General features: G+C 44.3%; 1 protein-coding gene and 2 long non-coding RNA genes across 6 annotated transcripts; 2 read left to right on the forward strand and 1 right to left on the reverse strand.

The window, feature by feature from the left end:
- Positions 1-8,282: 8,282 nt before the first annotated feature.
- Positions 8,283-13,504, forward strand: LOC143443420 (uncharacterized). The gene is made up of 3 exons (XR_013112378.1): positions 8,283-8,413; positions 10,104-10,211; positions 10,719-13,504. It is a non-coding gene; the product is annotated as an uncharacterized LOC143443420 (long non-coding RNA).
- Positions 13,505-20,666: 7,162 nt separating this feature from the next.
- Ntf3 (neurotrophin 3) lies at positions 20,667-89,377 on the reverse strand. Of its 3 annotated transcripts, none has more exons than XM_076940596.1 (2): positions 89,151-89,377; positions 20,667-21,778 (listed from the first exon to the last, which is right to left on the reverse strand). In XM_076940596.1, the coding sequence occupies exons 1-2, from the start codon at positions 89,187-89,189 to the stop codon at positions 20,981-20,983; spliced, it is 837 nt and encodes a 278-aa protein (XP_076796711.1). In that variant the 5' UTR covers positions 89,190-89,377; the 3' UTR covers positions 20,667-20,980. The 3 variants fall into 3 exon arrangements, with proteins under 3 accessions (XP_076796711.1, XP_034367762.1, XP_076796712.1); XM_034511871.2 differs by lacking the exon at positions 89,151-89,377 and adding an exon at positions 87,366-87,502; XM_076940597.1 differs by lacking the exon at positions 89,151-89,377 and adding an exon at positions 22,365-23,898.
- Positions 85,225-89,137, forward strand: LOC143443535 (uncharacterized). Of its 2 annotated transcripts, none has more exons than XR_013112620.1 (4): positions 85,225-85,370; positions 86,791-86,834; positions 87,407-87,588; positions 88,435-89,137. It is a non-coding gene; the product is annotated as an uncharacterized LOC143443535 (long non-coding RNA). The 2 variants fall into 2 exon arrangements; XR_013112619.1 differs by lacking the exon at positions 85,225-85,370 and adding an exon at positions 86,297-86,575.
- Positions 89,378-144,179: the final 54,802 nt, after the last annotated feature.

Consider the following 144,179-nt stretch of genomic DNA (forward strand, 5'->3'; position numbering starts at 1 on the left):
TCCTGTCCTGTTCTTTCCCAAACCATTCTCTAATTGTAAAGGATTCCAAGCAGCTGTCATCCTGGAGGCTTCCAGTGTCTACACTCTGGTCTGTGCCAACTGCACAGATCCTCATTTTGATGACCTCAAGCACATAAACCCAGGAAGACATTAACAACCGTTTCTTTGCACCTGACAAGAAAGTGCTAGACGGTACAGCCTTGGGGCTCCCACGGGCTGGAAATGCTCCTAGGAAGTCAGAGACCCAAATGTGCAGAGCAAGTTCAGAGGCAGAAACAAGTCTCACCATGCTCGGCTGAAGCATGGAGGCTGAGCTGAGGCAGACTAAAGAGGGAGGTGCTTATTACCCTGTCCCAGCACTTGTGACAGTGAAGAAGGCTGGAAAGAATGCTCAGTGGTTAGTGCTTATCTCACAGGCATGAGGACAAAAGTTGAGATCCACAAAACAAACATATAAATGCTGTCTGGGTGTGGCTTCCAGCCTGAATGCTACAGAATGCAAATATGATCACCAAAGAGAGCTGGCCAGCAAGAATAGCTCTATCTGGAAGTGCTAGGTTTGACTAAAGTACCTATCTGCCTCAAGTAATAACGTGAAAGAGTAACAGAGCACGCTGCAGGACATCAACCTCAGGCCTACACACCGACAAGTAATGAAGGATATATTTTAGAACCTCTCCCCACATCTACATATATGTAAAACATGCATATACACATGCACACCACAAACACGGGAAAATAATACTAAAGCTGTCAGCCAAGTGATTTTATTTGCTGTTTTTCTGTCTTAAGACAGAATCTCACTGTGAAGCCTTGCTAGGTCAGCCTCAAACTCTTGAGCTTTCTGTCTAAGCCTCTTAAGCTTGAGCGCTGGGGTTAAGGGAGTGTGTCACATGACCAGCAGCACAGTGTCTTTCTTTAGCCACGATTCCTAGGAAGAATTAGCCAACTAGAAGCCAGTACTCTCAGGGAAACATGAAACATGTTACCTGGGACTCAGTGGAAGGAATTATAAGACCCACCTCTCAAGAGCCAAGAAGGGGTGGTATATTAGTCACTTCTTCCATTGCTGTGATAAAAATCCAGAATAAATCAACTAAGGAAGGGAGGGTTTACCATTTGAGGGCACAGCCCACCCCAACAAGGAGGGTGTGGTGGCAGGAGCTCGAAGCAGGCGGTCCTACTGCCTCTGAAGTCAGGAAGCAGAGTCTGATGAATGCCTCTGCCTAGCTCCGTTTCTCCTCTTTATTCAGTCTGGGACCTGAGCCCATAAAATGTGCTGCCTACATTTAGGGTGGATGACCATACATCAACTAACCCAGTGTAGACATTTCCTCACAGACAGAGCCAGAGGTTTGTCTTCAACGTGATTCCAAATCTTGTCCAGTTGGACAATCAATATTAATCCTCACAGAAGGAGACAATTACTCAGAGGAAACCGTTCACTGTCAAATTATATTGCTGCCCCTAGGGATGCAGTGAAGTTTATTTGGTGCTTTCTAAATTCTCTTATACTTTTGGTTCTGAGCCTAGCCTTTAATGGATAAGCCATCTCTCCAGACTGCTTCCTGCATTCTCAAAGTGATGCTATTGAATCTATCTCATGGTATTTTTACAAAATAAGATAAAAAAATAAGAGAAGAGTTAATGTGAACACTGAGATGTCCCAAAGACATTAATTACCACGTGTTTCCAGCAAGGCACTGTTGTGTCTGGAATATAGTAGCATATAAGATAGTCAAGACTTCTGCTCTCAGCTCATCAACAGCAATAAATAAACAAATAAGCATATACTTATAAGAGATTTTGTCCAGGCATAATATAGCCATTGCCATCAAGAAGCAAAGACTGCATTGATGCCAACAAGTTACCCTTGGCCTGCATCCTTGGGAAAAGGATAAGTAGCCAATCCAGTGATAACTCCACCTATAGTACTAATGTTATTAACATCCTGTGGTGGTTTGAATGAATATAGCTCTGACAGGCTCATAGGGAGTGGCACTATTAGGGGGTCTGGCCTTGTTGGAGCAGGTGTAGGCTTGTGGGAGGAAGTATGTCACTAGGGGTAGACTTTGAGGTTTCAAATGTTCAAGGCAGGCCCAGTGTCCCTCTATCTTCCTGCTGTCTGTGGATCCAACTGTAGAACTTTCAGACACCCCTCTAGTACCTTATCTGCCTGCATGCCGCCGTGTGTCCTGCCATGATGACAATGAACTAAAACTCTGAACTGTAAGCCAGCCCCAGCTAAATGTTTTTCTTCATAAGAGTTGCTGTGGTCGTGGTGTCTCTTCATAGTTGTAGAAACCCTAAGACACATGTCCCGGAACAAAAAGGGGGAGTAAGAAAGTCACTAGGCCCTCATTTGGGATTCTAGCCAGCACCCACTGCCAACCCTTAGCTCTACATGGTCGTAACTATTTCACAGAAGGAGGGTCCACGGGAGTGAGATGCTATTGGTGAAGCTTTCATGAAACACCTACCCATGCAGCAGTGGGACTTTTCAGTGATACAGCATTTGAACCATTCATGTTCCCATAGTAAGTGACGCTAAGAAACTTAACGAACTGAACGTTGGTAGAATTGTTTCTTTGGTTTGTCAGTGCACAATCTAGGGTGAGTAGACCTATTTCCCTGGTAAAGACATGGAACAATCCTATAATCTATGGGAGTGGTAAGTACTAGGAAGGAATGGAATTGAGTGAAGAGAGAGAGAGAGGACATTTGGGTGGTGGGGAGAAGAGGTAGTGGTGATGGTGGCTGCTTCAACTTCAGGGGTGAGGAAGTTCTTCACACCAAGGTAGAGTCTAAACAGAGATGGTAAAGAGCTGAACAGTGCTCCACTAGAAGAGCCAAGCGGTGCTCCACTAGGAGAACCAAGCAGTTCTCCACTAGGAGAACTGATCAATGATCCAGTCAGGTTATATATTTGCCTATAGGCCTGAACTTGAAGTAAAGACATTGTATCTTTAAGAAATAAGCTAATCAGGGCAGAGCAATCACAGAGGCTCTCCATGGTAGAAACGTCTGATGGCCTTTAAGGGAAACTTTACTGTTAGTGGGACTATGCAAAGTAATCCAAGGAAAAGTCAAAGACTGATAGCTAACCTTGGGGCTGGAGAGATGGACCAGCAGTTTAGAGCACTTGATGCTCTGGGAGAGGACCTGAATTTGGTTCCCAGCACTCATGTGGTGGCTCATAACCATTTGTAGTTTCAGTACCAGGGGACTGAACCACCACAGACATCAGGCACACACATAGTGCATATACACAGATACAGACAAATGCTCATATCTCTAAACAACAACACAAAAGAATTCAAGCCAGAATGATAAGCTCTGAAACAATCTTTAGTTTCAGATTTTTGGTCATTAACAGAATCTGAATCCAAGGGCTTACTGGCTTATATCTCTAGTGATTTTCTGCCTCTTTGGTATTATGAGCTAGAAAGTTTATAGGGGGTATTAATAATAATAATAATAATAATAATAATAATAATATAGTTATTATTAATTAATAATCAAATGAGTATAATTATTTCATCTATGTCATCATTGTGTTTAACCAGTATTGATCTAAAACACAACAGGCTTTTAAAAATACTAACTTACAGGAAGGAAATGCAATGCTTACACAAGAAAGCAGGATCAACCGTCAGGAGGGCAAAAGGGAGTGTTGGCTATGCTTCAGGGTTCCCACCTCTGCTGCTACGCAGGTCCAGTGAAACCTTCTAAGCACATGCATCCTTATGTGTGGTTCATACCACAGGAATAAGCGGTGGGATGTGAGTTCATCTAAATGGTGTGAAGCATGCATCTTGTCATCTGTACCATAACTTCAGATACCATGGCTGGCCCCAGGATCTGGCATTTTGTGTCACTTAGTTTTTATGATATTCCAAAAGAACAAAGTCATGTTATGTGGATAGTTTCTTGCATGACTTTATATACAGGGAGAGAATTGGACACGGTCATCTGTCAACTATATTACCTCTGAACTCAAAAGGAAGAAAGTTAGATGATTTCTAAAAATTAACTTAAGAAGTGCAGGGGCAGGAAGAGTGGACCTTCACATGCTGTAGGGGCAAGGGTACTGATGAGGGGAAATTAGGGGGAGCTGGAAGAAAAAGATGGTAAACCCAGAGCGTTGGTCACTTTTAGCTGTGTAACAAACCATCCTAACCTAAAATAACCACTTACCATCACATATAAGTATTTAAGTCTCTGGGCAAGCTGCGTGGTTCTGCTGATTGGAGGCAGATATTTTTGGTCCAGCCTGGTTTTGGTTGTTCTAGTCTGACCTTGGCTGGGTGGATCTTTTGTACTAGGCTGGGTCCTGCTTTCATATCTGAGATACAAGGAGAAGAGAAGGAATGTGCAAGGCCATCACACTGAGATGAAACTTATAGATTGGTACTTGTAGTATTTTCTTTGGGCCAAAGCAGATACAAAGCCTGTCCAAATAAAAGGAGTGGGGTTGGAGCCCCACCCAGTGATGAGAGTGGTATAAACACACTTGCATCTAGAGAGAGAGGTAGAAACAGGACCACATTTGCAGTATGTCTTCTCCAAGCAGCTTGTAGCTGGCTAGAACAGGCATAGTTCTGGCTATCAGGTAAGCCGCCTCTGTCCCTGACAGAGAGCTGAAGCCAGAGAGGGGAAGCAACACAATTCCAGATGGCTCCAGAAGAATCCAGAGATGTCTGGAGATAAGAAGAAATGTCTTCCCGTCTTTCATAATGTAAAATGAAAACACCTTTCTAAAGAAGACAAGAAGACAAACTAACTTATTCAATTATGGGAAAACAGTCTGGGACACAAAGAGGATCCTAAGAGTGGGTAGAGTAAAGATATCATTCACAAATGGATCTAAAACCAAGATGGAGGATGTTGGGAGGCCACCCAGTGCCCCCAAGCTGCCTTGCGGAGATCCTACTAGGATTTGGTGTCAATGGTTCTTACTTAGCAAGCCAACTTAAGGAAACAATTGACACCATTTTTTCTTCACTGGTGAGGCTGTCTTTACTCAGCCTTCCCTCTGCTCTGCCCTGTTCCATTTTCTCTACTGCACAGTCCAGGTCAACTAACACCATTTACTGACTTGCATAAGACATACTTGCTAAATGCTTTGTTCTCTCTTAGGTGCTTGAGCTACAGGCCTTTCCCCCAGGGCACTCCAATCTCATGACCAGAGACAATCAATTCGTGGGCACAAAATATGTCCCACAGGAGGGGGTGCAGGCAGGACAGGTGATAGAGCACCTGGCTGGCGACTACACAGGTGGACAGAGAAGGCACCCTGGGGAAGAAACCTGCTTATATATTTATTCATTTTTAAATTTTGTTTTATGTGTACACCAAAAGAGGGGTTCAGATGTTCTGGAATTGGTTTTGAGCTACCACATGGAGCTGGGAGCAAAGCCCAGGTCCTTGGCAAAACAACAAGTACTCTTAGCCACTGAGCCATCTCTCCAGGCTCAAGGCATCCTTTTAAAAGTTGCAACCTGAAGACAGATCATTCCAGAACTGTAGGAGGATAAGCTTCCTACAGACCTCCGCTGATGGGCCTGGAGGTGGCAGGCTGTAACCTGTCACCTCTAACATGGCACAGGTTTTGCTCCAAACAAATCGGTTTCAAACATGTTTTTTTTTTTTTTTTTAATCCCCCTTTGGGAGACAAACCTTGTTAGAGTTGACTCAGAAACTGTTTTCTTGTCTGTGACAGGGAATAAACTCAAAGGCCCCTGAGTCTCAATGGCCCTCAGTGGAGCCAGCGCCCTGGTGTGTAGGGCAAGAAAGATTTGAACCCTGGAACCGCATCCAATTTCCCCTCAAGCCCTAGTAACAAGATCTCACGGCCTTGGCAAGCAGGCCCTCTCCCCACTTCCCTCTGGCTTCCTCTCCTTCCCACTGGCCCTGGCCTTACCCCTGGAACACTTGGATGGGCAGAACAGCTGCAAGGAGGGATCGGCTTTCAATGAAACAATAAAATACTCCTGCATATCCCTAAGAATATGGCATTTATGACTAGGGTGGGCTGGCTTGCTTGCCCAGACACCCCCTCCCCAATTCCCAGGCTTACATATCCATAGCCAGTCCTTACGCCTCTGGAAACTGCAGCTTGCCTGCCTTAGAAAGTCCTCACATACAAGTCGATGGGAGTGGGGGTGGGGCAGGCGCACACAGGGCCCTGGAGGACCTTGGTCAATGAGATGTCAGTGCTTATTGTGTCAGAGGCTATGCAGCCAACACCCTCTAGAACAGCCTGCTCTCCTATAATCCCCATGGTCTTGCCCTGTGCAGACAGCTGCCTAGGGCAAGCATTCAGTTCTGCAGTTCAAAGATAGGGAATCCCTTCCTAGCTGGGGAGGGAAATCCCAAAAGTACTGCATTCCCCTCCCCCACCCCTCTGTCTGCACACCCTTCTCTAAATGTAAAGTCTTTGACCTCATAAGTATCCCTGGCATACACAGCCTCACCCACCACCCCACATGATTGGTACTGGTGCCCTTCCCACCCTGCCACCCCCACCCCTGTGCAGAGATGTCCCGAAAGACTTCTTTCTGAGAACTCAGGATCTGACACTGCAATGCTTAGGGGTCCGAACTTTGCAAAGCTTGCACAGTCCACCCGTGGAACCCCAATGGTGAGCTTCTGCCTGCTACAGAGTCTATGTAATTATTTTGTATGTCTGCTCTCATTTTGTCTTTATTGCTTTATACTAATGGAAAGCTGAGGTAGAAAGCACAGATCCCATAAATGTAATACAAAAAGGAACAAGATAGGTGCTATTGGGCAGACTCACAGAGCACCAAAGGAATCACAGTCTGAGGCTCCTTAGCATTAGTGAGATTGACTTTTCAACACAAACCAGACAAGTCCCTGCCTTGGGGCAATCAACGCAGAATGCTCTTCCCTGGGATTTCTACACAACTTACTCACTTGTCAACTTCTTTCCGAGTAGTTGTTCACATCTCAGTCTGTCTACCAGTAAGACTATTCCTGACACTCCTCTCTTTTTGTAATGCTAGCCTGCACTTCACTTCCAACTACACACCGACTCCTCTGTACTGTCTCTGATTTTACTTTCTCTCTCTGTCCCAATCCACTTGCCATTAGCACTTACCGCATCTAGCAGTATGCCTGCACTTATCATTGCCCATCCTTCTGCATTCCTAGATGCTATGGTGTGTGCAAGGGGTATGCCAGACATTTAGGTGATGTCTTGTGTCTAGAAGGTGCTCAGTAAAATCTGTTGAGTGAATGAATGTTGAATTGTAGCAATGTTGAATCAATAAATGTGCAGATATTGTAAATGTGTGCCTAGGTGTGGAGGTAATTATGATTCCACAATTTTTTTTTAGATTCCTGGGAAAAATTCATCTCTATGCCACATAGAGCTTTTGTGGCAATAGCTTTTGAAAAGCTGACTTGCTACACAGGTCTAGGATCATGCTAGACCTAACAGTAGGAGACAGCTTCGAACAAATTGAGCTCTGAGTTAAGAGAAACACAGGGAATGGGATTATCTAAGGCAGAGGACTGAAATCAGGGGAGGTTTCTTGCAGGTGGCAGTGGTTGACATTTGGCTACTGAGGGCCTATTTTTGCAGCAGGCCATTGTGGATCAGGGATGGCCCGAGATCATAGTCCAGGCTATATGGAAATCCTCACTAGGGATTTGCTAGTTTGTATGTGAGGTGGGTAAATCTGCTATTCATACTTAGTCAGGGAAGATCTGTAGCTCAGAGTCTCCCTGGAAAGCTCGTGTGATGGGAAGCAGGAGATATGCTACAGAGGGGATGGGGGAACTCCTAACATTACCCCAACGGAAGAAGATGGCAGCAGACTCTGACATAGGGACAGTGTCCTTCCCGTCCACCACTCCTTGTCTGTGATTCCCTGGGTGATACCCTTCATAAATGCATTAGGGGTCGTTATGATGTGCTAGAGGCTTTCTGCTCATCACAGTGCCTGCGCGACCTCTCGCTTAGTAAGCCTGTTCTGTGTTATTGCCAATAGGTATTTTCTCTCTACTAGAACAGAAGGAGAAGAGAAGGAATAGAGGAGTTAACGTGGGCCAGTTTATGCTGCTCCTGCCAGATGGAATTGGTGTCTGAGTTCCCTCCAGGGCCCACATTCACATCTACAGTCACATCTTGTTGAGCAACTGTTATCTTGGCTAGAGAGTCACAATGGCCACAGGTCATGTTGGGACACCCAGGGTAATTCCCTCTCTTCCTGCCCCAAACACGACTCTCATTGTACTGAATGTGCAGTGTCTGAGTGACTGTTGTACATGGAGCTTCTTTGTGGAATGTAGAAACCAAAGTAAACCCTTGAAGAGGAAGCTGCCGAGGAGCTAACGAGCAAACCTGACATCCAAAATCAGAGGACATTTGGATTTGGTAGACTTGGTGAGCACAGGAGACAGGGACAGTCAGAGGATAATCTCGGCAGTCAATTCCCACTTCCTACCTTCTCTGAGGCAGGGCCTCTTGCTGCTTATCATTGAATTCACCAGGCTAGCTGGCCCGTGAGTTTCTGGAGATTCTCCTATCTCTGCTTTCCATCCTGCTTTAGGCTGCTCCTGTGTGAGGGTCTCCTGCATGCTAGGCACTGCTGATCCTGGCCTGAAGGACAATTGAGCTGGGTGCCAGGGCAGGCATGGTGATGGGAGAGGCATAGACCTGGGCAATCATACAGTACTGTGTGTAGGAAGACCCTGGATGTGGGTTTTAAGGTTTTTTTTTTTTCTCAGCATTTTGAGGCTTTTACATTTTTTGTGAACAATGGCTACCTTGTCCACACTTTGCCCCTTAGTCTTTCCAATTCCATAGATGGTTTGTAGTGGGAGGGTTGCCCCAGTAGCTAGTAAGGTTCCTTTTCTCCCTTCAATAAATAGAATAAAGGCTGGGGCTGGGAAGATGGCTCTGCAGATAAAGCACTCACAGAACATTGTGAGGACTGGATCTGTAGAACTCACATATGTGCTAGGAGATGCAGTGGCCCACCTGTCCGTTACCTGGGAGACTGAGACAAGGGGTTCCTGGAACAAGCTAGTGGGCTAAACTAGAGGAACTTACCGTGAGCTGTGGAGTCACGTGAGAAACCCGTGAGCAGAGCGGGGGCACTTGGCATAAACCTCTGACTCCCACATGCACAGCACATACACATGTGCATTCACACATAGACACACATGCATACCACACAAACATGCACACGAAGTAATGGGGAAAAAAAGGAAGAAAAAGAGAGGACCAGAGCTCCAGAAATGAGGGTTTTGTGTATGAAAACTCTTGTCAGGAGTCAGGGATCTCTGACTCTGTGGGAACCAGAATTTCCCCTCACCAGTCCACAGGAGAGTGCCTCTGGGTGATCCCTGAGGCTTGAGCTCTGAATGTGTTAGCTTTCTCGTTGACCAACTGTGATTATATGGGGTAGTCATAGCTTCCTCTGAGGTTTAACCTTCCATGGATTAGAGGAAGAAGTTCCGAGTTCAAGAGTCAGGACTCTGAAGTCACCAGATAGGCTTCCTCCAGCAGCTGATGGGAGCAGCCAGAAACCTTTTGTTTCTAATGCTTCAGATGTGAGCACTCTGCCTTCCTACATGCTCAGGAATTGTAAGCTCCTTGCTTTGCTTATGATGTAAGTAAGCAAGACTGAGTCACTGCCCTGGACCAGGATCTATAGGTCCCAGAGCTGAAAGAGGCTGCAAGACCCACCTGAGGATTCTGACTTTACTAACAGTCATGCTGACACGAATCAGGGTTCATGTTAAAAAATTCCAGAGGAAACAATGACAGGATAAGAGAAGATAAAACAATATGAACAGCAATTATCCTGGGACTGTGACCCAGCATCTGGATTTCCAGCTGCAAGAGACCAAATGACCAGGGGTCAGAGCTGGCTCTCTTCTCAGGATGAGGACATCAGGAAATAGTCAGGGTGGTACTGAGGAGTGAGTCATACCCAGGAGGGGTGAGCAAAGAGGTACCTGCTTCTTCTGGAGACTTGCTTCGGCCTCTGAAGCTAGGATTTGATACTTTCTGAATGCTTGTTCAGGTCTTGCTCTTTAATGTGACTTTGAACCTGTTGGTTTTCTAGAATGAGGGCATCCTGGGATCTACAACGGAGCCACCTTATAGCTGGTTTCCTGTCTCCAGATAGACTTGGGTTGTTTTACATCAATCCAGAGAGAGGCCTTCTTGATAGGTGAGTCCCTTTGGTCTGTGATGTCCCACCTACTAAAGGCTACTCTCCTGGCTCATCCCACCTACTAAAGGCTACTCTCCTGCTTCGTTTCCACGGGGCACAGGACTCCTTCTTCTATAAGACTATACCCATGCTCTCTAGAAAGGTATGGTGGGCCTTTGCATGCACAGATTTGTGCCGGCTGCTTGCATAGTTTGTGGTATCTGAACACTCTCTTCTATTTCCCTGCTTAGGAAGAAAAACCTCCCTTTCCCTAACCCACTTTGGCAAAATGAAGGGCTCCTTATTCCCTAAAAGCAAGTCACAATGCTACTGAAATGGTTATCCCTCTATATTTGTCCCCTGAGGAGGTTGGGCTGCCATCTGTATACCACAGAGGAAAGCAGAGGGTTCATCTACAGAGCAGGTGCTGTGTGTGTGGGGGGGGGGGGATGCAGATGTGCACAGATGTGGTTGATTCATCCAAAGTCTGATAGTCTCCTGCATAGTGTGTCTTTCCTGTCTCAGTTATCTTGCAGTGGACTGTGGGATCTGAAGCTGGTCAGAGGTGACAAGAATCCAGTGACTGTCAGCTCAGCCTGTGAATCTAATACTATGAAACTACAATAATCACAGAAGTTTTGTACCTCTGCCCCCAATTCCCACAGCCCCACTTGGCAGGGCAGGGGTTCTTTGGGAGCACTGAGTGCCACAGCATGCAGATGACAGAAGGCACATGCTGGCCAAGAAGCTGCTGGAATCAGAAGTCCTCTGCTCTTTGCATCCCTGGAGCTGCAGTTTTAAGAAAATTCTTGAATTTGGTCTGAACTGACAAATCCAAAGCACTCAACTTACCTGGCCTATACTGGGAAGGATTTGGGCTAGGAAAAAGAAACACTTTTCTAAGAGAGGAGGTGGCAACCAGTAAGCTGGGGCGTAAGGGTACCATGTCTGTAGTGGTATCTTCCAACCAGCTTCATACTGTAAGATTAATAGCAAACCCTCTCGTGTCCATTGGTCTCTCCTGGGAAGAGAGCTTCCTGGCATGCTTGTGTGCCATGCCACAACATCTTGGCAAGTGTTGCTACAAGCAAATCAACTGTTAAAGTATCAAACCATCACTCTATCTGGGAGGAGATTTGTTGCTCAGGCTTCTCAAAGGTCTCCTACCAGCTTGGGTCCCCTGGGACCTTACCCTGGGATCTTCAGAAAGTCTCTAGGATTCATTACCCTAGGCCCTAGACCCCTGTTCCAGATACAGGTTTCATTGTCCATCAGAGGTGGGCAGCAACGTCATCAACATTCTACAGGATGCACTGTTAGAGAATTTGCTTTAGACAGGTCCTGAGTGTAAGCGCTGGGAGTAGCATCCTCACACCTGACTCTGGTCACTGCCCCACAATATCAAGCAGAAAGTCAGCTTCTGTAGGTTTCCTAGTCACGGACTAAAGACTGCATGTAGAAACATCTAGGTTCCTGAAAGGGGATGGAGAGTAAAGAGACAACAGCTGGCAGAGTAGCAGCTTAGTGAGATCGGCTGGGCCCTTGCTAATGATGCTCTCCTGCCAGCCCCATGGCAGTGTGATGGTTAGTGTTAGCCACAGAATCTAGAAGCTCCTGGGAGATGGCCTTCTGGGTATGTCTGAAATTGTTCTGATTATCATCTTGACTGTGGCAGGACCGTTCTCTCAGCAGGAGATCCTAGATTATATAAAACTGAGAAGACAGAGGAGATGAGCATGAATGCATTTACCGTCCTCTGGTCCTGATTATGGATGTGATGTGATCAGATGTTCCCATCTCTTGCTTCCTTTACTTCCCTACCATGAGGGGCTGTACCTTGACTAGTAAGCTACACTAAACCCTTTCCCTCTTAAATTGCTTTGATTAGAGTATTTTATCACAGGCAGTAAGGAAGAACGGAGTGTTTTAGACCACTCAATGGAAGGCCTGATTCTCACTCCAACTCTGCCCTATCTATATATTATGGGCTGTATGAGTTTTTTTGTCCATGTTGCCTAACTTCTCTGAAGGCTAGGTGGTTTCATAGTTCTGGATTGGCGATAGTCCGGCCTTTCTGGTGTGTCCCAGGGCCCACCCAGCTCTAATTACCCTTGGTGCAATCCCACAGCTCTTGGAGATGTCTGGATTAGCTCCCAGGACACTTTGTAACTGAATCAGGAATGTTTTTAGACTTTTTTTTTTTTAAAGGAAAGAAAACTGCGGGTTGTTGAGTACAAAGGAGTCAATGACAACTCTGGGAAAATCCCCAAGAGGAGTTTTCTTGAAGTTTGCCTTAGAGGAAAGCTTGGGGTGACAGAAACCTGGATCTGGGTGGGGCAAAAGTCCCCGCCTACTCTGGCTGAAGATCTTCCAGCAGGAGCCCTAGGCACAGGAATTCGGAGGGTGTGACCCTGCCTACTGCCTGCTCCTGGGGCCTTTTAGGATTGGAGGCAGATCAGGGGACCTGCCTTGTAGCAGGAAAGCGGCTGCTGCATGCTCTTCTGCAGAGAAACAGGTCTGACTGGGTAGAAGTCCCTGGAGGGAACAGAAATGGTTGGGCAGAATGCTCTCTGTTCACAAAAATCAGTGTCTAAAGTCTTGGATAAAACAACAAATGTCTCGCACAAGGCTGAAGGGGTGGGAGGGTGAATCAGAAGTCTGACCTTATTTGCACTTTGATTGTCAAAGTTTGACTTTTGATTGGTTAAAAATCCAATGCTTTAATTAGGACTATTAATTACTCTTTGGCATGCCTATTTCCCATGGGTGTCCTGACACTACTGTGCACCTTGGAGGTCAACGCTGCCGCCCTCCTGCCAACCAGTCACTCACCCTCTCTTCTTTTCCTGTATTCTAGGTCCCCTAAGTGGAGCCATTGCCCCTGACATAGACTCTAGGGTCTAGAGAGTAAGCTTCAGGAAGGTGGGAATCTGATTTGCCTGTGTTTGTTATCTCTCTACTGGGTATCCAAAAAGATGGCTGGTACACAGTAGCTGCCATGTGAGTTTGCAGAACGGGTGCCTGGAGGATAGATTAATGCCCACCAGCTCAGCACTAGACTTTCTTTGTCTTAGGTATCGGCTACTGTTTTCCTTAGCTATGTTTAAAATTTGTTTTCTTCCAATTTGAGCCTCATTCCTAACATTTCACTCGGATGGAAATAAAGGAGCCTCAGATCTTTGGACAGAGAAGGAGGAGAGGGAACAGAAATGAGTAATAGAGAATAAATATAAGCAAAGGGCAATAATATGTACGTGTACAACGTTTATAAAGAAATCCACTGTTTTGTATACGATTTTTAAAAATTAACAATAAAAAACCTAAAAATATCTTCGTCTAGAAAAGAACATTATTCTTCTATGCTGCTCACTTGATCGTCTCTCCTAACTCATCACTGATGTCTAGTGATGAAAGGCTAGCGAAACCTTCCTCAGGATGCCCATCTTCTGTTAGGTTGGACCCTTTTTCCTATCTTACCTCCAGCTTATGAAGGGGACACATGCATTGTTTCACACGAGTACCGACTTAGTACTTACTGGTGGCCTAGACTTAGCTTTCAGGGTAACGTTCTGACTCATACAGGATGACGCCCCTTGGCACAGAGCCAAATGGGACAACATGGTAAAGAAGCAATTACACAAATAGCCTTCCATCTATAATTTCATTTGAGCTGTGTGAGTGAAAATACAACTCTGGTTCCTATGGGAATATAAAATGGGAGGGGGAAAGGCTTGGCCATAAATAACTTCAAGATATGTCAGGAGAAGACCCATAAGGAAAAAGGAGGTTTATTTATTTATTTATTTATTTATTTATTTATTTATTTATATTTATGTACAAACCAAGCTCTGACGGCTGGGGAGCTAGTTCCGTCAGGAAAGTGCTTACTATGTACACATGAGAACCAGAGTTTGAGTCTTGGCACCTTCATAAACCATATGGTGTTGGACCCCAATAATCTACTGCTGGGGAGGTGAAAACAGGTGGATCCCTAGGGCTCCCTCTCCCTCCAACCTAACCTATAGGTAAACCCCAGGACCTAGTGAAAAACGCTTCACAAAGAACACGATAAATGTGGTGGTTTTAGATGAAAATGGCCCCCATAGGCTCATAGGGAATGGCATTACTTGAAAGGCTTAGGATGAGTGGCCTTGTTAGATTGGTGTGGCTTTGTTGGAGGAGATAGGTCATTGCGGGGTGGGCACTGGGATTTCAAAAACTCAAGCCAGGCCCAGTGGCTTACCCTCTTTTTCTCCTGTAGAACTCTCAGTTACCTCTCCAGGACCATGTCTGACTGCATGCTTTCTGTATGGATGATAAAGGCCTAAACATCTGGACTGAAAGCCAGTTCCAGTTAAATGTTTTCCTTTATAACAGTTGCTGTGGTCATGGTGTTTCTTCACAGCAATAGAAAGCCTCACTAAGACAGTGGATAATTCCTGAGGAATGACACCCAAGGTTGAGCTTTGATTTTCATGTACACTTGTATACACACAAGCACGCGCGCGCGCGCGCGCGCACACACACACACACACACACACACACACCCTAAAATGTCCTGAGATCAGTAGTATATAAACCTGATGCCTAAGGCCTATCCCCATGTCATGACATTTACCTGAAAAGTGGTTATACCAAGTCACAACACATTCATTTCCTCTCCTCAGTAATCTCCTAGCAGCCTTTGAAGCTCCAAAAGCTATACCTTGGAGGCACAGCATCTCTCCATTCTGAAATGGAGGCCTGAGCCTGAATCCATTGAGTGGGTTGTGAGTTCCACAGTCTGGTTACTGATGTGTTGGTGAACTTAGACTCCACTTATGAGTAAACAGGGATGTGCAGAGGTGCTGGGCTCTATCCAAGCAGCTAAAAGCTGGCTGTAGCTATTTATTTTTGTTTGTTTGTTTGTTGTTTTGAGCATGGACACAATCTCTTTTCCACTGGATATCCTTACCATGATGTTCTGTGGGCATTCTGGACTCACTGTTCTTAGTTCCTTCGTATTGCTCTATACTCAAATTAGATTCAGAGCCAGGTCTGGAAATGGCACGATCTTTCCAATGCCTTTGTGTCTCACTTTCTACAGCCAGCTAATTAAACGTCATGTTGACTGCATCTGGAAACTGTCTCTCTAGTTCATTTTCCTCCCCCTTCTACTGTCCCCTCCTCACGGTAGGCCTTCCCATGTCATTTCCTGCAAGTCACCTGGCTCTCGTGCCAGGATGTTGTCTTCTATTTATGTATTAACCACACTGCTACCAAAGTTGTCTTCTGAAAGGCAGATGGAGGCCCTCTCACGGACTCCTCGTTGATTAATGAACCAGTGATCTTCCTCTGTGCAGTGGCATCCCCTCAGAACATTCTAGAAATGCAAATTCACCAACCCCACCCCAGACCTAATGAATCAGAAACTCAAGAATGGGGCCCAAGCCATCAGGATCTGTTGTAACAAGTCCTTCAGGTGATTCTGACACAGGCTCCAACATCCAAACAAGCAAATCCAAGCTTTAGACCCCTCCTTCCTGGCCTTGAATTTGGTTATCTTCACCACTGTCTCCCACTTCCCAGAGCCCTAAAGTTGTTAACACCAAACCTTTGATTCTCCCTATATATGTTAGATTCTTTCCCATCTACACCTTTATGGGTTGTTTCTGTCTGGCAAATACTTCTCCTCCTCCCCCTCTGGATCTCCAGCCATCCCTTAAGAGCCATGTCCTGACTCTTGACTGTCCCTGACTGTCCTGAGCAGCGTGTAGTTGCCCACATTCTGGACGCCGGCAACCCATTTGTTGACAACCTAGTTACAACTATTTCTGTCTCTCAATTTGGCTTCAGCTGAGGGAGAGACTTTCTATCAGATAATCGGGGCTGTTTTAAAATAGAGCAAGCTGCTGGCTGAGGCACACTCATCGTGAGGCGTGGGAATTGTCAAGGCGACTCCACGGTGCCTTCCCTGAGGCCCCGTTGCTTTTACTCACTACTCTTCCAGGGGCAAAGCTACCTCTTGTGAGCACAGCACATACAGCTGGGCAGAGTGCCCACCACCTAGTAGGCATGCCACTTTAAAAAAAACTGTCAAATGAACAAAAATAGATTTCTGCCTTATAAGGGAACAAAGATTACTGGATCTCAAAGTTCTCGTCTGAATAGAAATTCCTGCCTTGGATCTCTGCAAAATACCTACAGAATACTGTAGAATTGCCACTCTTTATACTTCAGATGGAGCAACAGCCACCTTGTCCCTTGTCCCTTGTCCTAGGACTCTTAAGTGACCTGGTGGGTGGAGGGAGTGCCTTGTAAGTCCTGGTGCCAGGAGGCTACTACTGAGGCGGCCATTCCCCACTGGTATAACAGTCATTGGGATAAAATTGGATCCTATCATCTCTTTGGCTGCACCAAGGGCACACTCCCTTCATATTACCCAACTGAAACTCAGAGACCAGGCTTCTCAGGCACTTAGAATGAGCTTCACTGCCCTTGCTGTCTTCCTTTGTAGCTTCTACTTCTAAGCTGTATCAACTCCTTGGGATTCCTATCTGGTCTTTTTATCTGATTAGCCGTGTGACCTCAGGAAAATTGCGTATGTCAACAAACGTCCTCAACTGTACATTAGAGGACTGCATGACCAGGGGTTGGGGTGAGTGGTGAGTGCTGGGAATCAATGAAGATTAATGTTTATAACCTAGCACAAGGAAAGCAGCCAGGACGTGACACCCTTTCTGTCCTCCCATCCCCCAGTTTCAGCTTCTATCACTTTCTTTCTTAATTGGGAGATCCACCATTCCAGATTATTCTGTCTTGCCTCCAGCAGAAACCCTAGATTCTGCTATTTTTTCCTGTTTGGAAACTTTTCACTCTATCTACCCTTTCTTAGTCTGTTTCTTAAGCTCCCCAGTTGGCTGGTAGTTCAGTCTCTTCAAGGTTAAATTTGTGTTTGAGAGCACTCTGTTTCAAGCATTAATTTCTTTTAAAAAATGCAATGTATCAATGGTTAGGATATCAAAAAAAATTACACACACACAGGGCGGGGGAAGAGAGGGGAGGAGGGATGGGAAGAGAGGGAGAGAGAGAGAGGTGTGTGCATACCCAGGAGGCATGCATACCTAGTTATTCATCCATCTCCCCGTGCATAGCTGTCTAATTCATTAGGCTGTGTTTCACAACTTCCCAATAAACTTTAATATGTTTTTGCTGCAGAGCATTCTGTAATTTAATCTGAAATGTCAGTGACCCCCACAACAGTTCAACCCATCTAGACTCAGCAGTGGTAAAGAGTTCCTTCAAGAAAGGGCACTTGGGGATGGAGAGATGACTCAGCAGGTAAGAGCACTTGGCTGCTCTTCCAGAGGTCCTGGATTCCTAGCACCCACATAGTAACCCACAACTTTCTATAACTCGAGTTCTCAAGATTCTAACGCCTTCTTCTGACCTGACACCAGGCATGCATGTGGTGCCCAAACAATATGCAAGCAAAATATCCATACATGATTCTAAAAAGAAAGAAAGAAGGAAGGAAGGAAAGAAGGAAGGAAGGGAAGAAAGAAAGAAAGAAAGAAAGAAAGAAAGAAAGAAAGAAAGAAAGCATTTGAAACACTGCTTTCCTGTTTCCTTGCTTCTCCATATTTGGGACTCAGCACAGGCATATTTGTAGGGATATCAGCCTCCTCTACATCCTGTGATTCCATGAAGCCTAGCATTGAAACGACTGAACCTGTAGTCCATCAGAATGTTCTCACCTGTCCCAGAGTTCTGCTCTTCAAGGTTGGGCCAACCTCCATTCAGAGACAAACCAAAAGCCAGGGGCTTGAGTCTGGACAGAAAGAAGCATTTGAATTTCAAGGTGCTGTGGAGTCCATGTGCATGTCAAGTAAGGCACTAGCTCACTGTGACTTGAAAAAGTTATGAGAAGGTCAATCGAGAGGACACGAGAATGGGGATCTTGAGGAAGAAGCTTCCAGCTACAGAAGCTTTCAAATGTATGAGGTTTTAGGGGGGAGTTGAAGTCTTGGCCTGGGAGTCAGGGTCGCAGAGGGAGGAGCTGTTGCAGAGGACCAGCTTTTCCTGGATTTCAGGGTACTCTGGTTGAGGCAGAACCCATGGTGTACCTGGATGGACACAGCTGGTGCTTGTGAATCGAAGCAGGACCAAAGTGAAACCACTCAGCACTGGCTTTACACAACAAAGGCCATAGGAGTTTGAGGCTTTTCATTCTTACACATATGGTCAGAGACGGTAAAAATGGATGCAAATGCTCTCCCCAGCCTCAGTGGAGGGTATTCACGCTGAGCTATGAAAGTGCACAGAGACACACATGCACCTACACAGACAAAGGGAGCAGGAAGCAGGGAAACTCAACAAGTTTCAAATCTGGGAATAACAGCGACATTCTGAAAAGATCGTTAGAGCTGGAGGGGAGGATTTGAGGAGAACATAATACCTTCAGAAAAGCAGTAGGCACGACTGCCAGCAAGACATTGTTTCACTGCGGGAGGCCAAGAAATGCCTCCTCCAGTGTGTCCATAGAGAAGGCTTGGTGAGAGACCTAGAAAATGGAGATTAGCCTGTGCTATCCTAATGTCTGTTTCCCATTCTGTAGGTGATGGATACAATTCAGCAAGTGTTCCTCCACCATAGACCTTCCACCAGAATCCCAGAATGAGAGTTTCTGTGCCCACTTTCTCATCAGCACCACCACCATCACTATCATTGAGACCCCAACTTTTTAGGTGTCTGCAATGTGGTGGCCTTCAGTCTCTGGGGTGCCACATTTTCCCTGGAAATGCTCACTGGGTCCTTGCAGTGAGGAGATTCTGAGAACTGAGCCCCTGCTGATCATCAGACCCATGTTAACCTATCTGCTGGTCTCCCTGCCCTGAAAACACCCAGGCCACAGTGGGTCTCCAGGAGAGAATGATGTCTCTGGTCCCCTAGCACTGCGGCACTCAGGGGAAATACAATGCTCTCTATCTGGAAGGGAGACAGGAGCGAAGAAACTCTTCCCTTTGCCAATGTCCTGCAAAATACGACCTACCTCAGTTTTCTCAACCAGAGATGACAATACTTCCCTCAAGGATTCTTTTTTTTAATACAAATAATGGCAGCCATCTTTGAAAGTGTCCAGTACATTGTGAGGACATAGTAGATAACTTAATAGTTTAGGACCCAGAATTGAATATAAAATGATATTTTTTAACCACAGTTGCTGCTATCTGTCGCATCTGTTTCAAGAGCTCATGTCATACAAAGGACATACATTCTCTGTGTGCGTTTTAGAGGCCTTGGAGAGAGAACAGACATAGATCTTAAACTACGGCAGAGCAATGCAGATGAGATCAGGTACACAGCAGGATGTTAGGCAGTCACAGAAGCTTCCATGTTGGAGTGGTAAACCTCTGTGCCTTCAGCAAGAGAAGAGAGCAGAGAACTGCAGCTCCAACAGGATGAAGTGTGTCCCAATGGGAATAGGACATCAAGAAGCTCTTTGGGGGAGGGGGCATGACTGATGTCCCTACTCTCATAAGGACCAGAGTCTGTCACCACATTGATCCCTTGCCAAGACTCAACAAGCACCAAGAAGGTCCTTTTCATTTGGTCCTTGCACCCTGTGGCTGCATCAGTTAGCATTGATACATGGTTGACTGTAATACTCTGGAAAAAAAGTGAGCAACGGGATGGCTATAGCACCCTCACAAGCCTACCTCTGGCTACAAAGTTCATGATGGGTACTCCACTGATGTGCTACATGTCCTGGGAATCTCCATGTGACTGCATCCCCAGGAAACCCAGGCTCTTGTAGTCTTCAAAACCTTCATGAGGTCACAGGAGAGAGGCTGGACTTTGATCCAGGTCTTCCTCCCAAGACTACCACTTTACAACTGCTCATGAGCTGGAGGCCGGCCACAAGATCAGTGGAGAAGGCCCTGGGCCAAGAGAATCTGTAATAAGCACATTTATCTTCTGTATATGGATTCTTCTTGAGCTATTTCAGTTTGCTCCTGGGTAGACATATCATTTTTCTGTTACAGTTTGAACCCAGCAAAACACACACACACACACACACACACACACACACACACACACACGCACAAAATCTGTTAGGAATAGTTCTAAATTTTTTCCCTATCTGGGTAAAAGGATGAAAACTACTTACCAAAAGCAAAAACAAAACCAAATCCAAAAGCAAAAAGAAAATCCCAACCCTTACACAACCCCAAAACTACAAATGTGCTGAGAAATAAAATTGCCAGGTCTGTTATTATTGGCGCAAACCACGATTCTAATTGGCAAGCCTATAGCTGGGAAGAGCAAGGGAGGACCTGGGTGTGAGCTTGCTGCCCGGAAGAGAATACTGAGCTTCACACTACAAGGTACCATTTTCAGTGGGAGCCACAGTGATTCCTTTCATTCATCAATCCAATGTAGAATATACAAGAAGAGGGGATAGAACTCTGTTTATACACAACTCTGACATCATCCGATTTTAAGAAAGTTTACTGAAACCACAGTCATGGCCTTGACAATACTGAATGCCAAATACTGGTGTACACAGGTTTTACAGAAGGGTTCCCGAGAGCCCAATCACAAAACAAGGTTAACAGATGGGAGAGGCCTGAGGGAAGGCAAGCACACGAATTTTATTGAGAAAAAAAGCTTATATACTGTAAGGTTTGCTGAAGTTTAATAAATAAAGGTCAACTTATAATATATAAAACAATATAAACATTTATATGCTACATGCATATCATATAATTTAAAGTAATAATTTATATGTGGGGACAGATGCCAATTCATGTTCTTCCAATTTTTCTCGACAAGGCACACACACAGGAAGTGTCTATTCGTATCCAGCGCCAGCCTATGAGTTTGTTGTTTTCTGAAGTCAGTGCTCGGACGTAGGTTTGCGACGTTTTGCACTGAGAGTTCCAGTGTTTGTCATCAATCCCCCTGCAACCGTTTTTGACTGGCCTGGCTTCTTTACATCTCGTTTCATAAAAATATTGTTTCACGGGGGAGTTGCCGGTTTTGATCTCCCCCAGTACTGTGACCTGGTGTCCCCGAATGTCAATGGCTGAGGACTTGTCGGTCACCCACAGGCTCTCACTGTCACACACTGAGTACTCTCCTCGGTGACTCTTATGCTCTGCATACCGTTTCCTTCGTGGTGATGTTCTATTGGTTACCACCGGGTTGCCCACATAGTCCTCCATTAGATATAAGGGAGGGGGCTCCAAAGGGGTGCTGTCACTCAGCAGGACCCTGGGCGAATTGTAGCGTCTCTGTTGCCGTAGTAGTTCTGTGTCCGTTGCAATCATTGGCTGGAATTCTGACCTGGTGGCCTCCCCCTGCTCTGGTTCTCTGGGCGTCTCTGCTTTGGGCAGGGTGCTCTGGTAATTTTCCTTAACATCCACCATCTGCTTGGAAAGCTTGTTTTTCAAGATGTCCGCCTGGATCAACTTGATAATGAGAGAATTGAGAGAGTCTTCTGGCAAACTCCTTTGATCCATGTTGTTGCCTTGGATGCCACGGAGATAAGCAAGAAATATCACATAAAACAAGATGGACATCACCTTGTTCACCTGTAAGATCTGAAAAAAGGAAACACAGGTGTTAACAGCTGGCTGGATGAGTCCAGGGTCATTTTGGCATCAGCCACCTGAGGCTGACAATCTGGGAGTGAGGGGAGGGTACCACCAGTCTAAGGAAGCACTGGAACTCCCTGAAGCACAGGAACTCCTCCCTGCTATTTTGAAGAGACAGGGTTTCCTCCCTCAGCCCCTGAGAAATACTGGGGAATGCAGCCCACCCAGGTCTGCTGATTGCTTGCTTCCTAGATTGACAGCACCAGTTGTTTATTTATTTCCTTTTTTTTTTTTTAACAAAAGATGTCTGCATTGCTCCCCAGGCTCCTGCTGTGCAGGGATGACATCCTGACACATCCCTGGAGCTTGAGAAGCTCTGCGGTCCACTCTACTGAGACAACAATGGGGACTGCATCAGTGAATCTCTGGATCAGCTCAGAGCCTTTTAACTTCCTCAAGCCATGTAACGGTAGCTATCAGTCCCCAAGTGCAGCATTTCAAACTGGGTCTGTTGTTTTTAAAGTGTGGCATCAGAGAGAAACTCCTTTCTGGCCCTGCTACCCTTGTAAGCAAACACAAGACCATTGAATACCTGCTGAGAGGGCCTAAGTATCAAGGTGCTCTCTCAGACTCTCTCAGACACCTGTCACCAGGACACCCCGCAGAGGATCTACCAACTCCTTGCACTCCTTGCAGAAGACTGAGATGCAGCTCAGACGATGGCCCCACCTACTCTGGGTAGCGAGGGTTGAGATACTCTCTTGTTCCTCCTAGGGATTTTTAGTTTCCATTATACTATTTCTTTTTTGCAGTCCTACTTCGATTCCACCATCTCCCGTTTGATGTGGCACTTTAACCCACTGCACCGTTCTTCTGTTGCCATAACAGAACCTCTCAGCCCAGGGCTCCTAGTGAGTCCTGGAGGAATTACAGCGGGATCTGGAGATCTTTCCTGCACTAGGGCCAAGCCCGAGTTTCCGGAAGGTTAGCCCAGGAGGGAGACTGTCCGATGGAAAAATAACTGTGCTGGTGACCCTGACTTGGGAATCCCCTCACCCACCCAGAGCCTTCACTCTTTAATCACTGCTGCTGCCACCTCAATGGCCCCATGGGCATTTTCTCTTCAGAGCCCTGTCTTAACATGGAAAATAAAATCCTTTCCCTTGGTTCGGTGTTGGTATTTTCAGAAAGATGCTATAGAATCCAGGGGGAATACAAAGGAAACAAACAAAGGTAACACAAGCTGTAGAAAAGAAGTCCTGATTCCGAACCTTCATTAAGGAGCTTATCCCAGGAACTTACCACACAGCCTTTTCCCCTATCTCCTCTGAAGTATTGCTTGCTCTCTCATCCCCAAAGGCTGACAGTGTTCCAGGCATTAACATCCTCCTGCTGGCTCCTGGCCTGCCTCTCTGTGATAAGAGGACCATCTTCCTTCCCATGGAACCACTCTCAGGGTAACAGACTCCTTCAAGGTCAAAGCTAAGGGAAGGGTTCTATCATGGCTGCCTACCCTAGAGACTGCTCCAGGAATTGTGTTATCCCAGGAAAATGGTTCCCACAGGGTAATTTATCTCCTTCCCATTCTGCAGAGAAGTGACATTTCCGTCAATCTTGCAAGCCTAACAAAACAAAACTTAAGGGACACAAAATAAAGGATATACACACAGCTTGAGCCTCTACCCCTACGCCAGGACAGCTGCAATAAAATCATTTGAAACAAAAGTATTTTTTAAAAAAATACCCAGTTTATCAGATTGTTCCAAAGTCTGGACCCTATTAAGTATGAACACACAAGGATATTGCTGACAGGGTAACAAATGAGGGATGATGGATGTGTGGGTAGGGTTCCAGAAAAAGTAAGAGACCATCTAGAGGTTGGCAAGGTGATCATGAGGATGATTTGACAAGGTGGATATTAGATGGTACAATGGACTTGGGATAAGAAAAAAAATTTTTGTGGTGCTAGCCTGAATTTTGACGCAAAAGGCAGTGTTAGAAAAGCCCTATCAAGGGCTGGAGAGCTGGCTCTGCAGGTAAGGGTGCTAACTGTTCTTTTAGAGGACCCATGTTGGGTGGTTTACAACTGTATGTGATTCTAATTCTAGGGGATCTAACAGCCCCTGCTGATCTCCGTGGGTACCAGCACACATGTAGCATGCACACACACACTCATACAAATAAAAATAAAAGCAAATCTTTTAAAAATCAAAAGCACATCTAGCCCCGTGCATGCCTTCCTTATGTCGGTCAGCTTTCAACTACTGGAACAATTACCAAGGAACATCAGTTTATTAAGAAAAAAAAACAGGTGTTCTTGGGCTCATAGCTTTTGAGGCTTCAGTTCACTAATGATGAACTGGCCTTGTTGCTTTGGTTCTAGTGATATGGCAAATAAGTGTGCTTGAGCAGAAAAAAATCAATCATGGTCTGGAGACAAAATGTGGGTATGGGGGGACAGTGGAGAGGAGGAGAGAGCAATACCCCAGGGTGTGCCTCCAGTGACAGAAAGATCTCTCACAAGTTTTCAGTATCTGCTGAGCCAGGAGTAAACCTTTATCACATGGACCTTTGAGAGAAATTCCAGGTATAACCGGTAGCCATTTTACACAGAGAACCTAATAGGGAGAGGAAATGGGTGTCTTCATCGTCTTGCCCTGACTTCCTATCACAGTTATATTGGGCTTCCATGTCTCATACTCCAATCTGAATCCCCGTCTTCCTGCTGCTTGAGCAAGCTCTGTGACTCACGGGTAAGTCCTTCCCATTTTCATGGTCACTTCTGCTGAAATTGTTCTCATTCCTCACTGCTGGCTTCACAAGCTGGCCTCACTGCGACGCTCTCCAATTACCCTCAGTATCAGCAACCATGCTTCCTTTGTGTTCTTTCAGCCTGTCTTCCAAATGGCTGCTCTCATAGATCCTGCATCCTTTATAGACCAGTGGATGAGCGTGGATCTCACCCATTCCCTCATCTAGACTCTTGCTTACCATCAATCTAGTGTGGACTGAGTCATGAGAGGAGGTCATGTGCTGCTAAGTGTTTCTCAACTGTCTGCAAGGCTTTCTCAGATCCCAGCAAGCATCCTCTAGATTCCGTTTGCTATATCTATTTTTCTCCCTTCCTTCTTTTTCCCTTCCCTTCCCTTCCCTTCCCTTCCCTTCCCTTCCCTTCCCTTCCCTTCCCTTCCCTTCCCTTCCCTTCCCTTCCCTTCCCTTCCCTTCCCTTCTTCCCTTCCCTTCCCTTCCCTTCCCTTCCCTTCCCTTCCCTTCCCTTCCCTTCCCTTCCCTTCCCTTCCCTTCCCTTCCCTTCCCTTCCCTTCTCCTTCCTTCCTTCCTTCCTTCCTTCCTTCCTTCCTTCCTTCCTTCCTTCCTTCCTTCCTGGAGAAAGCAAGCCCAAGAATATTGGAACAAGAATCTCCCCAAACACATAAAACTGAGGTGCAAAGGACCCTAGATACTTTATTTTTACAGATTGGGAAACTAGGGCCTAAGTGGACTGCTAGTTAACTGCAGGGAAGAACAGAGGACACTCGGTTCTTAAGCTCAACAAGGTAATTAAAGGGACACATGATCAGGTAATTAAAGGGACACAACCAGACACACAGCAAGTGTACTAGAAATGGCAGTTGAACATGAACTTGAGTTGTCTACGGCAACTTGTGGGCTGCACTCCTGCTCCTGCTGCATGCACACACAGAAAACCAAGCATCTGGAAAATTCCTCTTGCTACATCTGGCTCCCAGCAGCCTGTACCAGCGCGGTTGTTCTGGTTGCTGTTGCTCACACATGCTTGGAGCTCAGACCAACCATGCTGCTTATAGGAGAGAAGGAATACCAGGTCTTGGATGTGCAAGGATCGGGGATTATGGAAGCAATTGTGGGAAGCAGGGTGTGAGGTTTGTGAATATGCTGGTCATGAGAAAAGGCAGAGCGAGATCTCTGGTTCCTTTTTGGTCAGCCGTCTCTTCACTTTCTATGGTGCCTCTTAGGTTAGGATTTTCCCCTGGGGGACTGTTTCCCTGGGGTGGGGACTGGAAACAGGAAGGCAGTGTCAGCTTATTCTAAGTCCAGCATGATGTTTGCTTATGGAGACTTTGCTGGTACATCAGCAAATTCAATCATCAGCTTCAGCAACTGTCCAATGCTTTTGTTAGTGGTAGGTGTCCTCTTCCACAGTGGAGAACCCTGTCTTTTTAATCCACACACCCTACTAGCCAAGCCTATGGCTAGATCCACTGCAGAGCTGCAATGTCTGCTGACTGAATGGGCACTGACACCAATCAAGAACTACCCAAGGCACGGGCTTACTGGCCTGAAATCCTGCATGGGCTTCTGCCAAGCCTGAATTGGAAGCCAATCAACTCTGCCTTCTTTTCCCAAAGAAAATATAGGCCTTGGCTCTGAAGCAGGCCATAGTCCCCAGGCTCTTCTTGGCTATAATTAGAAAAAGACCTGTTAAAGACCTCAGTAAAATCCCCTTCCTACCCTCTCCCTAGTGCCCAGGCCCCTGCTTACGCTTTTCCAAGATCCCGACCAGCAGGCGCATGCTCTCTTCCTCACTTAGCAATGCTTTCCCACATATGGTGTTTTCTCAGTCCCTGGAGCAACATTCCTAACAAGGTTTCACCATCCCTCAAAATACTCAAAAGAGAGCAATTTCTGATTCCTCCTTTTTGGCTCAGTTTACAACAGACACAGAGGGTTGCTGGGTATTCAGCAAGTGGCTGAAACGGAAAAGGGAGCAGGGACACAAGGTAGTAGTGCACGGGAGACCACAGCAGCCTGCATCTGTGCTGGCACTTGCAGAGGAGGCAATTCCCCTCCCTTGGACCAGTTTCCCTACCCAGAAGCTGACTTCTGACTTGACTACATGTCTGTCAGTCACTCTTGTTGAGTATGCATTGGAGGCTGTTTTTCGTTTGTTTGTTTTAGTTTTGTTTTTAACTAGCATACATCAGTCATTGCACAAATTGCTGGGTTTTATTACCACATTCTCATCCACCAATGCAATGTATTCTGAGACTAACCACCTCTTATTACCCTTATTTGTCTACTCCCAAGTATTCAGTCCTTCTGATTAGACATCTCTTTGATATGAGAGACCCCATGTGATATTTGTCTTTCCAAGTGTGACTTCTTTTGCTTAACACGGTGATTTTCAGTGTATGGAGTCCATTTCTTTTACAGCCCAGTTACAGTGAGATCCTTGACAATTAAGGTGCCAAAAGCCACATATTGATGATATTGTTAATCCTGAGAACTACCCCACACTAAGTTAGGAAATTTCATCTATCCCATTCTGGGGAAACTGAGGAGTGAGGTTAAATACATAATAAGCAGCAGAGTGAGGATTGGAATACAGTTTGACACCAGGGCTCATGTTTCCCATGATTCCATCTGGGAATTCTTTACCATCACTGCCCTTACGTAGTCTAAGAGTTAGTGCACAGCCAGGACAGCTGCTGTCCAGCAGGTTAAGCACCTCCCAGAGATGCCTCCTCTATAAAGTGACTCTGAGATTTGAGGCCACCACTTTGGTTTCTTCCTCTCTGTATTTCTGATGAAATCATTACTCATAAAAGTAAAAAAATTAGTTGGCCCCTGTCCTTTCTGAATTTGGGGTTCTGCAAGGCAATCTCTCTAGAGGTCACCAATTCTTGCAGGGGTCGAATGTTGTAAGGGACAGAGCACTGGGTGTACCATCTCATGTCCTGGGTTTGTGGCCATCTCCGGAAAGCTGAGTGACTTCAGAGAAGGAAGAGAGGCAATGTTGGCTTTCCTCAGAGGAGAGATCAGCCTGACATCAGATTTTAACTTGTCAACATTCTAATATGAAAACCCAGGAGATTTCATTATTTCTTACACATCCATGGTCCTCTGGAGGCAAATGCATCTGGCTGGGGATGGAGAAGAGGCTGTCCAGCTGTACCCAGATGGGTCTAGTTCTCCAGGGGATTTCTGCCTCTATGACACGGCCTCTGACTAAGTTAGACTAAGGGCTTCTAGGACCACGTTCTGCCAGACAGACTTCATAGCTTATGCAGGCAGTGGAACGAGGGAGAGGTGGGAAAGTGACAGATTTAAAGCTAAACGACAAAGTGAAAAGGAATGTGGTGGAAACACTAAATTAGGACCATATAAAAGACTGGCTCAGCTTGTTCCCCAGCTCTTAACTGCAGATTAATCCACCCTGGCTTTGTTCTGGTCACAGGTCCTGAGGCTTCAGAATGAGTCAACAGAGTCACACAAAGATGTTCTGACCTCTGACAAGGCTGGGAGGTTGGCCAGAGTGAGGGGATGAGGAAGTCTCCAGAGGAAGTTATCTGTTCATCTTCCAAGGGAACGGGAAGCAGGCATGAGGAAAGCGGGTCAGATTAATTCAAATGTATAGCTGACACCCAAAGGGAAGGCCCTGAAGATGCTGGTGACCAATTAAGCCCCAGTATCTATGGGGGAGGGGTTAGCAACCTGGAAATAGGACAGCTGAATTCAAACTGAAAATCCACAAGCCAGCTCTCTGGAGGGAAGAGGAATCCAGAGCCGATAGGGAGGGCAATGCTTGTAGAAGGTGGTGGAGGGGAACTTGCAATTGGTGTAAGAGTGAATGAGAAAAGAACTCACATCCATGGGGCTGGGAGAGTTTCCACAGTACCTTCTACTTTCCCATGGAGCTCTGCACTGGTGTTGTCCTGACTCTCTTAGCACAGCTTTACAAGGGAGCTGGTCACTTTGACACTCCCTGCCTTACAGTCTAGAAGGAAATGTAACTTCGCCAGCTTAACAAAGCTAAATGATGTCCTACCCTTCACCCTATCACTCAGATAATTTAAAGATCTGTTAGAAGCGAGATTATATAATTCTTACTAACTTAAATAAACATAAGATTACCCAATGGGGAGAAAATAGAAAATTATTTGGGGTGGCCATCTTACATGCTTATATGTCTTTTCAAAACAAATTCTATCTCCTAGAATTATATATAATTCTATATAATGAAATGCCACTCCTCATTGTCTATAATAAAATGGTCACCCTCACTGCCAGTGTAGCGCACTCTCATACCTGATGTTGTTTGACTGTCACAGCATGGTAGCGGGATGCAAAAATAAAAACTTAACAAGAGAAATCAAGAAGGTAAGGAAGAGAGCTGTGATCACAAAGAGCCAAGAGTCTAGCCCAAGAAGATGCAGAGGGATGCTTTAGATGTTCATGGAAAACCGAGAGGTGTGTCCGCAGTCAGGATTAGAATTACCTGTACATTCTCTGCTTGCATTTGGTGGTAACACTTCTGGGGACCCCTGAGAGCTAGGCAGGCCAGCATTGGCAGGTGAGGGCAGGCTGGCCCAGGGCCAGGGAGGTGGATTCTTAACCTGTTCTTTAAGATCAGGTTCTGCATGGATGCTTCCCATAAAATCTTACAGTGGCTGGGTATGATGGCTCACTACTGCAATCCCAGTACTCTGTGGACCAAGGTAGGAGGAGGATGGGTTTGAGAGCAGCCTGAGAGATATAGCTAGACCTTGATTGAAACAAACAAAACAAAAGCAATTGCAAGTAGTCTCAATATTTTAAATTCAGGATTTGGAAACTGGTTGACAGGGTCGATTATTTCTGGGAACAAGGTACAAGGTCTGAAATAGGACAAGCAAGAGCCTTCAGGTTCATGAGTTGCTAATTTCCCAGTGGTAACTGAGATCACAGCCAAGTAGAGTTAGATGTCACATGCTAGACTGAAAGAAAACAATTCAGAGACCCGTCCCAGATAGCTAACCCATCTCCAAAAGTACCAAATTGGTCTGTGCCAGGAACAGGCCATGAGAAAGTGAGCCCCTTTGTGGACTATGCACTATTTGTTGGTCCCTGACCCCCAGGAAAGCTAACCATGCAGAGGAGAAGGTGGGAAGCTAAGCGTTTGCTGAGCGCAGGTCCTTGGGAATTCCTCATTGTCAAAAGTGCACCTTTCTCGGGACCTCATGCAGTGTGAGATGGAAGGTATGGCACATGTCAAAACAATGTGCACTATAGCACTGAACAGGAAGGTAGCGTGCTTACACCGGGCCAGGAACTCTCTGCCTTAGCCCCGAATTGGCAGAAGATCTAAAGGATGCCTGGTAGGCTCACAGGAGTCCCAGGAAGCTCGAGTTTACTTTGTTCTTTATGTCACTCATTTCATGGTCAAAGGGTGGACTAGGAAGAAATCGTAGAGAAAATGAGTCCACTCAGCTAGTGGTCATAATGGGCTTACCTGGTAAGTCTTGTTCTGGTTTAGACAGTCACTCCTACTGCCACTTTGCACAAACTTGTTGTAGTCACACATGCACACACATGTATGCACACATATGCATATGGTGCCTCCCCCTTAATAAGGATGGATAATTTATAATTAAGCTATTCTCTCTGCCTCCCTCCCTTTCTCCCTCCCTTTCTCCCTTCCTTCTTCCCTTCCTTTCTCCCTCCATCCCTCCCTTCCTTCATTCCTTCCTTCCACAGTCTCTCTCTCTCTCTCTCTCTCTCTCTCTCTCTCTCTCTGAGACAATGATCTCAAACTCATCCCAGCACTGAGGACGAGCTTCCTGCCTCTACTTCCCAAGTGCCAGGATTACAGGTATGTGGCACCACACTTGGACTATGTTGTATTGCAGTGGCCATCACTTTCAGGGCTTCATGCAAGCTAAGCAGATACTCCACCAACTGAGATACATCCCCATCACGCTTATGCTTTTTCAAATCATTTAATATTCTCTTACGTGTTCATTTGGAAGAAGATGATTTTAAGATGATTTTCTGTGTCTGGGTTAATTCCACTTTCCAAGGGCAAATACATATGAGGAAAGATCCTGTATACCAACAGCTGAGAGAAAGTGGGCACTGGAGACTAACACTAGCTTCAGAAAATAACTTTCCCACATCGACATTTTTCATTTGGGCTTATGTTAATCCCCTGGTTGTGGGCAAGTGTTAGGTAATGAAAAGGAAAGCTGTCATGAGGCAGTGGTTGCTGAGAAATTGCTTTGTCATAATTACAATGAATTATAATTACAATGAATAATAATGAGATGAATAATAATGAAGATGATGCTAAAATATCCATCTTGTCTACCCTGTAAATGTTAAATCTCAATCAAAAAAAAAAAAAAAAAAAAAAAAAAAAAACAAAGAAACTGGCTGAGGGAATTCAGAAGGCTTCTCTTGAATGCATATGCCTCTCCTCTCTTCCAAACCAAGACCACAGCTGGCTTGGCAATGGCCATTCTGATTTCTGCCTTAATCATGATGGCACAAGAAAGGCTAGGATCAAGAAACCATCCTGGTTTGGCTTGGAGAGGACTTGGTTGAAGAGAATGTGGTAAGATGGCAGGCTTCCTCCTGTATGCTTGGTGAGCTGGCTTGTACCAAGAGTAGTCAGTCCCTCACAGAGCCCCCTTACCACAAAACCAGCCTCCTTTCTTGGGGATGAGACATGGCCCATTGAGATGCTGTGGTTGTCTTAGGTCTGATGCCCTCTGCTAGGAGTCTTTGCTGCCTGAAGACCATGGAAGCCATAACTACCTTTCACAAGGCTTAGCATCTCTCTTTTCATTCGATGAGTGTCTCCCCTTGCACTCACTGTGGCCACCATCACTCATTTGAACACTTTTACAATCCAGGAGGCAGAAGCAGAGGAGATGTCTGTTTGATGATTTTATGGGCCTGTTCTCACCCACTCATGCAGCAATGCTGTGATATGTGCACAGGGAGAAAACCAATTGTTCATCCAAACTGGAGTGCGAGACAGGCATTTTACTAAACATCAGGACTCCAATCCCAGTCTAGTGTCTTTCTGGGCACGGGGCGAGACTCAAAGAACCAGCCTAGAGCTTCTCCTCTGAAAGCAATTTTGGCACAAACACACTGAACTCAAAGCTGTGTTTAATCACAGACACAAGTCACAATAATCACTTGTAATAACTGCTAACCTTCGGTGAGCCTTCCCATATGCTAGACTTTGTGAGACACTTTACACGGATTATCTCAATTAATCCTTCTAGATACGATTGTTATCCCCACTTTGCAGCCAAGGAAACTGAGGCTCAGAAGGATTAAATAATTTTGCCCAACATCACACACCAATTGAGATGCAGAGCCAGGATTTAAACACCCATCCCAGTGACCTCACAGCCCTACCACTCAGCTCAGATTGCATAATTCCTCCCGCTTAACTCTGAATCCGAGGCACCTGTCACTTTTTCCCAGCAGACTGGCAGCAATGCCATGCTGCTTTCAATTCTTCTCTCCATGTTCTGAGAGAAAGAGAGACAGAAGAAAAGAGACACTCTAGCCAGGTCCCCTTAATTGTAAGGAGGACATTACACAGGCTGAGGCTGGCAACCCTAAATTGGAGTGCCTAGAAAAGATTATTTATTCAACTTGTAGCTTGTAGTCTCCAGTATTTATATTTTCATTTCTTAAAGCTGAAATATTAATGGGAATGAAGACCAAGAGCCTAGAAATTAAAAAACAAAACAAAACAAAACAAAACAAAACAACAACAACAACAACAAAACCCAGCCTGGACTAGAGATGTAACTTAACTGTAGAGTGTTTATTCATCACATGCAAAGTCACAGGCTCCATCCTCAGCTCACCCTAAATGGGCTAGAACTTCTAAGATGGCGTGCTCTGGACTTGTGGTTTTTATAGATTGCGGTACACGTGTAAGAAATGAAAATTGAAAGCATATGGGTTCCAGTATGTTACTTGCTTTGATTGATTGATGATTGGTTGATTGCTTGCTTGATTGATAAGACTAACTATGCCACTAACCAGCTTTGGGGTTGTGAGAGAATCACTGATGAGCCGGGAGGTCTCAGTTCCTGGAAGTTTCTGCGACTTGAATTTTAGGCAGGTCAGTTGTACTTCACACACATGAGATTTGAGTTCACACCTGCTAAATACCTGCCATGTCACCCAACACCAGTGCCAACCCCCACCAATGCACACTTTTCTAAGCATCCTTGCTTAAGAATGCAGGTGGACATGATTCAGAACTGTGATTATAGTTAAAGAGTTGGGGGCTCAAAATGGATACACATGTACATAAAGGAAAAAGTTTGGAAAACGATTTCAATGTAGTCTATACACTCCCTTAAGCCCAACTTAGTGGTGCACACATCCTAGGATTTGAGTTACTATTTTTGCAGATATATGTATATGGTGTGCATGCACATGTGTATATATGTTCATAAGTGCATGAGTACACATATATTTGCATGCTTATATGTATAGAAGCCAGAGGATAATATGAAATATCTTCCTTGACTGTGCTCCACCTTACATACTGAAGTAGAGCTTTTCCCTTAAGTCTGGAGCTTATTTCTTTGACTATTCAAGCTACCCAGCTTCCTCAGGATCTCATCCTTGCCTTCCAAATGCCACCACATCCATCAGACATTTATCTGGCTTCTGGGGATTTGAACACCTGTCTTCATGTTTGCATGGCAAGTACTTTACCTACCGAGCCATCTGTCTAGCCCTACAATTCTTGAACGGAAGAGTTTCTAAGGTTCTCAAACTGGAACATCTGCGCCTCTATTGTTCTATGCTAATAATCTCCAGTCACTTGCTCACCAGATCGAGCAATCCGGATTGGTAGTCTCCTTTTCTGGCCTTAGTTCTTTGTCTCCTTGAAAACATGGATGGAGGAACTCCAATCCTAATCTGTTAGGATACTTGTATAATGGGGTGTGCCTTGAGGAAAGTGCCTGGGCAACACAAAACAACCAGTGGAAAGCCCACGGAACAGGGCTATACTGATTATGCAGAGCCATAAACAGGACATATGGAAAGAAACTGCTCGTGCTGGCCAGTAGAGTTTTCTTGAGGAGCAGCACAGGGCCACAAGTGAACGTGAACAGGCTGTAATACTTGATGCTACTGTGAGAAGGTGGACTGATCTAGCCGGAGAGGAAGCCACGGGGACAGAATCCTTAGCTAATCTATGACATTTATGACCTTCACACACACCAGATACCTGTATGTTTTTCTTTGCTTTCATTACTTTGGATGGCTTCCACTCCAATGCCATGGCTTTGCCCATCTCTTCCATCTCTCCTGCTCTGTGTACTCCAGGTATGCATCCTTCCTAATGCTTGAAGATGCCAGTGCTTCTGAAGGGCCTCTTTTCATACTAGTCCACAGCCACTGACATGGAGAATAGCATGCATAGCCTCTCAAGAACAAACAAATGGTGCAGGGTGGCTACAGACTACTGGCCTCAGAGGACACCCCTGGGAAACCTGAGAGAGAGGAAGCTTTAGCATGAAAATGGCCTCACTTACTACAGTAAATAGCATAAGGGGCAAAGCCTTTCCAAGAAGTTTGGCAGTTAAGAGCACTTGCATTCTTACAGAGGGTCCAGCAGGCACCAGGCAAAGCACATGATGGCCAGAATATACAGAAAAGAAAGTAGAGATAAATTCTATACAAAGAAACCATTCTGTCCAGATACTTGCACATGTATATTACTAATTTTACAATACAGATATTTGACACTTGTTTCTTTTTTAAAAATGCTAAATTTCTTTACAAGCTTTGTTTTATTTTATTTTTTTAGAGATTTATTTACTTTTTATTTATATGAATACACTGTTGCTGTCTTCAGACACACCAGAAGAGGACATTGGATCCCATTACAGATGGTTACGAGTCACCATGTGGTTGCTGGGAATTGAACTCAGGACATCTGGGAAATCAGTCAGTGTTCTTAACCACTGAGCCATCTCTCCAGCCCTTGACACTTATTCCTTGTCAATGATGGTAAATATGTCCTCTCCTTCAGTATGTGAGTGAAATTATGACTCTTTTGATCAACTTGCCACGAACTAGAGATACACAAATCAGTGTGTATGTGTGTGTGATGGTGTGTGAAGTTAGTAGGAAAGAAAGGGGGTGGCTTTTCATTCAATTGTTCAGTTGTCCCTAAGGCTCCTGGACAAGTGTTTTGTTACTTGACTTGGGAGAGGGAGAGGGATGAGATATGGCACCAACAAAATCTCAACCAATTATAGTTCAGGAGGGACATTCAGATTTGTAACTCTACCATCACTGAACAAAACTATCACCCAACCCCTACACTATCTGACATATTCTTCCTACCTCCAGAGACACAGCAAACGGGCCTTACAGATAGAGCAGGGAGGGGGAGAGATCCCAGACCGGGAACCACAGGAAAGCATGAAGGCTTGCACACATCGGCAAAAAGAGCTTCCTGGCAGTGTCACAGAGCCCAGTGGGAAAGGCTATGACTACACAGGTCATCTGCACCTCATTTTGAGAGGAGATGGGGGGACACTAATCAAAGGCTGGGAAGAATAGAGCCTCAGATGATACATGTGTACTGGAACACAGATGGCCAATGTGTTTCTGTGTGACTGGGGTGTGGATGTAACAGTGTATATAGATCTGTGTATATGAGTGAGTGTGAGCGTATTGTGACATATATTTGGATGGGTGGTATCTATATGCCTATGAACATAGTATGTAAATCTATGTGTGGGGTGTTTGTATCTAAAGTTGTCTATGTGTGTGATGTATGCATGAGAATATGTTTGTGGTATGTGCCTGAATAAACATGTGTGTATGTGTGTGCATGTGTGTGTGAATGTGCGTGCCCGTGTGTGTCCTGTAGGCCTGTGTATGTCTGTATGTGTTTGTGTGCTATATGCTTGGAAAAGGACATTGACAGAGCAGAAGGGATTCTCCACCTGGACTCTCTCAGATCTCACTGAGCCCTTGGGCAAGGCTTTCTCACATCCCAGGGTACTTCAATTTGCTCTTGTATGAAAGGCAGGCATCCCTAAGGCAAATCCAGTTCAAACCTTCTGCCTGTCCTAAAGGTTCAGGTTAAGCTACCTTTCCCTTGAGCATAAAGGAGATGGTTTCAGGGCCCTTTTTAGCCCCCAGGCTAGGAGTGCTGTCCACCCTGAGCAAGACACTGGCTTCCAGGGGTCTTTCTGGGTCCCAGGAACTGGAAATGTAAGAACAGGCAGAGGAAAAGGCAGAGAGATAGAGGAAAACTCGGGGGCAAGTTTGCGTTTCTCATTATTTCTCCAAGCCTTCTCAAATTCCTTTTGTTTAGAAAGCTCCTTGAGTTTCCAGAGGCTCCCTTCCCCCACCCACCCCCTGAAAACCCCTAGGAACTCCTTCAGACTGTAACCCTTCCAGATAACATGTTCCATATGTCGGTCACTCTCTGCATGAGACGCGTGCAGTGCACTCGCTTCTCTGGTCACCTCCTCTGAGGTCTGCCAGGCAATCCCTTTCCCCAGAACAGCTCCTCAGCCTCCTCTGAGGCCTTCAGTCCAAGAAGCAGGGACCTTCTTCTCTTTGCTTCTCTCCCTCATCCATCTCTTCCAGTCAGGAATCTTGTAGGTTTGCCTCACCACTGCCCAGGAGCTGTGGAGAGCTGCCCGCCTCTGCTCCTGCCCGCCACCAACAGCTGCAGGGATACCCTTCTTTAAGCACTGGGGCTAATTGCGCAGTGCTCTGAGCAGCTTGCCACATCATTTGGGAGAGTGTGCTTTTATAGCAGGCAACACAGAATTCTATTGTCTCCCTTTCCCACCCCGCCCCCTCTCTTCCCTGTGGCTACCCACCCTGGTAAACAGAGGCTAAGAAGATTTTCTTTTTCCAACACAGCTTCCATCGCTCCCTTTGTAAATATGAACAGACATCCTTCCACACTTGCTTCAACCTCCAACCCACGCACCAGCACTCTAGCTCACCCCATCCCCCTACCTTGCTGATAAAGTTTTGCTGATTGGCTTTGATGGCTTGAGATCAATGCTGAGCACAGCCTGGTGATTGTACTTGGGGCTTGCCTGCAGTGGGAAGTGGGCTGCAGTGGTAATGGGGGTGGGGGGGAGCTGAGCTGCCAGGGATATGAAGATAATGTTCTAGTCCTCACAGAAGCCTCAAGTTCCTCTTCTTTGGAAGCACTGTGGCTCTTAAAGGTATCAGCTTCCTGGGGATGTTCCAAGGACCAAGCAACTGTCACCTCAAACAAGAAGGAAGCTTCTATTCAGCTTAAGAAGTCAGGCAGAGCAGGAGGGCAAACCTGCTATGTCAGGGACCAGACAGGAAGACACCCAGGGCTTCCCAAAAGACTCACAGTCTGCATCTAGACACAATTCCTAGATAGAAACATCAACTCGCATGAAAGATGAGACTGAACCCTTACTGTGGGCTGAGTACTGTCTTTTAATACTTACTTTCCACTATCTCTAGAAGACATTGTTATCTTAAAGTGAAGAAAATCAGGGCATAGAGTAGGCAAGTGGTGAGCTACCAGGTGTCAAGGCTGAGGTAAACTACCATCCAGAAGCTCTGCTTCCTGACTCCTTAGACTACACCTCCCCCAAAGATCCCTTGTTATGACCAAAGCCCTACCATCCAGAAGAACAAAACCCACGCCTGGGAAAGAAACAGTAATCCTTCCTTCATCCAGCTGTGAACACGGGGGAGGGCATGGGGGCCTGCAAAACACAGACTGTTCTTTTCTCTGTTCTCACGCTATCATTTGATGTACCAGTTTACACAAAGTAAATTCCTTCCAAAGCTGGACCACTGCTGGCTGCAAGAATATGTCTCCTGTCCAGAGAGGCAGACTAGATCTGTCTGCTCAGGTTCCACATTCATTCATCTCAAATTCTAAGGAGAGGGATGCCTCCAGGCCTCTCTGCTGTCTTCCCTTCCCTTCCCTTCCCTTCCCCCCAATCTCAGTTCTATGTAATCGGCAGATTTACTGTATTAAGGAGATCAAACGATAGTTACGCCAAAGTGGGTATTAAAAACAATCCGACTCAACAATACCTGTATTGAGAAAATGGCAACAACATGAAACAGAACCCATTTGATGATGGGGTTGGGGAACTAATGAGACAACTGAACTCACATGGCTCAGGGATCTGACTTCACACGCTTTGGTTGTGCCGACGGGCTTGGCAGGAAGCCCTACAATTTGGTGCTAATGAATGGATTAGGTAGGAGAATAAGGAATGTGTAGGAATGTGCCCTGAGAGACGAGAGACGGGGATGAACATTCACCATGTGCTGCCAAAAAGGCCTTGATACACTGAACTTCAAGGAGGCTGGAAGCCTCTTAGCAGGCAGTCATTTCTGGCCAATAGGCTAGCCCTTGGGCCATTGGACCAATGAGTAAAATGATGGAGCCATCCATCTCAGGGAGACCTAGTTTGGCTTCCTGTCAAGAGTACTACAGTGGGTTTCTAGGCATGCAGTCTACATGACTGAATTAACTAGAAGAAATGGCAGAGGAGTTCCCTGTAGACCTTACTGAGAGTCTGTGGTTCTGCATTCACACTGTGAAGGCAAAACCCTTCACCACAGGAGGCAGATGGGGCCATGGCCTTGGGAGAGCATTGAGTGACCTTCACCCCACCAAGAAGTGAGTCATAGGGCTGGTGGGAAGAGATCCCCGCTCCCTGTGGTCAGACTGAAGGGTCTGGAAATTCTTCGTGTTGCTGGCACTGATTCAGAGTGTGGAACTTTTGATCCTATAACATGATACATTTAAATTCCCCTTGGTGGTGTTAATAATGGAGTTGGCCGGTGCCCACATGAACAGAATTTATGGCTTGTGGGCTCTTCCAAGAAAAAGAAACAGCAGTCACAGGGCCTGTGCAGGTGGACCTCCACTTTCGCCTCATGTAGGCTTCTGAAAAGCTTGAAAAGCACATCAGGTTTTATTAACTCAATTATACCATAATGCTATTAGAGACTTTGTAATAATGAGTTTCTACCGAAAGTACACAACTACTCTTATATTTTAAAAAAATACATATTGGGCTGGGGAAATGGCTTGGTGGGTGAAGTATTCACTGCACAAGCGTGAGGGCCACAGTTCAGATGGCAGGAACCCATGTGAAAGCTAGTTGAAAGCAACTGTCCACTTGCCTTCAAGGCATCCAGGAAGCAGAGATGGGGGGACACCCAGTGAGAGGAAATGGCGGTCTACCTCCTGCTTTCACAGAGGACTTTCCTAGGCATCTCAGGTGAGGGCCATTGAGGACCACACCAGATGTCAGTCTCAGGCCTCCACACATACATGCATGCATTCACACAAGTCCACACACCACATACACTAACACACGCCCAGGGTGCACACACACAAATTACATCCTAAACTAGTTTTTAAGTCAAAGCAAAGTCATATTGAGAATGTAGAACAAACATGCTATTACATTACCTTACATTACCGTTTTGTTGAGAATCAAAAGGCTTTGAGATTAAATTCTTCCTCAAGGAAATGAAAAAAACTTTTTTTTTTTTTTTTTTTTTTTTTTTTTTTTTTTTTTTTTTTTTTTTTTTTTTTTTAATTAGCTCTTCAACTGCTTAGGTATCCTGGTGTCCCGGTTGGCTCATTTGGTTTTGTTTTGTTTTTGTTCTATTTAGTCAACTTGACACAAGCTAGAGTTGGGGGTGCGGGGGGGGGGGAAGAATCTTCATTGAGAAAATAGCTACATCCAGATTGCCTGCAAGGCAATTCTGTAGGGCATTTTCTTTATATTAGTGATTGATATGGGAGGGCCCAGGATACTGTGGGTGGTGCCTGGACAGGCAGTCCTCAGTTCTATAAGACAGTAGCCTGAGCAAGTATCATCAAGCAAGGCAGTAAGCAGCGTTTCTCCGTGACTCCAGTTCCTGCCTTCAACTTTTTACCTTTAGAGTTCCTCTCCTGACTCCCTTCAGTTGTGGGACTATGTGACCTGAGAGTTGTAAGATAAAGTAAAGCTTTTCCTCTCTGTGTTGCTTTTGGTCATGGTGCTTTATTGTGGGACTGGAAGGCTGTGTGACTCGGGGAGCCAGTTTGGAGCATGAGTGAGGTTAAATGTGTCCAAACCCCAACAATCTCATCCTGAGACTAGCAGAATAAAGGACTGTTCTTTCCTTGCTCTGGGCCTGCATGTCCTGACACTCATAGCCTGTACACTCCCATCCCAGCCTCCCTTGAGGTAGTCACCTAGCTTGGTGACCAAATAACAAGTTCAACTTCCTCTCTCCCTATAAGGACACGTCCAGCAAGCACCTGGAATTCCTCTTCATGCAAATGAATCATCCCCAGCACCTAGACACCAGCCAATAATGTACATTCATCCCCCCAAACTCCTACCTACTCTCCAAGGTTTATATAGTCCTTGTTACCCCAATGAAGAAGAGCAATTTCATTGAAAACTGTCTGGGAGAAGACTATTTCTTCCCTGCAGTCAGGCCTGCTTAAGATCCTGCAAACCCATCCACCTGGAGAAGCTTCAATCATTCCACTCTAGCCTAATATGCAATGGTGTCTGATTACCACAAGGGCAGAGGCAGAACCAAGCCAGCATTTTATTACAGTGATAGAAACCTAACTAAGGCAACTGGTAATATGCTTTACTTCATGTGGCTAATTTCAAAGAAATTAAAGAGGCAAGACCATTCCTTGCTGGACATGTTTATCCACTATTATCTCCTGAGCTACCTCTTACTGCCCATTGCATAGAGCACCTCAGTCTTCTCCCATATTCTAACAGCAAGAAGGAGGGAAGCAGAAGGTGCCCAGTCTATACTGATGATGTCAATGCTGGTGATGGCCAGCATCATGGACCACTTTCTGTTAGTCAGGATCTGCATTAGGAATTCTATAGACAGAATTTGATTTAGCCCAATACCCCTAGAATTCAGTCTTATCTTTCAAATCCTGCAAGCTGACTCTGGGCAGTGTCTCTTGATGAAACATTAATATTCGTACTATGAAATTATAAATAGTCATGTAAGTAAAACAGGGACTATGCCAATTATGATTACATTTTGTGGCCAAGTTACGTTATATACACCTTAAGATGTGATCAGCTCTTGGAGCCTTCTGGGTTTTAGCTCCTGGCTCACTAATCGTTTCTCCCAGACTACCTCCGAGCCAGTGCTTATGATTTCAGTATCTATTATTGTTTTTTTTATTGTTTGTTTGCTTTGTTTTCACAAAAGTTTTGCTGTATAACCCAGGCTGTCCTTGAGCTCATGATTCTCCTGCCTCCGTCTTCTGAGTGCTAAGATTACAACTTAATATCAGTATCTTAAGGAGATGATCCTGGTGTTCTGCCTTCCCTGCCCCTCAGCGGCCTGCCTCTGTTATTTTTCACTCATTCAGCCAGTCAGCCCTGCTCACCAAACCTGTAGCTTCAACCTTAGTGGGAGACCCTAAGTCAAGCATGTAAGGTGAACGTAGATAGAGGGAGGCATCTAACATCAGTCTTCGGCCTCCATATGCATATACTCACACACAGGCACACAGAAACACAAATACATGCATACACAGCACCACACACACGCATGCACATACATGCACATACACATGCACACACACACATATGCACATACATGTACACCCATGCACACACACCAAGTTTTAAAATGTCAGCAGAATACATATGACATGAAGCAGAAGGGAGAGCTAGTTGAGGAGAGGAAAGAGACCAGCAAGAGACAATGAGGGATGGGAAAGCAGCAGGAAGGGGAGATGAATAAGAACTAAGTGTAATGACTTCCATGTATGGAAATGCCATAGCGAGATCTATTACTTTGTATGCTAACTTAAAAAATTAATTTTACAAAAGGATATCATAATTTACCGGCTGACATTCCCTTGTTGGCCGTTTATTATTTTTAATTCTCCGCTCATGTACAATGAAGCAATAAATTTCTTCCTGAACACAGCTCACTGAGGGCTCAAGTTGTTCTCATAGTCCATCACTCTGGCCATTGCCTTACACTGTGGTCACATCTGCCTGAGCACTTGCCTCTTCAGACCAGTTCCGACAGCTCCATGCTGACACTCACCTTGCTAAGACGGAGAGCCATAGCACATAAAACAGCTGGCCCCCAGGCAAACGTCACTTTCAGTGTCAGTGGCCATGTCTTTAAGTGTGTCAACAAGTCAACAGTGTGTTACTATTTTTCCCATACTGGGTCTTTCTTTTTAACCTTCTTACAATAGAATACAGAAAGAAGATCTTGCTCCCCAATGCATCAAAAACCAAACTGAACTAACCAACTAAACAAACAAAACCAAAACCATAATAATAACACAACCTCTCCAAAAAGTAGGAGCCCGATTGACTTTCTAATCCTACCTACAAATCTGTTTAAATGTACATGGTTGAGGTGGCTGGATGTTCTGACTTCTAAAACAGTATACTCCTGAGAACCGGTGAAGCAGAGCCATTAAGTGACAATGGTCTTTCTCCAAAAAAATCTTCATGTAAGCTTGTTTGTCAGGTCACAGGTTCTGAACCCTGGCCATGGATGACCTCAAGAGGAGGCAAGATTGAAAGTCTTCAACCTCTGGAATGTAAGGAACAAGAACAGAATGTTGAGAAGATACGTTAAAGACAACCCTGTTGGGCTAGAAGAACAAAGAACTCAGAATATCCAGGTAAGAAGCATCCCCAAGTTCTAGACTGACTGAGCCCCCAGGGCCAATTAACTCTTATTACAATAAGCAGTTCTCTGCTTCTTGCTCCAGGCAGCTTTTTCTCCTAGTGACTACCCAACCATTCTCCTGGACAGCTACTCTTCAATAGAGAGCTCTTATGTTTGGACAAAACAAAATAAAACAGCAGCAGCAGCAGCAGCAGCAGCAGCAGCAGCAGCAGCAGCAGCAGCAGCAGCAGCAGCACCACCACCACCACCACCACCACCAGCAGCAGCAACCAGGACCATAGAACTGAGCTGATGCAAGCAAGCTTTTCCACATATCAAAAGGAGGTGCAATGAATAACTTTGATCTGGATCATTAAGGATGTATGTCACCCTGCAGATAACCCCAGACACATCTCAGGGGTTCTTTCTTCCCTCTATGCTCTATGCAGATATTTATGAGCTCAAATGCCTCCTATTTCCTCCTATGTCTCACTGCCATCTTCACCATCACCAGCATCAGGACCACCATGCCAGCTGCAGCAGACCCCATCTCTCTGCAGTGTCTTTCTTAACATATAATGTTCCAGCATCATCAATCTTAGAAAACAAAAATGAAGCAATTCCTCTGGTGAGGAGGACCCAATGCTAGCACATCAGGAGAGAACTGTGCTTGCCATCTGCACTTGGAAACAGGCAACATCCCCGCCTTTCTCCTTTCTCGCAATTCCTCTGTGTTCTCTCCAGAAAGGCCAGCAGCAGAGATGATGTCTGGGTCCTCTCTGTCCATGCCCCCTATAAAATTGGTTTCAATTCTAGTTGATTCTGCATCTCCCTACAAAATCTAGCCCCCTTCTCTCCACACCCCATGCTTTCTCTTGCCTGTATTCCATCAGTGCTTTTCAGTAGCTTCCAGGACCTTTCTCGACTTCTCCTAGCTTTCTTATTTTATTATTTATTTATTTATTTATTTATTTATTTATTTATTTATTTATTTGCTCGCTGAACTAGAATGATCATTGTGAATATAAACTAAATCACATCACTTTTCTGCAAGAGAATTTTTTTTTTAATCTCCTTTGCCACCTTTAAGAAGAAGCCAACATTTTCTCAGTATGGCACAAGGCCCTTCATTCAGTAAGCCTCTCTCCAGCTTTGTCTGTCTCTGGCCACTTCTTATCCTGCACACAGCAGCTACACAGAAGAATACTGAGTTCTCCAACCACAGCCTGAGCCCACTGTATTCTGTGTATTCCTGACTTCTGGAACATCCTTTCTGCCCCACTGTCCCTGGCTAGCTTCTCTTGTCCGTCTGACCCTGCCCATACATTGCTTTCCCAAGAACTTCCCAGCATTCCTTGAAGTTTATAATCATGCGTTTACCTGCACATATCCCCCACTTGACTGTATTTGAGCGTTTGTACTCTCAGCCCACATCAACTCTGCTTCCACTGCTGTGCTTGTGGTTGTAAGAGCTCAGCTCCCTGCCCCTGTTACCATGCCTGCTGCCTGCTGTCCTGCATCCCACCATGATGGCATCCTATCCCTCTGGATAAGCAAAAGTGAACTTTTACAAAAAGTTGTCTTGGTCATGGTATTGTGTCACAGTGATAGAAGAGTCACTGACATGATCATTCTGACTCCTTCACTGTATATTTTCAAACCAGTCACTACAGTAATCCAAGAAATAGAAAAGTATTTTCTTCACTTTTACAAAAACTGAATGTCAGGAAAGCTAAGTGAACTAAATTTGCTATCCTCTGACCCAAGTGGTTTCTAAACACTCACTACAAGTCTGTTCACACACACACTGCCCTTCCCAATACACAGACTTCTTTACCCAACAGAGCCCTGAGACTCTTAGCTATTCCAAGACAGTATGTCTGCACATAGGAACTGCACATTGTTACCACTAATACACTTTATAAGACCACCCCTTTTCCAGGACCTGTCTATGTTCACATGGTAACCTACCCCCTAGCCAAATCCACTTATTGCCTAATGGTGTTCTCTTTGCCGGGATTTTAAGTGTCACACCTATCAAAATGAAACCAGGTAAATACAGACAATATGCAAACATCCCAGGGCCTTCAGCCTTATTCTCTGTCTGGCACACAGCACCCCCGAGTCACACTTGCAGAGGCTACATACTGTGTCAGCCATCTGATTCTCCTCTCTCCAAACCCCAGCCCAGAAGGCAGACCTCCAGATGCCCAAGCCCAGTTTCTGCTTTGAAAACAGGAAAAAAATCTAGCTTTGAATTCTACAGACAATGAAAGCTATGAACTAACTCCATGGAAACAGTTTGTTCATCACCACCTCCTCAGGTGTGGCTCCTGCCTTGTCCCCAAAAACGAGCTCCTCAAGACCATGTAAAGAGGTAGGATAACAAACAGCGGACTTAGAGACTGACCTTTCTGAGAGGCCTTGCTATAGGATCGTCCTTGTCCACTGCATCAGTGTTTTGCCTCACTCTCTACATAGAGGCGTGGTAATGAAAACCCGCCTCAACACAACCATCCTTCCACATTTTAGCAATACTCTATACATTTGATTATCGTATGCCGTTAAAGTTCCCCAGACTCATTCAGGTCTGCTATGTGTTAGGTGAGCAAACTGAGGTCCAACAAAGAAAGTGACACGTCTGAGGTTCATTACTTGGTGACACGAAGGGAAAACTGAACCCATGACTCCCCATTGCCTGTGCACGGCTGTTTCCCAAGGGTGTCTGTTCCCCATTAATAGACCATGAAACAGTCCATAAAACCCAGAGGAATGTCTGGAGCCAGAGAACTCTTACAGACAGTGAGTTCAAGTTCAACTTTAGACAATTAAACTATTTACATATTTATCCAAAGATATGGTGATAAGGGAGAGGAAAGAAGACTGGGTTGTTGAGGAACTTGAACAGAAACTAGTGCTGCCAAAGGAAAAGGTGGAGAAGGGAGGATGCCAGAGCGGGTACTGACAACATGCCCTGCTTCTGTGAATATCAGTGGTTGGAAGAACATGCATTTTGTATTCTAAAATGATAGATGTTATCAGAAGTCATCTGGGTTGCAGACTCAACCTACCACCCATCCATTGTAATGAAACCGCACATCTGGGTGGCAGATGTTCATGACGTACTTGGCCTTCACAGGTGAGTAAGGTGCTCTTTCTTGTGGGCACACAATTCTGACAAGTATAGCCCACAAGAGGCTGAGAGGAAGGAAGGACAACACTGAATGCCACTGAAGGTTGGACTTGTCCCTCAGATCCGATAGAAGGCAGGGGAACCTTAGCTCAGGGATTGGAAATGAAGCAAAGGGCATGGCTGTACCCAGCTACCACAGTAAGATGAGATGGCTGTGTGTACATAGCAACAGAACGCTCTGCAACCCACATGCCTCTGCTTTTGCTTTAAAGTCTGAACCATGACACAGAATTTGGGAATTAGGCATCAGCATGAGGGGTTGTTTTCTTGCCCTGTAACTTGGACTATACCAGACATTCCCCCTGGAGTTTATGGCAGTTGATCCAGTTTTTTGCTTTCATAGGGAGGAGAGAGCAAATGCCTGTCTTCATATCTCAGGAGAAGAATCCAGAGCATACTGTTCTCCCCTATGGAAAACTCTACACCAGAGGTCTCTTAAAACAACTAATTGCAGCAAGCAGGAAGTGGGGACCATTTGATGTTGTTTTGTTTTAATAAGATGAAGTCTCACTAACTCAAAGGCAGGGGTCACCAAAAGAAACACAAGGCTGCTGTGAGCCCACGCTCATCTCAAAATAAAACTCTTAAATGTTAAAAGGCACATGGTATTTCTAAACCCAGGGTCTAGCGTAAACTCCATGGGTCACAAAACAGAGGGGGAAAAAAGATATGAATGTGGGGAGGGGCAGAAGAGGGAAGGTGATAAGGTGAGGATATTTACAAGCATTTTATAATGCTTAAGTAGTAACAACACATGACTCAATGGTTATTTTTATATTGTCACAAAAAAGTGCCTGAGAGACACATTCAGCCAGATTTGTTACCATAAAAATACCTTTTAGGGTTGGAGAAATGGCTCAGTGGTTAAGAGCACTGACTGCTCTTCCAGAGGTCCTGAGTTCAATTCCCAGCAATCACACTGTGGCTCACAACCATCTGTAATGGGATCTGATGCCCTCTTCTGTACTCACATACATTAAACAAACAAACAAACAAATAAATCCTTGAAAGAAAAGAATAAAAATACCTTCTCAATTTTGCTTTATTGATAGGGATTAATTCTAGATTAATTACAAAGGCCTGTGTTTGCATATAGTTAAGGGAAGGTGTCGAGTTTCTCCATTATGTTGTACACTATAATATGGCCTTCCCCGAACCCTACAGAACCATAGACCATGATGGTGCTTGGGGTCCGTAAAGAAACCTACGATGTTGTTCTGTGTCATTGCAACTTCTGCACTTCACATAGAACTCGGCCATGCTCTGCTGCTATAGGTCGAACCTTCTTTTCCAGACTGCTAGTTGGAAAAGTGTCTCTCATATCATGATACTGTGATCTCCCAGACTTTGGCTTTCAATGAGAAAGTTAAAAATTTAAACTTTACAGAATACTTTTATTTCTCTTATTCCTTGCCCTAGTAGTTAAAAAACCATGGCTTGACAGTATTGTCTGTTAGAGACTGATAAAATGGGTGGCCACAGACTTCTCTGTGGTAGGTGATGTCCATTTTCATCCCAGAGATGAGTGTTAACTTTGGGGGACTTCTCTGTCACTGAGTCCCTGCATCTCAGCGTGGCCAGCAGACTTGGAAGATGGTCAGTTACACAGAGACACCACCAAGTTACCAGCTTTGAGTTCAGAACCTTGGTGCTGTTAATGACATCTAGTCACTAAAGTTTCCCTGGTCACCTCACCTCTTCCCCCCACCTTTACCCCCAAATACAAAGTATTTACCGGAGGTGAACATTGGCAAAGGATGCCTGAAATACTCAAATTCTCCTGCATCACAGGTTCATTCCCTGGGTGGGAATGGTGAGCGTTGAACTGTGGGCATCGAAGTCTATCCCCAGAACATCACCAGTTTTTGATTTGGAGTTAAATAAGTGTACTTAAAAAATAAAAATAAGTCCCCTGAGTGTCCCAAAAAGGAAGCCAGTTTAAAATATTGACTTAGAAAGATAAAACTGGCAATTATAAACATGACCAAAAGTGTCTCTCTTTGGTCATATTCCGCACATATATATGTGTATACATACCACATGACTCACATGAACAAATCAAAGTAGATTTGGTGTTATGGCAAAGATCATGATCATATTAATTGAAGTCAGATTTAAGGAAACAGGTAGTTCATTTGAGAGTGGAAAAAAAGGACCAGATTATTCCCTGAGGGTGGTTTCTCAGCAGACGAAACATCCGGGGTCCCACATACTGGGAACATGACAGGGTTCCCCTGTCACTTTTGACAGTGTCTGGGAGTGAAAGTGACACATTCAAGAGCGTTTGGGGTACACAGCAAGATGAAACTGGGGAGCAGTGATGGGACTGGGGTGAAAGGATATTTATGGAGGAAGGGGGAGCAAAAAGGGAGGAGGTAGGGAAGAAGGAGGAGGAAGGAGGGGAGAGGAAGGAGCTGCAGGGAAAGCTGCAGAGAGAAAGAGGTCCTTTAGCTGCTGCATTGCTCACTCTGGGAAGCCTGACAGAGCTGTGGAGTCACCTCATCCTTAACAGTGGAGTCTGAGGATGGATGCTCATCACATGGAGGTCTGAAAGAAGGAAGATTAATGGACAAGTCTAGCAGGGAGCATCAAAAGACTCTCTTCAGAGGAGATCACGTGAGGAGGAAGATAGCAAAAACCTGGCGTTTGGCCAAGCCCTGGGAAAAGAAAACAGCAAATGGAAAATTCCACCCCTCTCTGCCCCTCATAGCCATGCTCTGCCATTGTGGTCCCCCGAGCCCTACCAAAGACAGACCTCCAGGGTAGCACAAGCTCACGCTCATCTGAAGGATTTCCTCAAATGCATGCTCTGAAATATGGTGTCACTTAGCACTCTGGGACATTTGGGTATTGTGGAGTCACCTCAGTCTTCATTTTACAACTGGAGAAAGGGAGACCTGACAACTAACATGAAATGCCTGAGATCACACAGCCAGGGAGCAGTGGAGGCGGAGCTGGGGTTTGTGTCCCCCAGTTAAATAAAAACGATCACCTATCCTTTTTCTTTTCAAGTTTGTGTTCTTTTTATAATAATTGTGTCATAATCAATGGACCAATGGAGACACTCCAGGGAGCTTCTCCTAAGAACAGGGAAATGAGAGCCAGGAGAAGGAAACATCCCTTTAAAGACATTTTCCTCTCAGCCACTGAGATGGCTAAGTTTGGTGGAACCACTGTTGTTGTTGTTTTTAAATACAGTTCTGTTTTCCATCTTGAGTTTTGGGGAAGAGGAGGACGGGCAAAGGTCTCACAGAGGTGACAGAAACCCCAGCCCTAGGATGGCCGCTTTTCCAGAAAGCCAAAGAGTGTGCAATGTTCCGAGAGGAGAGATTTTCTAGAGGTGCAGAGTGCTGACGCTCTCTGTGCTCCCTAACACGCCCTACCCCACAAACGAACCCTATAAACATCCAGAATTCAGGCTCTACTATCAGTCCCAGTCAGTCATCCTCCCCGAAGCCCCTGGGGAAAACCTAACCTGAGAATATTCTGGCCTGCGCTTCATTTTGAAGCAGAGGTGTGTTCAAGTTTGAGCAGGAAACTTTTACCCACAAAGGAAGACTACCCCTCCCCCTGCCAAATGCAAACAGCATTTGGGTCGGTGGGCAGTATGTTCTGGAGACATTCCTTCTGAACATTTGAGTAGACTGAGATCCATTTCCACTTCTCTCCCGTCTGCTCCCCACGCCCTGCCCTGGTATGTGTGTACATGCAAACGGGCACTGCTGGAATGAGTGGAAGATCTGAGACGTTTGGATCAAGAGGAGAATTTGTCAGAAGAGTTATGAGAGGACAAGAACCTGTCATAAAGACACTCCTGAGGCTTGGAGGACATTCTTTTATCTTTGTGCTTACAGGCTGGCTTTAAAAGTCAACACTGCCGAAACAGGACAAGCCCTTGTTTATTCCGCTGTGCACTGGTTGGGGTAGCTTACACAGCTGTTTTTCTGCCAAGGTGCTTCATGACACCCAGGGGACCCTATGGGCCCATGGTACCCAGGGACCCTCATGGATTCTGAATTTGGCCACCTTGGTTTGACCCTTCCAGGGGGTCCAGGTGTGAAAATTGCTGAAGGGCTGGGACCCACCTGTGAGATTGGGTTCTAAGGTTTTCAGGTCTCTGAGACTCAGTGTGGAGCTAAAAGGAGAGGTGTCTGTTGGGAATGTTTTTTAAACATATGCCCCCTGCAGCATGGGTCTTATTGGATGGACCCAGATGCTGTTCTGTGATCCTTGCCAAGTCCTTGCTGCTGCAGCTGCTGCTGAGGCTTCCTTGACAAAACAGCTTAGGTGAGATCACTGGCCTGAAACCCAGTTCCAGCAAGTGAGCAGCATGTTGCAGGGGTGAGAGGTTGGCTGGACTCACAGGCTTGCTGTTCCATCGTAACCAGTAGTCAAGCCACAAGTGGATCACGATCTCTGTAACTCTCAGAGTTGGCAACCACAAAGTCAGCAGAAGTTCTGACGAAAAGGGATGGTATTTCACAGCATCCGGGGAAGTGTGCCTTCAAGAAGCAGGAGTCCATCCTTTTCGTTTAGTAGGCATCCTGCCTCAGGCCTCGGCTTCCCATTGGTGTACTTCTGAGGAATAAGTTTGCCTTCTCTTTGCATCATGAAGCATGTGAAATAAGAAAGAGATGCTCCCAGGTGGAGCTACCACACAACACAGATATCACAGATATGGAAGCTGTCCTCAGCGGCAGAGCCAGTGCAGATTGAAACAGTGCTACCTGCCCTGTCCCTGGCTATGGCTACAGCCAGAGTACCTTGCTGAACCTTGTACTTCCAAAAGTTGTCCCCCAGGACTCTAGTTTACATTGGACCTTTCTAGACTCAGGCTCCACCACTCTGGGATGAGGGGATTTCTGTTCACTTGCTGTGGAGAACAGAGCAGCCCTGAACTACGGGAAGGAACTTTATCCTGGGACATCAGGATGCATCTCTCTCGGTCTAAGTTCCCATTTCAGGAATCCTTCTCCATCTCAACCATAAACCGTGAACGGATGCTTTCATTTCCTATGTGACTATTTCCCTTCCTAGCAAGGCAGTGGGTGGTCCCGGTGCTCAGACGTGAGCATCCTCACACGGTCTGCCTTGCATTTTCCACATCTACTTCATACCAAGGATGTATACACCAGCATCCGACACACAAGGTTCTTAGTAAATTCATGTAATAAGAATTGCTTCATAGTATTATTTGAATGTATATAAATTCGTTAAAATGCAAGCAAGCTGGAACAATGAGAATTAGTTTTAGATCAAGCACTTGTAAAGTTGGCCTTGAACTGCAGTCTTTTGGAGCCGTTAATAGAATAGATTCTCGATGTCTCCTTGGATCACTTATTGGTCAACGAGGATGGTACTCAGAAAACTGTTTGCTAAAGCAACCTTGTCCTGTTGTGGTTTCAGTAAACAGCAAGTCTGAGCCATGGGTCCCTTTCCAAGCCCTTGAGTTTCTCCCTCCACTTTCCTTAGGCAGCACAACATAGGAGCCTGCAAAAGTAACCCCGGGCTCAGGCTCTAAGTTGCTGTAATCCAGAATCTTCTCCGTCCTCCACATGGGAAGCAGCACCTGTACATCTCGCTGCAGAGACATACACTGTGGTAAAGTCTAGGTACTGAGCCAGTACAGAAAACAGATCGAGCCTGGCTCTGGCTGAGCCCACCATCAGCCTCCTGACTTCTATTTTCGTTGGTGGCAGATACAATTTTTCACATTCCATTTTCAGAGAAATATTTAAATAAATATATTTCTAAAAAAAATACTTCTGTCAGCTTTTCACTATTATCACAAAATCAGAGACCTAGAACGGGCTCACTCACCTTCTTAATCTTTATAGATAGGAAACTGGAGGCCCAGAGACAGGCAGACAGCCATGTGAGTAAAATCTCAAAGCAAGGTGACATTACCTTGACTGTGGTATTATAGAACCATGCTTACATTTGGTCAAAATGTTCTACAAACTGGCCAAGACATCACACTAGATTTTTCTTAGTGCCTGTTGGTACCAGAGTCCCCTCCTCTAAAACTCAACCTCCGCATGAGGCCTCTACCCAAGTCTCATTCTTCACAGAGTTTCACCCTCACAGCCTTCACCATTTGGAGAATTCGTAGATTCTACTTGTCCCCGGGTCCTGTCCTGTCCTGTCCTGTCTTGTCCTGTCCTTTCCTTTTTTTTTTTTCTTTTAAAGATGAAGTCTTATATAGTCCAGGCTGGCCAAAAATTATGTAACCTAGGTTGACCTTGAACTTTGGATTGTTCTGTCTTTCTCTCCCACGTGGTAGGATTATAGACATGTACACCATAGCTGGTTTGTATGCAGTGCTGTTGATTGAACCCAGGGCTTCCTGAATGCTAGACAAATGCTCTACCAACTGAGCTACATTCCCCAGCTCTGCTCACTCTGGTGACCTTTTGTTAATTCTATTTTTGGCTTGTTCTTGGTGTACTTGCTTATCCCTCATGAGTATTCCTCAACTACATATCGGCAGGGACTGTGCTTGTAACTATCAGTATCCCAACATCAGGTGGCATATACTAAGTCAATGAATAGGCATCTGCTTGATTATGTGGGATTTTGAACTCATATGGTTGTCTGAGTCTCACCTTTCTCATACCAGAAGGAAGAAGACAAAGCCCTTGGATGACCTTTGGAAAGTGTGTCCACACTGGCGAGAAAGGATGAAGAGGGAAACCTGAGAGAAGCCCAAACCATGTGGAAGAGATCCTCTTAGCTCTCTGACCCTTTACTGTGAGTTGGTAGGATGGGATGAAGGTGGCTGACGGTGGTGGTTTAAATAGGAATGGTTCCCATGGACTCTTGTGTTTGAACGATTGGCCCATAGGGAGTGGTTGTACTAGAAGGTGTGGCCTTGTTGGAATAAGTGTGGCTGTACTGGCTGGTTTTGTGTATTAACTTGACACAAACTGGAGTTATCACAGAGAGAGAAGCTTCAGTTGAGGAAATGCATCCATGAGATCCAGCCGTAAGGCATTTTCTCACTTAGTGATCAAGGGGAGAGGGTCCGTTTGTGGGTGGTGCCATCCCTGGGCTGGTAGTCTTAGGTTCTATAAGGAAGCAGGCTGATGGAGCTAGAGGAAGCAAGCCAGTAAGCAGCACCCCTCCATGGCCTCTGCATCAGCTCCTGCTTCCTGACCCGCTTGAGTTCCACTCCTGACTAACTTTGGTGATCAACAGTAATGTGGAAGTGTAAGCTGAATAAACCCTTTCCTCCCCAAGTTGCTTCTTGGTCAAGATGTTTGTGCAGGAATAGAAACCCTGACAAAGACAGTGGCTTTTTTAGAGTAGGTGTAGCCTTGTTGGAGGAAGTGCCTCACTGTTGAGGTGGGCTATGAAGTCCTATATGCTCAAGGTATACCCAGTGTGGCACTCAGTCTCCTGCTGCCTGACGATTCTCAGCTCCTTCAAGAGCACCATGTCTGCCTACATGCTGCCATGCTTCTCACCATGACAGTTGTGGACTAAACCTCTGACTGAACTGTAGGCCAGCTGCAATAAAATGTTTTCCTTTATAAGAGTTCTGTGCTCCATAGTGCATCTTCATAGCAATAGAAACCCTAACTAAGAGACTGACAGACAGAGTGAAATGCAGAAAGCCATCCACTGGTACAGGTACTGGGAAGGCACTTACAGACCACATCTCGAATTTCTTGACCCAGGACTGTGGTGAATGGCAGGGACACCTCTTCTGGAGAAGCCTGTCCTCCTACCCCAGTGTCTCATCAGATCATGGTGTACACTACCAATATAAGCCTCACAAAAGCAAGTCACGCTCTTAGCCAGCATTTGCTCTTCTTGGTCACAGTAGAGGTGGCTCTGGACAGGCAGGATGTTGAGGCAAGCCTGGGGTTATCACATAGCTGGAAGAACCTATGCAGTGTGTCTTTCAGAACACTGCTCACCCATGTCTCTGCATGGTGCATTAATTCTGCCCTCCCAAGGCAACAAGGAAGCCTTAAGAGATTTCATGAGCTCCAAGAATGTGAGGATGAAGTGAGAGAGAAGGGAGGGGCCAACTGTTCTCCATCTGCCTCCAGTAAGGATGTTAAGAGAAGCAAGAACTGAGAGATATCCATCCTATTGTTCTGCCAATGGCAATGAGTTGATGGTTGTAGAGCAATGTACCTGTGCTACCTCAAATTCATGTGCGGCTACCATTTGCTTTTTCTTATATTCTTAAGTTTTTACTTACTCATTACCTCGGGTCTCTGTGATAAGCATTGGTTTTTGTTGTTGTTTTGTTCTTTTAATTATGGAAAGGGAAACAGAGGTTGAAGAGTCATTTAAAAAAAAAAAAAACAACTGGTGACTCAAATTCAGGTGGGCTGAGGCTAAACTGAGTGTTTTTTCCATTGAAGTAGGTGTGGCAAATGAGTTTTGATCCAAGGTGCAATAAAATTTATTAGCATATAGCTACCTAGATAGCAGTGAGGATTAATAGACCTTTTGGATCCCAGTAGGAAATAATACTGTGATTGATTCGTGATGTCTGCTGTTGGCAAAGATGCAGGAGAGGAAATAATGTTATGATTGATTAGTGATGTCTGCTGTGCAGCACGTATGTTATGTTCATTTGTCAATGTTGTGAAAGAATATGCTCTCTACATTGCAAAGTTTTACTGCAAATCTGATTCTCTACCATGTCATTTTAAAGTCTCCCCATACATATACTCTGCAAATAGTTTCAGCATGCTCTTGAAACACCAAGCATTTTTATTGTCTTTCAAGTTCTTCACAGTTCTCTTTAAATAATGAGACTTAAAAAAAAAAAAAATCCCAGATCAGGATGCCTTATTGCCATAGATTTCCTTTCTAAGGACTTCTTCCTGTGGGCTGCCCCAGTTTGACCTTCCTCATTATCGAGAAAGGCCCTTTGGGGATGGAAAATATTCTCAGGATACAGAAAGGGCATGGTTCATGTGACCCTTGGAAACTATTCTCTGGAACGATCATTATTGACTGAAGGCTGCAGCTGATGGGGCATGAAGAATTGAATCAAGGAGAGCACAGTGTCTAAACACATGGAAGGAGCTGGAGGAGATGGGATTCAGTTTAGGGGTTACAAGGCAGAAAGAAGGAAGCTAAGAAGGAATTTTGAGAGTTTGGGCCAGACAGTGCTGCCTGTTTTGAGCAGAGTTAAGGAGAGCAAAGAGGGTGTTTAACAACCAATAGCCTATTCAGTCGTTAAGTGATTTATTGCCATATGAGCCAACTGTTAGAGAAAACCTAGGAACAGAGAGAAGAAACATGTCTCTCCTTCATTTTAACTCCATTGTCTTAATCATCCGAGTCATTTGTACATGCTACATGCAAAACTGACTGCGGCTGAGCACGTGGAGAAACCAGATCCTACCCTAGGCCCCCTTTAAATGATTTAACGTGTGTCAGACCAGGCTGGACAACCCCCCTTCCACCCCCAACAGCAAAGACGTCATGCTCCATGCTCGGAGCAGCAACCTTGAGAAATGCTCGCTGGGCAAATCAAGATCCTAAAAAATAATTACGGTTCGAACACCCTGAAGCAATAATGACTTCAAAACCCCCTTCACGTGTGATTTATACATGAGTATATTTCCCCCTTGACCCCTCTTCCCCTGTTCCCATTCTGCTCGCTCCACCCAAATCCAAACTGCTAGGAAGTCAATATTCCTAGATCTTGCTAGAAAGTCCAGATTGGAAAAAAAAATCTCTGACCTGTATGAAGAAGTGAAGAACAAACACCACCTGCCACTAAACTTCTTGTCCACACAGTGGTGTAAGGACACAAGTATGTATCTATTCCAAGAAGTTCAAAGAAAAAAGGAGAAAAATTAATTAAGTGTATACTTTAATGCCAAGAAATCAAATGCTCTCTGGGGCCTGGTATTGAAGCGAAGAAACATACTCCAGAGAGCAGCTGGTTCTGATCCAGTGTGCTGTGGAAAGGAGAGAACATGAGGTTGAATGTGGTATGGGAGGCTGTACCAGAAAGAGTGACATTTCTTCTGTTGTTGGCCTTGGGAAAATGCCCCCAGGTCGTACAAGGAGGGGATCATTAAATGTACATCTGACACACATTTATGCCAAGTGGTGGCACAGAGAGGTAGGAAAGAGAAAAGGTCTCTTGTATGACCAAGCTTGTGTGGACAAAAGCATGAAACAGATGAGTTCTGCCCCTGCGAGTTACAGAGTGGTGAGGTGGGGGTTAGGACAAAGGAATTGGCAAGCCGGAGAAGGTGGTGTTTGGGGACACATTCTAAATCCCAGGCATCTTCAGGAGGGGTTCATCAAATATATGTTCCCTGTCAGACCAAGTGCACAGACTTCCCACATGAGAAGGAGGAAGACTGAAGGTAGAGGAGCGCTAACAGAGAAGGTAGCTAAAAGATGCAGTCCCTTCAATTCCCTGCTGATGCATCCTGCTCAGGACTACATCCCTGTTGGGAAATGGCAGCCTTAGCACCTTGATAACCCAATGTCCATGAGCTTTGGTCTTTACTCTCTCTCGTATTGCAACCACAGGTGTAAGAAATGGAAATGAAATTTCACGGCCAGGCAGCAGTCCAACAGGCACGCTCTTCCCTGAAGACAACTGAAACACAGAAACAGCTCAGGCGATGATGGAATGGCTTCAAGGACCTCCAGGAAACGGGCCGGGCCGCCTGCTGCGAGGTGTGAGGGTGTGCATTTGCGTGTGAGGGGGAGCTTGGGTGAGAGCAGCAGGTCATCTTAGCAAAGGAGTGACAGCAACATTCTTGAATGAGAGATAGATTTGTCCTGACTGGGGGATTGAAGACTCGTCAAAGCCTTTTCCCAGGCACTCCTTTTTACTAACCTCATCTCATCTGAAAAACCAGACCCCCCCCCCCAAAAAAGAAGTCCTAAGCACAGAAGGAGCATGTTCTGAAGAGCCAAACCTGAGCTGACAGGAAGGAGATGGCCAGAGAGGTGCTCCCCACATGGGGTGTAAAGAGAAGAGCCATGTTCAAACTTCATTGTAGGAATCAGACTTGACCCTTCCCTAAGAGCTACAGCCAATGAGAACCTTCATGGCAATGCCCAACAGCCCAGGCTGCACTACGGGTTCCCATCGTGTAAAATAGAAGAGAGGTTAAGGCATAACCATTGATAAGCACAGATGTCCATCCACACACGTGTGCTTGTGTGTGTGTGTGTGTCTGTGTGTGTGTACAACACTGACCACAGAGAAACAAAGACCAATTTATTTACCGGCCAAAATAATTCCAGAGCTTTTGAGGATTTTCAAAGGAAGTCTAAGCTCTTTGCAAGAAAGGATTAATCCTCATACAGGGTTGGTTGGCCTGACTGTGGAGTATGGAATGGATGTTTTTCAGAGTGAATGAAGGTTAGTCACTTGTTCTGGAAATTCATAATGCTACCCTGAGGAGGTGTTTCTTTAATCTAGCCCTGGCCTTTCATCGCCTTCCAGGTCTTAGTTAAGAAAGTACCTTTCATTCACCCATCCATCCATTCAACAATTGTGGGTTGACTCTTCGGGATTCACCAGGCATTAGGTATGCCTGGCAATAGGTTCATAGCAGCATATGCTGCTATGAACAGCAGAAACATTCAGAAACCTTCAGGAAGCCCAGCATCCGGTGACAGGGATGTTGAGCCTGGAGTTACAATAAGAAATGCTGGAAGTTAGGAAACAATGACAGTGTTATTGAAATATGCAACAAGGAGCTGGGTCTAAGACAGAAGAGTGGAGAGGCTTCTGGAAGACTGATCAAGCTACTGTCTCGAGGATGCTGGAGGCTGGGGCCATTATGCATACAGATAGGGAGGAATGGGTATCCCAGGAGTAGGACAAATACCAGGTGCTGAGACTCAGCAGTAAAGAGATGGAGAAGGAGAAAAAGGGAGGAGGAGGAGGAAGAGGAGGCGAAAGCAACCGTGTGTGTGTGTGTGTGTGTGTGTGTGTGTGTACATTAGTTTTTATTGGGTTCCTGACATTTGGGAAGGGACAGGAGAAATTAAAGAGATGATCTTGGAGACTAAGGTTATGAGGGTTTGGGGTTATCTGATGGCAGGGAGGGGCATCACTTGCAGATGGCTCCTGTGACTTGACCATGATTAGGAGCAGGTGACTCCATCATTAAAATGGAAAACAGCAGAGAAGATTCACTGGAGGTGGAAAGGCTTGGGGATCACTAGCTTAGTTTAGGGAGCACTGGGTTTAAGGGACCTATCAGTCACTAAGCACCTAAGAATCAGTTGGTTATGTAGTTGTGTAGCCTTATGAAAGTCCTTGAGTATTTTGAGAGTCCTCCTCATGTAGGCTAAGATCAGTGGAATCTTGAACAATTGGGGGGGGGGGGGGGCTGTCCTCTATAGAAAAAGATGTGAGTCCAGGGAAGGCAAAGGAGAAGAGTCTTCAGGAACAGGTGTAGATCCCACCAGAAAAGCCACGACTGGTGAATCCCACAAGAGAGGTAAGATTTTGAGATGACATCCCCAAAGGCCACACAAGGCACCATTTCCACTGGTGGGAGCCTGGATGCTATGGGTCTCAATACCAAACAGAAATGTGGAAATGGAGATAAAGGAACGTCTCCATGGAGACCAGAGTATGATGGTAGGACCGTAATGGATAGAGCCCAGGCAGTGAAAAGAACACCACTATCCATGAGATCACAAGTTCCTAGACTTCCTGGCAATGGTGGCACTTGGCTATCATCTAGCTTCTGCCTCTGTACGTCTCATCTGCTGCTATGCCAGGAACTATACTGTCCATTCTAAATTCCAGAAGACACCAAAGATTTCTTTGTCTTTACTCTATATGCTGCAGTGAAGGCAGATGATGGCGTCTTTGTGCCCCTTGCAAGTATGTAGACCCAGGCTTGGGCTGTCTCAGCTCTGCAGCCATCGGGGCGTGAGGTGTGGCAGCAACAGGTCACTCTTCCCGCCATTCTTTTCCTGCAGCCACTTTTTGTGGGTGAATTAGCAACGTGCTCACACCAGTCACAGAGCAGTCATTTAGAAACAATGGGTCAACTTGGGCCCAAGTCCCTTGTCCTAATGAAGCTTGCTCTGTTCCCCTGTCTATTCCAGGAAGCCTGGGAAAAGTCTTGGCAAATATCAGCGCACAGACACTGAATCTGGTCCTTGTCATCCCATGAGAGCTGAGCTACAGGAAGGGAATCTTATATAAACCTCCTCTCCGGCAGCCAGACACTTGACAGATTCATGTCAGAGCTCTGACCCCAGGAACGGAGCCAGTGAGGCTGGGAGAGGTGGAGGTGGTCCCAGAGCTCACAGCCAGAGAAACAAACAGAAGGCATGAAACAGCTATGTTGTGCACCTTACTGTCCCTATGAGTTGACTTCTGCTCTGCCTCAGGAATTTACGCCATTGGTCCTAAGCAGGAGATAATTGAAGAACACTTGAAGTACTACCTGGGGTACAAGAGCCAACAGTTCCTGTCATTCTATAAATTTTGAGGGTGAAAATTGCAAAAATCATACAAGTGTTCTATGATTCATTTCCTTTCCATTCAGTAACTCATGTTGACCTATGAGATCCTTGAAAGTGTTGATACTGGCCTATTAAAGGCATATAGGTGTTTCTGGTTGTCATGGTGACTACAGATGCTGATGACACTTGACATTGGCTGTGTAATGTACGTTGTACCACTAAGAACCAACTCATCCCAAGGGGCCCAAATGTCTCTGTATAGAACTCAGCTCCATTTAGCTACGGATGGCATATCATCAGCTGTACAATTCCCAGCACACAGGCAGGAAGAAGTCACCAATCTAGAACAGCATGCCTACGTGGTGGGGGGTCCATGCTCCTTTGCTCTTCTACTCACACATTAATGATGTCTACCAGGTTGGGGTGGGCTTCATCACCCTCAGCCTACTAGAGTTAATGACTGCTCTCCTACACACTCTGCAGTGCCCTTCTCTAATCACCACCCTCATTCCTGATGCTTCTCCTTCGCCTTCCCTGTCAAACATTCCAGGAGGTTTGGAGAAAAGATGGACAGAGGTCACCTTCTTAAAATCTGCATCCTTGAGTTTAGCTATTGAGTGCTCTAAGACCACAACTTCAGTGAATTATACACAGCTCCCTTTCTTCATCTTCCCTGTGAGCAAGATTCAAATCTTGGCTCTTCGGAAGGAAGATTTCTTGTCAGCCAGGATGGCATGTGCAGGGCTTTGGGTGAGTTCAAGTGAGGTGTGTGTTTCTGTGTATATGTTGGGGGGGGGATTTTTACATGCATGTCTATGTGTATGGGTATAAACATTGTGATGGGGTTGACAGCTAAACATGGTCCAAAGATCCTTTTTTCTATGGTGGCTTCCCTTCTCCTCCTTGAGTCTGAGGGGATGTCAGGCCCTGGCACTGCTACTCACAGCCTCAAGTCACAAGCGTCTTCCTCTCACCTTCTGGTTGCCTCACAGTATATAACCCTTGCAGTCTTGGGCTGTGCTCAAGAAGCTTGGCATGGTCTCCCAGAGCTGACAGCGATCGAAGACAGATGTGTACAGTCAGAAAGTAATGGGAATCATGAAAAGAAGTAGCAGGCTCCCATGTGGAGAGAGCCAGGAGCTGGGAGGGAAGTGGTGGGGGCAGTTTAAAGACACTCAGGCAGGCACCAGATGCGTGCTACATGACCCTGTGAGCAGGGCAGCCTTGCTCCCAGTTCCCACTTGAAGATGTTTCCACAGGAAGACAGGCTGTGCTCCCTGCAGGGGTCCAGCCCAGAGCTCCCAGTTGCTCTGCCTGCTCTCCAGCTGAGATTTCTGTTTTGGCCAGGAAGGGATTCCCAAAGACACCATCTGCCTCAGTCTTCCCTCACAGAAGCTGTAGTCCTAGGCAGTTCAAGGCCAAGTTCATGCAGCCCAGAGGCAGGGGGAGGATGGGAATTCACAGTCACCCTCAACCTCTGTAGCCTCCCCAAACTTTTGTTCAACTCGATCCCCGCCTCTTCTTCATCCCCTCTGGCTTCTACACCGCCCTCTCTTCTCCCACTGCGGCCTACTTGCTTTCCCTCACAGGACTCAAACTCCCCAGTTGCTGATAGTGGAAGGTAAATGTGGTGTTGGAAGTGGAAAGAGCTGAATTGAGTCCAGAAAGGAAGGCACCTCCCTCTTTGCTCTTGGATTGATAAAAGCTCCCTAGTGTGTAAGAGGGTAGGGTGGAAGGTGTTCCCGTTAAGTTTCATTCTAAAAATAATTGGCTGTCTGTGACTCCGCCACACACTTCACAGGGGTGACAGGTCCTCAGCCTCTTTTCCTTCTGTTATGAGTTGAATTGGATTCCTCAAAGCAGATAGATATGAGTCCCACTCCTAACTCAGAATCTCAGCATGCTGCCTCATGTACAGGCAAAATCTTTGCAGAAGCAATCCGGTTAACGTCAAGTCAGGAACACCGATCCAAATCCAGTAAGAATGGTGTATTTATAAACACAGGGGCAAGTATGTGTCAGCACCACTGACAAAGGGTTTCAGCACTGGACAGATGAGCTAGGAAATGCCCATGGCTACCAGATACAAGAAGGAGGCAGGGACACGGGCTTCCTTAGTACCCTAAGATGGAGCATGGCTCTGCTCACACCCTGATTTTGTGTGTCTGGCCTCCAGAAGTGTTAAAATAAGTTCCTGTTACCTTTAGATGCATGATGTGTGGTGTTTTGTCATGGCAACCCCAGTAAACAAATACATGCCCCAACTCTCAGTTGTCAGTTCAAGCTTATTGCTTCTGTGTTGGTCTAGAACAGGCCAGGGAAGCTTACGTTTCTGCTAACACACCATAGAGTACAAGCTATATCATGTCTACCGTGGATCAAAAGCGCTCCTGGAATGTGTCTAGGAAACTCCATCTGCACCCTGCAGGGATCTCTAACATCTTCCCCCCACCCCTTGAAGTCAACACTGTCGAATGTCCTGTTTGCCAGGCTGCTTGTGGTGCTGTTGGGCCTGGGAAACCTTACCACCAGATTGTTCTCCTCTGTGGTCAGCTAAAGAAACAATCCTGAATGAACGTGCACTTGAAGGGGCATGAGTCTGGGCAACTGGGAGAAGAAAATCCTCTAACTCCTCAGAAACATCTGCTGGGAGAAAAAGATACAGCTAAACTCGGATCAAAGAGATTTCTAAGCAACAGAGAGAACGGTTTTACAATATGGCACAGAGGTAAAGCCAACTAACTGTAAGAGCTGCTGGCCGGCCAGGCTTCAGTTCTTCCTAAGTGGAACAAATAAGCTGGTAAGGAGAGCAGGTCCAAAAGGGATGGGAAAGAGAAACATGCACCACGTGTGAACCGGTCTGAAAGCCAGAAAATCCCACACTTCGCCAAGCAGCAAGCCCCACAGTGGAGGAGAAAGAGAAGAATTGAAAACTGTGATGGGGGGGGGGGACAAGAGACAGTATCAGGGGTGTCTCATCTGTTAGTCACCCACACACACCACAGTGCTGTACTTGCAACGGACATCAATGCCAAGTGACATGAATATAGATGACAATGCTTATCTGCAGTTACTGTTTTCTACCTGTGTCTCTGTGAGCGCTGTTCTAAGCCTCTGTGTGTGGCAATCATTTAACCCCAATACAAGCTAGAGGTACTTCTATTTGTCCCCTCCCCTTACAAACCAGGAAAATGAGGACAACTCAGGCATCAAGCATCTTACTGTAAATACTGCCACACGTAAGTGATGGAGCTAGATTCAAGGCCAAGGTGGTCTGGTTCCTGACCTCAGGTTCTTTTCTGAAAACATAACAGAAGCTGTGTACTTAGCTGACATTCTGAGGGAGGATGGGGGTCAAGAGACTGGAGGAGAAACATTCAAAGATTAAATGGGGAAAGCATATAAATTTAGATTGACCAAGCTACTGGAGCAAAGGGGAAGGGACTGTGTTTTCCTCAGAAAGCTATGCATAGGCCCTTGTGTGAGTCAATCAAGGCCTCTCTGGTCTCCCGTGATGGTCATCATCTCAGGTTTCCCACTCAGCAGTGTCACAGCATTTGAAAATTATCATCTTTCTTTAAAAAGTTGACATACCTAAGCCCAGAAGAATAAAACTTCTAGAAGCTTGCTTACTGTAAGCGAATGGGCAGATATGCCTATAAAAATAATGTAAAAAGATGCCAACTGTAGTACAGAGATTAGGACAAGAATAATTGTGTGCACCAGACATGGGATGGATAGATACGGTACACAGGAGGATGGTGTTTGGTGATGATCATGGCACGTAGTCTATTAATTGAAGACAGGAACACATGCAAAGCAACACTAAGTAGAAGAGACCAGGAAAAAAATCTTAAAAGTTGATGGGCCTCTTGTTTTAAAAAATGAGACTTTGATGGTGTGGATCAGTTCCTAGATCTAGCATACACAAGACCCTTGGTTTAATAGTCAATGCTACATTTTAAAAAATAAGGCATAGAGACCCACACCTGTAATTCTAGTGATCAGGAGGTGGAGACAGAGGAACAGAAATGTATGATCATCCTTACATCCGCAGAGAGTTCAAGGCCAGCCTGGGTTACTTGTGTTCCTGTCTCCAAAAACACTTATGCATGTATACCCACAGAGAGAAGGCAAGGATCCGTGTGACCAGCACATGTGCTGCTGGTGCTTCCTCTTCGGATTTTTGTTCCTTTTTTCCCTTTACATTTCCCTAACTCTATACTGAAAACATGTCAGAAAAGACATTTGCTGCATAATCAAAAATCAATATTGTTAGTTACAATTTCTCTTAAATCACCCCCCTACCCAGTTCATCTTTCTTGTGCTGTGAGGAAATCCTAGCCCAAAGAACTTCTGAGAGCAAAGGGGTTTTTAGGCTTATAAGTCACAGTCCATCCGTGAGGGAAGCCAAGGCAAGAACCTGGCAGGAACTGAAGCAGAGATGATGGAGTCATGAGGCCAACTGGTTTCCTTGAAGGTTTATATTCTGCTGCTGTTCTTATACAACTTAGGACCACTTGCCCAGGAGTAGCACCACTCCCAGTGGGCTAGCTTTTTCTTCATCTATCAATCAGCCATTGAGAAAAATGCCCTCCCCATAACATCAACAGGACAGTTGGATGGAGGAAGATTCTCATTTGACATTCCCTCTTCCCAAGTGTCCTAGTGTGTGTCAAGTTGACAAAGACTGACCGACACATACCTCAGTACTATAGCTGTGCCTTTTTCACTTGTACCAAGTGCAAGAAAGAGGAAAACCCTGAGAACAACAAGCTGTTGGGCTTCCTTCATCTGTAATAGTAACCCAGGACAAAGACTGACCGACACATACCTCAGTACTATAGCTGTGCCTTTTTCACTTGTACCAAGTGCAAGAAAGAGGAAAACCCCGAGAACAACAAGCTGTTGGGCTTCCTTCATCTGTAATAGTAACCCAGGAAAAGCCAAGACTGATGAATTAAGGAAGCCAATATTTTATATTTCTGATTAGATAAAAAAAAAACAAACTGTAATATGTTAACTGTATTTTAAGGACCCTGCTGAAGGGGCAGAGTAGATGAGGTCATCCACAGAGAAGCAGATGACTTACTGTCTAACAGATGCTAGGGAGGAAGGCAAAGGGTGAGGGAGAGAGTAGCTTGGGAGGAAAGGGAGACTTGCTCCCAAGGAAACAAGCAAGGCATGTGAAAGACTGGTGAAGACTGTTTGGACTCCTGGATCAGAAGAGTAACTCCAAGCTTCATGCTACCCCTTCCTAAGCACGGAACTCCAGGAGAGTTACTTTGTCATTCTACAAATTGTCGGGCATTCTGGGTGCTGGAGACAGCTGTGGAACACTGATGGGTGTGCTCTGCCTTCTTGGAATGTACATTCTATTAGAGAGAACAGAACAGTATGTGCATCAGAAAAATGAATACCGTGTTCTTTGTCAGAGCTCCTAGGTGTGACTTTGAAAAAAAATCAGTAGAAGCCTTGGCTGTCTCGTCTGCAAAATGGAATGGGACAATAAGATGGGTATCTCATGGATTCTTATGCAGAGTCAGAGGGCATAGGCTTTCAGTCAATAACCATGATGGAAAGCCACCACCGTTCTTGAGACATTAACAAAGCCAATTTTATCTTTCCTGCCTATGTGGCAATACAAGGACAACCTAAGAAACGGGAGCAGCTATTCAGAAAGGACAGAGGCAAAGTGATGGGAGAGATTAAGCTGAGAGCACTGCAGCAGGATTTGGGGGTTCCTAATGGCTGAAGCTAGAAGCAGTGTTTCCTTTGCTTTGTGATGTATCTAACTTCACAAGAAGTCAGAGGAATCTGATCCCACCATCACGTGATCAAAACAGTCTGCTCCTTCAATGTATCTCACTCCAAAGAATCGAGTCCAGCTGTCATCTATAAAGACCCCACTTCATCAAGACCTCCTCTGCCAGGTCCCTAACAGTGGCTCCATTTCCAACTGAGCTTTCCATGTAGCCCAGAGGAAGGAAGTCTGTTGGTCTCCTGAGACTAAACATTCCAGGGCACATGTTGGAATTGGGAGACTGACAAAGTGCTTCCAAAGCCTGCAGTAGACAGCAGACCACCCTGCAGATGCCCATCCAGGTTCCTGGGCCAGCCTTGCAGAAAACAAAGGCAACGGTGGCCTTTGCTCTACCAGTGCAACAAGAGTAAGTGGTTCTTGGGAAGGGAAGGAGTGACTGGACAGAGGACAAGCTTTTTAGATGTCAGATATTATACACATAACATCCCAGCCTCTCAGGGAGGAAGGCTAAGATAGGACAACGAGTGATTAGGTACATTCTGTGTTAGCATGTGCACATGTTAGCAAACCCATGCTTTAGAAAATTTCAGAGTAAATGCAGGGTGTAAATCCAATAGTAGCTGATGAGTGGAGGACTACAGGGAGCAAATCATTTGTTTGCATTTGACACCAAGGAACAAGGCTTGTGTGGGTCTTTCTTGCAGTGCCTCATTTGGCTAAGCTTGGTAAAATTGGGTGAGCATCAGAAACATTGGGGTTTTCTCTGACACCCTGCCTGTAATCCAGGTAAGCTTTTGCAATCCTGGGGCTAAACTGGCAGAAAAAAAAAAAAAAAAAGAAAAAGAAAAAAAACCAGAAAACACATATGAAATGCTCAAGTCAGAAGAAAACCTCAGAAAGGCTGAACCTCAAGCATTGCAATGTCCGCAACAGAATCCTATAATAGAATAAAATGGATTAAGCAGAGGAAGACATTCCAAGAAAGGTTTCCCCAAAATTCAAAGACAGTAGTCAGCCTCTCTCCGGCTCCGTCTCTTAGAAAGTGACAGGAACCCAAACCAAAAGGAAACAGAGAGAAGCGATGGGTTCTTGACCCCCAAACCATATCTCTGTGTGAATGGAGGAAGCAACCCCAAGCATAGCTCTAGTCAGTGTTCTGCTTGTGTTTTCTTTGGGGTACATTGTGGAGCTTTATTCACCCCACGCCCCTCTGCATTTCCTGGCTCTTGCCTGTGTTATCAGCAGCCTGCAGTGTTCTCACCTAATCTAGGGCCTATCCATCACCTACCAGAAGTTTCTGAAACTTCCACTGCCATCCTTGGGCTCCATTCCCAGGGCCCAAGCTCTTCTATCTTGAGCATTACTCAGCTGGAGATCTTGGTTTCCCTACATGTACTGTCAGTCCCAGGAGGTAAGGGAACACACATTTAAAAAAATATATCCTCACTGCACAGAACATAATACCTTCCCATATCAGGCTCTTGGAGGGTAGTCACTGAATGAATGGCATTTTAACAGTAAGGTTTATGTACACTAGGTCAGTGGGCAGAGTGTGTGTTGCAGATTAGATAAATGAAGAATCCTGAACATTCTATTCTTTGTTTGCTGGGCTTGTGGTAGCCGTGCACAATTGTCAGAGATGCTAAGTAAAGCCTTTGAGGGCCTATGGAGAACAATGTTCCATCTCTCCTCTGAAGGTTTGGCTACAGCTTCTTCCGTTGTGGTTTTTTTTTTTCCTCCCACATTCTACCAGTAAGTTCTTCCAGTTCTATTTCCAAACAGAGCCTTAGTCTCTAGCTTCTTGACTCCTCCATCCTGACCACTCAGATCAATAGCACTGTTCAACCTTAGCTACTGTATTGGCATAAACTTATCTAACTCTTCCCATAGCCCATCTTTTGCAAAGTGAGCCAAGTGCCCTTCAAAACATGTTGACCAAATGACAGTATTCTAAGTTCTATTCCCCAACAACTACTTGATATCACACTTGAGAGGAGATCTAAATGCTGGCCTCCTGGTCTGTTGAAGGGAGGCAACTGGGTGGAGATTGCCAGCCTCTTACCATGTCTCTCAATTTATCACCTCGTCAATACAAGTGGGCAAAGAAGACTTTTTTTGCACTAAGTCATTAAAGCCTTACTGAGGAGCCCACCCTCTCCCTCTCTGCCTCAGCCACACAAGCCTTCTGTTGTGTCCCAGCCTGCCTTGCATAGTTTGATTTTTCAGCACACTACCAATCCCCACTAGGAAAAGTTTGTGTATCTATTTGTATTCTTGTATTTATGAATACTGCCTGCTGGAAGGTGAGTTTCATGAAGGCAGAGGGTGATTTGTGTTTGCTGTGTTTACTGCATCCAGAACAATGCCTAACTCATAGCTGAACTTACCAGTATTTCCAGGTTTCCCCTTCCCTCTTCCCACCCTTCCTTCCTTCCTCCCTCCCTCCTTCCCTTCTATCCATTCCTCTCTTCCTTCCACATCTTCACTACCTTTATTGATTCACTTCGACTTAAGCACCAAGGATCAAAATCAAGATATGCTGCATATGAAACAAATGCTCTACCAATGAGCTACAACCCAGTCTACTACATCTTTCTGTAGAAAGAAAGAACCTTTATAAATACTAATATAACAATCACCAGTCAGTGGGGACTTTAAACTCAATATCACCCAGACTTTCTCTCCTTGACCTAACCCTTAAGATCTTCTAGTGGCAGATTACCATGGGAAAAAGAGAGCTGCAAAAGACAATCTCAAACTTTACAATTAAGATAAGCTTAGCTTGGGGAGACGGTCCCTTAGTTAAAATGCTTGCCACATTTGCAAGAGGTCAGGAGTGTGATCCTCAGAACCCATCTAAATGCCTGGTGGACATGTCAGCTAGCCTGTTGTTCCAGCTTGCAAAGGTGGAGAGAGATGAGATCCTCAGAATAAACTCACTAGCAAGAGTAGTTTCTTTATCTTTGAACTCTGGTTTAAATGAGAGACCTCGTTTCAATCAACAAGGTGGAGGGCAGATTTCTGACATAAACCCCAGGCCTTCACATGCATGTGAAGTACACACATGCATGTGCATTACACACACATCTGCATCCATACACATGTAAATATAAACACACATACATACATGTATACATGAAAGAAGGAAAAAGAAAACAAAACAGTATGCTCTTAGCTAAAATAGACCCAATAAGTTCTGAAACAAAACAAAACAAAACACAAAAACAAACAAACAAACAAACAAAAAACCAACTTGTCTTCACGCCCTGTCCTGTTGGAAGTTTGCTTGGAGTTTGGTCTTGTATCATCAGTATCCCTTGAAAAGTGTAAAGGTAACTAGAATAAGACCTTTCCTCCCCCATGAAGGGGAGGCAGACATGAGCACATACATATATGGCAAATGATAAGCCAAAGGTTTGTTCTGGCTTTGGGGAAATTTCTGGATGAGGCTACAGCACATGTAATAGTCAGTCATGAAAGGAGTTCTCAGCATTGGGAATTACTGTATAAAAAGTTATGCTTTCCAGGAGCCAGGCAACTTGAGTCTGAATATGTTACCAGAGGCCAGTGAGTCATGTTCAAAAGCCTAGATTGTACATACAGAGGGCAGAGAGAGTATTTTTCACATGTTCATTATTTTATTTGTGAATTTATGTATTTACATTCTCTCTATATACATGCATCTGTTTACTTAATATTTTAAAAAAAAAAAAACTAGTTCATGGGTATGTGTGTATGCACTTGAGTACATGTATGTTGTATGTGCATCATGTGTGACAATATCCCATGGAGATCAGAAGAAGATGTCAGAGCCCCTGGAACTCAAGGCTGAGATCTGTCACGGGTATGTTAGTGGTCAAGCATGGTATTCTGTAAGAAGAGTGAGCACTCTTTACTTCTGAGATATCTTTACAGACTCATTATTTTTTAAAACACATATTTCATAAGGCAATGCCTTCTATGAAGCCCAAGATGCCCCTGAACTCCTAATCCTCCTGCCTCAGCCTCGTTGGTGTTGGGATTACAGGCAAGAAGCCCCCATACTCAGCTTCATCCCTTAGTTATTAGAATATACATGAGTTCTGTTGTATCAGATCTAATACCTCCCTTCTTCCACAGACAAAGGATTCTTCATTAAAAAAAAAAAGTCAGCTAGGAGGGAGACAAAGAGGTAAGGGCAAGACAAAAAAATAGTCTGTGAGTTAACTAAAGTACTACTAAAATTTTCCTAGTTAGACTAGCAGACTGGAGTGTGAAAGAGAAGATAGTTGCCGGGTAGAAATATTTATCTCACAATGTGGCGCGCATGCAGCATCTTAACCCTACAGTCAGGACTCCAGCTTCCTATCATATGGTGATGTCTCTGGGTCCTAGTTTCTCCTCCCTGACTTAAGAAAGTGAAGCCTATCCTGCAGAGGAGCTTTGGGACGGAACTTATGCACATAAGACACTTACCACAGTGTAATATTCAGGACTCGAGGACCTTATGTGCAAATAAATAAGCCAGGAAATTTAAAACAGAAATTAAAAAAAAAAGGACATTAAAAACCATCATACTGGATCAGAATGATGATTTAATTTAGCCTAGGATTTAAGAATCTAAACCTTTATTATTTGGGATCTTCCCCAAGGTTTTCTTTGTTTTAACTAGTGCTTAGCTCGATAACTAGAGGAAGTAAAGAGGAGCAGGTTCATCCAGGTCAGCAGTGGGATGTATGCAATGAGGACTGCAATCCTTTTTGAACTTAAGTTAAAGAAGAACATAAGATGTGCATATGTGCATATGAAGGAACATAATAGGAGAGGAACTGACTTGAGCCAGGGTGTCCTGAGTTCCGGATCTGCCAACCTTAGAAAGCCTCATGGTGCAGCCTAGTCTTCTCAAAATACTGTTCAGTATTTTGAGATTTACCCCATAAAAGTCCTGATGGGTGATAGTCGTCATTATCCAGAGGGAAAGGACAGGGACAGTTTTGCTCTGCACTAAGGCTTGGAAACAGCTGGAGCTCTGCAGGTAACCCTTTCCTGTCCTGTCTGGAAGCTCTGGGCCACCTGCTTATTTATCATCCATCTTGGTCTGTGTCTTCATCGGGATCCCTCCCTGTCCTTTGGGTAGAATCTACTAAGAACAGAGGCCCTGCCTTACAATTCAACACAGGCACTGTGTGCTGCCTGGAAAAGATTAGCCTCCTTCAGACTGTCCCTATTTACTCTCACCTGAGAATCTTCCCATCATCCATAGCTGCTTCCAGTTATGACATCATTTTAACATGAAACAGTGTTGGGTGTGCTCAGTCTAATGCATGAAGAACAACTGCCAATTTGTTGAAAGGTGGGTCCTTGGAGCAGACATCTATTTCGATGGCATGATGTGATTGGCTTGTTTCTCTTGTCCATGAGCCTGATGAATTAGTGTGAGACTCTGACACAAGCCAATCAGAATCTCTTTGTAAGAGATATGGAATCTGGGTATCTGGGAGAATCAGTCAGAAAGCCTAGAACCAGACAGGCAGCTAGATGCAGAACTCAGAGCACATGTTATTAGGTAGGCAGACAGTGGTATTCTGGTTCCTGATTTAGTCTCTTATGGAGTCTTTGGAGGTCTTGTCTTTGTGTTCCTTAACATAGCATTGGATCTGTTATTTTCTCTTTAGTTTATTAGTAATATTCTAAACAATCATCTCAGGACAGTGCTGGCTAAAGTCTCTTGAACCCCATCCACATTTCAGACTCAGAGGTCACTGTGACTCAATCTTGTTGGGAACTCTCAACACTGAGCAGGGGCAAGCACAACTATTGTCTGTTCTCAATGTCATTTTATACTTAAAAACACTGACTGAATCTTGAGGCTACTGTCCATGTTCACTTCTAAGAAGTGGTCAAAGCGGGATTTAAACCCATGCTGCTCAGCTGAATTAGTGTCTTAAAGTACAGCAATGTGTGGCTGGCAGCTAAGCATGCTAACTGCTTTTGCAGAGGGTCTGGGTTTGGTTCATAGCACCCACATCAGAAGGCTCACAACCACCCATTCCAGGGAGGTTTAATGCCCTCTGGCCTCTTTGGGAATCTGCAAGCACATGGTGCACATGCATTTATATAGGTAAAGACATATGCATAATAAAAAATAAGTATTTTTAAAAGTTACAACTGTACATCGAATCATAGTTTCATCTCTTTTAAATGAAACAGGCAATGTGCTAAGGGACCCAGCTCTTCTTATTATGTCTTTTCCCACTGTGAAAGACAGCTTTCATTTCTTATGTGATAGGAGAATTCTTAAGAACTGTGAAGAGATTCACATAACAACAAAGCATGCTAAAGCCTCACTACAATTCACCCATTGCTGCACTCACATGTACACAAACACACAGACACACACAGACACACACACACACACAAATATACTAAAAATAAATTCCTAACTGCCTAGGCTAGATTTCCATTGCCTGGAGGATCCCTACAAGAAGGTAGTGTCCAAGAACTCACTGACAATTCAATAAACTAACCCTGAGCGCCGAAATCACACTCAGGTACATCACAGAATATATGTCACAGCTGAAATCAGAATAAGCAGCTGTCCATCCAAGAAAGCCAGCCTCATGAATACATAGGAAACCCTACTCCCCAAATCTAGATCCTGACAAAAACATTAATAGAGCCATCAAGAAGGAATTTGAATGCTTAATCATCTCAAAGACACTGGACCACTTGCATTTATACAAATGAGAAAATGGATTTCAAGGAGATAAGAATATAAAGAGAAGGGCCATCAGAAGGGGAAGGGCAGGGAGGGAGTGGCATCTGTTAGATTTACCATTGGATGTGCTTTGGTGCTGGAAGGAAATTCTGTTCTACATTTACTAAGTGATTTCTAAGAATACAAATGGGGCTGGAGCCTAAGCCCTGGACCTGCTTTGTAAGAATGTTGGTTGGTCCATGTTGAAGTACATCCAGCCCTGCTGAACGGCACACTTCCCACCCAGCACAGGCTCCTCTGAGCATCTTGCCCATGTGTGGTCCCTCACAGAGGGAAGGATCCCAAATCTTAGCTCTCAGTGGCACTGTGAGAAAGAAGTAGACTAACAGTTGTCTTTCAGGACAGCAGCGAGAGTTCTTCCCACTTTTTAAGATGTCTCCTGAAGCTCTGTTTCAGGTATACCTAGGAATTGCAGTGTCTCATCAGGCAACGTTTTCCCAGCCTGCCTTAGGGGAAAATCAACAATGTGTTAATAGTTTAAGAAGGCAACAGATTAGGCTGGGGTTGTAGCTCAGTGGTAGAGTTCCTGTCTTGCATACACAAAGCCCTGGGTTATACTGTTTAGTTATTTTTTTAAACTTGTTATGACTAGGGTCATCTGACAAGAGGGAATATCACCTGAGGAAATGTCCCCCATTGGATTGGTCGGTAGGCAAGCCTGTGGGGTATTTTCTCGATTAATGATTGATGTGGGCACACTGTGGGAGGTACCATCCCTGGGCTGGTGTTCCTGGATGCTATAAGAAAGCAAACAGAGCAAGCAAAGAGGAGCAAGGCATGCGGAGCAAACCAGTAAGCAACATCCCCCAAAGCCCCAGCTTCAGTTCCTGCCTCCAGGCTCCTACCTCGGGTTCCTGCTTTAGCTTCCCCAACAATGGATTATAAAGTATAAGGTAAAATAAACCCTGCCCTACCCAAATTATTTTTGGTCACGTTCTTTATCACAGAAGTAGGAAGTAAACTAGGACACACAAAACAAACACACAAAAAAGTATACCAGGCTAAGCCATGCCATGTACTTGGAATTTGAAACCTTACTTAATGTGGTGTAGATAGCGTCTATTTTATTATAGTTTGTTTCACAAGAGAAAATTGAGGATCTGAGTTGTAAGTATTGATGAGCAACACAAGAAGGAAGAGTCTGAGCGCCTTTACTTGACTCATATTTCCGTACCCTTCTCTCATGCCTTCACCAATAGCTTAAGACACAGACAGCCCAAGGCTGTACATTTGTACATAAATGTCTTGGAATCCTCCTGGATGTGAGTTATCAGATAATCTGTCTTATCGGCCATTGTGGTCATTCCACTTAAAATCCATCAACATCATAGTCAACTTTATTAGTTCATGGTCCTTGTCAATATGTCCTAGATCCGACTCCAGAAAACCAAGTCAATCACCTAGTGTTGAGAATGGCTGTTTCTTCTCCTCTCTCTTACTGCTCTAGGAAGCATCACAATCCTCTAATCAAAAGACCCAGGGAGAGAGGGAGGGAGGGAGGGAGACAGAGACAGAGACGGAGAGAGAGAGAGAAAGAGAGAGAGAGAGAGAGAGAGAGAGAGAGAGAGAGAGAGAGAACGCGCAATGGTCAGCCCTGAAGGTGATTGTTACACATTTGGAACCAGGAGAGAGTAGCTCTCATAGCCAAGAATGTCATTTGTTCAGTCTTCATGAGCTATAGAGATAGTTCTGGCTTCTCCTGATTCTGTGGCATTTTGTAGAATGGCTCTGTGGTGTGCAGCTTACACAGCAGTCCTTCCTGCAGAGTGTGCCCAGCCCCTCTGCCTGCCTGGCAGTCCATGGTGGGCTCAACATTTCTGCCATCTTGAACTACTATCCGTTCCACAGCGTGGCAATTTCTATGCTGCATTTAGGTCTCTCAGCAGTTCTGAGAATTCCAAGTCTAAGGCTCTTCTGAAGCACACATTCAGCAGCAGATGTAAGGCATCCAGCCCCATCATGCCTGATGGCATCCACAACAGTATCTTTCACAGAGTAGTAAGCGAGAGACCAGGGATTGCAAATAGCCCCATATGGTTTTCTTAACAAACTGGGAATATATGATTGAAAATAAAATTGCTCAGGCTTTGTTTTTGAGCCTCTTTCCCCAAACCTCTACTCATCATACCTCCTGCAAGCCCCAGAAAATACAAGAAAAGTAGCAAGTTCTTTTTCATAGGAAAGACTTTGGTTAAGACATGGGCTCAGGTGTGTCTTTTGGAAGGACCATCCCAAGGCTGGTGCTTGGGTTGAGCTACCAGTGTCAGGAATAGGCTGACTTCATCTATGGCTAAGAGCATCTGACTGCTTTTCCCAGGAAAAGCCATTAGGAAAGGTAATCATAAACTATTTGCAATAAAAGCTTATTATACAAAATGATTGCCCTGAGGGATGCTGGGGGAAATAATGAGACAAAATTGCCTAAACAAGCAATAATGCCCACAAAATGTGGTCTGCTTTCTTCTTCCATCTTTACCCCACCATTTCACCCTCAGTATCTCTGTCAGTAGTTGAGAAGGGTTGTACTTTAGAATATGCTGAGAATCTGATCACCTTCTAATTTCTAAGGCAAACACTGGCTAAGTAAGAAGGCTCAAGCCAAATGAGCTTGAAATCCTCAGAATAATGAGTTCTGAAGTATATCAGGGATGGGAAGAGGTCTGATGCTTGACAAAGCTGCAGGAAGGCCAGGTGAGGGCCCAGTTGCTTACTTCTATAAGCTGGTGGTATCCAATCTAGGCTGCACGGTAGCATCACCTGATGATCTCAAATTATAACCATTCAGGCTTAACTGGACTGAATACTAATGCTGAGCAAGCACTGTCAACTAGAGTTCACACACCCTGGAGTGTAAGGTGAGAACGGGGTAGACAGGAATATGGAGTCTTTGCTGGGCAAAATCCTTGAGGACATCACTAGATGTGCAAAATTCATCTTTGGCTCTTGCTGGCTTCACCGAGGAGAGCTGTAGTACTCCCACCTCCGAAGCTGCTGGGTGGCATGCTGGGTGTCTGCTGTCTGCATGACTGTCATACACTCTCATCTCATACACACTAAATGATGCGTGCTTGCAAACAAATGTCTGAGTGAGCTACTATTCGAAAAAGGGATTCTTTGGGATGTAGAACGTGTGAGCTAATATTTGAAAATAAGAGGTTCTTTGGAATGTAGAACTTCTCGTTTCCTTTATCCTCACTCAACCCTCTGCACAAGTTTCAATCTGGAAGTTCTTCAAATGTCCCAGAAGCTCCATCATTTGGTCATATTCCACTGTGAGCTTAGCAAAGACCCATAGTATAAGTGGCCTCCTATGGAGCAAGTCACTGTCAGAGTGTCAAGTTTTCTGGTTGTAAGCCCTGAAGGCATTTTTTCCTCTTCTGATCGAGAATAAAATCAAATTAGGGTGGGAAAATATATAAGGCAAATGACTGGGAGCCCCTGACCCCTGCTGTCACCTCCCTACACTCAGCACTAGAGTTCCTCTCAATTCCGTTTCCATGCAGCCAGCAACACCCTAACCGTCTGTATCGTATCGTGCTCCATTCTCCCAGGCTGGCATAATCTCCTCAGAGCAAGAACTGGCAAAGTACACACAAGGATGACTCGAGATCAATCCGCCTTGCTGTTCTCCCTCTGTACTCCATTCATTTGCCCGCTCATGCATTTATCCTTCTGTCCATCCGACCATTAGCCATGCTTCAGTTCCTTCACTACCATTTAAGAAGATTGTCTTCCACACTGTAGCCAGAGGGAGCTCTTCAGTTCCACAGTGCTCTGGTGCCCTCCCTGCACTGTCTGCAAACCTTTCTTAGCCCACACTATCAACCAGTGATGCTCTATGCTTGGGTACCTGCTCACCTAGACTTCTTGCTGTTTTCTTCCCCTCTCTGGATTTACATCCTCAATCAATGGCTTTTTTCAGGCATTACAAGTTATATCACAAGCCAGCAGAAACTTATCATCATTCCCTGCTCTGAGAGAATTTTCTTTTTATCTCTATCCCAGATAACCATCCTGCCACATGATAAATATCTGGAATCCTGATCTAACCCTCTCATATCCTGCCTCTACTTGATCGAAACCGTAATCTTTGGGACTGCAGAGATGGCTCATCTGTTCTTTCAGAGGACCTGGGTTCAAGTCCAAGATCCCACACTGCAATTTACAACTGTCTGTAACCCCAGTTCCAAAATAATTCAACACCTCTTCTGGCCTCTTCCAGCACATGGCACACGGATATACATTCTGGAAAAACAGCCATACATATAAAAATAAAGAAATTTTAAAACTTGGCCTTTTCCAATGGACCTTGGCTTGACTTTATCTCTGTCAAATGGTCCCCTCAAAATCCAGGACATCTCTTATATGGAGAGGGGACTCTACAACAGTTCTGAAAGGGGGTCTCAACTTTAAGAGGGCACTGGGGCAACCAAAACAAAACAAAACAAACAAACAAACAAACAAACAAAAAAAAAAACGGAGAAACTCTGTGAGGACTGCAGTGAGATGCTGAGATTCCTTAAGTAGTAACCTGATCCTCAGACTTGAGTGGATTTCCTATACCCAATAGAATCCACCCTCTAGTCCTGTCCTGCCCCTCCCCTCTGTCTTTCATAAGCACACATCATATCTAAGGAAAAGAACAGGAAATAAACACTCTGGAAACTCCATTGGCATTAATTTAAGCACTAAGAACAAAAGCACCTGAAGAATAAGACAAATACAAGACAAGCCGGGTATGGTGGTACATGCCTATAATCCCAGTACCTGGGAGGCTGAAGAAGGAGGATTGCTATTAACTCCAGAACATCCTTAGCTACAAAGTAAATCCTTTATCACCCTGGGTTTGAGAGAAGTCTTGTCTCAAAAAAACAAAAACAAAACAACAACAACAAAAAACAACCAACTAACCAACCAATCAACCAACCAATCAATCAAAGAAACAAAAAGCCTAAAGAAAACACCAACACATTCTCTGACGCTTACTGGGGGAAATGAATTCTGACAGGAAAGAATCTTAGACTTGAGTCAGGACACTGAAGCAGTTCCTTTAAGAGAAACTGTGACTCCAGCACTGGGCTGGTGTGCTTTTGAAAGAAAGTCTAGGAGAGATAGGAGAAGGGGTTCCCAGGAGCGACATGTAGAAGTTCACTCCTTTCATTGGAACACTGCCTACACTCCCCTGCACACCAGAGGAGTCAAAAAGCAACTGGCTCGGAGACAATCATAGGACATCTCAAGCTTTCAGGACTGTCTTTCCTAACAGGAGAGTTACTGAGTGGAGATACAGGATAAGCTGTCCTTACTTACCTTTTCCCTGCAAGGACCTTCCTCTAAACCCCACAGCCGCTACAGTCTTTGCTGTCATCTTCATTTTTCAGATACACAGTGATTCCTCCTACTGGGCAGCTCTCTGATCTCCCAAGGATACCCCAAGATCACTGATGATGAGATCCTGCCTTTCACCTGGTACTCCAGCTAACTAACCCTAGGAAGATTCAAGAGATGCCAGGCAGTCCCTTTTAAACAACATGTCATGAAGCAGAGAGGAAAACTACCTAACATGTTGTGCTAAGTTTTGCAGAATCTATCTAACAAGCACTTACTGTCTATTTCTCCATGGTATCTATAACCATTAAAGATGAGGGGAGGTGAGGACAAGGACCTGGCTGAAAAGGAAGGACTCAGAGGATAAAAGTGGACAGCAGATGGCAGTCTGTCCCTGTGTGCGAAGTGGCCGCAGAGATGATGCATATAAGTCAGTGGAGGGGGCAGGGAAACAATTCTCAGAGGAGGATCTGCCCTTCCCACTTCCTTCTCATTATGCTGATTCGGCTGCAAAAGGGGACACTTGCAAATGTAATCTTGGGAGCTCATACATTGCCCAGAGCACCACCTCTTGAACTATCCATAACTTTCCTCAGACTATTGCCATGAAGAACCAAAGGCTCCAAGAATCCTCCCTGAGACCTGGCCCTGGAGAATTCAGAAGCTAAACAAGCCCTGTTACACAGAAGTGAATTGAGAGGACGCTTTATCTTATTCACACTACAAAGCCCTACTCAGGAAACCTTCCTTCCATCTTCAGTACTCACTGTTCTTTCTCTTGGAGCTTGGTTATAATCTGACTTGTCCTGGCCTACTTCCAGCCCTGCAGCCCAAGGCGTCATGCATTTCTGCATCTTCTCTAATATCTAGCACAGAGCCACCAACAGGACACATTGAGTAATCTTTATACACGTATCCAGATCCACTTTCAAAATGTCTCAAAGGAATTACTCCAATTCATGTACAGTAGCACCCAATTCCCCAAGACCAAGAATCCAAATATACAGAACTAGGTAGGTTAGGACATGAGGGAAAGAGTCCAAAGGAGAGCTAAAACAGCCTTTCCTGGCAAGTAAGCAGTCAGCATTTATGACCTAGCCTTTGGGACAGAGCAGAAGAGAATCACAGAGGGCAGTTTTGAACCCATGGCGAGGTGCATCATGTCTCTGAACCCAGCTCCAGTTGCCATCTCCTAAGCTCACCGATGATTCCCTTGCATGTCTATGCATTCAGTTGGCACATTTCCGTGGCAGACAGTCCAGGTGTTGGTGAACACAAAGATGACAAGCACAGACCCCTCTTCAAGAATTTCATCCTTTAGTAAGAAGAGAGGAATGCAGATGCAGCCCAGGCTGTTAAGTGCTATAACATAGAGGATGCTGGGAAGGGAGCCCCCTGGCTCTCTGGGGGGAATTCAGGGAGGCTTCCCAAGGAAGGTAATGGAGAAACAAATGTATCTAAGATGATTTTAATATTACTGGTGAAGCTAGAGAGATGAGCAAACTACAACATAAACACACACAGCATGTTCTGTTGCTGCCTCCAATTCGAGAACAGATGAATGCTTTGACCACTCCTATATGTTTTGTATCAGGCTATTTCCCATCACCAGTAAACTTTTTAAGGGTGTTCTTGTCTTGATCCCTTCACCCTTCCATCCATCCATCTAGGTTTTTCTTCTAGCCTTAATTCCCACAATCGATCTAGAAGACAGGAAAGACTACAACAGCCATCAAAGCTCCTAACTTGGACATTTAATAGGCAAGGAAAGCAAGACTGAAGATGGCTCAAGGATGTCCAAGTTACAGCCAGTCTCTGGTAGCATCAGAGGCAGGATTGGTCTCAGGGAGCACAGTTTAGTATCTTTTGGATTTAACTTACTGAATTCAGCTACCCACAGACAATTTCATCCCACATATACCTCTCCCCCCACGCTCCCAGCTAGCAATCCAAGATCCGCCACAAACCTGGCAAGCTTGCTTCTTCAGCACCCCATAAACATTCACTCATCCATATGTTCAATAACTTATCTGGCATCACATAACTTAATTTCCTCCACCACCCCCTCCACATTTCTGTACATAAGTACCCCAGGCCAGAAGGAGTACCTGAAGATCCCAGGCACGAACCATGTTGAGTTGAGGCAGAGGGAACAGCAGAAACTTTGAACATAAGAACAATTACGACCTCAGGTTCCTTTTGATCAGCCAGTGAGTCCATTTCCCTTCTTTTCCAGATCAGGAAGCAGAGACCCACGGAAGGAAAGGGTTCTGTTTAAAATTCACCTTTAGTCTGAGTCCTATGCAGGGAGAAAAGCTCTTCACTATCCTAGATAACCAGCGGTGTGTCAACAGAGCCAAGCTTCTTCTTAGTGGTGGAACACATCTGTTGGAGAATCAGGTGAGTTTTACAGCTGCCTCTCACTCTTGAACCCAATGGAAGTACCTTATAACCCAGCAGAAACAAGTCTGCTAGACACAGGATGGAACTAATCCCAGACTGAGAACTTGAAATACATTCCTCAAGGGACAAATAGGGAGGCAGAGGGGGAGGAAGATACTTTTAAATGATGAAGGCTTAGGTCTAGAAACAGAAGGGAACAGTAAATTGCAGTAAGTTTCAACTTCTTGGCACTTACTTAGAGAGAGAGAGAGAGAGAGAGAGAGAGAGACAGAGAGAGAGAGAGAAAGAGAGAGAGAGAGAAAGAGAGAGAGAGAGAGAGAGAGAGAGAGAGAGAGACAGAGAATATCTCTTGTGTAGAAAAGAAATGCATCACCCTACATGTGAAAAGTTTAAAATGCAGTAAATACATATATTTGGAGCATAAATATTGTAAAACAATCAAATAGGCTTTTGGTCAGTGGTTTTTTGCTGTACAGGGAAAATACCTTCAAGCAACATAACAAAGTCTCCTCTTTATTAGTCTTGAAGGTGTGCACATGCACATGCTCCTGTACGGTGTGTGTGTGTGTGTGTGTGTTAGGAGATAAGGAGAGAAAATGAAATCCAGAGCATTCATTCTCCCACATCCTTTGAAGAGGATAAGAGTTATCTTCAAGAAGTTTTTTTTATTTTCCTGTTCTTGGAAGTATTTTTGCCCAGAGAGTGAAATTCAGAGGCAGAGGGATGGAGGACATGATACCTGCCTTATTCTGTCTCAAACAAAGCTTTGGGGCTCAGTCCTTTGAAGCAAACCATGCCCTTCAACCCTCCAGCAAGAAATCTGCCTACTCAAAGCCCGAGTCTAAATGGTTGGGTCCCTGGACTATCCAGCCATCTTTCAAACTCTAAAGAGATCTCCTGCTATCCATGTAAATTTGGACTTTGTGCAGTCCTCATCCCAGGACTCAGGAATGCTGGGACCCACCACCTCTTCTGGGCTTGTGGATCAAAACCAGATGTCCAGCTCCACTGTTATAGACTTTACAAGGAGGCAATTGTGACTTAGATCAATACCTGCATGCTGGAAGGGCAAATTCCCTTGTCAACAGTATGAGAAGTAAATGTGGGTGGGTGGGGGGAATGGAAGCTATGACAGATCTGACACATGCTTGCCAGCAGGTGGCTAGAAAACCTAAACATTTGTCTTGCACAAGAAAAGGAAGCTTCTGATGGAGCAGGCTATCCTGTGGGGTGACAAACTTCACCAAGGGCTATGGGGCCAGCTCCCATCTGGATGATATCACAGAACACAGAAAACACAATCTGGTGGACATTGGAGCGCTATTGGTTTCAGGAAGGAAAGTATATGAGCAGCGTTCTGTTGTGCAACTATGGACCTGTCCTTTAACTTCACCTCAACTCCATACCCATAGTTATTTATGAGGTTATCTGGGGAGATAATGCCATGCAATATTTGTCATAATGCCCAGCAACCACTAACTGCTCATATACTATCATCATCTTAAAGGTGGGCGCTCATCTTTTATTTGAAATGTTGACAATGAAAGGTATTTGAGAGGAAGATGCTAAATGATTAGCATCAGGTCTACCAGAAAGCCAAATGCAACTACATTCTGCTCTGTAGATAGACTGCATACTGTATAGAGCAAGCCAACATCTTGAGCATTCTTGGACAAAACAAAATGTTCTGGTAAATTCTTTGCATGCCAGTCTGGCTTTCTCCAAAGATAAAAACAGGAGCTCCTTAGAATGTGCCAAGGCACGCTCCAAGTAAGGCATATTAGCAAAGATTAAATAGGCCAGGATTAATGTAGAATCTTAGGGTGGTGGAGCCGGAATGGTGACTTTGAGGCCTGAGATCTTCTAATTCAAGCCCTTTACTTAAAGTCAGGGAAATCACAGCCTGAAGAGAATATTCGGGGTCACATAGCAACAGCTAATTAGTGACAGAGCTTAGTTAAAAGCTTGATCTCCATATCCATGTCAGCAAGCCATCTGCTGCCTCATGCCCTTTAAGACCACCTTATATTGAATGAAGTCCTTTGAGATCAGTAAGCTACTTAGTTCTTTGCTTCATTTGAAAATCACTTGCTCAGATGTCTTCTTTGGTGATGCTGACCGATAATGAGCAATCATAACAGAACACACCCAAAGTCTATCATGGGAGGATGCCCAGAGTTCTAGAGACCTCAATAGTTCCTAATCAATGTTGTGAGAGGAGCATATGACGGATAAGGAAATGAACACATAGCAAGTATAGTCTGATCACATAAAAATAACTATATCTAGCTTCTTAGTATTTGTAGGTAAAATTAGAGTTGGCTTCACAGAAAACCGTCAAAAATCTCTTGGATTATCTACATGTGTGTTCACAGTTTGAAAGTGAGAATTCTAAAAGAATATGAATATATTTCTTAATATTTTCTTATTACATTATATACTATATATTTTTCTTTGTTTCTTTTGTTGTTGTTGTTGTTTTTTTTTTTTCTCTTTTCTGTCCTGGCTTCTTGATCTTAGAGATCTTCCCAGGCAAGGATAAGAGAGTATTTACATTGGCCCCATACTTCAAAGCTCACAATCGCCATATGCAAATGATCTGAAAGAAAAGTGCTTCTTTTTTTCTCCTGTAAATAAATTTGATGACAAAATCTGAGCCAGAACCACATACGTGTCCACCAATAGCAAAAGTTCAACAAATGTTTTCTGCCCACCCAGGACAGCTCCTGTGTTTATGTGTCTTCCAACACACACACACACACACACACACACACACACACACACACACACACCCCAGCATGCATGCCTGCACTGTGATCTTATAAGCAGGTGCTGGCCGATGTACAAAATGTATCCACTGGCCTTATCAGCAACCCCACATGGGCCTTAGGCTTTTCTCCAGTAAAAGATTTGGTCCTTTTCCAACAAAGTCAATCTTACATAAAACTCAGTCCAATGGCCATTAGTTCAGTATTCCCAATGTCAGAAACTGCCTGCAATGTTAATGAGTAGAACAGCAGTTGCTGACGTCTTGAAACAGTGGTGGGTTTAAAAGATCTTCCATGTCACCCCCAAACCCCTTCTCTCACTTCCAGCCAGCACCTGGATTTGCAGCCCCTCTGCTTAGGGTGGGAGCCTTGGATTGGCTCAGGAAAAGGTCTGCAGCCTGCAGCAGAAGCAGCCTGCTCAATTAGGCATCCTGAGTGGAGGGGAAGAGGAAAGGCCTGAACATCTGATCCATCTGGGAGTGCAAAGGCAGAGATGGGAAATGTTATGTAATTAAACTCTCCTGGCCTGTCCTGCTTGGGGAATGAGAGACCCATCAGCAGTGACCTCTTCCAATCTACTTAATTGGCCCAATCTCGCCCAAAAAAGCAAAAGAATTGGTTTAGTGCCTCATGGAAATAACTTAGCTCCTGACTATTTATGGCCACTGAACTCCAGGATGGGAGCCTTGACTTGGAGCCAGAAGTTGACAGCGTGTGCTAACTTCTGGGAGGACTGGGATGTTTCAGTGCCTCTGGGCCTTTATCCTTGTCTCAGAGGAAAGTGTCTGTGCCCAACTTGCTGCACTGGGCATGCAGCATTTCACAATTCCAAGCCCTGGGGTTCTTCTCTCCAGGCAGGCTGGGGCCTGCCAAGGACTTATCGTCTAGAAAAACACAGACCTTGACAGTAACACAGGGTGGCTGGACTTTGCTTCCCTCTTACACAAACGGTGGTGTTGCCAAGGACAATTACCATGTTCTGTGTTTTCAAAGTCACATTTGTTTTTGGCATTGTAGTTTTCAAAGCCGATGCTAAAAACAACATTTGTCTGAAAAATTAATAACTGATTCCTGTATTGCCTCTCTTGCTGAATAGTCCAGAGACCTGATTTCTCCGAACTAAAACCTAACTTTACCTGACAGTTTACAGATAGGTAGTAAACCGAGGCAAGCCATGAGAGAACTATATTGTTTGTTTGCTTACTTATTTACACAGTGGGTAAGCATCGGAGATGTGATACTATTTAGACGAGACAAAGATCCCGTTTTCCCAGTGGCTGACAGATACCTGCACCTGAGTCCAAGTAGATGGAATCTCTGTGGACCACAGCTTTTGAAACTGTTCCCTCTGAGCTCTGCCAGGTAAAGAGGAATACATTTTCCTTCTTACCCAGTCCTCTCATCAACAGTCATGCTCTAGAGAGGAGTGGAGCGTGGAGAGTCCCAGACATCAGAAAACCATTGTTCCAAAGTGGCAGACTAAATACTGGGCATTTCCAGCTGTGGTCTGCTACCTCAGGCTTGTGCTTGCCATTTCTCAGAGAGATGAACTTCCCTGAAACACTGAGGGAGAACCTCAAAATAATACAGTTTCAATCTTTCGCATCAAAACTGTCACAAGCCTAATAGTGTCCCACCCAGATGCCCTCGCATGATCCGGAAGGGGTTCCTTGTCAGCTGGCCTAGGTGAATGGTGTGCTTACCCCTAATGTGCATAATCTTCCTCCTGTTTTGGCCCAGTTACTTCACACCCCAGTGAACTCAGCGAGCTCCTCCTTGTGCTCACTCCCTGAACCCCCTCCCCCAGCTCTTCTTTTATGCATACCTTTGTTCTCTTAAGGCACAGGTCTCTAAGCATCCAAGACCTAATTTATTCTCCCTTCCCCAAACCCACACAACCCCTGCGGAAAAACACACAGCACACTCCTTCACAGGGTCCATAATGTTATGTGTATTTCTCCATCCAGTTGGCGAGTTTTCTCATGGTTACTTTAGCCTCCAGCAGGCCCATAGACAAAAGCATTAGTGCTTACCCAGCTTAGCCTTAGATTCATAGTGCAGAAAGAAAGCCTGGAAGCCCAGCAAACGCTACCAGCCTAGCCTCTCATGAGCACTGCTGTACCTTTCCCCAGGTCCATGCTTCAAGATTCATTTGGGCTAGTAAAAAGACATCACTCACTTCATCCTGAAATGGATCAGGGCCCTTCCCATCCCCCAACCCCCATTTTCTACCTGGAAAGTTCCAGTCTTCCAATTCCCAGCCTAGCATGTACTCCATGTTGGCAGCAGGGACACCCTCCAGCTCCTTTCCCTCCCACGGAAGTGTCCACCATCTTTTACCTTTGTCACCCCCTTTTACAAAACCACAGATACATTTCAAGGCAGCTTCCCTTTAGTTCCCATGATCCAGAAGAAACCTCCACAGCCTCTGCACTCTCTACTCCTGGCAATGCTGTAACACTCAGCTGAGCATGGAGAAGGAATTTTTCCAAGGCAGTGTGCCATGTCTCAGCACACAACAAGCTGAGCATCCAGGAGGCATCCCATTCATTTTAAAATAATAATCAACATTAACTGGTGGTAACGTGTCCGTCTACTAGATGAGAGAGCCCATTATACAGTACCACGAAGTGTGTATCTTTATCACTTGGCATGCAAAAGGACTTTTTGACTCAGAGGTCTTGTGCACAGAGCACTTCCTGTCACTGGACCCTGTTTCAACACACAGGAACTTTCCCCTTGAATGTGTAACCCTCATTCTAAGTCTTCCCGGTCCCTTCACTTGGAAGGTGAAGAGGCAAAAGCCATCCTTCCTTGCACTGTTCTCTACACGAATACCAGAGCCTGTGCTTCTTTATCTTCGAATGTGGCCCAGTGCCCTTCCAGTCAAATCCTAGGGCTGTACAAGCCTCTAGAGTTAGTTAACACTCCGCTCTCCTCACATAATCTCCCCTTTGCATCCCTCTGGTAATCTTCAGGCATGCAGCCCCCACACATGTCCACCTTACACACACACACACACACACACACACACACACACACAGCCCAGCCGCCCTCCCACACCACACCCACCCCATGTGTCTGTGCAGGCTCGCGCGCAAGCCATCTGTCTTCAGCACACTGCACTTCTCCAGCTCTGACACCCTTCCCAGACACAGATTTCTCATTAGCTACACCTATGTTCCCACAAGCTCTCATCTCCTGCTATGCACACAGATGCCCATCAACACAAGCTCCCCACCCCTCCAGGGCCAGCCAGGCTGGAGGAAGCTGGAGCAAGCTCCACCTCCAGCTCTACACTCTTACCCCCAAGCCCCTCTCTTACTGAGACTTGAGAAAGCCCTCCCAATAGGTCTCTGGCCAAGCAAGGATCAGGCTTCCTTCTTGGGAAATCAGACCCGATTCATACAGATCCGATCTTTTCAATGCCAGCTTCAACATAGCTCTCACCAAAGGACAACCCTCCTTGTTCTGTCTGAGGCGAACACCAGGTAAACTTTCTTCTATCCTTATATACAGATTCAGCAGCCTACTGATCTCTTTTTCAATCTCCACCCTCTACCAACGCTACACTAGGGTCTGTTTGAGTCTAAGGCAGAGATAGTTGGGTGTAATGTCTTCTTGATTCCATCTCTCAAATTTCTTTAAGCAACACGTTAGGATCAGGGGAGACAGGGTAAAATGGCAAAGTTCGGGCTATTTAGAAAGCAGAACCGATTGAAAAGCTCCCCGGTCCAACTGACGTTTAGGGCGGTGTGCATAGATATTTCCTCGGCCGCTGGTTTGTAGTGGAAAGACATCCCTTTACTGAAAAGCAGGTTTGTCAACACACTCCTTAACCCACAGAATTTCCAGCCTCAGACTCAGCGAGTAACACCCACCCTTACAGTCTCCCTTCCCCTCCTCCAACAGGTCCCCGCCCCCAGCCTCTTCACACTCATAAACAAGTCCTGGCTCAGGGGGTCCAGCTCACTAGCTAGCAAACAGCCTGCTCTGGTTAGGACGTTGTCTTAGAGCAGCCTACGCTCAGACTCTCAACCTGCTACCCGCCGGCCGCCAGAGGTCGGGGTCAATCTGGTGGGTGCTTCCCAGACCTGGAATACGCGAGCCTCGATTCCAGTTCCCGCCTGCGACCTCTCTAATCAACTGTGTCCACACCATTCGGTGCTGGAGTCCCAGTAAGGCGCATCTGAACGCTGCGAAAGAACGCCAAAATTGCGCAAAGCAGTAGCGCCTCTTGGATGCACACCCACTCACTCCCGAAAGCGACAAGGAAAGAGGTCCTCCCCACCCCTCCCATTCCACACCTTCAAGAGTGCCAAATTTCATTAGAAGTATCCACCACTGTGCAGAGCTCCGTGGTGGCAACAGGAAACAGTCCAGTTCGCTGTGGCTTCTTTTTAACTCCGACCTAACTCTGAGGGTCTCTGATGCTCTCGTCCTTCCCATACCACTTCTTGGGGAGGGGGTCGGGGACTCTAAAAAGGACTCTGAGAAACTGGTACCAAATTCCTACCGATGGCCCCGCCCCGGTATCCACCGTTCCCTGGCGGGATCCCAGACCCGCAGGCTGAGCGCTAGCTCCAACATCTGCGCGAAGACCCAGGGTGGGGAGCCATTGGGTTGGCGCTGGCCAGAGTAGCCCGGAGCAAGGGTCCCTCTCAGAGAAAAATGTTTATGTGGGACAACAACGCAGGTACGCACTATAGGGCTTAGAGTTCCAACTCCCCCAACCTGGGAAGTGACTGTGCGGGTCCTGAGCTTTGCAACCCCTCCCCCAGCCCACGCCCTGCCGGGCTGTGTGGTGGGGCTGCCGAACGCTGCCCGGTGGCCTGCGGGGGTGCAGGACGCAAGCCGGGATATTGGCCTCTTCCAAGCCCCATTTTTGTCTGCTACCCGCTTTTGTTATAGGATGCGCGGGAGTCTTCTGGGGGAACAAGATAGGAGGGTTGGAGGTATGTATGCATAAGGTGGAGCGGGGTGGTGGTGTGCAGAATCCCTTTCTTGCCTTTTCGTGGTCCCCATTTCCCCTCGCCTCCACCTCCTTCCCTCCCAATGCAGGTTTCTTAAACCTGATCACTTTCCCAGACTGAGGGCGGTTTCTTTGAGCAGCCAGGGGACCAGAGGAAAGAGGAGAAGGAGGAAGAGGAGGTGGTGGTGGTGGTGGTGGTGGTGGTGGTGGTGGAGGAGGAGGAGGAGGAGGAGGAGGAGGAGGAGGAGGAGGAGGAGAGCCATATCTAGGAGCGCACAAGTGTGCGTGCATGTGGAAAGAGGGTAGTAGTAATTGCGTTTGGGCCTGGGCTGATTTGAGCTCAAACTTTGGGGAAGGCAGAAGAACGGAAAAGTTAAGAGCCTGCTGCGCGATGGGGGTGGGGCTGGGTGCAGAATTGGGGGCCCCACGCGGATCCCCAGGAAAAATCTCCCACACGCGATCCCCTACCCCCTCTGGGACCTGCCCACCCAACGTGCCCGCCACCTCCCCTTACCGTGGCAGAAGTAACCATGGCATCCGTGTGACTATTTCCAGGGACGTCGACATGAAGAGAAAGGTGGACTCGAGTTCGGTCATTCAGTCTCGCCCACCCCTGCCGCAGCCACTACCCAGCGGTGGGGAAAAAAAAAAAAAAAAAAAAACAAACGAGAGGAAGAAAGAAAGAGGGAAGAAAGTTGCGCCGGGCTATCTCGTGGGGCGGTGCGCGGAGCTGCTGGGTAAGGAGAGGAGCCTTCAACTCTGAGTCCCGTGAACATAATCTGCGCGGTTATAACCAGCCAACCCGGCCAGATGGCTCCGCGCTCAGCGCCTTAACCCCTTCCGCGCCAAGCCACTCGCCCCCGAGCCCCGCCCGCAGTGACTTGCAGGCCCGCGCCCTGGCACATTGGAGTTTGCTCTTGAGACCAACAAGAAGACCTAGTCATTTCTCCTAGTCCACTTCAAAGGAAAACAAACGAACGAACGAACAACCAACCTTTTTTGACCTTCCCTTTTAGAGATGGGGAGAAGGAGCCGACGAAAAACATTCAATTAATCATTATATTTTACACATTGATATATTTGATCTATCTTATTCTCTTTCTCTCTTTCTCTCTCTCTCTTTCTTTCTTTCTTTCTTTCTTTCCTTTCTTCCTTTCTTCCTTTCTTCCTTTCTTTTCTATTTAACCAGGCAGAAGAAGGCCTTTCTTGCCCCTTAGCTCAGGAAAGCTTGAGCCTCAAACCTTAAACTCTGCCTCCAAACCTCAGACCCTTCTAGCTTTGGAGCTCTCCCCACCCCCTGTTAACCGCCCCCCCCCCCCCAGCACCGCCACAACAACAGGAATCTGCCCAAGAACAGTTGCTTGCCCTCGAACTCCCCAATCCTGGCGAGCATCTCCCAAGGCACAGTTCAAGCTGTCTAGGGAGGTTAAGTTGCTGAGATACAGTGCGGGTGGGAGTGCTGAGCAACCCGAGGGAGGGGTGGTTTGCGTGTGCACGGGCGTGTGGGTGAAAGAAAAGGAGAGGTATGAGTCAAAGTGTCGCTTTTTACACACTCCCTAACTTCTCTATCCCTTCCTTTCAAGGTAGGACCCGGCCCTGGAGCTGAGCATTTGCCGCTCTGTACAAAAACAATCTGCCCAGAAGAAAAGGCAGCCACACACCTCTTCCTGACTCCCCGAAAGCAGCAAAGCTCTCTTCCACAACCACTTGTCTCATTCGAGGAAAAGATCCCAGGGTGGAGGCAGGGGTCTTATTTGTAAATAATTTTAGCTATTCATTAGACTTGATCCGAGCTGATTCTCTCAGAATGTACAATGGTCAGAGCATCTAAATTTTGCTCAACTGCGGTCCAAGAGAAATTGAAGGGGGAGGGGGGCGGAAATCCTAGTGGTAAGGGGAAATGGAGAGCCAGAAAATAGTGCCGCATTGCTCCTTCATTCCCTTTCTCATTCTTGCAAGGTGGAACTGAAGTGTAAGTGCCCCCTCCACCCTCACCCCCGCCCCCACCTCAGCCACTCTCCAAGTTGCTTCTTGTCAGGACATTTGACTCACGCGCATTAGGAGAGGCGATTTAATAGACCACCTTTTCACTGCCTCCTAATAAAGTCTGATAAGCAACTCACAGTGTAGTTTAGCAAGGTTCCAGGTTCAAAACCTGAAAATTCCTTGGAGATGTATGGGTTTGGTCCACACCCAGGAGGGCCAGAATTGCACCCACTGGTTAAGGCCGAGAGAAGCTGCGGGGCGAAGGGTGGCCAGAGAGAATGGAAGGGGGGGTTGCATACTAGATAGATTGTACCTGCCTCATCATTATCCTGGCTGACGGGGGCTGCCACATCGAAAATGGCCTGCAGCACCCACAGAGGCCCAAGGACGTCACCTCCAACGGTCCCTCAGAAGGGCTGGGTTCTCCTTCAAAGGCTTCCCTCCTGCCAAAATATCGTCTTCTTCCTCCGGATCCGATCAGGCTGCAGACTTTTCCCCTTCACCCTGCCACACAGCACTTTGGAGGTTTGGCTTGGGCGTGCTCTGTGAGGTTCTGGTTTTCTCGCGGTCTTCTGGCCCGCCCCTGCCCTCCCCCACTTCCCGCACTTGCCTTCCCCCCCCCTCCGCTTTCCCCCTCCCTTCCCGCCAGTCTCTCTGCCAGAGGAGTTCTAGGGGCTCATTTCTCAAGCTCCTGGTCCCGGGGCTCTACAGACTGCAACCAAAGAGGTGCTTGATTCCCGAGGAAGGAAGGAACGGGTTAAATACACGTGTGGGCTGCTCCGCCGCCGGCTGCTCCCCGGTCACTGGCGGTCTGGAGGGAGGAGGGGTCTAAGAGGGGCAAGCTTAAATATGAACAGTCAGAAGAAAAGGCAGCAGAGTTCGAGACTCCGATTTGTTCTGCAGATGCGGTGCACTGGCTGGCCTCCTCCCTTTGCCAGACCTGGGCGACGTCAGGAAGAGTGCATTGTTTCCAACTCAAGGGTGCAGGAGGGTCTGTCTCTGCCTGCAATCAACAGGCCTTGTAATATGAGAGGTGACACCTTAATCTTGCCAAATATGTGCGGTGTCTTTGGGGGGCAGGGCGGAGAATGTGGAAAGGAGAGGGGACCAGGGAGAGACCTAGGCGACAGCCAGGGAGCAGAGGATGCACGTTTGTAGAAGAGCTGATCCACCTGCCCCCGTCCCCACCCCCACTCCCAATCCGTGGAGAACGCTTGTCCTTTTCTTTATGTAAGATCTGACTAAGGATTTTCTTCTTCTCCTTCCTTGTTCTTTCCACCGAAGGGCTGAAGGTCCCCTCTTCCTTCAGGAGACTCTAAAGGCATTTTGGATTTCTAGGAGCTCAGAAGTCAAAGGAGGCCCGGCTGAAAAAGAGGCAGAAAGGCACACTTGTTAACAGGCAGATAAAGGGCTGTCAGAGTTATAGGAACTTCTAGGCAAACCCAAGTTTCTAAGTAGAGTTTTAGTTTTTGTAGAAAGACTAGAACCAAGAGCGGTACGTAGCTAGAGTTACTAGCATCTAGGGCAGGAAGCAATGGAATGCATACACTCCATAGAAAGCAATGTCTTCTGTTAACTAAGTCGTGATCTCTCTAAGCAGACCCCCTGGCTTAGGCCACCAATCTGTTGACAGTACCTTTGGGTCAATGGATTTGATTTATCCTCCTGATGTATCTGAGGCCCTGATTCCTGAAAGCAGTTTGTGAGATCAGAAACCAGGGTCAGCTTTTTGAAAGCCCGGTTTAAACTCTCTCCGAAGGCAAATTCCTAGAGCTTGCCTTTGACCTACCCTTATCTTTTGTAATAGCGCCACGGTGTGGTTGAAACTCTAAACAGAAACACAAGGAGAAAGGTGGAAAAGCGTCTTGGAAAACTGCATTTACTTCTCTTGCAGTTCAGTGGACTGCCTATACATTTACCTGGGGTGGAAAGGGTCTCTTGTGCAGCAATAGTGTGTATATAGTGAATATTGACCTAGGAAATGAGAAAATCGGCCCTGTTTGACCTATATATGACAAAGGTAAGCTTCATTATGCTGTTAGCCTTGGCTCACAGAGATAGCTAGACTTCATGGTGTTTCTTTTACTTGGCCGTTGTATCAATAGCTTACCTTAGCGGATCCTTAAAGTATCTCCTAGTTGCCTCTGAGGCTGGAGGGTACTGAGGCTGAACGCCATAGCACTTGTACTTGCTTTCTGTTTCACTCCCCATCCATCCCCAAGTCATCCAGCTGCTCCAGATGATGGAGCCAGAAAGTCTAAAACAAAGTGAAGACAAAAGGTGTCTGCATTAGAAATAGAAACTTAGGGTCAGGGGAGTTCAATGCACTGTGTCATTTTGCCTCCTCATGCCAAATGTGTTAAGCACACAGACTAGCTTGTCAGTTAGCGGTATTTCCCAAATACTCTGGAGCATAAATGAGACATTATTTGTGTGTGTGTGTGTGGGGGGGATTATTTCCTCCTTCCCAAATGAGATTATTTGTCCCTGGAAGCTGGGTGATGTGTCTACGCTTATTCAGTAAGCTTAGCTCTCTCTAAAATGTCTGCCATCCCAGGAAAACACATTGGCTCCAAGGACCAGCTTAGATCTAGTAGCGATATTAGAAGCGGTATTCTGGTGGAGAGATGGCTCATCGGTTAAGCTGCTGTTTCAGAGGACCTGGGTTCAATTCTCAGCACCCACATGGCAGCTCACAGCTGTTTGTAACTCTCAACCCAGATGATCTGATACCTTCATATAGACATACATGCAGGCAAAACACCAATGCACATAAAAATAAATGTTAGTTATAGTCTAATAACTTTATTGAAAGAGCCAGTTTTGTAGAATGACAAGCCTGAGTTTCATGTTGCTCTCTCTACCTTCAAGATGTGTTTTCAGACAGGTTTTCCTAGCTGCTCAAAACCCATCCAGAGCCGGCAAGATAATACCAGTCTCCCAGGCGCATTAGGAGGACTAAGTAAATCCAGTAATTTGAAACTTACAGCATAGCGCCTGGCATCGTGTCCCTAAGTCCAAATCTTACAGTCCTTACACAGACACTTTGGTCACCCTACTGGTGAGTGATTCTGATCTTTAGAAAGAAAAACATTTATTACTTGGGTTCCGTTGGTATTTCATTAATATAATTGTGTGTGTGTGTGTGTTTGTGTGTGCACGCGTGTGCGTGCCAGTGCGTGGGTGTGTTTGTGTTCTTGGACAGTGAGAAATGAGGAGAATGAAGTTGTGGACACAGTTTGTTTATCTTCCTAACGTGGACTTCATGAAAGACAGAGACAAAGAGTTTAAAAATCTCACCTTATTCATTCCCCACCTCTGAGGCAGAATCAGAGTCACCTCTTAATTCAAGAGGAAATTCCAGCACACCCTTCCACTGTTAACAGACTGCCCAGTGGGTCACTGCCCTGTTGCTATCGTTAATTATGTTCTCAGGCTTACGCTGAACAATATAATGCACTGCATGAAACAACAATGAATCAACTCATTTTGTGAAATAGAACGCATATTTGTAATTAGCCTTCAAAAAAATTACTCCTAATGACAGAGTGAAGGTGTGTATGCCTGCCACACAGGTGGATCTTGGAGTCACAATAAACTCTCCTGCTTTGCCAGTCATGACATGAATTCCTAACCACCCTATAAATTAGCTTTATGCTGTACCAAACTCCACTCATAAAAAAAATGACATTAAGGTTTCCTAGGTAACTAATGCATTTCCAAAGGGAATAGGTCTCAGGAGACAAAGAGGGTAGGGAAGGGAGTGGGGGAGGGGGAGAAAAACTAAAAAAAAAAAAAAAAAAAAAAAAGCATTAGATTAGACCCATGTGACATAAACAGAATATTTCACGGGAAGAAACCATAAAGTTTTACTGCGTGCATTTGACATAGATATGGCATTGCCATCAATTCCATCTTTGGGCAATAAAATACCCCACAGACTGTCCTCCTATTACGTATACCAGTGTTTCCCTTTGCAGGTTCAGTTATACAAACTGAGAAACCTGGACCCTTCAATTCAACTGCTGAGCTGTATCCACTATGAGGCAGCTAACCCAAGCCTGCCTTTCCACCCGTGTGTTGAGATGTCACCAAATGTTGAGATGAAAGGGAGACATGAGGTCCATTTAGATGTTCTGAAACACACACGTATTTTCATCACTATAGACTCAGACTCCAAGAGCTTCAACACAACCGTCATAGAAACAGCAACACTTTCCTCATGTCAGAAGTGATAACCTTTTTGAGCATAATCATTTGTGAGAGATAAAGATTCCCAGGCCTTGGTGACTATGCCTACAACGGGGACTCATTAGGGTGTTTGATACATCCTATCTAAGCTTTTCTGGGGTCTGTGACAGTGACTTTTCACTGTTTACTTGAGAGTTTAGGATCACTTAGGAAATAGTCCCATGAGTGTGTCTATGAGGGTGATTCTGGGGAGGTTTAACAGGGGTGGGGGTGGGGTCAGGAGTGAGGGTGGTGCAAAGATCTGTCTTGGCTGTAGGAAGCACCATTCTGTGTGTTGAGGTCCCAGATTAAACAATGGGGGCCTGCCAATAGTGAGTGGACACCAGCATTCATTAACCTGGGCTTCTTGATTGCACACATGATGTAAACAGAACATCACACCCATGAAGTAGGAATGCCTTGCCAGGAGGGACTGGTACTTCATATCAGAAGCCAAAACAAACCCTTCTTTTCTTAAGCTGCTTTTGTTAGGTGTTTTGGCACAGCAACAAGAAAAGTAATTACTAGACTGTCCCATGTAGAGTTTCTTTTAAAAACTTCTTTTTAGATTTGCTCTTGTTTGTGGGTGTATGTTTGTGTGTGTGTGCTACCTGGGAGCAAGTACCCTTATAAGCTAGAAGAATGCATTGTAGAACGTATAGAAGCAGCTTGTCAAGGATCAAGGCTGCCTGGGAGTCTGGGAGAAGGCAGGCAAAAGAGGCTGTGAGCAGGTATTCATCCATTATCTATGGATCAAGTAATTGGGCATGTCTTACTCCTGGACAGTGGCTTGTCATATAGGAGAAAGAGTGATCTCTCTATTGATCCATCCTCCAAGTTGATTTCTTTGTGAAGGTAACTGTTCATGACAGCTTTGGTAAGAGAGCTCTCACAGGCATGCTACACAAAGCCTTTGGTGCCAGGGTTCTAAGAAATTTATCTGAGAGGTTAGACCATTGGCTCTGCTCCAATGGTTGAAAAGACGTTTAAATCAAAACTCCTTGCATTTGCAGAATCAAGACATGGAGGGAGAAAGTGGTTGAGCCCCGAGACTATAATAACTCATAAGTGAATGCCTACCCAGAAATTATGGAATCTGAACCTGAACAGTGAATGTTTAGCTACGCGTGTTTCATTTGAATCTTACCCAGTCTGGTCCACTCATACAAATGTCTGCACAGACACAGACTTAAATGTCACCTTTGAAGCCTGCCTGTGGGCAAGGTTCAAAATCTGGAGCTGCTCTCAGATAATAACCACAAAGCACGTGATTTGCACGCCATCTCTTTATCGAATCCTCTTCTCTGCCTCCAAAAGAGAATGAGAAGCTTCTACTAGTTCTTTCTACATCTTAAGAACTCTCCCACAAGCAGCTTGCAAAAACAAGCCCAAAAGCTAGAAATTAGATCCTTTGACGTGGAGAGGGGTTACTTTAAAAATTACAATAATAGTTGTCTCTTCACCCATGTTTACCACCTATCTGACCCAAGAGACTCCTTTAAAATAAAGCAAACAGGAGAGGCAAAGCAGCAGAATTAGAAGGGTACAGCTTTCTACACATAGCCGTTCATAAATCAAAAGCAGTGAGTTTTGCCCAGAGTTAGCAGGGAGTCTGTGGTTAATGACAATGGAATCAGATCTGGCAAGCGATCACAAGATGACACACTGGTCCACACCCCTTATCTCAAGTTGGAAAACAGAGACTGGCTGCCATGTGGAACCAACACATGAATGGCTTGCATTCTTTTGGAGCTGGAAGGTGCCTGAGTTTCCTAGTCAAGTCTTTCACTTCACAGAGGGAGTCATCATGGTACATGGAAATGAAAGGACTTGCCTGAGAACACACAGAAAATCAGACTCATCAGTGAGTGTGTGGTACCCACGCTCCTGATTCCCAGCAGGCTCAGTATTCTGCCCATACAGCCCCAAGATACATGTGACTCTGTTCACCACTTTTGATTTCCTATCATTTCTTCTTACTACCTTCCTTTACTTATTTCAACCTATTTAATATTTCATTTCCTTTCAATTTTTCCCATTGTGACTACTGGCAAAACTTAAAAAAATGTTAGCAGAAGGCAAGGGACTGGAAGGGTTTTAATCAAAGGGAGATTAAATGATAGCTTTGTCTTAGTGTTGGTGACATAAGGTTGGCTCTTTCTGAAGGGAGCACTTTACAGTAGTCTTTCCTCATTCTTAGAGATTTTAATAGATGCCTGAAACCTCAAAGTGTGTGTACGTGTGTGTTGTTTTCTATGCATATGTGCCTATGACAAGATTTAACATGTAAATAAAATACAGTAAGACTAACAACCAATAACAAAACAGAACAATTACAGCAGCATACTGTTGTGAAAGCTATTTTAAATTTATGAGTTTTATATTTCTGGAATTTTCCATCTAAGATGTTCAGATTCTTGTTGGCCATGGGTAATGACAGCTGAGAAAAGCAGAACCCTAGATAAGTGGGGCTCTCTCCCCTTAGATAATCTCTTTCTAACTGTTGAGAGTTGTTGTAGATGACCTTACAAGGCTCCCATCTAAAAACCTTTCACCACTTCCTTTTTGCTTCCTCATCATCTCTGTATATTAAAAAATGACCAAATGGTTCATTTTACTAAAGGAATATTTGGTAAAATTTCTAGTTTCATTTTCTAACAAAAGCTGACTGATCTACATGATCTTCAGGATAGGGCTAGTGTGGGTGGCTGGGAGCTTCAGGGAGCTGATATCAAGTGAGGTCAAAGGTGATGTCTCTGATGCACAGAATTCCCCCAGATCAAACCATTTGCTGCTTCTGGAGCTCTTGAGTTGTTCTCTATCGCTGGGTGATCTTGGGCATAAAACTACCTTGAAGTGAGACTGTGTAAGGGGTTTAAGGTTGGTTGGGTAGCTAGTCAGTCAAGATAACTTCTTAGTGTGGGAATCACATGCTGGTGACCCAGTGCCTTCAACATGTGGGTACTTTCTCAAAGTCTGTCACTGATATAATGTAAAACTATTTTGGGCTGTGCATAGATAAACATTTTTAAATTTAATAGTGATATTTACATTGTGTTAGTGCATCAAATCTATTTCTGGAGATATAAAACTTCCCTTAAGTACTTTTATTGGGAAACTTGACTTCTGGCTATGTAGGCCAATTTGTTATATGCAAAGCTTTCCTTCAAGAATACCGTTAAAAGCTGGGAAAATACTTTAAAAACCATTTGAAGGTTCCATTTATGGTCTGTCTGGGGAAAACTCTGGAAGACCAAATCTCCAAAACTTAAAAACTATGTCCCAGGACTTGAGAGTGAAGGTAAGTAGACCGTGCAAAAGGGCAGGCATTTCAAAGAAGCTGGGTACAGGGTGAAAGTATCTTTCATCTTTGTTTTCTGGTTAAGGGTTTTAGGGTTCTAGTTAGAGCAAGCCATGGTTGGGATATGAAGTGGCAAAAAGTTACAGATGATAAAGACAAAGAAAATTCCCAGTCATAACTGAGATATTACCAGTCCTTTTTAGGAAATGAGAACAAATTTTTTAAAATGTCAGTAAAACGAAAGATGGTCCTCTACGCAACTCTGACATCATTGGCATCCATGGAACATCACACTGATGTGTGCAAGATACGTACTCTGGTCAAGGATGTGTGGTCTGTTTATCACAACAAGCTGTGTGCTGGGCATAGATCATATCCCAGTCAACTCAAAGAAAGAATATAAAATTAAGCTGGAAATCCATAAGAGGAGGAAAGGCCAACCAGCTGTGGGTATTGAGGTATAGAAAACATTCTCAGCAATAATGAGGGAAAATTATAAATTCACAGAATAGTGACAGTGGATTTCAAAAATGTTACGCTCAGTCAAAGATGTTTTGAGGAAAATATTTTATCTGATTCCACACTTTAAAAAAAAACAAACAAACTAGGTTTTAAAACTTATGTGTATATATGTTTGCCTATGTGTGGGTGTGTGCATGTGGGAGGGCAGGTGTCCATGGCAACCAGAAGAGGCCATCAGATCTTCTGATGCTAGAGTTTACAGGGGGATGTGAGGTGCCTGGTGTGGGTACTGGAAATTGAACTTGAGTCTTGTGAAAGCAGCACACGCTCTAAAACTCGGAAGCATTTCTCCAGTTCTCTGATTCGATTCTTAGAAAGTTCTAGAGTAGCCGGAAAGTAGGAAAAATTTATTGTACAGTTACCTCTGCAGTGAGAGGAGTGAGAACTGATTGGAAAGAGGTACTAAGGAACTTTCTGGAATGATAGAAGCTTAGATTACAGTGTACACATTTGTCAAAACAGTCAATGTTAGTCTAAGCTTTATGCCATTTATTTTATGTACATGTTGTATCTAATGAGAAATACCCATTAAACGATATTGAATCCAACTTAATTAAATGCAAGAGGAAGTATTTAAAGAAAGAAGTCCTGATGTCCTTTATTTATTCTGAAATTCATTAAAGAGTTGAGATGGATTGGTGAACAGAGGGATGAGTAGATAAAGAAACATGGAAGAAACCAAGTATTACAGAATTCAGATGGCAGAGTCTGGCCTGTGGATATGACCGTTCAGTATAATATTACCTTTCCTTTACATCTGAAATTCCCATAATTAAGAGCTGAATGAAGCAGAGAGCATTTTGAAATAACTGGACAGCAGCCAGAGCATCGTGAATGCGAGAGACAGGATCTCGGGAAAGGGGGCTGCAGGAAGAAGGAGGCTCTGCCTCTCTGTACTTCCCCCTTGACAACAGAGATGGTATGTAGATTTTAGTAAGTAGTAACTCAGGAGTATCTGAGGAGGGAAGGTGTTAGCCACATGGAGGTTTAGCAGTGGCCCAGCCATTAAGCTGATTAAAGCAATTTAAATATAAAGCTGTGTGTGTGTGTGTGTGTGTGTGTGTGTGTGTGTCTTTCATTCAAGAATCCAGAACATTGGGGTGGGTATTGAGGAACTCACACACTGTCGATTAGAACAGATTAATCAACTACAGTTGCATGTATTATTCCGCTTTCTATCTCTCTAACTTTTGGTCTATGGTGAGATAGCAGAACACAGCAGGGGTGTGTGGCTGAAGAAAACTGCTCACTTCAAGAAACGCTGAAGACAGAATGAAGAGGGGAGTCAAGGTCGCCCATCAGTCCTCACTTCTTAAAGTCCTCACTATCACCATTCTTAGGACCCACCCTTCAATGTGTTGATCTTTGGGGAAAAAAAATCTATCTAAACAGTTACAAAGTGTAAATATCAGAACTCAAAAGTCCAAAAGAAATTAAACATTCAGATTGTATTGTAACAGAAAGTAAGTATTAGACAGGAGTAGAAAGGTCAGTAGAAAATATCCAGGCAACGAAAGGACATAACAATAATGGTAAATACAAAAGGGAACAGAAAACATAGTACACCAAGCAAAGAGCTAACAAACAACACATATATAAGTGACATCCTACCAGGAGAGACAGAAGAGAACACATCAAAGTGTTAGAAAGCTGTATATGTAGGGGAGGATGGCCTTGTCGGGCATAGGTGGGAGACAAGATCATTGGTACCCTGAAGGCTGAGCACAGAGGGGGGGGAATCTGAGGGTGGGGAGGGGGGCTGGGAGTAGGTGGGTAAACACCTTCATAGAGGCAGGAGGAGGGGGGATGGGATAAGGGGTTCCTGGGTGGTGGGGGAAATATGGTAAGGGGATAAAATTTGAAATGTAAATATTATATCCAATAAAAGAGGGGAAAAAATAGAAAAGCAGTTAGAACCAACATTCTTAATAAAATGTCAGCCCTCTTTAAAAAAAAACTATCTTGATACTAAAAGTTGTTTTGAGAATTGTATATTGCAGAATGATCAGCCTTGGTGTATCTACTCAACAAGTAAGCTGGGCAGACCTGCTCAAACCTCTGAGGTCCGGGAATTCCATCTGGAGGCAGCGAAGACACAGCATCAGAGGATTGTCTACTTGCTCTCCCCCCCCCTTCTAATATCTCAACGCCCATGATCAGCTTGAAGAAGCTAATGATGAGTCAGTGCCCCTATTCCCTGGGCTTGGGAACTAAGGTGGTAAATGTTGGGCTGTCTCTCTAGGGAAAAGTAGTGGTTTTGTCGGAATAGAGAGGATTAGCTAGGGTTTATTGCATAGCCATAACCTATTAGTAGAAATCTGTATAATTAATATCAAGATGAAGATATAAATTCTTAAATGGCACCAATTTACTTTGTTTACAAATTTTAAGGTTTTCATTGGCATGAGCTTCTTAGTGATATAAGAGTGAGATGAATATTGTTACTCCCATAGGCATTGTACCAGTATAACACATTTAGGAATACAAAGCTTAGACCCAGTCCTTCTTTAACTTTTTTAACTGATTTGAGATGGTCAGCCTGTGAGTTAAGGGACTATAGCAAATTCATGGCTTGAAGTTTATTATAAGGGTGTTCTCTATGTTTTATTTAGAAATAGCTGAGTGGAGTTAACAGGCAACAGTCCAGATTACCTTACATGGATAGCTGGTTTTCAAAACATCAGAAATCCTTAGACTTGACATGACAAACATTTCAGTATTAATGTTCATTTTCATTAGAGATCTGTCTGCTCCGGACAGCTTCCTATATTGAATTCTAAGAAGAAATTGAGCATCCTTGGAGTTACTCCAGTTGTGGTGAGACAGCCACTAGGCAAGAATTGCCACTTTCCTTCTACAGACAAATTACTGTCCAGAAAAGGACACACTTGCAGAATAGTCGACTGATTATATCTGCCTAGACAGAGTAATCAGCCCTTAATAATTCTGCAGCACTAAGGTCTGTCAGATGATCCTGGGCCAGAAGGCAGAAGAACAGATGCTCCAACGTTTTGAAGTAGAGCGAGTGTCCAGGTGTTCAGAGGTCTCTATAAACTGGCTAAGTTTTAGAAACTATGATTTGTGCTTCCCACAATTATAGTTAACTCAGTCATTCTGGATTTCTGATGAGGTTGAAAACATATAGCTATTGACCTTAAGAGAAAAGACTTGAGTGGATGGTCGTCAGCTGACATTCATCCTAAAGCCAGGTTCAGAACTACATGTTTTAGTTAGAATAGATGACAGAGGAGCTGGTTAGTCAACAAAAGGATGGACTGGGTATTAGGACTATCCTGTACCTCACTGGTGCAAATTGGCATAATTATGTTCTAATTGTTTTTTGAGAGAAAAGTTTCATTTTAACAGGAAGGGTGATGTGTAGGAGGAGCTAAGGTAGGAGGAGTACTGAGAGGAAGAAAAGGAGTAAGAAGAGGAGAAGAAGAAAGAGAGGAGAAGCTAGGTGAAGAAAGAGAGAAAGAGGGGGGAGACAGGGAGGCAGAGGTTCAAGTATCTCCACCAGTCAAAGATAGTTGTTATATCTAGGTTGGTCAGTGGGTTACACCTCTGATTGAACAATTCCAAACTTATAAAGCCTATGATTAACATTATTTTAAAAAAATGTATAAATGCAAAAAGGAAAAGGGGGTATGGGATAGGCGTTTCCTAAGGGGGTTGGGGGTGGGGAATGGGGAAAGGGGATGCCATCTGAAGTGTAAATAAAATATCTAATAAAAAAAAGAAAAAAGAAGAAGAAGAAGAAGAAAAAAAAGAAAACTGATGGAAGACACCAATTCACATACCCAAGATATTAAGCAAAACTGGGTGTGTATATATAAAAAGAAAAGCACCCTTTCCCCCTGGCAAATTGTAGCAAATCCATTGAAAACAAAAATAGAAAGAAAAAGTCATCAAAGGTAAAACTGCACCTTACATTCTGTTGCAGCCGGAAGATAGGGTGGAGAGGCAACGGAGGAGCATTAAAGAACAGTAGCAAATAGCTGGCAATCTCAAATCGCTTATCTAGGAAAAATATTCTTCAAAGTGTCTGAAATAAAGTTTCTTTCAGACCATTGAAATCTGAGAAGTTCCTTGTTGAAGAATGTGTAACAATGGAATGCTGATGGCAGTTACTCTGGCATGGGGAAAATGACTTCATACAAAAGACGGAGATGAGAATGAAGTGACACAGCAGTATAACACTCAAGTATGAGGGGACTATGACTGTGTGTTAGCTGTGGAGCTGTGCCTTGTCGACTTGAATCAGTGTAGCCGCACAAAAGACAAGGGAGCTGTGAGTGGGTGAAGGACATCCTTGCACTCTTTGGGAAGGGATAAAATGCTTGCACACTTTAGGCTGTAAACATTGGAGTTTGGGGTGCTGAAGAGAAGCTTAGTGGATAGGAACTCTTGATGCTCTTGCAGAGATCTCAGGTTCAGTTCACAGCACCTACTTGGAGCTCACTCTAACTCGAGTTTCAGAGGATATCTGAGCACTGTTGTGGTCTCTGTACACATAAACACTGAGGACAAAACACTTATACAAACAAAATAAGATAAAAGTAAATAAACGTTGTTTTAAATTTGAGTTTAAATGCTATCTCTATGGCAACTACAGATTCACTAATAGGAGGAGTGTTTAATATGCTAATCCAGAGAATTAATTCTAAAGAAATTCAGAAAAGAGAGAAAGGAAAACCTATGACAGACAAGACAACCCAAAGACATTCATTAGTTACCTAAATATTTGTTAATATATAAATGAATACGATGAAATAAATTAATCTAGATAACTACCACAAAAACCTGTTATACAGCAACTGCATAAGAAAACTGTATAATATCAAGACATTAATCCAAAGAAAGATGATGGCCCCATAGCCCTATACAGACATCAGATGTAATAGCCAAACAAGACTAGAAATAAGGAGGGAAATTGTAGAACAAATTTTGATCTATCTAAAATCCAAACACTCCTGTACCTGGTATTATGTGTTTAGTGACAGAAAATATAATAGAGAAAACAAAACACAGACAGGAAGAAGGAAGAGAAACTAACAAAACCCCAAAACCTTGAACCAGCAAAACAACAATAAAAAAATACATCATAGTATATAAAACTTTAATATGCATTTTCCCAAAATTCATAGATCATATGAACAAAAAATATTCCAAGAAAGTTATGAAAGATTTGCCCAATGTGGCAAATCATTTTGGCTTACTGGCAACACAGTTTTAAAATATAGCAACTGCTGTGTGTGGAACGGAAGAGAGCGAGCTCTAGCTCAGCCTCCTGCGAGTGAGTCCCAAGCACCAATGCGGCATCCAGAGACATTTGAAGGCTTAGATGATATCTTCAGAAAGAGGCACTTTCTCTCTCAATGCCATATGAGAGTACAAGGGGCTCTCTCAATGCCATATGAGTGTACAAGGGGAAGGAATCCACTTGCAACCAGGAGGCGAGCCCTTGCCAGAACCTAACCATGGAATTCTAGCTTCTGGAAGTGTGGAAAATATATTCCTGTTATAATCAACCTACTTTATAGTGTGTGGTGATGGTCAGTAATCATGACCATCTTGGGGCAGTCATTTGTGCTCCCCTTGAAAAAGACTACCCCAGATGAGCTTGTTCATAGTGTGTTCCTCCTCACAGAGGGCCAGAGAAGGTCAGGAAATCTTTACTGGAGCATCCAATTGCTCTCAACTCTGTGTAATTGGCCATGGACTGGGGGAGGAGCCAGAACTGACAAGCCTGGAAGACCCAAGTCAAGGCTCCATCTATGTAGCTATGGGGAAGCTTGCATCCCTGCTGGGTAAGGCTTTTCAGGTCCAGACTATCTTGGGGTGGAGAGGAGCATCCACATTCTGTAAGTGACCCTTCATCTAGTCTTTCTAAAGAAGCCCACCAAACTCATCAGTTCCCTAGAGTGAGTCTTAGTGGAATAGTGCTTTGGTTGCTTCTTAGGAGCAGGGGTAGATATTGCTTTGGGTGGGGCTGAGGGGATTTTAGCCATGTCACTGGAGCTGACTAACACACCATCTAATAGTTACTTTCAAGTATACATGTAGCAAGTAATTAAAAGCAATCACATGTTAGAGTGCAAAGCAAGACTCAGAGATTTCAATGGTTTAAAATAATGTTACATTTTCTTTTTTTTATTGGATATTTTATTTACAGTTCAAATGTTATCCCCTTTCCCAGTTTTCTTGAGAGACAAGTTTGTAGTACATGCTGAAGAAACATTGAATATTAGTTCATACACTTTAGTGTGACTCACAAGATAAGTTAAATATGTAAACTAATTGTTAAAGTGTAAACAGATGTATGGGACTCAAGGCAATAAATAAAGGCAAATATGTAGTCTTGAATATATATTAGGAAAAAATTAAAGCTAAAATTAATTTAATCTAATACTATCTCAAGAAGTCTGAAGACAAAGGGCTAATTGAATAAAAACTGTAAGTAATAGAATTAGGCCATAAAACCTCAAATTAATGAAAAAGCAAAGTTGCTATAGAGTAGTTAAAAATTTTAAATGATTTTGTTAAACGTCTTCACAAATGACTAATATAACTGATACTAAATACACTTCATCTCGGCAATGCTCATTAGCAAACCTCTGTAAGACACAGATTAATGCTGTCTAGAATAAAAAGTGGAAGGAATCAATTCTAAACTATTTAAATACATTTAAAAGGACATAGCGAACAGAACGGTATCAATGTATTTGAAAACTTAGATGACATGTACAAATTTCCAGAAAAGGCGCTAGTTGCCTTGAACCCCTCTAACTTGCAGAGGTGGGCACTAGACAATGGGGAACACATCTGAGGATGCTGCATGTTTCCTGGATCTAAGTCTACTCTCCATTCTAGGCAATTCCCAATAAAGGCTGGCGAACATGGTACATCCCGTCATCCTCCTTCTGGCTCCTGTGAAATCTCTACACCTTTCTCTCCTCGAGGACCTAACCTGTGCCCTAAAATAGGCTACTAGAAGTGACAGAATAGAAGATAATTCAGAACTAAAGGCAGAGGAACAGTGGGGAGAAGAGGGGAAGGGAGGGAGGTTGAGGGAGAGTGAGAAAGAAGAAGAACCCAGGAAAACCAGGGCCTTAAAACCACACAACCTGGCTTAGAATGTTGATGCTTTTTAAGCCACGTTCCAACTTGAAAACGTGGTGCTGTTTAGTAGCACAGAGTTTGTTCTCTTGTGTGTGAAATGAGTCTGCAACATAAATGGCGACTACGTAGGATGACACACTGGAGGCCTTTGGTCTTATGCCTGGGCATCACTGAGTTGAGGGTTCTGCCTCACTATGAAATTGCTTACATGGAGGGATTAAAGAAGAAGGAAGCGTGATCTTCAGGTCATCTGTGGTACAGGGTCTTATTATTCATTGAGCACCAGGGCTGTTACATCATTATGCAAGGAAGGGGGCAAGGTTGACCCTCCTGAGAAAATCTTTTCTGTGGCCTTCATGGCACCTGTATGTGGACAACACTGACTGAGAAGTTCATGCAGAGACACTGTCTTCAGCATCACTGTTAGAAGACAACCTCTCAGGGTGGGTTGGGGGAGGGGTGACTCATTTTGCTCACCATGGTATCCAGCCCCTTAGTAGCTCAGCTACATCAGCTAAAGCAAGCATCTTACATTAGGAAGAGGTGGACTCTGGTTAAGGATGTCCTTCCAAATCACCCATTTGGAAGGAAGGCAGGAAGGAGCCTTTTCTCTGACAGTTAAATCACAACATCAGGAGCTATGGGTTTTGGGTATGAGACCCTTTAGACCATAAAGGTTTAGAACACTTGCAGACCTTTTATGGGCCTCAGTTTCCATATTTATGAAACAGAAATGATTGTAACAATGCTTGTTTTTGTTAGATTTCAAACCTGGGACAAATGGCGGAGGTGTCTATTTAACCTATCCAAGCAGACCTGGCCTCTGGGTTCTCCCTGCATCCCTCAGATCCTACCCATTACAGTGTATTCCTGGTTGCCATACCCCAGCCCTCACCTTGATCTTCTCCAGCCCAGCCACTGAACTGCTCTTTCCCCAGCTGCTCTTCCCTCTGGAATTCAACCATTTTTGTTACCTGCCCTTTTATCTACTTTTTGGGCCTCCTGGCTGCTATACCTGGTTCCTCTTTCTCCCCTGTCCCTCCTCACATGGCTCAGGGTCATGTCCACTCGGGATTCTCTGAGATGTCTCTGCCTTTGGCTATGCTCTTGCTTTTATCTACAGTAAACTTTCTCCATCACCATACCTAGGAGCAGTCACATTCTTTTTGTTTCTTGTTTTTTTTTCACTCAGATTTATAAGGGTATTATGAACAGCACATAGGTTATTACAATAAAGTCCCCAGGAACCAGCTCCACGTTCAGTGTGAGAAGCTAGGATGACTAGGATGACTGGAGGAATGGCATAGAGGAGCCAGGGCACAGCAGAATTAATTAATTAATTAATTAATTAATTTCTATAAATGATACTTTATTCAGTCATTTTCTTTACAGCTGAAACTCTGGGAATTCCAAATGAACATCCTTGCCTGTGAGCTTGTTGTACACATTAGAAAAAGTGTCGACCTTGGGCTCCACGTTGCTCTCCTGTGCGTTGTCTAAGTGAACTTTTATGAGCCGGCTGCTCATCCAGTTTCACATGGATTCTCTTACCCACAATTTCACTTGGGGAAACCAAGTCCTCAAGGATGGCGTTGTGCACTGCTGTCGGGTGCAGCTTCTAGGGTCCTTTTGCCTATTTGTTGTATGGCTTGTTTGGCTTGGTTTGGGTAGAATCCTTCTCTGAGCAATGAAGACTACATGCTTCCCACTGAACTTCTTGACAGAGTTGTGCCTCTTTCTAAGCTGGCGCTCTGTAAGGATGAAGCCATGGCTCGAGGGCCAAGATTGTGAAGCCCAATGGCAAAAAGCATTTCTCAGGCACTGCTTGAGCTGGGGGTGAACTCAGGTCTCAAGCACAGAAGAATCTTTAAGAGCAGCGCTTGCTTTTTTTTTTTTTTTTTTTTTTTTAAGACCTGTCATAATTAGGAATTTCATTGCAGTGAAGAGACACCATGACCAAGGCAACTTTTATAAAGGACAACATTTAATTGGGGCTGGCTTACAGGTTCAGAGGTTCAGTCCATTATCATCATGGCAGGAAGAAGAGCAATGTCCAGACAGGCATGGTGCTGAAGAAGCTGAGTGCTACACGACAGATGAGAGTTCTACATCTTCTTCCAAAGGAAGCCAGGAGCAGACTGTTTTCACACAACTAGGAGGAGGGTCTCCATGACCACCCCCACAGTGACACACTTCCTCCCACAAGGCCACATCTACTCCAACAAGGTCACACCTTCTAATAGTGCCACTTCCTAGGCCAAGAATATTCAAACCACCATAAGACCCCTTCCTAACTTAGAGTGCTCTTAAGGCAGACTTAAAATGTTATCACTGCTCAGCCAAAATCAGTTGCCTCACTGATAATGGTTTCTAATACACTACTGAGGCTTTTCATTTCTATCCTATTAAATAGGTCTTTGAGTCTGTGAACGGTGTTCGTGTCTGTGGGTACGACATGCCTCTGCTACAGAACACATGCCACCGTTAAGCACATGGAGATCGGAAGACATCCTTTGGGAGCTGGTTCTTAACTTTCACTGGGATCTGGGAATAAAATACAGACTTACGCAGCAAAGTCTTCTCTTCCTGACTTATATCCAACAGGCCAACTACTAAAGGTTTAGAAAACTGCTCTTGTATGGGGACGAGCACCTGCCAAAGGTAAGGAAAAAGAGGCCTGTATGTGTGGCCATCATGGGTGGACTATATAAAACTCACTAGGCCATGTTCTCTCTGTGAGAGACCCAAGATGAGGGCTGTACCAAGCAATCCCCAAATGCCTCCCACTTCTAAAATAGTACAGTTGTTTAAAATTCGCTAATTGGATTCAGGGTCTAAGCTAATGAAGGTGTGAAGGCCATGGCTTGACAAGAAGATGCTGCCTGATGACTTCACTGGGTGGTCTCCAGAGGAGTACCACTTTGTGTTCTCCTCCAGAAACAGAGGGAGGGAAATTTCCATGTGTGTTATGTGTGAGACAGTGTACAATTAATAGGCTCCAAATGTGTCTACTTGAGCCCGCCATGGAAGAATAGTCAAACAGCCACAAGAACAACCAGCCACAATTTAAATTCAGATCTGATAAAGAATATATCAACATATTGAGTGAATCAGGGGTTAGAATCTTACAAGCTTTGAAGTATCATGCAAAACGGAGTGGATCTTTGACGTGGGCAAACAGGGAGAAAGATAATCACAGACTAAATTAAATAGCTAAATATCATATTACGGGTTGGCAAATAGCCTAGAATGTTATTAAATGTTCTGAATCTGTTCCTGATGAGAGAAAGAAACAGACTTTGTACATCTTTTCTGGACTAGGTGATTAAATCGATGATTCTCAGTTCTTAGACTAGTAGATGCAGGTTTTTAGGATCTAGAGAGTATCTCCTGGAAAATGTGCTAAAGACAGACTGGCTTGAGGCCGGGCTGTCTCAAAGGCTGGGGACAGCCTGTGACAGGTGCCAAGCAACCTCTAGGAAAGCCTGTGGGCACATCTGTGCTTCTTACTTTTCATCAGGGTCTGGGAAGAAGAACAGAGTTCCCTATTTCAAAGCTTGTAGATTGCTCGGTTCTTTAAAAAATATGGATATAATGAAGTATAGGTATAACACTAAACATAATTTTGAGATTTGTAACACTGGGCTTAAAACCTAGCAGCATCAAACTAAAAGTGAGATAAAAAGATAAAATTTCCAAATCTAGCCTTAGTTTTAAAAGGCATCTCTGCTAGGCAGGGGGTGTAGCAGGCTGGCTGGCTGGGATGAACACAGAGTGGGGGGGAATGTGAGGGTGAGGAGGGGGAGGTGGGAGTGGGGGGTAGGTAGGGGCACAGCCTCATAGAAGCATGAGAGGGGGGATGGGATAGAAGGTTTCTGGGTGGTGGGGGGAAGTGGGGTAAGGGGATAAAATCTGAAATGTAAATATAATACCCCCCCCAAAGGCATCTCTGCCAGGCAGGGGGTGTAGCAGGCTGGCTGGCTGGTAAACACTTCCCTTGGGAATGACCCTATTGATTCAGACCCAGACTGAAACAAGTGTAGCCTTCAGATGCTGTGAAAGAATTTAAAGTCTACTGAGTAGGAGCTGATCCCTGGGAACTCTGAACTGGTCAGACATATTGGAACTATGGATTCATCTCATGGCAGAGGTCTCTGGCTCCCCAAAGCCCTCACAATTAGTCAGTAAAAGGTCCTTAGGAGTCCAGAGGCAGGCTCAGAGAGGAAGTCGTCTAGAGTCTGAGGAAGCAGAATATCAGTTTCTCAGATTGTTGAGAGACTTAAGGAAAAGAGATGAGGTCAAATTCCAGCTCAAGGCCTTCTCAGCAGTGTGGTCTTGGGCAAGTGACTGAGAGAAGGAGGGTGGTGGTAGTCCACACTTCCTCAGAGTGCTGACTCAGTGAGGCAACAGGTTAAAGGGCTTAGAGAGATGGAAAGCCTTGAGTCAGTCATGTTCCTATCCTGAGTTGGTTAGAGAACCGAGAACTGAGTTGGTTAGAGAACGGCCAGCATAAGATACCACACATTCAATGGCATAAGTGGCCATTGTATCTGGCACTCTGTGGAAGCTTGCTAAATACTAGTGGAAGGAAACCACATCATTTCCCTGGGCCTTTGAAAAATAACCACTTGCAAAATGAAAACACTATTCTAGTGTCTAAAGTCATATAAAAAGCATTGTTTCCTTAGACGGAAAGCAACTGAGCTGTTGGTAACCATTGACTGAGGAAGGTTGTGATGCTTAGGAGCTCTTCGAAGTTCCTTCACGTGGATGTTTATTTTGGCAATCTGAACATGTACAACTGCTACAAAGTAATAACACATGCACAGGGTTGCAAAATAGACATGTCTATAGCAGTCCACAGCCCCAGTGCTGTGGTTTGCGTGTGAAATGTGCTCCCACTGGGCTTGTGTGCTTGAACAGCTGGTGCCCAGCTACAGATGTTTTGTAGGTTGTATAGCTTTAGGAGGTGGGTGGGCCTCACTGTAAAAGTGGGCTGGGTTAGAAGGCATTGAGATTGGATTGCTTGGGTCCATTTTGTCTGTTCTATTCTCCTTGACTGGGGACAAAGTGTGACTATCTGCTGCAGGCTCCTGTCTCTATGTCTTCTGTTTCACAATGGCCTATATTCTTTCTTAAACGATAAGCCCAAATCGATGAATTTACCCCATGCTGCTTCTTGTCAACTTTGATGCCAGCAATAAAAAATAAAAAATGTAAGACTACAAATATACAACTCCAGTAAGACTACAAACTACTGCTGCTTCTTCTCCTTCTCCTTCTCCTTCTCCTTCTCCTTCTCCTTCTCCTTCTCCTTCTCCTTCTCCTTCTCCTTCTCCTTCTCCTTCTCCTTCTCCTTCTCCTTCTCCTTCTCCTTCTCCTCCTTCTTCCTCCTCCTTCTTCCTCCTCCTTCCTCCTCCTCCTCCTCCTCTTCTTCTTCCTCTGCATCTTCTTCTTCCTCTTCCTCCTCCTTCCCTTCCCTCCCCCTCTTCTTCTACCTCCTCCTCCTCTTCCTTTTTCTGCCTATCTCTGTCTCTGTCTGTCTGTCTGTCTTTCTCTCTATTTCTTTTTTGACATAGGGTTTCTCTGTGTAGCCTTGGCTCTTTAGGAGCTTGATCTATAGACCAGGCTGCCCTTGAACTCAGCGATCTGCCTGCTTCTGCCTTTCGTGTATTGATATTAAAGGCCACTGTACCCAGTTTGGCACACTTCTGTGTGCTTAGGTACAGAGGACATGGGATCAGCAATTCTCATTGGAGATCTAAGCAATTGCTTCCCTTGAGGGCAGGGTTTTCTCTACTCCTTTCCCTTTCATAATCAAACATACCTGATGCTTCCTTTGATGTGCCAGAGGCGGTGTACTACACGTGGGGTTGCAATTGCAAGGCCTTGCCTTTGAACGTCTGTGTGAACTTGTGCAGTTTATGCAGTGTCAGTTCCTCAGTTCCTGTGTGGCATGGAAAGCAATGCCTCCCTTTTAGAAGTAAGTAGTGCAAGTCAAATACTCAATGTAGTATCTAAAGGCTAATGGCAGCCAACTCCCCAACTTTTCTCCCTTCTCTTGTTATTTTGGCTGTCTCCTGTACCCTCCATAGTGCTAAATTCAACTTTATTCTACACAATACCCAGCATGTTTGGGTGGTAAATGGACTATCTATCAATATTGTCTTTTTATAGTTTATTAGTTAGGTTTCTTTAAAGAAACAGAACTGATAGAATGAATAGAATACAATATACAGAGGGGAATTGTTAGACTGACTTACAGGCTATGGTCCAACAATGGCTGTTGCATACCAGAAAGGCCAAGAACCCAGTGTAGTCTTCCAGGCTGGAAGTCTCTGCAGTCTTGACCTGGTGCTGGAGTCTGGGAGGATTCCTGAAGAGCTGCTATTTTTTTTTCCAGGCTATGTTAGAATTCTGAAGAAAGTGCATTTATTTTCTGGTGCAGCAGCAGGATAGACAAACTTGCTCCCACTCTTTTCTACAAGACACCACTTCTCCCCAGCTTTCTCATGGGGGATCTTTTTATGCTTTACCTCTACTGTCCCTCTGCATGGAACTGTCTTTCTACATGTAACCAGAAACCAGATGTGGAGATAACAAGTCCTCAAATTTGTGGAAAGTATCCACTTCTGCCAGGAAGATGCATTCCATGTGTTGGGTCTTCACACAAAGTTGAGGCTTTTGTTTCTAATTTCATGGGAGTTGGCTGAAGATACCTGTCTTTTTGAAGATGGGGACAGTCCTTGCTGTCACTGTGCTGAATTGTGACCTTTCTCAAGCTGTACATTGCAGTCCTAATGTTGAAGTTCAGAATGTGATGTGTTTGGAGGAAGACGAATATAAAGGGATGGCTGAGTTAACACCAGAGCCTTCAGATGAGCCGTATCCAATCTGCCTTGGATCTTCACTAGAAGAGGAAAGATGGGTCAGGCAAGTAGAACATCCCTGTAATCAGTCTCCTAAGTGAGTAGCATGAGATCAGAGAGTGCCAGTGATACACAGCCCATTTGAAGCCAGCCTGGGACATGTAACAAGGCACCATCTCAAACTACAAAAATAGTAAAAAAAATTAAAACAAGGGAGAGATGAAGCTCAGTGGTACAATGCTTGCTTACCACACAAGGCCCTCGGCCTTGACTGACCACCACAGCCAGCCAGCCACACACACACACACACACACACACACCAGCATATAAGAGGAACAAGTGTTAGAGAAGTACATCAGGGGTGGATGCATACATAAGAAAGGCCACATGGGTATTGCCTTAGTCAGGGTGTCTATTCCTGCACAAACATGACCAAGAAGCAAGTTAGGGAGGAAAGGGTTTATTCAGCTTACACTTCCACACTGTCGTTCATCACCAAAGGAAGTCAGGACTGGAACTAGAGCAGGTCAGGAATCAGGAGCTGATGCAGAGGCCATGAAGGGATGTTACTTACTGGCGTGCTTCCCCTGGCTTGCTCATCTTGCTTTCTTGTAGAACCCAAGACTACCAGCCCAGGGATGGCACCACCCACAATGGGTCCTCCTCCCTTGATTACTAATTGAGAAAATGCCTTACACCTGGATCTCATGAAGGCATTTTTTTCTCAACTTAAGCCCCTTTCTCTGTGACAACTCCAGCTTGTGTCAAGTTGACACACAAAACTAGCCAGTACAGGTATGTAGCAAGAAGGAAGTTCTCTGCAGAGACCAAGGAAGGGGATTCTCAAAGAAACCAAACCTGGTGACATTTTCACCTTGAAATTCCCAGCCTCCAGAAGTATAAGTCTCAGTCACCTGCTCTGTGATGCTTTCTACAATAGCCCCAGTACACCAATACATTTAAGCAACTGGAAAACTTCTCTTAATTCATCTTTGAATACTTTAAGCTTCACACAATACTAAACACAATCATGACCCCTATTGTGAACACCACAGGGACTCTGTGATGTTGCAGATAGGAACCACGTTCTTGAGAAAAGAAAATATCAGAGAGCTCCAGAAGATGCCTAGGGGTCTAGGGAGTTATTGAAATGATGAGGGAACCTCAGGCACTGCTGTCCCCTCCTGACCTTTGAGCGCATGCTTGGTGCCCTTTCAGGCATGTCCTCCTTCCGGAAGGTCCTCCCATCACTTTGTGATGACAGTGGGTTTCAAAAGTCTCCGTTTCATGTCCCTTTATCATAAGGAAACAAGAGAAGGGCTCTTTTCTTTCCACGTCAAAATTTATTAGTATAACCTCCACCCCACATACTGCCTTCCACCCCTTAAAATAGGACATTCCTCTCCAGTGAAATAACATGCCAACAACACAGACAAATGGGGAGCTGCGAGAAAAAGAACCAGGGAGGCTGTGAATTATTTTCTTTCTTTCCCACATAAATATAGTAAAAGAATGTTTGAAGGCATAATGGTGCTTTGGGGAAAGATCCCAGCCCATTTATAGGGGAAGAGCGAGGACTCTGTTTTTCACTTGGCCAACTTCTACTAGAAGGAAAATTGATATTGAAGCCAAATTATGCCCAGAGTGACCTTTCCCTCTCTTCCTCCTCAAACTCCAACATTTCCAGAATGTGTCCTGGGATTGCCATTCCCATTTCACCCTGCCTATTGTAATGCTCCTTTATATTGTCCTTACCCCAACTTCATTTGTGCAGTCTTATAAGTTCTTTTAGTTATATACAAGTGAGTATGCTCAAAACAGACTCACAGATATTTTGTTTTAAGGTAACACAAGTGAACAGTGTGGATAAAAGAATGAAATTAAGCTTTCCTTTATGCCCACATTATGTTTTTGTGTCTGCACACACACACACACACACACACACACACACACACACAATCTAGTACTGTGTACAGACCCTAGTTCTGTGTTTTGCCTATAGTTAAAAGCCTTCTTACTTGGCTCAGTGTGTACCCTGAAGACACCATGGAAAATACTGAACAGACCAAGGACTGTCATTTTTCTAGTTTGCTTTCCAGTGCTGTGGTAAAATATTCTGATGCAAAGCAACTTGGGAAGGGAAGAGTTTATTTGGTTTAGACTTTCCCACCATATACATCCATCACTGAGTAAAGTCATGCTAGGAGCTCAAGGCAGGACCCTGGGCACAGGAACTGAAAGAAAGACCATGGATCATCCAATTTGCTTTCTTATACCACGTAGGACCCCTGTTCAGGGATGAAACTACCCACAGAGGCCTGGGCCCTCCCAAATCAACCAGTAATCAAGGAATTGCCCAGAAACTTGCCTACAGCCCAGTCTGATAGAGGCATTTTCTCAGTTGAGATTCCCTCTTCTCAGATGACCCTAGCTTTGTAAAGCTGATAAAAAAAAAAAAAAAAAAAAAAAAAAAAAAAAAAAAAAAAAAAAAAAAAAAACCACAAAGGACAATAGCCCCCAAACACTGCCAAGGAACTTGAGGTTCTCACTACCATTGAAAGAGCCAGACAGAAGAAGCCTTTTAACTTTCAGTTCTGTCCTGGGCTCTGGCTGCCAGTCCTTAAGACCTATTTAGGTTTTGGAGCTTGCTTGCTTTCTAGCTTTCAGAGTTTCTGAGGTCTGTAATATGTTTTTAAATGATTCCACATAGAATTGGGGGACTCTGCCAGGCAAATGAGAGTGTTATAGTCTCAAAAATGAAGAGTAAAGAATGCCTAATTGTTTATGTGCATGCTTCTATGTGGAGGGACACACACACACACACAGAGAGAGAGAGAGAGAGAGAGAGACAGAGACAGAGACAGAGACAGAGAGACAGACACACAGATGGACATACACACAGAGAGATAGAGATAGAGAGACATAGATAGAGACAGAGCGAAAGACAGAGACAGATAGACAGAGACAGAGAGAACATGCAGAGAAGAGAATATTTGGGTAAGTCCTTTTCCATCCCATTACAACTTGCCTTTCATTAGCTCTTATCCCATCAATTGCCCCGGTTCCAGAACGACAACATTCAGCCCAAATAAATGACTGATGGCATATCAACTGCTGTCAGAGGCAAATAGGAAGGATCCCATTCTAAGGGGAAGGGACTTTCTTAGACTATACCAGGGCTATTGCCTATATGTGAGGCTGGCAGGGTTTAATATATTGGGCTGTGGATAACTTATCACACAATTTCTTCCTCCTTTGTAAGAGTTTGAAGAGAAGACTAGTTAGACTCATGCCTTCAACACAGTTAAGGGAACATCCCATCTTAAGTCATTGCAAAACATACCTTCTTTTAGGTTTGTGCAGTTCCATAATTGCAGAGGGGTGGTCTCTGAACCCACATTAAAGCAGCAGCTCATTTTGGTGAGGCTTCCAGTTTTGTAGGGTACCATTCTTTAAGAGAGCAAGACCATCTCCACATTCCTCCAGGCTTGGGGACTAATTATCTCAATCCAAGCTCTCTGGAGTTGATGACAGCCGACCCTCTAAAGTAAATTAGGCAATGCAGCTGATGAATGAGGTGATGTTAATTAATGAACCTAGGATGAATGGCTTATGGTAATTCATTCATTCACCATGTGTTTACTCACCGAGCACCTTTGTTTTGATTTTTCTCCAGGAGACTCTGTCATACCCTTGAAATATAGAAAAGTAAAAAATTTGCTAGGCTCAGAGATATGAGGCAGGAAATATGAGACAGAATAAACAGTCTCTTAATTTTTGCTCTTCCAGGTGAGGGCATGCGGCATTCAATAAAGTATATTATTACTTTCTACCTCTCTTCTCTCCAGTTTTTCTCACAGGCTCAGACTGCTGAGATATTCTTTTACATCACTGATACAGTGATGTCCATGGCTTCTCGAAATTTGTGTCCCACATACTTATTGTATGATGAATTGATTTTTCAGAAAAAAACCCAGGCTTACAAATCAGCACAGAATGAGTTTCAATATTTTTATACAAATTTCAGATCATTTCTCTAAACTCTGTTCTCCCTATTTATAAAATTGGTGTAACTGTGCCTAACATGAAGAGTTATAAGCAAGTGCATGCATAAACGTGATACTGTGATTTAGACAGAAAGCATTCCCTTCAAAAAAATAACAACCGTGATATTCTGTACAACCACATGGAACCAAGTAAACATGGACCAAATGAACCCTCTGAACCACGCGCCAAGATAAACCTTCCCTTCCTTACGATATTTCTGTTAGTGATTGTATCAGTTCTGACAAAATGTCTCTGGTCTCTGTGGGCAACTGCAGACATGTGTGCATGTTGAGACCCGCTCTGACCCACGCTTGGGAGCTACTGTGTTGTAGACCATTCTGCCCCACGCTTTGGGGCCAAAATGTTGGGGACTGCTCTGTTGCTCCGGTCCACGGGTCAGGGCCTAGCAAGAGACACGAAGAAGGGAGACAAGACAGGGCGTGTGATCAAGTTCAGTTTCTCGTTTATTGTCTCTCTTCATGTCTCTCTTATTGTATCTCTCTGTCTCTCTCTCTTCTTTGAAGGAAGTCCGGGGTATTTATAGGCTTTTTCCACATGCCTTGTAGGCGCGTGGATATCATGTGCCTTACAGGCGTGTATGGCATGGCTAGCACGTGCACCGCCCGCCTTGCAGGTGTGGGCACTAAACAGCAAAACAAGATATGTGGGATAAACAAGATATTTATCAGAGTGTGCTCAGCTGTTGTAGGCTGTTGAAAACCAAGTCTCACGTCGGGGTATATGGCTCAAGATGGTTGCGAAGCTGATAGCCGCTTTCTGCTACAAGCCGGCTCCCAACATGTGCATTCCACACTCACACACAAATACATTTACATAGTTAGGATCCTGGAAGGGATATGGATCCCACAAAAGACCAACAGGGTCAACTAACCTGGACTGTCGGGGGCTCCCAGAGATGGAGCCACCAACCAAAGAGCACACAAAGGCTATCCCCCCAGCACATATGTAGCAGATGTGCAGCTTGGTCTTCATGTGAGTCCCCCAATAACTGGGTAGGGGGCTTATACTGACTCAGTTGCCTGCATGCCTGTGGATCCTGTTCCCCTAACTGGGCTGTCTTGTCTGGCATCAGTGGGGGAAGAAGTGCCTAGTCCTGCAGACACTTGGGGTGCCAGATGGGTTAGTTCCCTAGGAGAGATTTCCCTTTTCTCAGAGGTGAAGAGAGCGGATGTTTGAAGGGGGTACTGGGAGAAGAGGGAGGGCTGCAATCGGGATGTAAAGTGAATAAACAAATAAATTAATAGAAAAATACATGAACGAAAAGAAAAAAAAAACCTAAGAAGTTCTTGTCTCCATAGGTAGAGTATAAATAGGTTTCTGTTTGTTATCTATGAACTGCTGTGTCTTTCCAGTTTCAATCCTGAGTCTGAAAAAGTGAAATCTACATTTTCTTCTTTGTATTGTGACTGATATCATGGCTCTAGCTGGCTTCTATGTAGACCGGAAGGTCAATTAAAACCAAATGCTGGGAGTCTTCCTCTGACCCACTTGATATATCCTGTCATCTCAAAGCACGTCAGAACAGGAGAGTCCCATGCCAGTTCTCCTGTCAACAAGGCATGAGCATGTCTGTACACACACACACACACACACACACACACACACATGCACACACAAACGCATGGCACACAAACACATATACACACCACATGAACATATCCATGCATACACACACACACACACACACACACACATACGCGCGCACACAAACACATGTACACACCACATGAACATATCCATGCACACATGCACACACAGACACACACACACCACACAAACACATAAACACACATGCAGGCACACATGCACACACACATAAACACACCCCATGAACACATACACCACATGAGCCATGAATACACACACACACACACACACACACACACTCATGCGCTCTCATGCCATTGCCCGATGCTCTCAGGAAGACCCCACTATAACAGAAATAACCTACAACTGTCAGATGAAACCCAAAGCTTTTTTCTTTTTTTTTTTTTTTTTTTTCAGGTTTGCTTCAATACTTCTATACATTTTTTTTTTTAAATGACTACAGAGGGGGGAAAAAACTGAATCAAAGAATGAAGCCACTTCTCTTGCTTCACATGATAAAGGACTCACTAACTGAGTAGTGTTTCGCCTGAGGAAAAGTCCAGGCTTGTCTCTGCATCATTGAACTTCATCACACTTTATCAGAGCGGCAAGGAAACTCTGGAGGGTTGTGCATGTGAGCCAAGGGCAACTGCACGCTAACCTCAGAAATCTCTCCAGGATAGCCAGCAACTTCCTAGACTCCCCAGTGAGGATCTGCTTGGCTTTTACTAATTTAATCAGGCATGCATAGGAAACCCAAGTGTTGCGCTTGGCTTTGGGGAGCTTCCATTTTGCTGTTGTTAGAAGGGAGCAGTACCTTCTGGGATAGCATCGGGGGCAGCCTCATGTAACATCAGACCCTGAAGTGTCCTTGGAGACCATCGAGTTCAACCCAAACTTTAAAGAACAGGAAACCAAGGCTGAAAGGAGGAAAGTGCCTTGGCCAGAGCTACATAGATCTCACCACTAGTGACAGATCGTGGGCAGCAGCCCAGAGGTCTAGTTCAGACTTCACTGTGCACATGGAACTAACTGCCTTATCGCTTGGGTTCTTACATGGAAATTCTCTGGTCTTTGCAATTCAACCTGCTGAGGTTTGTGGATATTATTCATTTTTAAACCTTGCTGATTTCTCTCATTTCAGCCACTACTGCTTCAAGGTCATGTTGAAAAACATGAATGAATGAAGCCATTGAATCAGGCGCTCGGTGTGCTGTCTGGCTACCTGCATAAACGGAATTAACCGCACAGTGACAAATCTTTAGCTTTCAGGGATTTTGGCTTTCTTTTGGTGTCAGAATGACAGTGGCCCTACCTCCTCACCCTTAGGAAATCCATTGGTCTCTTTTTATTAGTCCAGTGCTTCCTATTTAGTAGGGACCCATGAAATCCAGCTAAAGAAAGAAGAAACAAGTATATGAGTGAATGACTTCCGTCTTTTCTCCACAGTGCTCCTGGAATCGAAGAATCTTGGACTAGAAAAGAACCACCCAAATTACTAGATTCAAGCATGTATCTTTCTAGCATGGAATTTGAAGATGGTATAAATGGGGCCAATGTCAGAATTCCCCAGTGATGGGGCAAAGCTGGATTCCAGTGGGTAAGAGTTTTTCGATCATCCTTCTGTTCTGGTGTGTTCCTCAGGGAACATCTTTCACCTTGGCTCACAACATGGAAAATACATTCCAGGAGACCCTTTGCAAGCTCACACTGTGACCTGCAACAGGGTGGCATCCTCATTAGAAAGAGCGTAAGCAGCTGGAAGAATGGCAAGCGGGCACAGCTCAGATAATCATTTTTATTGAAAGAAATGCCCGTTCTTCCCTCTATCCATTGGGCCCACGAGTGAGAGCAGGCTCCCTTGTGGTTTTGAAGGATTGGATGGGGAATGGGATGGAAAGATGTCATTGACACTCCTCAGTGTATGTATGGCATTTTCCCGCTCACTGCTCCCTCACAGGCTATGCTCATGGAAGAATAGAAAAAATGGTACAACTCACTTTGAAGGATCTGTCAACTGAGGCTCAGTAATTAGAATAACCATAAGGCCAAGGTCTTATGGCTCTATGGTAAAGGAAACTCTGTCTTGTTGATGGCTGTAGGGTAGATATGAAAATGGATGGACATCTTTAATGTCCAGGGTTGGCATCAAAAGAATGACCAATATTTTCCATACCACAATCCTGACAGCAAAGTGTGAGAGACAGACTAAGAGGATGTTCTTAGTTCTCAACCATTTTCAAAATAAGAAGGCCAATAAAATCAGGCTCTTTGCCATCATGAGCCAACCTGGAAATATATCTCTACAGTGAGCTAGAGTGTCTGCTTTACTCTCAGAAGCTTAGTGGTGAGCAGACAACATAACGTGGGGAGGGTGGTTTTGACTTCTAGGGTGTATAAGATCCCAGACCCTTTTTCTATTGTGGCTCTGCTCTTCCCCGTGGTTTGTCTGTCCTCTGCGTGTCAGGAACTAGAAACTGTGACTTTCTCCTGGGAAATAAGTGAAGACAGGAAATGCCTTTAACGGAGTGACATGGAAATCACAAGGGTCATTTTCTTGCATTTCATTGGCATAAACTCAAGTCACTGGCTATTCATACGAATGGAATGGCTATGTATTTAGACAATTTGTGTGTGTGTGTGTGTAAAAGTTGTGTTGTTGGTTTTATTATTAACAAACAAAAATCTAAGTGGCTGGGCAATTAACATATGTTAGCACAGTGGTTGAAGAAATGTGTGTTATTTTGAGCCTTCCTTGTAAGAAAAGCAAAAGCAGTTACCTTCCCTGACTGTGTGTTGAAAGCCAAAGGATTGGCTGAGCATCTTATGGGAATTACAATATTTAATGCTGATAATTACCTTGCACCTTAAGCACTTGGTTGTTTTACTTTAGGAAAACCAAGGTTTGCATTAATAAATGACAAATCTAGGATTGGTACTCAAATCTTGCTGACTCAGAAGCCTATGATACATAAATCTCTTTAAAAATTGAAATGAAGACTGAGTATTCCTGCTGTTCCTCGGTTTCTCCTTATACTTCATGTTAAGAAGGTGGCAGGGCTGCATTTTCACTTGACAAAACCTATAGAGTCAAAATGGCACTCACAGGAAACTCATTCATTCATTCATTCATTCACTCATTTGTAAAATAACATTGAACATCTTTTAAGTGGCAGGTCCTAGGCTATTTGTAGTATATTCAATGCTGAGCTAAACAGATGTGGCCTCTGTCCTTAAGGACCTTCAAAAGTAAAAACAAAACAAAACAACAACAACAAAAAAACAGAAGTACACAGTTACAGTGGGACAATCAACAAAAACAACAGTTAGCATAACTGCACATGTGGAAACCAGGCTAAGTACTGTTAAGACAGTGCCACGAGCCATTTGGGACTATTTCATGGAGGAAGACTGAACTTATTAGCTGCATTTGGTTATGTAGAAAACCAGAAGCAGAGGTGAGTTAGTGAGCCCCAGGCAGAGGGAGTGGTTTATGTAAGGCTCTTGCAGCAGGGGAGTTTGGAATGATGAAGTCATAGGAAGGTGACCATCCTGGAGTTTAGTGCAAAGGATCCATAAGACATTGGGGGTGATCTGGAAGGCACAGGTCTGGCTGTGTAGTGGATGATTGGAGCTGCTACATTTGTTTTTCTTTTTTTCTTTTTCCACAGCAGAGCATCTCTTCAGAGAGGAGACTGATGATTTATATTTTAGGAGGTCTCTCTCATTGGTTCCTAAAAAATAGATGGGGAAATGGACCTGCAGAGATGGCTCAGAGGTTTAGAGCACTCATGGTTCTTGCAGAAGACTGGAGCTCAGCTCCCAACACCCACAGGGTGACTCACAACTACTCCTGATTCCAGTTCCCAGGGATACGGTGACCTCTTCTGTCCACCATGAGAATAAGGCACATATACGGTGCACATATGGATGTAGGCAAACACACACATACACACACACACACACACACACACACACACACAGAGAGAGAGAGAGAGAGAGAGAGAGAGAGAGAGAGAGAGAGAGAGAGAGACAGAGAGAGAGAGAGAGAGAGAGAGAGAGAGAGAGAGAGAGAGAGAGAGAGAGAGAGAGAGAATGGATGGGGGAAATGAACATGATTCAGGAGGAAAAGTTAGGTATTGGTTGTACTCATCCAGACAAGAAGCTGTGTGGTGTGGACTTGGGAGAGGGATCAATTAAAGGGAACAAGCAAAAGTGATGCTCTAGGTGAGCTCAGTAAATGCTTACTACAGTTGGAGATGACTAAGGAAAGCAATTAGGCTCTTGGTGAGTGTCCTACAGGCATACCATTGCTTACTTGCTAATGGAAAGACTCTTGGTTTGACTCACTTCACTGGATGAACTCAGGGCTGCATTCAGAGTTGCCTGGTATCCCTACGAAACCTGTGCTCTTTTCCTGTTGTAGTGAAAGGAAACAGCTAGCGATTGCTTCCTTTATTTTTATCTTAATTATAGATGTAATTTTTGTTTACTATTTAAGTTGTATTTTTTTTATGTGTATGAGTATTTGCTTGAATGTTTATAAATCCACTTGGTACTTGAAGAGGCTGGAATAGGGCATTGAATACTCTGGAACTGGAGTTATAGACAGTTTTGGGTTGGCATGTTGGTGCCAGGAACCGAACTTGTGTCTTCTAGAGGAATAGCCGGTACTCTCAACTGCTGAGTCACCTTCCCAGCCCTGCATTTTTATTTTATCTATTTTATAATAATTATATGTAAACATGACAGATTGAAAAACACATATCTATAATATAGGAATATTGACATCATTAGCAGTAAAGTGTCTCAAATCACTTATAAGAAAGAAAACGGACCATCTAAAAAGTGTCCTATAGTCACTCTGGTCTCTTATCTACTCCTGGCAGAAAACCAGGCATGCCTAGAGCTGTGTGCTCCCTTTTTGAGAAATGTCAATCAATGAAAATTCAAGCCTAAGTAAATATATCTGGTCTCTCATCATCTCCTGTCTTGGGTGGGACAATTTTCTCTTCCTTGTCATGATGATAGTACTGCTACCCTGCCACATCAGTAGGTGCATCCCCTGCCCATTGCTCTGAGCACACATTGTCTACCTGTGCAAGAGACATTGTGTCTTTCAACTCCTAAGCTCTCATTGTGGGTGAAGACCAAATTCAGCCAAGTTCTTAAGAGCAAAGCTATGATAATTAAGCTGTAATGCTGGAAGAGACCCAGGGCATACATGTACAGATGGATGCATGCCGGATTCTCAGCTAAGGAGGAAGTTGCCTCCTTAGTCCTGAGCTCCGTTTCACAGAAGTGGGAGTGGGAGGTCTGGCTGGGAGGTGACCTTCATTAGTTCTGAACCAGTACTTCCTCCTCTTTCTTTCCTTCTGAGAGATTTATTTGTTCAGTTGCCTCTGTGAAGCTAATGGGGACTTGGGGTGGGAATGGCGGGTGGCCAGTAGGCTGCTGTGGATGGAAGGTGTTATATATTGCTTCCTGAAGGGTAACATGTGCAGAGGGAGGGAGAAGGAAGATGGGCCGCTGAGTTTTACTCTAATTGAATACCCAGTGAGCAAGATGGATGGTTCCCCCAGAGAGCAGTTAGAACAAGAAATAGCAGGAAAAAAAAAACCCAGAAGAAAAAAAGACTGGGAGGAGAAAGTAAACAGGAGTCTGGGTATAAGATCCAGTGATGCCCAAATTTCAAAATCATTTTATAATCCCCAACAGGGATTATAAGAAAGTGCAAGAAGGAGGAGCAGATGTCCTAAAGTCCTAACAGGAGCATCTGGAGGCCACGGGAAGCTGAGTATGATAAAGGAAAACCTTCTTATCTCTCCTTGTACCACCATCTATCCCCACCATCTATCTCCACCATTCATCTCCATCATCCATCTCCACCATCCATCTCTACCATCCATCTCCATCATCCATCTCCATCATCCGTCTCCATCATCCATCTCCACCACCCATCTCCATCATCCATCTCCACCATCCATCTTTATCATCCATCTCCACCACCCATCTCCATCATCCATCTCCATCATCCATCTCCACCATCCATCTCCATCATCCACCTCCACCATCCATTTCCATTATCTATCTCCACCATCCACCTCCACCATCCATTTCCACCATCCATCTCCATCACTTCCACTATCTCCATGTTTGATGATGCAGCAACTTTCTTACTTATGTTTAGGAATTTGAGTTTCTTCATCAAGGAGTATTTTTACATCTTTGTCCTTATTTATCAGGTTAGCGTGAAAAAATTATAGGAGGAAGAGAGTCATTAGGGGCCAGTTAATGGCAAGGAACAGAAAAGGAGAGGAGATCAACAAAGGGGCCAGTGGGATGAAGACCCAGAGGCAGACACTTCTTTTCCCATCATGCCAACCCTAATGACCCATGTCAGATTTGAGTCATTCATTCTAACTGAAACACTGAAGTGATACAGGAAATCTTGAGGGAGGGGCATGATTAAGAGGATGCAGCTATCATGATGGCAGGGACAAGTAAGTATGTGTGAAGACATTTGGTACCATATCTCAGGCACAAGTAAGTGCTTGAAGTAGAGGCATCTAAAGAGACACTGATGGAAATGAGAACCCAAAACTGCATGGGTTCTGAACAGTGGCCTGCTGCATTTGGACTTTATACTATAAATCACTGGGAGACCCACCAAGGCTTTCTGAGCAGGAGGGAAAAAAAGAGGAAATAAAGAGGAAGGAAGCTTGAGGAAAATCAGCATTTCCTTAGCATTTGTTATATGCCAAGACAAGCCTAATTTCCTCTGCTGTTTGGAAAGGAGTATCTCACTCCCTCTTCCTCCAGAAGGGATTTTACAAATCACCTAAGGACTTTCCATTGAGAAACAATAGAGTTCAGATTAAAATTCAAGTCTATCTGACACCCTGGGGTGTATAGTAATACAGGAAATTCCCAGTCTGGTGTTGCAAATCTCTGTATGTGGGTTTATATGGCTACCATAATGCGTGACTACACACTTTGCATTTCTCGAAGAACATGTTGTATTACAGTCCTGGAGACCAGAAGTCTGAGATCACCTTTCCCTCTAAAGACTCCAGAGGGGAAAACTCCATTGCCTCTTTGTTGTTCATTGTGGCTTCAAGGAACCTGAGGTTCCCTTCATCTGCATCAGCTTGAGTCTATGGCCTCGGTCTTCATCACGTGTCAGGTTCTCTGTCTCTTATATGAATTATTCTTCATGAAATTTGGATAATCTTACACATAGATTGTTAACCTGAGTCTTTCTGCCAAAGCCCCTCCCCCTGTTGCTTTTTCTCCTCTTTTCATGTTTATAAGAAGGGTAGAACCTTCTCACATATGCTAGGCAATTACATAAACAACTGATCTAATTCTTACTCATCTCCACAGGTTCTAATTTTAATTTTGTACAAACGAGTAGCTGATAGAGGTTCATGCACGTATTCCTAGTACTTGTGACATGACCATCAATGTTGGACACTGTAGTTTTGGGAGATGGAGGCAAGGTCTGTGTTCCAATGGTTCCAGGTGCAATGAGGCACACCGAGACACCACAGTGTTAATACATCCTGATGTGTGATTCCTGTCACTTATAATCTTCTCTCAGTGGTTCAGTGAAACTGGAGGAACCTTTCAGAAAGGCCATGGGCGTCTCTGAAAACACTGATCATTTCAGCAGGACTCTGCTTACAGAAGGGAGTGAGGCTGGCATGTGTGACATATGATAGGTTCCTGTTGCCTGAGACATGTGGGTCAAGGTGCACTTGACCCTTTCAGGGAGAGACTTAATTACTGTTAAAGAAGCAACCCCAGTTATCCAATAGTAAAAGACAATGTGTACTGATCACCCTTTCTTGTTTATCACTGTTGGTTACCTTTCTCCATTTGCTTTATTGGTTTGGTTTTTATGCTTTTTAAAAAATATTATTTATTGGCTTCCTGATTTCTCTTAATTTGTCACATTTTTCTAGAGCAGTGAAAGGTGTGGAGAGGTGATGATAGAACAGGCAGGGTAGTGCTGTAGTTTGAATGTGAAATGTGTCCCCCAGATGCAGGTGTTTGAGCACTAGGTCCCCAGTTGATGGCCTGTTTGGGGGAGGTTGTGCATCTTTTTGGACAGATCCCGTGTCCAAAAACGGGATCTGGAAAGCAGGCACAACATCATAGGTTTAAAGTCAGAGCATTACAGGTGAGATAAATTCCAGCCTGAGACCTCTGCTTCATTTTCAATGGCTGTGACAAGAGCAAGCTATACCACATACTCCCCACTATCTTGCTTTCCCCACCAGGCTAGACTGTATTCCCTTAAACCATGAACCAAAATGAACATCTATCCTTTTATTTGTACCTATTGGGTATTCTGTTGCACAATGAAAACAATAATTAATACAACTGGCAGTCAAACAGTCAACATGTGGATATTTATTCTAGAATCAACAGCTGAACACACAGTCTGATCACATAGTGTGTTTGACACTCTTATGAACACTCAAAATGATAAAGATGGATCTGAGTCACAGGATAAAATGCACAAGAGAAGTTTCCTAGGAATACCAAGAAAATACCAAGAGAAGTTTCCCTAGGAGTTCAATGTTACTTCTCCTTTTGAGATCTCTGGGATGAATATGAAGGCTTAGGGTTGGTCCTCTTTCCTCTGGTTCTCAGACAGCCAATGAGGTGCAGAAGCAGCCTGAAGGATGGATTGTAGCTTGCTATCTTACTCAACGTACCATCTGTAATGCATCCTCATGGGAGACCACAGGGAAGACAGAAGGTCTGGTCTGAGGATGCTGTGCTCTTTTTCCTCTCTGGGTCTCTTTGCTACTGAACAAGGGCAAGAACTATCCACTGCCACTGGCCTTATCAAACTTCTTTATAATACCATTTACATTTGAGCAGGACTTGGATGACATAATTGGATCCTCTTGATGCCATGCTCACAGGTAGGGCAAGGGGTACCATCAACATTTCACAGACAAGGAAGTTGAGACTTAAGGCAGAGCTCAGCTATCATGTTCACAGTGACTAGGTTTCATGGCCGGAACTCATCCTGAACCTTCTCACTCTAAATCCGTTAGTTGATTCTGGTGGGTGGCTTTATCATAGTTCTTTGAGGCTCATTCAACCCTGGAGGGAGTCAGCTGTTGGAAAGGAATACTCAAGCACCTTCAAAGACAGGAAGAAAATGGCAATTGAGGATGGTTGCTGTTGGGTTGAAAGGTCAGGAAGTGATCTGGAGGGAGCATAGGATGATGGTACCCCTGGCACCTTATGCTTACCTACACCACTGAAACCCTAGTAGCAGCATCCAAGAAAGAATGATACCTTAGCGTGCTTCATATCTATGAGCATAGTGTGAACACAGTTGCTCAAGGATGGACCATTTACAGAGATAGAAACATAGTTCCTAAATTTCTGGAGGCGAGGAACACCAAGATCGAAGATCTCATGTTTGATTATAGTCTTCCTGTTATAGCATCTATGCCAGAGGACAAGAGAATAAGAGAGGACTGAATCTACTTTTATTACAGATTTTTATTATTAATATTTATTGCCATTACTGTTGTGTGTATGATATGTGTATCAGGGGTCTCACGTGCTAAGGCACTTTTGTGGAGGTCAGTGAACAACTTTTGGGGGGATCTTTTTCTCTTTCTCTTTTCCCCTGGGTTTCTGGGATCACCCTCAGGTCACCAGGCCTGAGCAACAAGCACCTTTACATGTTGAACCCTCTTGTCAGCCCTGAACCCACTTTATAATTGACTAGCTCCAGTGGTGACTGCAGTAATTCATTCATTCATCATGTGCTATTCCCCTATTCAAGGTCACACTTCTGTTTTTGTTAATTAAATTCGTTCTTTGGCAATTTCATATATGTATAATGCATATTGATTACTCTGTCCTCCAACCTTCTTTTATTTCCTCTCCTTGCTTCACAACGCTCTCCTCACAGCCATGCCTTTTTGCTTGGTGCTTTGACCGACTGAGCTTTACTGGCACCTTCTGTCTGACCACGGGTTTAAAACTATTCACTGGAGCCAGATGCAGTCAGTTCACAGCTGCAACAATGAATGCTCCTCCCTCAAAATGCACCAGTAGCCAATAGTTCATCTGGAAGGGGTGGAGCCCAGTGAGCCCTCCCTAATCCTTGATTGACTTTTGACAGGCCCAGTCTTGGGCCGGCTCAGTATAGTCAGCCAAGTCTGTTGTGAAATCCTAGTAAGAATGGTTGTCTCGTCCCAGGAAGATGCACTCTCTTCGTCCTTCTTATCTTATGGCTCTTACATTCTTGTCTTTTCCTCTTCCTAGATGTCACCTGAGTCTTAGAGGGGTGGCACACATGTATTACCCAGGGCTAAGCACTTAACTGTCACTTATTCTCAGCACTCTACATGGAAAGGTCCCACCTCTCAACACAGTGACTGGATTAAATTGCCAACATGTGACCTTTGGAAACACACTCACTCTATAGCAAGTGTCTCCCTAAGAGCTGTCTGCATTCAGTACCTAATGTGGTGAGGGAAATTTTGTAAAATTCTCTCAGATTATCTAGGAGAGCAGTGAACTTCACTCTGTGAAAGCGGCACTCTTTTTGCCCACTAATTTCTAAGCCAAATTCAACATTTCTGTTAATTATCAAAAAGGTAACAATCTATTAGCAGTATCTGACACTGACATCAATCAGATGTTTTTGTACATAGTATACCTTTGGAAGATAAATATCCTATATTCCCTTCACTGCTACAGAAATAAAGTCATTCAATCATGTGCAATTCGTGCTATTTAACGTGGTGTAAAAAGCTTAGCTTAGTGAATCACTAATTTGTTTGATTATTTTATTGGCAACCAGATACCAATACAGCTAGAATCCATTTTTAATCCCTTGTATTTTACTTCATGTTTTTGAGAAGCTTGCTCTGTCTCTAGAGTTTCCCAGGCTGCTAAAGTGGCCTACAATGGCGATATGGTTTTGAGAGTGTGTGCCTAGTCTTATTGTAACTTGTTATGCAGTGTTTGGTTGATGTCCCTGGGATCCCTGCATTTTTAAAGGAAACAGAGGCGAAGTGGTTCTGGGGGAGAGGGACTGGGAAGAGTAGAGGGATATAATGTATGAGAGAAGAATTTTAAAAAAGAGAAAAAGAGACTCAAATTTTGGGGGCACATCAAAGCTCTTACAGCCGGTATCTGGAGAATGCCTTGGGAGGATTTTAATTATGCTGAGATAAACTCATAATATGACACTCATTCTTTTCTTTTTAAAAGTAAATGTCACACCGTGGATGAATCTAGAAGAAACAAGTCTGTACCGTTCTTCCTGCGGCATGTGCATATGTAGCATGTGGTGCCTTTTCAGTTCACCTCATGGTGAATCAAGCGAGCATACATCAGATGTGTCTGATTGACAAAAAAAAAACAAAGGAATAATTGTTTCTCTTTGAGGTTTCTTTCTGATGCTCTACAGGCTTTGGGAGGCACTGAGAAGTTCCTGTTATGCCGAGTACAGAACTCAGACTTGGAGCAAGCATAAGAAAGATGCTCAGAAAGTGTTCCCAGTATAGTCCAAATGCTGTCCATCATTCTCGTGTCTCTGTGGCTGGTCAGTAATTCCTTACTTTTAAGGGGTTATTCCACAGGGGAGTCACTGGCCATTTGCACAACAGCATGAGTGACATTCAATTGGAAGAGAAGGTTCGCTCCTTGAGCTTGGTCTTCCAGCCCTGAATTTCAGCCCTAGACTAGCCCAGTAAGCTTGGGAAAATAAATGGCAGTATTTCCCTAGGGACACTGAGGACAGGGCAGAAAGAGAAGAAGGGAGAGGGTGTTGAGCACAGCCAGGTGGCTTGTTGAGTACCTTGTGAGGTCTGGGGCAGCCCTGTGTCCATGAGTCACTATAGCTAAGTTTAGTGCTGGCTTTGGTCACAGAACAGATGGCAGCCAGAGCAAAGCGAGGCCGCTGGACTCCAGCCCAGTGTAGCCCTGTGCAATTGGTACCTTAAAGCTGGCCCAGGGCAACCAGGTGTGAGTTGACACAGACACAGACACAGACAAATGCTCATAGGACAGCAGAGAAGGGACTGTGAGCTGTAGCAGCCCATCATTTCTTTCCTACTCATTCATCAAAAACTCTACGAAGGGAGATGGAGAAGTGGCTCAGCAGGTAATGGTGCTAGCTGCCAAGTCTGGCCATCCAAGTTTCATCAGCTCCTCCCAAATGGCAAAGGAAAGAACCTATTCCTAAAATTTGTCCTCTGACTTGCACACGAATGCCATGGCACATCCTCCCACACAACAGTAAATATATTCTAAAACCCCCATAAAGCACCAATTGCACAAAGGCAAATCAAAGGCCTTGCATCCAAAAGCATACAATGGAAATGGAAGACAGAACCTAAATGCTTACTTTTATCATCAGGATATAAACAGAAGATACAAAATACCAATGGCTGAAATACTGACAGTTCTTTGCAGTTATTCAAGACTCTCTTAAATCCACCTTGTCAAAATAAAATCAATCTAATTGAACACAAGCAAAATTATATGTATTTGGGGCTAATTAGGATTGCAATCTGGGAAACACAGATTCATGCAGTCCTGAAAATATGCTCCCAGGTTTGACAAAATGGCAGGTGTATTTATAGTTTTGAACAGCAAGGGAAGTTGGAAGTTGTATCACCTGTTAGTCAGGAACAATGATGGCTGCTGGCAAAATGGCGTCTTGTAAGGGGGTTGGGTGTGGTCACTGTCCCTGGGTGGTTTAGTGCAAGGAGTCTGCTGAACTGTTCATTAGAGGATAGCAGACAGTGTTCTGGAAGCTATGTTTGATTTCGTATGAAGGGCTGCCTGCACGGAGGATGGACACATCTGTAGTCCAGTTCTAAGGCTGGACTGTGAGTGTGTCTGAGATCAGACCAAAGAAAGACATTAAATCCCCTTTCAGATGCCTTAAATTAGTGCTGAATTTATTTCTTGATAATTACCATTGGATTCGTTTCAAACTAATCTTAAGAAGTGGCACAGTTCCCTCTAGAACCACCAAGCTGAGCAGTTGCCCTGACTTGCAGAGAAATAAGGAGGTCAAGGGTAAGGGCATTACCAGTTCCCAGTTCAGAACCAGCTTCATACTTAGCCATGACACAGTGGATTTAGGGTGGTCCATGAAGGGCGCGCTTCTCTCTGGCCCAGCTTAAAGAAAATGACAGTTAATTCAATCTTACTTCCAAACACTATTAGATGCTCAGTGGTGTCAGTATCTTCTAACTGGATTGTTCTTTGAACCCTTGGTTTTTTTTTTTGAACCATTGATTTTCCCAATTTAAGGCTGCATATTTTCTCTCTGCCTGTGAATGAGCTCTAATCTCCTTATGGCTTTTTCTACTTCACTGGGAATGGTAGCTCTCTCATTATGCCTTGGGAGTGACCTACACACACATACTAGACCTGTGAGCCAGGTAGCCTAGGGAGAGGTAAGCAAACCAGGACCCTGATTGGCTTGAGTCATTGTGGGGATCCGACAGAAGTCGACTATCATCCTTGCAGCCATCTTGAGCCATATACCCTGACAAGAGACTTGATTACATCAGCCTACAACAGCTGAGCACACTCTGATAACATCTTGTTTTAGATACCCAGGATTTTCCCCTTGGGTGTGTGAGACTTAAAGGTGTGTGACTTAAGGGCATGACTTAGAGATCAGATTTAGAGACAAGGCCTAAGGGCATGACTTAAAGGTGTGACTTAGAGGCATGGCTTAGAAGTGAGACAGAAGAGTTCAGTACAACTTGGAGTAGGAATTAGGCATGAGGTAGAACTTGGACTAGAGAACTCGGAAGAAGGATTATTATTATTAGGAACTTAGCACTTGGAAGAAGAAACTTGGAACTTGGAGGCACTAGGGACTAGGAACTAGGGACTAGGAACTCAAGACTTGGGATTTGGACTAGGAAGACAGACTGAAGAATAAACAGGATTGAATCACACTCTGTCTGGTCTCCATTCCTCCGCGTCTGTCCTCTCTCTCTTGCTGAACCCTGACCCTCAGACGGGAGCTGCTTGGGTCAGTGCGGGCTAACAAGTTAATCCCCAAGGCTTTTGGCAGTACAGGTTCAAACACTGATAGAGCGGTCTGAGACATCTTGGCCCCCAAGTGTGGGGCAGCTCGGGCCACAACAAGTCATGACATTGTCTAAAGCCACATCCCTTAACAACCTTGGACCTCTATGGGCATTGAGCTGCATACACCACTTTCCAAACAAAATAGTCACTATTACCTGCCTCTTCCAAGTAACCCTTGGTAACTCCCACTTTGTGACCAAACACATTCTGAAACACATCCTGGAACTAGGGGTATTGTGCCAAGACTAGTTTTGGATGCATGCATAGTCAGACAAACTGTGTCCTCAATATTAGCGTTTAGGGAAAAAAACTCCTATTTACTATTTTGTGCCTGTGTATAACAGGACATGCATATGATTAAAGTCAGGAGCATCTTTAGAAAGGACATACACAAAAAACTAAAGCCTGCTCCATCCAAGCCTGACAGTCAAACAAAAGGCCACTACATAGCACCCTTAGCAAACAATCTCTCTCCTTTAGAACCTACAACAGGAGATCCTGAGCAGTTACAGGTGCTTTTGAACTATATTCTTGCTCAGGGCTCACTGAGCCCTTGAAGAACATCTCACCTGTAACTGCATTTTAATTTTTGAATAAAACTCTGGGTTGATTTGCTATTTGTGTGTGCTTCTTCAGCTCTCTGAATAAGATTCCAAGAAGCCGAAATCACTTCCTCCAGATAGAGATCACCAATAACTCTTGTGCCCTGGATTAGGTGAATAACGAACCATTGCAGGCAATGTCATATTTTTTTTAAGGTGCTAGGAAAGCACTGTGGTACATTCTTTGAGGGCTTTGATGGGCCTTTTAACTTCTTACAGCATCTCTCCAGGGTTATGGATGGATGCAATACAACACAATGACATTCATTTTACTCTTGTACACTGGTAACTGAAGCCAAGGTGCCATTTCTTCAGGAAAACCCATTCTTGCTGCAGGCAGGGAAAGCCCAGGGTGAACCTAGTGGGATGAAATCCAAAGGGCAGGCCCTTTTCAAGTCTGTAGTATGCTATTGCAGAAAGAACTGAGGCCTTGTTCTGGGATCTGGCATAGCCCTCTAACGGACGCTTCATGGGTTTTCTAACTCAAACGTGCTTTGCTTTGGCACGGTACACGCTCATCACCAAGCTTTCAACACAATGCAGTAAAGTGTCTGAAAACTGCAGACAGACACTGGCTGCTTCCAGTCCTCGGCAGTGAATCCTCTTGGAGGCTGCTTTCTAATGAGAAAGTGAGTATGTCTTCAGGATATGGGGAGGGAGCTGGCTGCAGGGAAGGGAAATTGTGAGATTGCCGTGATGGTATGGTGGGGAGGCCAGGGTGGTTTATTGATGGTCTGCAGGATGACATTCTTGCTTCATCACGTGGTGAGTGTTTCCAAGGCACTGAGCCAAGACCAGCTATAAACCTGTCTAGGGAAACATCGCTGTGAAATACTTCTGAGCTCACAGAGCAGATGGGTGCAGGCAGAGGCAGCCCTGCTCACCTGATTCACTACATAAAGCATGTGATCTAGGGAGGGTGGAGACCGATGGGCTTCTCACATCTATGTCACATCTGTGACAGTCAAGTCTGGGACCCAGTTATGCTGATCTCTAAGTTCATGTTATTTTGCCAGTGCCAGGATGTGGATGCTTGGATGACAGGCATTCCAGTTCTAGCCATTGATTGGCACCATGGCCGTGCTATGCACTTATTGGTTCTGGGCTTAGTGTCCTCCTCTGTAGGACACAGCCTTGGTAAAGCTGTCCTCTAGCTCTCTAAGGGTAGGAGATGTATCTGTAGTGCAGATGGGGTTGCCTCACATCCGGGAGACACATGCATACGTGCAAGATGCGTAGATAGATGTTCTGTGTTATTTGTGTGTCTGTTTTTAGAATAGCTCCAGGCATTTTATCTGCTCTCCATTTCTTTGCACCCAATCCTCCCTCCCGGTACTGGGCCTATTTTTACAAGGTGAGCCTTTACACAGAAACAGAACTATCTTTAGTTGTTCTGTTAGGATGGTGCTGGTTGCAGCACACCTGTGACAAAAGATGTTTTCTTTGTTTTATTCATAGTGACAGTGACAGTGCTAGTGGCGCAGTATGGACTCTTGCTGTTTAGAGTTCTCCCATTTGAGTAACGGCTCCTCTTTCATTCTTTCTCTTAAGGTCATTTGTTTGTCGTATGTTTTGTAAATGAGAAACTGTGTAATTATGAGTGTGTGTGTGTGTTTGAATATGTGTGTTTATGTCTCTCTGTGTGTGTCTGTGTGTGAGAGATTGTATCTATGTGTGCCTGTGTCTGTGAGTGTGAATGTGTGTCTGTGTGTGTGTCAGAGTGTGTTCATGTGCATATGAATGTGTGTGTGTGTGTGTGTGCCTGTGTGTGAATGCATTTATGTTTATGTGTGTATACATGTATAAGTGTTTGTGTATGTGTGCATGTGTGCATGTGTGCACGTGTGCATGTGTGTGTCGGTGTGTGTGTGTGTGTGTGTTCTGGTCTTCAATGCCATGAACCTATTTAGTTTTGTGGACATCCATCTCCTTTCTACATTCCCACACATATCCTTTAGGCAGAAGCCTTCTTTCACTTCACTTCATTTTCTATGAGTAGAGATGAATCTACTTGCTTCAGAACTCATTTGACCCTTACTAAATAGAGATGTCAGGTCTCCTAGCCACAAGGCCTTTTCCAGTGATGGGCTCACAAGCCAGTCATAGCTAAAGAGACTCAGTTCCAGATGGTATAACAACTTGGAACATTTTATTTTGGACTTAAGAGTACTAATTCCTGTGGACAGCTTCTATCTTCAGGAGAAAATCTGCCCTAGAATAAAGCCTGAACAGAAGGAAGAACATAGGAATGGAGGTGTACTGAGCACCTGATACCAATCAGATCTAAGCAGAAGCTCCACTGGGACTTTCTTTTTAAGCCAATGTGGTTGGGATAACAGTGTCTCGCAGACGACAAGGAGATAAAAATCCATTAACCCGAGAAGGTCTCCATCAAGAACATCACTGTCTCCCCAAGTCTCTGCACTGCCACTCGTGGTCAAGTCTGGGTTGTGTTTCATCTCTTAGTTGGTTTCTTTGTTGGAGTCCAAGGGGAGTCCTGCACAAGGCCTTGGCTGAGGATAAAGATTGCTTGCAGGGTTTGGTAGCTGCTGGAGAGAATGTGGGCTGCATCTTTAAAGGTCACTACTGCATTGCCTAACCTTTACCTGATTTAGGCTGTGGTTTTACATGTTCAAAACACTGCTTTGCTGACAATGGAGATTTCAAGTCTGTCAGACACTTGATTCTCATTTCAGAGACAATTTCCCTCACTAGCTTTACAATCACTTTCTGCTGTCTTCCTTAATGATTTACTTTAGGGCCATCCATTATGTCAATCAGCAATGTTTTCAATGGTCTTCCCTTTTCTCCATGTCCTTTTTATTGCAGTTGATTGTCTAGCATTGTATTTTTCTTCCTGTAATTGCTGGTATACTCTTGGGACTTTACCCTATGTCATATTGTTTTAAAAGATGTTGTATGGTTTATGTCAGAATAAATACACGACATAACTTAAGGGAGGGAAGACTGATCTGGTCTCACAGTTTCAGCAATCCTTACAGCCATCCACTCAGGGCCTGAAGTAAACTAGAGTATCATGGTGGAAGGAGCCAACCACAGAAAATGCCAACCTCATCACAGGCAAGAAGCAGAAAAAAGGTTAGAAACTCCCCCAAACAAAAAGCAAAACAAAACCCCTAAGAATCAGCTATAACTTTGCCATTCTCTTAATGGAGGCATGACCTTCATAAGTTTTCACATTGCTTCTAACCTGGAACCAACGATCTGGAAATAAACACCATGAATCATTCTTGTGGGGGACATTTCCACTCAGATCTTACCATCAGTACTGATGCTTTGATTTTCAGTCAGAACTTCTCCTTTCTCTCTATTTCTTTCATCCTTCCTTTTTTCCTTCCTTCCTTCCTTCCTTCCTTTCTTTCTTTCTTTCTTTCTTTCTTTCTTTCTGTCCTTTCTTTCTCTCTCTTTCTCTCTCTTTCACGTTCTCTCTCTTTCTCTCTTTCTTTCTTTCTTTCTTTCTTTCTTTCTTTCTTTCTTTCTTATCTCTGATACTACTGTTTCTACTCGAAACTTTCCTTTAGATCAGAAAGCACCTTGTTTGGTGAAGTTACTCACAGGTTTGAAACTATTTTTAAAAATTAAATATTGGGTTGGAGAGATGGCTTAGTAGTTAAGAGCACTTACTTTTCTTGAAGATGGCCTGGGTTTAGTTCCCAGCACCCATGTGGTGGCTCACAATGATCTATAACTCTAATCCTATGGGATTTGATACCATCTTTAGGTTTCTCCGGACAATGCACAGATGTGCTGTATAGACATACATGCAGGCAAAACACCCATACACATAAAAAATAAAAGTTTAAAAAGTAGGATCAACTTCTTGCTATATAATAATCAAAACACTAAATGTACAGAACAAAGAAAAGAATATTAAAAAGTGGAGAAAAAAAGGGCCAAATAATCCATAAAGGCAGACCTATTAGAATTATACCTGAGTTCTCCATAAAGACTCAAAAATCTAGAAGGGCTTGGGCAGAAGTCTTGCAGTTCCTGAGAGACCACAGATGCTAGTCCAGACTACTATACCCAGCAAAATTTTCATTCATCGTATATAGAGAAAACAAGATATTCTAGGACAAAGCCAAATTTAAGCAATATCTACCCACAAATACAGCTCTACAGAAGATACAAGAAGGAAAACTTCAACCCAAGGAGTTTAACTACACACAAGAAAATGAAGGAAATAAATAATTTCACACTAGGTAAACTAAAAGGAAGGAAAGCACACACACACACACACCACCACCACCAAGAACAACAACATTAAAATAACATGAATTATTAATCATTGGTCTATAATATCTCTCAACATCAATGTACTCAATTCCCCAATCAAAAGACACAGACTATCAGAATTGATGTGGAAAGAGGTTCAATCTTTCTGTTGCATAAAGAAACATACCTCAACATCAAATATAGACATCACCTTAGATTAAGGGGCTGAAAAAGATTTTTACAAACAAATGAAGACAAGAAGGAAGCTAAAATAGCAATTCTAATATCTAATAAAATAGACTTTCAACCAAAATTAATTAAAAGGAATGGAGAATACTAATCAAAAGAAAAAACCCTCCAAAATGATTCCTCCATTCTGAATACCTATGGTCCAAATGCAAGGACCCACCTACATTTATAAAATAAACATTATTAAAGCTTAAGTCACACATTAATAGTGGGAGACTTCAACACCCCTCTTGCACAATGGACAAGCCATTCAAACAAGAACTTAACAGAGAAATATTTGAACTAATACATGTTATGACTCAAATGGACCTAAAGGTATCTATAGAACATTTCACCCAAACACAAAAGAATATACCTTCTTCTCAGCACCTTACAGTACTTTCTCCAAAATTAACCATATACTTTGTTACAAAGCAAGTTTCAACAGATTACAAGGAAATTGTAATAACCCCTATCATCTTATCAGACCACCATGGATTAAAGCTGGGCTTCCACAACAACAGAAACAACAAAGAACCTACAGACTCATGGAAATTGAACAACTCTCTACTCTGGGTCAAAAATGAAATAAAGAATTTAAGACTTTCTAGAATTCTATGATAATGAAGGCACATCATACCCAAATGTTTGGGTCATAATGAAAGCTGTGCTAGGAAGAAAGTTTATAACACTAAGTGCTTTCATAAAGAAATTGAGGAGATCTTATACTAGCAACTTAAAAGCATACCAGAAAGTCCAGAACAAAAAGAAGCAAACACACTAAAGAGGAGGAGATGACAGAAAATAGTCAGCTCATTACTGAAATCAATAAAATAGAAACAAAGGGAACAAAAAAAAATCAATGAAACAAAGATTTGGTTCTTTGAGAAAAATCAGCAGGGGAGACAAACCTTCAAGCAAACTGACTAGAATGTAGAGAGAGACTATCTAAATTAACAAAATCAGAAATGACCAGGGGGACTTAACAACAGACACAGAAGAATTCCAAGGAATCTTTAGGTCTTATTTCAAAAACTTGTACTCCAAAAAAATTGGCAAATCTAAATGAAGCAAGTAAAAGGCCTGTATGACAAGAGCTTCAAAATCTTTTAAGAAAGAGATTGAAGAAGATATCTGAAGATGGAAAGATCCCCCATGCTTATGGATTGGTAGTAATAACAAAGTAAAATGGCCATCCTACCAAAAGCATCCTACAGATTCAATATAATTCCCACTGAAATTTCAACACAATTTTCTACAGACCTTGAAAGAACAATACTCAAATTCATATGGAAAATCAAACAACCCAGGATAGCTAAAACAGTCCTGTGCTATACAAGATCTTCTGGAGGTGTCACCATCTTTGATTCAAGATGTACTACAGAGGAAGAGTAATAATGACTGCACAGTACTGACACAAAAATAGACAGCTTGATCAAAGGAATCGAATCAAAGGACCAGAAGTAAATTCACACACCTATGGACACTTTCTTTTTGACCAAGAAGCCAAAACTATGTAATGGAAAAAAAAAAAGCATCTTCAACAAATAGTGTTGGTGTAACTGGATATCTGCATGTAGAAGAATGCAAATAGATTCATATTTAGCAGCTAGCATAAAATTTAAGTCCAAGTGGATAAAAAACCTCAGCATAAAGCCAGATACACTAAATCTGGTAAAAGAGAAATTGGGGAATCGTCTTGAAAGCATTGGGGAGGAAACAACTTCCTGAACAGGACACCAACAGGTCATGCACTAAGTTCAACAATTAATAAATAGGATCATGTAACACTGAAAATCTTCTGTATCGCAAAGGACACAGTCAAAAGGACAAAACAACAGCCTATAGAATGGCAAAAGATCTTCACCAACCCCATATCTGACAGAGGGTTGATATCCAAAATATATAAAGAACTCAAGAAACTAGACATCAAGAAAACAAATAACCCATTTAAAAATATGGTACAGATCTAAATAGAATTCTCAACAGAGCAATTTCTATTGGATGAGAATCACTAAAAAGAAACCTTCAGCCCCATTAGTAATCAGAGAAATGCAAATCAAAACAATTCTGAGGTTCTATGTTATGTCTAAGTTAAAAAAAAAAAAAAAAAAAAAACCTCAAGTGACAGTTCATGCTCTTGAAGATGGGAAGCAAGGGGAACACTCCATTGCTGGCAAAATTCTATCTTGTACAACTACTTTGGAAGTCAATTTGGTGGTTTCTTAGAAAATTGAGAATAGATCTACCTTAAAACATAGCTATACCATGCCTGGGCATATACCCCCCAAAAGCTCCACTGTATGTCAAATTTCTCTCAACTATCTTCAATGCAGCTTTATTTAAACTAACCAGAAACTGGGAACAACCTAATGTTCCTCAACCAAACAATGGATAAAGAAAAGGTGATAAATTCACACAAAAATATTAATCAGCCACTAAAGGTAATGACATCATGAAATTTGCAGGCAAAGGGATAAAACCAGAGAAGATCATCCTGATTGAGGTAACCCAGACCCAGAGAGACAAACTGGTATGTACTCACTTGTAAGTGGATAGTAGTCATAAAGTCAGGGTAACCATGCTACAAACTACAGAGCCAAAGAAGCCAAGTAACAAGCGAGACCCAAGGGGTCATGCTTGAATCTCACTGAGAAGTGGAAATAGATTAGACATCATGGGTGGATGAAAGGAAGAGACTGAATGGGGGAGTGGTGAAAATGGAAACCAGAGAGATGAGTGGAGGAGAGGACTAGGAGAAACAAAGGGAATAAGGAGGGGGCATCTTCAAAAAGTTAATTTATCCCATGGCCATGGGTATAGTTGCACCTGCTTGCACTGTTCTATGATTTACAGTAACATAGGAAAGGTGTGAAGGCATATTAGGGTGTGCAACGTTCAGTTGAAGCTGTAGAAAGTGGGGATGATGAGTGACCATTGTGTATTTTTTATATTATTCATAAAATTCCTTAGTAAATGGAAATCTGTGACTAGTCAGAAACAGAAAGCCATCTGGTGCTCACAACAGCCTGTTCCTGCAATCTATATAGTCTCTTTAAGACTCTCTCTTACAATGACTGAACTCCATCAGGAAGTTGTTTGGGCTCACTGTATTTCTGTTCTACAAATCCCATGAGGGTCACCTGCAGACACAGGCCAAGAGATAGTGCCTTATTATGCCTGGTATAGCTAGGACAATGTCTACTGGCTGTTAGGACCCACATTTCTCTCCACCCTATGTTGCAGCAGATAGCAAGACTTTCTAAGTAAGGAGTTCTTCCCAAAGGGTACACCAGGCCTGGCCTTGTGTGAGATGTCCTTGTTTTGTCCTAATTCACCTTCAGTCTTTCTTTTAGATAGATTTCATATTACACGACCCATTTAGAGGATGTATGGAACAAGAAATCACTGTCATTGACCTTCATGGGTGTGAAAACCAAAGGCCTCCCTTTGAAGGGCAGGTGTGGCCTTATTTGTATTGACTCTGAAAAATCCTGTCTGTCAAAGTGTTGAGGCAGTCAATGTTTTAGTCCTGCCATGGTCACTGCTGGAAAGGCCAGAAGGGCAGAACCACAGAGGAAATTAAGCCTGCTGAAAAGCCTGTCTTCAGCCCCTGGAAGCATTAGTTTTCTGTCAGGAAACTGGGAATAATATGGCACCTGTCTCAGGGTTTTGCTGTTAGGATCAACTGGTATTTTCTTGGTGCCTGGAACCAAGCAAGGATTTGGTAAGTAAAATCTCCGTCTTGCTAGAATTGAGTAAATAGGCAAAATTCATTGTGTGTGTGTGTGTGTGTGTGTGTGTGTGTGTGTGTGTATACCTAAATAAGTACTTATCATGGTACTTATTTAGGGGAATCAAGGAGTTCTTTCCTCGTCCTCATTTTCTCTCCCTTGTCTGACCATGGAAAGGGATTTAGCACAACGTGTTGCATGTGCCTGGTCAGGATTATCCTCAACAAGGCTGGTATAGAGGTAACATTCACAAAGTATTTTCTGGGCAGATGTAAGTGAATGAGCAGTTAGCATTTTATAAGTATCTTAGAAGAAAGAAAAGAGACATTATAACAAGAAGCGCCTTAACTGCCAAGCAATGACCGCCTCTAGATGAGACTGACACGGTAGGCAAGCTCTTCTTATGGAAGTAAACAAAACTATGATGAACAGGGCTAAGCATGAATAGGTTTCTAACCTCATGTCACCAGACTCTCAAGAGGCTCATGGATGCTCAGATGGAAGTAAAAGGAGAGGCTGCGAGTAGATGAAAACAAATGCAGCCTTAGCTCGGCTCCAGTGACAAGCCTGTGCTTCAGCTGTAGGCACCTGCTGGAAGTCGATGTACTTCGTGTGTTCAGCTGATTCACAGTGTTTGGAAGAAACACAGCCCTGACAAGCAGAGCCATGTCTATGACATCTCCCACTATGGATCCTCATGCTTGTGAAGTAGCATCCCTGCATCCCTGTCTCCAGGCACACTAGCAGAATGGAATATCTGATTCATGAAACCTTGGGCCAAGTATGGGCCAAAGGGTGACCTGGGTTAGACTGGAGATGGCCGTGCGCTGTGAAGGAGCATGCTTGCAAATCTGTGTGCTGCGAGGGGTCAGGGGATGTGTAGAAGCGCTCACACTTCTGACTCCAAATGCAGCACTTGCTGACAACTTCACCGTCTCTACTGGTTAGAGCTGCCCAATTTAGTGCTGAGTTAGTCTCAAATAGCTGTGCACATGTTTGTTTATTTCTCTTTGAAAGCCAAAAGCACATCCCATCTTTGAATTTCTCAATTGCCTCCCACAATGTAAGAGACAAAAAAAAAAAAAAAAAAAAAAAAAAAAAAAAAAAAAAAACCCCAAAAAAACCAGACCTCACTGATGCCATAGATGGACAGGTATGTGTTGACTGTGATGGGTGACACCATCCTGCCTTGACTTTCATGGAACTGAGTACCAGAGGTTTGACAGAATGCTGACGGAGCCCAGCATAGACATCACCCATCAAAGGGAGCTGACTAGGCCCCTAGAAATTTCTGGAATTTATTATGTATTTTTATTTTTATACTTGGAAGGGAGAAAAATTAGGGAGCCAAGTCCATGTGGGTTGTCAACAGGGCGCTGGGGAAAAAGCAGCAGTTGAAGTGTCTGAGGGATTTGGGCGGAACTGTTGGTAGGCTTGGCACTTCAAAGGCAGAACAGAAATGCCCCATGCGTGCCCGTGAATGTGCATGCGAGAATGTGTTTAAGGGTCTGCTCGGGTAGCATCTAGAAAAATGACTAAATTTGGGAAGAAGAAGAAAAAGCCTGATCAAGTACTTCGTTTTGTAGTAATATCGTATTTCTGAAGAAGTAAACACCACAAAGTCCTTTATCCTCTCCCCCAAAACATTCTATTGTTCACATTATATGTGTGTGTATAATAAAACATATATTATATAGTATATATACCTTAAAATAAGTGCTCCTTCACCCCAAATATCTGTATCTGAGCTCAGTTCCTTGTATGGCAGTGTTGGGAAGTGCTATGGACCTTTAAATGGCAGAACAGAGTAGGAGGTCTTTAGGTCATTGGAGGCAGGGCATATCTTCACAGGGGATTGTGGGGAGCCACCCTTGTCTGTTTCTTTCATCTTTCTTCAAAATGTAAGTGGGTTACTTACTCCTCACTCCTATAAGGATGTGTTACCATCCCTGGAAGTCAAACTCAATGGGACAACCTCATCTTGAGCTTGAACCATCCACAAGTATCAAACCTTTCTTACTCCATCAGTAGGTCATCTCTGGTGTTTTAATACAGTGATGAAAACCTGACTAATACAGTGATCCACCATGTGCCTGGGCAAACAAGAGCAGGCCACCATAGAAATGGGAGACATCCCATTTCTATGTTGAAGTCATCAAGTATGTTTTGCATCATAGGCCCATTGGGTCTCATCTGTGACCTAAAGACTGTTCAATTACTTCTTGACCAGATTAGATAATATGCAGCAACCATGAATTACACATGTTCTTCACACTTGGGGTGACATGACAACTGAATTAGACTTTTTGGTGCCAGCAGAGGACCTCAAAGCAACTGGAATTTTTGAAAGATTATAAATGTCAGTTATTTTTTTTTAAACCAACTCCTTTGGGAGTATTCCTCTTTCTCAATAATCCAGGCAGGTAGAACTGGAAGGTTGAAAATAGCCCACTGGCATACTGCCACATGCTGGGAGCCTGTGCATATGTGGGAGTCTCTCTCTGTCTCTCTCTCTGTCTCTGTCTCTCTCTCTCTCTCTCTCTCTCTCTCTCTCCCTTCTCTCTCCCTCCTTCCCTCCCTCTCCCCCTCCTTCTGCCTCTTCCTCTGCCTCTCCCTTCCTCCCTCCCTCTCTCTCCCCCCCTCTCTCTCTTTCTTATGTGTGTGTGTATATGTGTATGTGTGTATGTGTGTGAGATCCACAAATAATAAAATGAACAGAAAAGAATTTACATAGTCAATTTCAAGGAGCATCTAATAATGCTGATTTAGCATCTTAGGTCTGGGCTCTTTGAATACAGAATCAAATTATTTTTAGATTTTTCTGATTGTGGCTGAATCCCAGATGAAGATGTGCAATCTGGCTCAGGTCAGATTTTATCACTTCATAATTGATTGAGACAAAAGGAAGTTTTAAAAGCATAACGAGACAGAATCTATGAAATGTTCCTTGATCTATCAGCACAGACTCTCAAGGCAAATTAATCATAGATGCCAGAAAAAAAGAAGGCTACTATAGAGATGACTGAGGGAGGGGATGTGGCTCAGCCGATGGAGCAGGGGAAGAAATAGTGAATGGAAGATGCAGGTGGTGGGAGGAGAGGGTTTTCTTCATTGCCTCAGCTGAACTGCTTCAGCCCCCTGCTATTTGGAGAGCCTGGAGTGAGGCTCTCTTCTTTCTGTCTATCCTGAGCACCCCAGTGGCCTGGTTAATCCTCCAAAATCACTCTTTTTCCTTTATTTCCGCTGCTTTCAAAATCCAAAATGGCGCCCCATTACCTGCTAAATGAAATTCTCCTCCCTTGCACTGGCATCATCAATTCCTGGAATCCAGCTCTTTCTGGGTTGTTCTGTGGTTCTATGGTTGTACTCATAGCCTGCAGTCCAGGTGCCTTACTTTTTCCCAGACAGGTTGAGCTTCTCCCATCTTTGCATTGGTGATGCTCTTCTGCCCAATAGAATATTGGTACTCACTTCCTCCACCAAGTCTCCTTTATTCTGTTCTATTCTAAATATAAACTATTCTAAATGCATTGTTTATAAATATTAAGGCCTAGGTCAAGTCTCACCTCCTCTGTACATGTAGTCCCATCTTGGCATTTTTTTATATGTTCCTGTAACAGAATATTGGGCACTGGCTATTTTGTCAGAACAGATAAACATGTTTCTCATAATTCTTGGGCCCTGGAGAATCTAAGGCTGAGAGGGCTGACTCTGCAATGGCCTTCTAGCTACATCAGCTCATAGAGGGAGGCAGAAGGATGAGAAGGCATGTGTACATACAAGAGGAAAAAGCTTGAATGCATCCTTTCACCAGGAACCTGCTTCTGAGATAATTGCTTTGGTCCATGCATGAGGACAGAGTTCCCATAATCTAATCACCTTTTAAAAAATTCCTACCTCTCAACACAGTTGCATTAAAGATTAAATTTTCCTACTCATAAGTGTTAGGTGATACATCCAAACCTCATCACTCCCTTCCTGACTACTTTACTCTATTATCTCTCTTTTCTGAATCCACTATCTCAATGATAGAGTTAAAAAAAAATCGTCTTACTAAGATAGAAAGTACATATATTTATATACGTATACTCATTATAAATTTTATTGGTATAAAAGATAGGTAGTACATAGTTTATAAATATTAGTAAAGTCCAAAATGCTTTTTATTTTCATGTGAATGTGTGTGGTTGTGTGTGTGCATGTTTGCATGTATAAACCAGCAATTGTCATGGGGTGTCTTTCTTCATCAGTCCCCACTATATGGAGATGGGGGGGGGTCTCTGGATGAACACAGATCTAGCCAATTTGGCTAGTCAAGTTAGCCAGAGTGCTCCCAACTCTGAGAGATGGGGTTCCATATGGGTGAGCTGCCATATCCACCCAGCTTTATCAACAGAACTCTCCCCAGCCTTATTATTTTTTATTCTGAGTTCCTCAAAGACAATGTTTCCATTGTTATTTGGCCAACTCTTGTATCTATAGCTACTGTAGATAAAAAATAACAAAGCTATGCTTTTTCTGACATTAGTGTTGGTTGATATTTAAACAAACAGAATAGAGTAAAACTACAAAGGCATATGCCATGGTTCTATCTGTTTTCAGTGACACATGAGAGACTGCTGAGTCCAATGGTTTATTCCAAATACTAAGCATTGTATGTGTTACGATTATCGATGCTGTAAATCTAATGTGGATTAACATATTTGTGTTGTTTTAAGTGCAATCAACAAAGCA

The sequence above is a fragment of the Arvicanthis niloticus genome, chromosome 9 (assembly GCF_011762505.2).
Source record: "Arvicanthis niloticus isolate mArvNil1 chromosome 9, mArvNil1.pat.X, whole genome shotgun sequence".
NCBI lineage: Eukaryota > Metazoa > Chordata > Mammalia > Rodentia > Muridae > Arvicanthis > Arvicanthis niloticus.

Bases quoted from the DNA above. Each gene is read 5' to 3' on its own strand.
- Ntf3 (XM_076940596.1), bottom strand. From the start codon at position 89,189: ATGTGGCAGCCCCCGTCAGCCAGGATAATGATGAGGCAG. The intron at 21,779-89,150 runs GTACAATCTATC...TCCTTTTTTCAG, and splicing joins CCAGGATAATGATGAGGCAG to ATCTTACAGGTGAACAAGGT.